The sequence below is a fragment of the Euphorbia lathyris genome, chromosome 1 (assembly GCF_963576675.1).
Source record: "Euphorbia lathyris chromosome 1, ddEupLath1.1, whole genome shotgun sequence".
Taxonomy (NCBI): domain Eukaryota; kingdom Viridiplantae; phylum Streptophyta; class Magnoliopsida; order Malpighiales; family Euphorbiaceae; genus Euphorbia; species Euphorbia lathyris.
The window spans coordinates 31,790,962-31,935,140 of record NC_088910.1 but is presented as its reverse complement, the minus strand read 5'-3'; the positions used below and the strand labels follow the sequence as shown (position 1 = coordinate 31,935,140).

The 144,179-nt window shown below is 34.7% G+C and overlaps 4 protein-coding genes and 1 non-coding gene across 6 annotated transcripts; 2 read left to right on the top strand and 3 right to left on the bottom strand.

The window, feature by feature from the left end:
• Positions 1 to 9,553: 9,553 nt before the first annotated feature.
• LOC136227008 (protein ARABIDILLO 1-like) lies at positions 9,554 to 16,592 on the bottom strand. 2 transcript variants are annotated; one of them, XM_066015741.1, is made up of 13 exons: positions 16,196 to 16,592; positions 14,449 to 15,833; positions 14,029 to 14,187; positions 13,872 to 13,952; positions 13,631 to 13,762; positions 12,956 to 13,083; positions 12,634 to 12,721; positions 11,685 to 11,779; positions 11,192 to 11,255; positions 10,781 to 10,956; positions 10,371 to 10,694; positions 10,207 to 10,291; positions 9,554 to 10,098 (listed from the first exon to the last, which is right to left on the bottom strand). In XM_066015741.1, the coding sequence occupies exons 2-13, from the start codon at positions 15,799 to 15,801 to the stop codon at positions 9,925 to 9,927; spliced, it is 2,859 nt and encodes a 952-aa protein (XP_065871813.1). In that variant the 5' UTR covers positions 15,802 to 15,833; positions 16,196 to 16,592; the 3' UTR covers positions 9,554 to 9,924. The 2 variants fall into 2 exon arrangements, with proteins under 2 accessions (XP_065871813.1, XP_065871817.1); XM_066015745.1 differs by having other exon boundaries at positions 10,371 to 10,592; positions 16,196 to 16,589.
• A 35,287-nt stretch (positions 16,593 to 51,879) lies between these two features.
• Positions 51,880 to 51,986, top strand: LOC136216024 (small nucleolar RNA R71). The gene has a single exon (XR_010683021.1). It is a non-coding gene; the product is annotated as a small nucleolar RNA R71 (small nucleolar RNA).
• Positions 51,987 to 58,024: 6,038 nt separating this feature from the next.
• On the bottom strand, positions 58,025 to 60,804 carry LOC136227006 (uncharacterized). Its single transcript, XM_066015731.1, has 6 exons — positions 60,402 to 60,804; positions 59,686 to 60,174; positions 59,160 to 59,381; positions 58,995 to 59,067; positions 58,790 to 58,897; positions 58,025 to 58,687 (listed from the first exon to the last, which is right to left on the bottom strand). Exons 1-6 carry the CDS (start codon positions 60,516 to 60,518, stop codon positions 58,320 to 58,322), a joined length of 1,377 nt encoding a protein of 458 aa, XP_065871803.1. The 5' UTR covers positions 60,519 to 60,804; the 3' UTR covers positions 58,025 to 58,319.
• A 20,012-nt stretch (positions 60,805 to 80,816) lies between these two features.
• LOC136217596 (uncharacterized) lies at positions 80,817 to 106,187 on the bottom strand. Its single transcript, XM_066004192.1, has 2 exons — positions 106,097 to 106,187; positions 80,817 to 81,463 (listed from the first exon to the last, which is right to left on the bottom strand). The coding sequence occupies exons 1-2, from the start codon at positions 106,185 to 106,187 to the stop codon at positions 80,817 to 80,819; spliced, it is 738 nt and encodes a 245-aa protein (XP_065860264.1).
• Positions 106,188 to 113,899: 7,712 nt separating this feature from the next.
• LOC136227001 (uncharacterized protein At3g06530) lies at positions 113,900 to 139,769 on the top strand. Its single transcript, XM_066015718.1, has 39 exons — positions 113,900 to 114,221; positions 114,364 to 114,577; positions 114,665 to 114,760; positions 114,859 to 114,976; positions 115,058 to 115,231; positions 115,332 to 115,502; positions 115,899 to 115,954; positions 116,051 to 116,140; positions 116,247 to 116,395; positions 116,668 to 116,750; positions 116,847 to 116,975; positions 117,073 to 117,147; positions 123,329 to 123,497; positions 123,704 to 123,843; positions 123,956 to 124,048; positions 124,522 to 124,711; positions 126,894 to 126,991; positions 127,077 to 127,229; positions 127,323 to 127,482; positions 128,847 to 128,980; positions 129,114 to 129,195; positions 129,291 to 129,453; positions 130,092 to 130,167; positions 130,345 to 130,518; positions 130,622 to 130,690; positions 130,789 to 130,893; positions 131,134 to 131,223; positions 131,945 to 132,156; positions 132,267 to 132,468; positions 132,552 to 132,734; positions 132,998 to 133,093; positions 133,186 to 133,253; positions 133,326 to 133,674; positions 134,429 to 134,644; positions 135,191 to 135,859; positions 135,937 to 136,346; positions 136,706 to 136,967; positions 137,922 to 138,092; positions 139,234 to 139,769. The coding sequence occupies exons 1-39, from the start codon at positions 114,062 to 114,064 to the stop codon at positions 139,465 to 139,467; spliced, it is 6,483 nt and encodes a 2,160-aa protein (XP_065871790.1). The 5' UTR covers positions 113,900 to 114,061; the 3' UTR covers positions 139,468 to 139,769.
• Positions 139,770 to 144,179: the final 4,410 nt, after the last annotated feature.

Genomic DNA, 144,179 nt, shown 5'->3' with positions numbered 1-144,179 from the left:
AAAAGAGGTCAAGCTGAGTTGTGCGCTACCAACGAGAAGGTTCAGGAATAGACTCAAAGTGCTATTTCCTGACCTAAGCAACGAAGCTGTCCTAGTCACTAGTTGACTAAGCCAGTGTCTTGCTGAGTGCTAAGTGCCGCTGTTAGATAAACTTTTCTTAAAGAAAAGAAATCTTCCTAAATTATTTTAAAAAGGTAAAATAGTTCCTAACCCCCCCTTAGAACTATATTTGCAACCTTACAAGGGACCAACAGAGACAATATTTTTACTTTGAAATGACTTTTTGGTTTGTTTCCCTTGCTGACAAGCTTTACACAATTGATCTTTCTCAAATTTCAATTTGGGTAATCCCTCAACTAATTGCTTTCTAGCTAATTTGGCAAGAAGATCCATGCAGACATGCCCAAGTCTTTTATGCCATAGCCAGGAGTTATCCTCTTTAGACACTAAGCATATGTTTTTGGAAAACTGTTTTTCTAAATTTAGCATGTATACATTATCTACGCGAGGGGCAGTTAAAATCAATTCATTTGTGTTCCCCTCGAGTATTTGACACTTAGTATCATCGAATACAACCTTTCTTCCGCTCTTGCAAAGCTGAGCTACACTCAGTAGGTTGTATTTGAGACCTTTGACTAAGGAGACAGACTCAATAGTTGGGTTACCTCCGATAGTACCTGAGCCGACTATCTTACCCTTCTTATTGTCTTCGAAGCTTACACTTCCACCTCGTTTAAGCTCTAGTGTGATGAATTGTGGTTCATCACCTGTCATGTGCCTTGAGCATGTGCTGTCTATATACCACAGCTTTGACTTCTCTACGCATGTCAAGCTAACCTGCATTTTAAACTATTCATTTTTAGGTACCCAATTCTTTTTGGGTCCTTTCTTGTTAGTGTAAACAGGTGCAACATCATATTTTAATTTGTGACGACATACTTTTATAGTGTGGCCTGGCTTACCACAAAAGTCACAAAATATTACCCTTTGGGGGTTGTACTGAGTACGGTCAGCATTGTTGTGCTGAGCATGCCAGCATACCTTTGTGGAATGTCCTTTTCTTCCGCAGAAGTCACATTGGACAACTCGCTTGTTATGCCAACACACTTCTTTTGTGTGCCCCCTTTTTCCACAACATTCACATTGAGTGAACTGCTTATGCTGACTAGTACTTGCGTACTCAGTATGGGGTTTATTTCCATTTGAGCCTTTTATTTGACTCTGTAAGGTTGTAACATCCTTTCTGAGTTTCTTTGACTCAGATTGAACCTCCGTGACAAACTTATGCATTATTTGAATGTTGTTATGTAAATCTGCATTGTCTTGGAGGAGATATCTGAGGTCACTCAGCTTGACCTCTTCAATCTCGTCACACCGCCTGCTGAGTGATTTGATTTTCTTGTTACACTTTTTAGTTAGTGTGTATAAATCACTCAAGGCATTTACCATCTCATTTCTAAGCAAAAATAGGGATGTTACCTCATTGTTGTGTACCTCCTGGTCAGTTTCATCAGAGAGGTCAGCTTGCTCAGATTGAGAGTGATCAGCATCATCGGCCATGAAGCATATGTTTGCCGTTTCATTTGCATCAGCTTCGGATGATGTTGACTCGTCACTGTCACTCCATGTTGCTACCATTGCCTTCTTGTTTCCCTTCTTATCTCTTTTTAGGTTTGGGAAGCTTGACTTGATGTGCCCAGTTTGGTGGCACTCAAAACATGTGACAGACTTGGAGCTGTCCTTCTTATATTTGTCACTGGACTCAGCCTTGTACCTATCACCTTTCTTGTATGGCCTTTTGCTGTTTCTGTCATTTCTTCTGAACAGTTTCTTCATCTTTCTAGTGAACATAGCCATTTCCTCATCATTAGTTGACTCAGCTTCTGTGGAGTCTGCTTTCATCACTAGTGATTTCTGTTTCTTATCTTCGGACTTTTCTTTAGCTTCAAAGTTTTTCATAGAGATCTCATGGGTCAGCAGAGATCCGATCAGCTCATCATATTTGTAGGTAGTCAAGTCCTGAGCTTCTTCTACATCTGTTTTCTTTGCTTGCCAGCTCTTAGGTAGACTTTTCAATATCTTCTTCACTTGTTCTTCTTCAGTGAAGTTCTTTCTAAGCCTTTTAAGCTCATTTATAATATTTGTGAACCTTGAGTTCATTTCAGAGATGTCTTCGTTCTCGTTCATCTCGAACAGCTCGTAGAGTCTCATATGCTGATTGACTTTTGACTCCTTAACTTTACCAGTGCCTTCATAGGTTACTTCAAGCTTTTTCCAAATCTCCTGTGCTGACTCACAACCTGAAATCTTATTGTATTTTGCAGCATCTAAAGCACAGTGAAGCATATTTATAGTCGAAGCATTATTTTGTAATTTTCTGAGGTCATCCTCTGTCCACTCAGCTTCGCTTTTAACAATTTTCTCATTGTTAACAGTTTTATAGGGCACATGTGGACCTTGAACAATTGCAAGCCATGCACTCATGTTTGTGGCTTGAATAAAGTTTTTCATCCTATTCTTCCAGAATGTATAATTAGATCCAAAGAATAGGGGAGGTCTAGTGATTGATAATCCCTCAGGGAGTATCTGGGTTGTTTGGTTCCCTGGAAGGAAACGAGTGCTGTTCTCAGCCATTTATGGGGATCCGCTCAAGATAGTTATATCTTTGAGTAGTGAGCTTAGGCTCTGATACCACTTGTTGGTCCCGTGTGATTAGTTCCAAGGGGGGGGGGGTTAGGAACTAATATAACTTTTTTCTTTTAATTGATATGCTGACTTAATTATTTTGCAAGTTTGTCAACTCGGCTTTTGGTCAGCTTGGCCAGATATGCTATAAGACAGCTTTGGCCGGATATTGACTAAGGCTGTTTTATTTGTAAGTTAGATATTGACACTCTTGGAGGTCAGCTTCTAACTCAGCACTTGAAATTACTCAGAATCAACTTTAAACAATTTTATATGCTGAGTAAACTTCACACACAACACATGCACATATATATATTGAGAGAGAGTTTAGAGATTACTCAGTATCACTTATCCTGGTTCGGCCTCTCTACCTACGTCCAGTCCCTAGAGTCCTCCGGGCTTTTAGAATCCAATACTGAGCTCTTTAAAGGTAGAGCACAAACCAATTACAAGGCAGTTGAATATGCAAGAGTACCTTCCTCTATTCGTCTACTCAACTCCTACTAAGTGCTACAGCCCAGCACCTAGATTTCTCTACCACTGAATGTTTATAACCAAACACTCAGCACAACACTCTCAATTTTACAATTGATAAACACTTGTTCCTTTTCAAATAAAGAACACTTTAGAAGATTACAAGTAATCACTCTAGCATTTACACAAGGAATAGAAGATGGGTGTAAGATCTCTTTTTGTATCTAAGTGCTTTTGTATCTTTTCTCTCTTGTATTTTTCTTTTTGTAATTCGGCAATGATCCAAGAAGTTTGATTGTCCTTATATAGGGAAAATCTGTGTTGGATCCTTTTGAAATGATTTAGCCGTTAATGTTAAAACGGCTCTTTTAGGGGACAGATTCTGGTCAGCTTCAGACTGTTCCGGCCATTCCCTTCCTCTGTTTTCCTTCAGATGTCAGGCTTGTCTTCTTGCGTCTGGCTTGTCTTTTTGTGCCAGTTGTCCTTTACCAATAATCCATTGACCCATACATCTCAGAATGTGTCTTCTGCGTATTTCCAAGGATTCAATTATTGGTTCAGAGGGGCGGTAATCATTGTCTTTTAGCAAACGACTTTTTCATGCTGTCCTGAAGGATCACTCAGCTTCTACTGCGTAAATCATTGTCTTTGGCAGTTTCTAGGCTAAGTATATTTTTGGTCAGCTCAGCTTCGTAAGACAGTTGTTGTTGCTGTTTCTTAGGATGAGTTGCATTGTTTCTCTTTGTTGGACTTTTATGCCTTAGTCTCTTGATGCTAGGCTTAATTCCACTCAGCTTGATACTTTTAGGCTTCTATGCTGACCTTTGCTTGTTTTGTTCATTTCATGCTGACTTCTTCCTGTCTTTCTTTTTATATTTATATTTATCTTTATTTATATTCATACTCAACATTGAACAAACGGATTAGTACAATTAAAATAAAGAACTTAAATTTAATTGTCTCTTAATCATGGATGATTTTGTCAAATCAAAATCTTATGGAAAGGTGTTTCAACACACATTGCCACAAAATTCCCCATGGCTCCACCACGGCTCGGTGTCAACCAACCTCGTGCTTCCGGAGGATTCTTCATTGTCCTGGATACCGATTCCTTTCTTGACATATCCCCAAACATCGAGTTCCTCCTTACAAGATGATACCTTATAATCGGAACATAGAGTGGATGTCTCCTACAAGGCTATTATAGCTCTCAAATTAAGTAAGTTGACCAACACAACAACGAGTTTAGAAATTACCCAATGGAAGACTTGAGTCAATAATCACCTACTTCTGTTGGGGCCATTTTCCATGCCAAGGGGCACCATTAGAGGAAGGATAGAAAACCAATCACATGTAATCGAAGGAGTGTGACATGTCTTACTCACCCCCACCAAGGTTTGTCTCTCCTTGCATTGGATTAGTTTTCTCCGCCACATCGAAAACTTGATAATTCACTACATCTTTTTTCGATGTCAGTTCCTGAGTCGGACAAACGACCAATGTGGCCTTCATCCCCTCACTATAAGAACTCATCAATGGTGTAAAGATGTATTTGATCTCATCCTTGAATATGGTGTAGGTGTTGCTTCTTCCCGTATGTGTTGCATCTCGGTCAAATTACCAAGGCCTTCCTAGGAGCAAGTGATACACATCCATCTCAACTACATCACACATAACTTCGTCTTCATACGCCCCAATGGAAATGGGAACTTTACACCGATGAGTGATATGAAGCTTCTCCCATCTTTGATCCAAGCAATCTGATATGGGTTAGGATGTGGTTTAGGTATCAAGCAAAACTTTCTCAAAGCGATTCAACTAAGGATGTTCCCTTGGCTTCCCCCATCAATGATCACCTCATATTTTTTTCCTATGTATTAAACATTGTATTCTAAACAATTGATGTCTCGGGTCATGATCTTGCTCACTCAATAGTAGCACCCTCTTCACCACATGAATGGCTCGTCCATCCCTAGAGTAGCCACTCTCAAAGGGTTCACAATACACCCTATCATTTTCGTCATCCTCGTGCACTACCCTTTTGGCACTATCTTCATTGGGCATTTATTAGACCTATGGGTCGCTCATTACATCAAAAACACTTGAAAGATGCTGATTTGGCATAGGGGTCTAGGTAGAGGCGGGGTTCATCTACATTTCTTTCCATCTCCCATGGGGATCCTCTCGGCATCGAGACCCTTAGCCCCACTAACACTTGCGATTTGCTTCCCTTTATCTATTAACTCTAATTGTTCTCGAGTGGACGTGTTGCTATCTCTTCCCATCCGTCTAGATCTCTCTCAACCCCTTACGCTCAATTAGAATTCTGCCTTCAAAGCTGAGTTTCATGCATCTTGTACCCAAATGACCATTTGAGAACCTAGCTTGTCTTGGATGTTGTATCTCAATCCTTCTAAATACTTTGACGTCTTTTGTCTCTCGTTTTCTAAAAAATTAGCCCTCGCTGATAACCTTAAGAACTCAAAAGTGTATTCATGCGCACTTTGATTCCCTTGTGAACACCCTCGATATGAACTATAGATGTACTGCTCATAGTCTGGTGGTAAGAATCACTCCCTCAACATCGCTTTTATCTGAAGCCAAGATCTAATCGATTCCCTATCTCCCCTTCTACGTTCTTCCTTTAGTTGATCCCATCATATCAAAGCTCCCCCTTTCAATTTATAAGAAACCAAAATCACCTTCCTTTGTTCCAGAATACTCGCATAATCAAAGAAACGCTCAACTTCCGACAACCAATCTAGGAAACCCTCAATATCCAACTCACCTCCGAAAGCAGGAAAATCCCTTCAACTTGAATGCATCATCTCCATCAAAGTTACCCTATGTATGTTCATAGTATGCTCATTTCAACCAAAGGGTTTCTCCCAACAAACCCAACATTCATATCATGCTCATATTCATTATGCTCATAGTTTCCAACATCATTTTCAAACTCATCACTATCACTAGCATCATCATTTACTAGTAAATAGTTAGGCTTTCTTACCTCTTGTGTTCATGGACCTTATTATCCGGGTTTGGTAGAAATAGATTCCTCCTAGGTGGAGGTGATCGTGGTTGTTGTTGTTGTGATTATGGAATAGGGCCTTCCTCATTTCTTCTATGATGACCTCACAAATCTTGTTGGATTATGTCTTGGATGTACATCCTCATTCTTTCAATGGTTGCTCCCTTTTGTTCTTTCAAATGCCTATTCTTCAATTTCACCTAGATTTGCTCTCTCATCTCGAGTCCCAACTCATCAATCTTCTTATAAAATTATTCCATAATGTCTTATAGGATTCTCGAGTCAACCATGCTGAAAGAAGTCTCGTGTTAGAAAAATGATCGGCTCTGATACCAACTAAAATGAATCGCAACGATGTCGGTAGTTTTGACCTTAAAACTAACAAATAAAATAATCTTCTCTAACTAAATTAGAAGGAAATAATCTCAATGGTATGAACACTTTAGCCTCCAATGGAGAAAGTTTGTATTTGATTTGATAAAAGTTACATTCCTTTACACACACACAAAAGTGAGGCTTTTATACTAGACCTCGGCATGGGCCGGGCTCGGGCCGGGCTCGGGCCGGACCTGTCGGGCTTGTGATAAAACCTGATAAGCCTAAGCCCAGCCCAAGCCCACACTAATTAGAGTCGGGCTCGGGCCTAAAAAAGGAATCCCAAACCCGCCCGCCCAAGCTCATATCTATATTAAAAAAATCAATTAAAATAAAATACTCACTTTTTTTAATAAAAAATAATAAATATAATAGTTAATAAGTCTTAGAAAATTATAATAAACTAATAGTTAAATTCAAAATAAAATTACAACATAACAATAAAAAAATAGATAGAGTTAGAGAGTATATATATGAGACATTTAAATAAATATATATATATATGTATATATAGATAACGGGTCGGGCCGGGCCAGGCCCGACGGGTATTTATATAGCCCAAGCCCGTCCATTTTCTAGGCGGGCTTTCGGGCTTGGACCGAACCGGGTCTGACACTAATTTTATGTGTCTAGGCCCTGCTAAATGGGCTTGGGCTCGGACCGGACGGGCGGGCTCATCGGTCCATGACGATGTCTATTTTATACCCCAATAATAGAAATGACATAATACCCCTCAATGCACCACTAATATAACTTAAGGCATTAGGGGTAGAATGATTACAAATAACTAATAGAAAACTAATAAATATGCTTAATGGCAAGACAGTAATTAGATAGTGGCAAATAGTAAATAGAACATAATGCAGAAAGGGCTAACTCAACAGAACTTGGTGATTAAGTCACCTCACATGGCGTGTGGTGTGTTTGACACATCGGTTGAGCCATATGCCGTGTGAATCAATCGAAAAGTAATAAGAGCCATTCTTGATATCCACATGTCGTGTGGGCTACCTCACATATGGTGTTCTTTTTTTCCCCTTCGCATCTCTCATTCGAACCACATGTCGTGTGGTTGTCCCATACATCGTGTGGGATCTATTCCATTGGGATCCCTTCATCCTTCCTATATGTGATGCCTCCCACACGTCGTGTGGATAACATGACGCTTCATGTGAGTCTATTCACTCCTCCATTTGGCGTATCGCCCTCTAAACCCGAGACCTCCGACATTGGCTTGGTAATCTCACTATTTCGGGGCAATACCGACTCGTCTGAAACCTTATGGAATCCTCTTGAATGCTTCAATGCTTGCTTGACCCCCACAAAATGAAACAAATGGATTCATGGCCTCATCACCAAGGTGGAAGCCGAAGGTACCAGAATCGAGCCCAATCAACTTGTTGATCATTACCATTAATGTTATGAACCAGCTCTTCCGCTTGTAACTCAACTTCACACTATAAAGGCCTTTCCTAGCAAAATCACACCTTAAGCAGTCTTCCAACTCGAAAAATCCACCAGGAAGGGACACCATCAGTTGATGGTCTTTCGGATGAATAATAGAGTACATAACTCCTTTATCCTAGACAGTGGTACCTTGAATCCATAGATCACGAACCAACTGGATCGACAGAACAATTGGACTAGGAGAAGCATATAAACTGTGACAGGTCAACCAAAGGTCTTCCCAGATTTGAACAAATGAACCATTGCCTATCTGCCAATAATACCCTTTAGAAAGATGAGAAACAACATACCTCTCTAAGTCTAGGAGTATGTTGTTTCTCATCTTTCTAAAGGCCATGAATAAAAACAATAAGAATGAGAATAGGAAACATTACCTATTTGCCAATTATAATCATTACCTATCTGCCAATTGTAGCCTTTAACAATAAGAACGATAAGAATATTAATAGAAAGATAGGTTGACTTTTTTTTTTATCTATCTTTCTATTGACATTCTTATCGTTCCTCTCAAGAGACTCAATCCTCTTCACCACATTATTTTTCTAGAAAAATTATTCTTATCCTCATCATGCAACTTATTCGTCAACTCTTTCTTCTACTTTTTTACAAACACATCACCTTTCGCAATATTTTTCCTCTTACCAACACTACTAAGAGGTCTATGAATATTCATTTCGTCAATCAAGTGAAGCAAAGATTTCTCTTCAGCATCTTCAAAAGTAGAAGCCGTAGAAAGTTCTCCCTTATAGAAGAAATATTAAGTTTCACTTTCCGAAAAACTACAAAAAGAATAAAAAACAAAAAAGAACAATGAACACCAGAGACATAAAAAAAATTCGAATGCATTACAAACAAAAACATAATATAAAAAAAAACACAAACCAAAAGAAATTCAAACTAAAAAGTGAATGAAATCAACATAAATCAACTATTTTGGAGGTTGGGCTCCTGTTCTGTAGCTTGAAATATTTCGTAGCACAAGCATTAGTTGCTGCAAGTTCTATTATTAGTGGGTTGGCCTAATTTATTTGCTTTCTCTCCTCCCTTTAGAAAGGATAAATTATTGAAACCAGAGAAGTTCCTAACAGGTTCATAGATGATTGCAGCAAAATATAACTGATTAATCTAAATAAAAAATATCGTTAAGGTATATCTATAATCCTGACTTTCCTAATTACAATAGAAATTAGAAAGAAAAAAAATCCTTTTAGTTGAATAATACTAAAGGATTGTACTTTTAGGCCTACATAACCAAGCGTTGCTCGCATATGTGCTAGTATTTAAGTGTCTCGTAGACTTGAGAGTTAGAGACTTGATGAGATTTTTTTTTACTGTTGTACTAACTTATAGTCGAACCACGTAAATCTCTTCTTGTAATTGCATATCTAATTTCCTGTTTCAAATATCAAGTTTCTTATAATCAAGAACGGATCCAATTCCTAACATATGTGATATGGAGCAAAATGCAAATTGAAGTCTAGTCTAGTCTAGTCTCCATTAATATGATCATAAAAATGTGAATACTAGAAATACAACATAGGAACTCAAAACTGGAAATTTACAAAGTTTTCTTCTCTCTGCTTCAACATTTACATGCTACAACAAATGTATGATATATATATGACCATAATTCACCCAACAAATAATATGCAGACGGCAGAAGAACGAACAATCCACCATTCCTCCAAGCCTTGATTAGCACTGCCTAGGCTACCAATTTTACATGAACCTTTAAAAGAGTTCTCGAGTTTGAACTTACCGGTTTTCAATTTATGTTGATCTACATTCTCATATTTTCCAGCAACATTCTCTAACAAGGAGAGAAAAATTTACAGAATGTTATAAGAATGCAACTGGAGATCATCTGGGATGAAACTGTTTGCAGATTCTAGCTAACTAGCTTCCGAATGATTGTGCTCAAGGTTCCGAAGCACAATTTTTGCAAACACTTTAGTTTCAATAGGAGCTGATGCTGCAGCGGCAGCAGCTCGTAAGACCCTCGGTGCTCCTACAAATTGCAAGAGACTTGTGTGGTGCATTGCATGCCGTCCTCCAGGCATAGTAAACTGTATTCACGAGTAAACATCGTTTATATGATGGTTGCCATTATCGACGAAGCTCACAAAGAACCAAGTTAAAATTGAAAGGGGAACAGAAAGGAGTTAAGAGGTGACCTGAAGAAGAGCAAAAGCAGAACATGCCTTGAGTATAGAAGAATGATTCCTTAACATGGCAACGAATCTTCGAATTTCTGCTGCACTGATAACAGATAGAAAAGTATAAATGCAGACGAACTTCCAATCTAATTGAAGGAGAGTGAATCTGGACAAAAAGAAACCTGCATCGAAGAAGCCCAGCTTCGGGTATGCGTGCTGCTTCTGCTACTTGTGTAAGAGCTGTTGGGGCTGATGATGTGACCGCAATGGCATATGTTTGTGAATCAGAAAATGAACGAACAAATAATTCGATGTTCCTCAGGGCGACTCTTTTAGCCCAATCAGAGCTCACATTCTTTAAAGCACCGGCCGGTGAAGGCCCCACTACCGAAATTTCATCCATTCTGTGCATAAAACACCCATTCTCAAGAACTTGCGCAAAAGATGACGAACCAATTAATTCCCTAACAAACCGTGGGTTGGAGGGAGGTGGAAAGTGACCTATGCTACTAATTCATGAGAAATGTTAATTCACTAACGAGTGTTACTTAATAGTTTGTGATCACAACAGAATAAAAATTCTGAAATGTACCTTCCATCAAAGATGTATGCCAACGCCAAAGCAGCCATAAAGCGTGCCATTTTTGACAAGGATTGAGTACAAAGACGAACAAGAGTTGAAACTCCTCCGTCCTCCACTATGCGAGCTGCATTAGCAGGATTAAAAGCTAGATTCCAAAGAGCACCTGCAGCAGTCTCATGGACATCCTGAAAATTGAATTGACTAACTCGTTTGGTTGTCTCCTACTAATCAAAAACAAAGCTGAATATATATTTAGCTTTTCTCCCTCTTTTGTAAAAATATAATAGTTCTAACAAAAAAAATTCAATTTCAATTTCCAGGTGGGCTCATGTGTTATTGAATGTAAGTAGAATAAATTAAGGAAAAGGTAGATTGGTTTTGGCAGTCCTAATTCATCTAATTTCAAACAAGTAAGCTTACTGCAACATCCGAGCGAGCTAACGATATAAGTGGAGCTACACCACCCGCTTGTCCAATTGCCAGACTAATTTAACAAGAAACAGAAGTATAAATTAGTAATATGGAACATAATACTAAAGTGCAACTCTTTCGAACCATGTATGCTATAACAAATTGAAATATATGAGTTATGACAAGTAAAAAAAAAGAGAAGAAAGGGCAATCTTTCTGTTGTGGAGTTCATGAATTATTAATTTTTCTTCATGAGCTGAACAAATTAATCATCTTTAGTGTTAGAATTACATTATTAACCTTTATCGGTACCATCAAAACTTGGAGAAGTCAAACAATGAATTTACAATGAGGTATGATGTTTCAAATGCAACCAAAAATCAAGGTGAAGAAATTATCTTTAATGAGAATCATCCATTAACTCAAAGCCAACAAATAAAAGTTATCTTTGATGATGCTAATGCATATGGAAAAATTCAGAGCAATGGCAAGAAAATATTACCAATTATCTTCTGATACAGACAACCCCCAGAGAGCACCAGCAGCCCTTTCTTGAAGACCTTGAGAGCAATTTGAGCAAGATTGTGCAAGAGAAACCTAGTACAATAACCACAGAGCACATCACTATTTCTTCCGATTATGTATAATTTCATTACACCAAACTATATGTCAACATTCTTATGTTTCTCCAAAGAAGCATGTCTTGCTATTCAGAGTAATCCATGATTGTTATGAACACGGGTTTGAGATCTTGTTATGGGACCTTGCACCCTAAAATCCTCTAGGAAAGAATGCTTAAAAGTCTTCCTTCCCCTACCTATCTTGTTGAAACGGTTAGGAGCTCGTTAAGAGAGAACCCCACGATCTCAGAATTCTTAGGAGCTCGTTAAGAGAGAACTCCGCGATCTCATTAGATTTTAATTGGATTTTCAACTGATGCTATTTTATTCATAATCTCCCCTTTAAATAGAAGAGACACATTTACAAAATAGGAATAATGCTAGCTAGGGCTGCATAAGCAGCAATTGATTAGGAATAAGAAACAACAACTAATTAGGAAAAGAGAATAACCACTAATTGCAGAAATCAAATGCATGAATCCTAAGTAGACGGAAACTACTATAACTGAAACAAATCCTAGATAGAAACTAATTAATGCATGACTCCTAATTAGGACTCTAAAACATAATACTAATTAGGACTCTAAACAGAGACAACTCATTCATGACAATGATCAACAAAGTGCCATGCAGAGACTTTAATTAGATCAGATTATTTTCCACTTTCAATCCGTATTCTCAAGATAGGTTGCGGCTTTACTCATTTTTAAGGTCCCAGGTTTGAGCCGTGGAAGAAATTTTTTGCAGATTGCAGGACGATAATAGAACATTAATAATAATAATAATAATAATAATAAGTAAATGAGATTCGATGCAGCTGCACTGCCGTACCAAAGCCACGATGCCACCAGCTGCTGCTATTGCTTCTCGATTTTTGTCATCAAATGATAAATTCCACAAAGCACCGGCAGCTTCATGTCTGTTTGCCAATAATTACATGGTTTTTCAGGAATAAGAGCATACAAAATTCAGAAGATACATTAGCATTAAGTATTTATGACAAAATGGGTTTACTGCAACAAAAGCTGAAACAGAAGGCAAAATCGAAATTCTTTAAAATACGTAAGGAATCTGTTCAATAATTAATATAGTGGTTTCACTCTACATTACTATTACTATTCTCATATGCCACGCATAAAAAGAGATATATTACCTTACACCTTCATGTTGAGAATATGTAAGTTGGATTAGTGCTTCAAGTGCACCTGCCTCTTGACCAACGACAGCATTGTTGTTGTTGCTATCTCCATGAGCAGCCAGATTTGCCAATGCACGAGCAGCCTAATAAAAAAAGATTAGCAAAATCAAAATCAAATGTTAAAGCTAACAACTCACTTTCAATCCAGCATATTGGTCACATGTCACTAATAAAGATTGATTATGCCATTTGAATGCTGAAAATAATAGTTTTATTATTTAAGTTTCCTATTCCTTTAATAACAATGTTGTGTTTAGTCAAGAAATAATTTGATATGAAAAAAAAACAATTAGACCCATTTTTCAACTTGAAATTTCAACATATTAAATCATTTGAACGATGAGTGCTGAGACGCTAATTTGACATCAAAGTTTCAAGTTGAAAATGGACAACCATTGTCTTAAAGGCAGAGCTAGGCTTGGGTTAAAACTTATGTTTATGCTATGATCTAATATGTTCTCTTCCAATACTGAAAATGAAAAGCTGCCAGAAAGCCCCACCATAACCCACATCTAGACAAGTACGAAATATGGGTAACTAATAATACGTACGATAAATTCTCCATTTCTTCACTGTGATTTAGTAACAAGAGTTGTTAGCACATAAAAATTAAAAAGAAATTAGCATCACCTGCTCTTGCACTCCTTCAAACTTGCACGATGTAGCAAGCATCACCAGTGCGTGGACACCACCTGCCCTTGCAACTTCCAAGCTGCATTTGTCATCAGCTGCCAAATTTGCCAGTGCCCCAGCAGCACGTTCCTGACACGAAGCAGAGGATACAGGTTCACAACTTATAGTTGAAATGCTGCAGGATTTGCAGAACTATGTAGGAAGTAATAACAGTAAATTAAATATGCAAGATACATACAAGAACAGCATCACTGCTTGAGGGCCATTTGAAAATAAGGTCAACCAAAGCATTTATACCACCAGCCTCAGCAATGGCACCCTATGAGGAAAAATGGATCGTTAACCATGGAATTTTGAGGTTGACAAATAACAAGTCTATCTCAATTTTCAACAACCTTGTGCTCTTCTCCGACAGAAAGATTCCACAGGCCTCCTGCAGCCTCTTCCGCAACCAATCTATTCATTGACCTTGCCAAATCAGAAAGGATGGCAATTCCTCCAATTTCAGCAATACCCTTTGCTACTTTTGAATCAACAGACAGATTTGCTATAGCCTGCAAATCTCACCAGTATAATAACACAATGACGATGTCATAATTAAAAATGCCAGCAAATCACTGGGAAAAAAAATTGCATCAAGGATGAGTGTGCGAACAAAAGATTCCAGGTGCTAAAGAAAAGTTCTTTGACATATAATTTGTTTTTCTTTTTTTCAAAGTTCCTTTCAGCTTTCTCATCCAAGAGTTCTCAACTTGTTGTTATCAATCCAAATTCTAGAATGATATAGAACGGGAGACTGAAGAAATTATTTTCACCTTAGCTGTTTCAGACTGAAGCCCCTCTTGACAAGATTTTGCAAGGTGCAAAAGCATCTGTATGCCGCCATTCTGCATCACTGCCTCAGCTCTTCGACTATCAATGGTGGCATTTTCATCATCAATGACGACAAAAGTAGCAAGTGCAGTAGCTGCTCTTTCTTGTACATCTTCTTCTGAGCTTTGCAATAAATGAAGCAATAATTTGGCCCCTTGCTTCAGCCAGAAAGGATCAAGCTCCTTCGGACTGTTGTCAGCTATGCGGGAAAGTGAATATGAGAGTACCTTTTCAATCCACAAGACAGCGTCTTTCAAGTTTCCATTGCTGATCTTTAATTTCCTCCAAGTAGAGAACACATTGCTCTCATATTCAGTAGTATCGGCAAATAATGAGGCCACTGCTTTCGTAATGTCGTTACAAACAGTTAATAATATTTTACCTTTATGAACATATACTAGGTCATCATCAACTTCATCTTCAAAAACTGTGCAGTTCAAGGCAGACAAGACTTTTAAATTTTTAGATGATGACAACAGTCTCCGGATAGAACTCAAACTAATATCAGTTCTTGACACATCTAAGCCTACCAACTTGGGTAATTTACTCCAAATTTGAGACGCTGAACCCCATTTCAGGTTTCTTGTTCCAGCAACTGATAAAAATTGAAGAGAACTCAGGTTTCCCAATGCCATTTCGTCAATAGCATCCGATTCCGTAAATGCAACCTCCACCAAATGCCCACATTTCTTAGCCAAAGCATTTATAGCATCTGCACTAACTTCTCTAACACCTGAAAGCTGAAGCTTTTTCAACTTGGGGCAGCAAAGGGCTATTGCTTTGATTGCATCACTGCTAATTCTTTCGCACGTGTTCGGCCCAAGTTGGAGACTCTCAAGCATCTCATGTCGAGCAGCTATTGCTGATATTGTAGCATCTGTGATATCACGACAGAGATCACCACTGATTACACGAAGCCTCCTCGCTCGAAGACTGATAATTGCATCAGCAGAATCTGACCCTCGGAACCTAAGCTTTTGTAGATTCTTGCATCTAGTAGAAAGTGAGAATGCTGCCTCAGTATCAAACTTGTATGTCCGGAGGTCGAGTGAATCCCATAAACATGGGGAGGAACCTAATAATCTGAATGTTTGGCATGTAGATGACAAGCTAGCTCGATCTCGATAATTCAGATAAGAAAACAGTTGAATGACAGTGTCATCAGGTAAAAATGTCCAATCAAGCTCTCGAAAGGTACTCTTATGCCATCTATCATCTGTAACCTCTGAATTACTGTCTACAATTTCCTCATATTTTCCATAGTCTGACAACTTTCTCCTCATTCTTCGAGACATGTTGATTTTAACAAAACACCAGTGAAAGGATTCTGTAAGTGTAAACAATCCCTCAATTAAACAATGCAAAACCAGTAACAAGCAAACTTCAAATTCAGTAACAAAAAAGAGGAACCAATAGAAGACAACGAATTTCAATGACTCCAATAAACAACAACGAAGTCCACAAAAGGAAATTCCAGACATTCAATCAAAAAAATTCGTATACTAAAGACCTAGCATTGGAAAATTCAGATAACACCATCTCTAATTCAACAATCACGACATACCCATAGCTCAAAAAAACTAGTATTCAATCAAACAGCAACAGTGAAGCATTGATAGAAGGGATATTTGAAACAAAGCAAAGCATTAAAATTTATGCCAAAATTAAGAAAAACAAGTAATGGGTAACCTGTATATAGTCGTTGAATCCAGAGAGTTGGTAATCAGTCTATTGAAGAATTGTTTATCCTTGTAAATAGGTAAAAAAAAAAAAGAAAGATCTTTGCAGGAGTACAATGGTGGTTGAAAGCGTAAGAAGGAGAGGCGTGAAGTTGAAGACAATTTGGTTATGGATCGTATGCTTATGGAAGGAAGGGTATTGAGCAGAGAATGAAGGAAGGGTATAAAAAGAGGTTGAAGAAGAAAAGAAGGTAGAATTGCTCTTTGTTCTTGTTCTTGCTCTTGCTCGTGTCTGGAATACAGAAACCTCAACCTGAGTGTCATTCACTTCTTCCCATTACATGTTTACCATTAAATATATGTTTTATGAAAATGTTAAATGTTTTCTCAATTCTAATTTAACTCAATTGGCAATAATTTCAGTACAATAAATGAAACAGATTGCCAAAAATCTTTTACAAATTATGGTTTTTGAAATCTAATAATGGAGATAATAAGTTAATTTTGACTTGCATTCTTTTATTTTTGTTTGTCCATTGACAATCTTGATATTCATACGAGTAATAATGAGGATAAAAATTCAAATTATATCCGTGGTTACATATTTTTCATATTATGCCATAGAGTCGGATCCAATGCTTTTCAATTATATTCTCACCGGAATTATTGATATAATAAACACTTATTTAATTTATTCATGCTAACTGGCGGTTCCATTTAATGTTAAAAATCAAATCTTACCTTAAATTATATATATTGTGTTAAAGGGAGAAAGATAAAATGATGAAACAGATTTTATATCACGTGACAAGAAACGTTTATAATGTGACTTTTTTATAATCTTATTAAAGCAATGTCAGATTTATATAACCATTATGTAATTTATGTCATTTAATTATTTAATGCAATTTAACTCATATACAGTATGTTTGAACGATTTTGAATTAATTAATATAAAATAAAATAACAATTTTTTTTGATAACTAAATAAAATAACAATTATATAGTCGGTAGACATAATAATTTTTAATTTAATTTAATTTTTTTTAGCATTATCTCAAATCAATTTAGCTTATATTTTTATTTGTCATGCATTAGAATGATATTTTTTTCCATATAAAAGAGTTGAGAATACAAAATTATGATTGTCAATTTCTAACACAGCAACACGATTACAATCATTTTCACAGTTGAATGTTGGTGAAGATGTGTGGATATGACAACAATGGTTAGTGCGGCAATGGGATTCCTATGAGGTTTATCTTAAAAATGGTGCCAAAAGCATCCATTTAATGATGGTTTAGTGTAAATAGAGCCGCACATTTACTAAGATATGACCAGCTTATCTTTGTCCAATGAAAATGAGGGTAAATTTAAATTATATCCGCGGTTACATATTTTTATATTATGCCATGAAATCGGATCCAATGCTTTTCAATTATATCCTTGTCAGAATTATTGATGTAATAAACATGTAGTTATCTTATCTATTCACCCTAGACGCTCCATTTAACACTAAAAGTCAAATCTTTGTTTTTTTTATAGGGAAAAGAAGGAAAAAAACAAAACACCACAACAAGTTAGCCCGGGATTAGCCTAGAAAAACTAACTCTCACATTATCTTCCGAAAGCAAAGACAAATGGAAATTAGGGGGAGACGAGAAAATCGAGACGCCCAAAGCCCTTTCATGGCCTTCTGTAGCAAGCCGATCTGCCACCCGATTCTGCTCTTTGTAAACATGGCAGAAGTTGATACTATCGAAAGAGGAGCAAATCCTTCTAATTGCCTTGACTAAATTCTGGCTCCCTAAGCACAGAGCCCTTTTATCAGAAATTAAATTGACTGCTTCGAGATTCTCTGACTCCACGAGGAGCTTCCTAATCCCCAGACCCTCTACCATCCTAAGCCCAGAAAAGATACCCCAGAGCTCAGCAATAAACGAAAAGCCCAAGCCCAGATTCTGAGCAAAACCAGACAACTAAGCACCTCTAGCATCTCTTAAAACACCACCGGCAGCAATTCTTCCATTCTCTTTACACGACCCATCGGTATTCAACTTCACCACCCTCTCACCAAGTCTATCCCAGCCTAACAGATGAACAGTTGTCCTTTGGATAGAACCTGCTAAACTATCAACTGTAAAACTCTCAACAATTGATTTAACTTTCCTGAAGAAGAACTCCAGCAAATTAGGAATGACAACTGCTCCTTCTCCCACCACCTCTACATTCCTCCAATGCCAAATTTGGTGGCAGACCACAGCAATTAGAATTTGATATCTTGTGAAAAGATTCTTGATCGGAGCCCTTCCCTATGAGGCGTCGTTGGGATCGGCTAGGGACACTCTGATGCCTAAGTCAGTAAACTTCTCAAGAGAATAAATTGTAATGACAAAGTAGGGTTGAGAATAGTGTGTAAGTGTGTACCTTTGATCTCAGGAAGCTGGGGTATTTATATGTAATTCTGTAACAATCGCATTAATCCCCTTTATTGTCCTTGAATGTGGGTTTTGATGTTACTTTAGTTATACTTGATGGTTTAAGTATTAAATGGAGTTATTAGTATCATCAATGTCGGAGGTTTCTCCTTGATAATGTTTAGAGACCTTTGGATGGACATGTCTCAAGAAACCTCCTTATATTCACCTGGCGGATATTGATCTCTTTATTGATGGCTATTAATTGCCATTTAATTATATTTATTTCCTTCATGGATGGTTATAAGTGCGCCTTTTGGTATTCTTTAGAACCGTCGAGGTGTATGTATGCTTTCCTTGAGAACTATGGCGGGTCTCCATTACTTGCTCTCATTGGGCGTATCTTGCTATGGGTGTCTCATCATGGTCCATGCGGCGTGGCATAATGCTAGAGACTCCTTCCTTTTTCTTCATTATTTGCATATTCACCCCTGCATTAATCCTACATTAATTATCATTAATTCTACTTTTATAAGGAATAATTCGGGTTGTTATCAGAAGCCCCCCCTAAAGGTATAAAAAGCTCTTTAGGGCTATCTAAAGCGTGTTTTAATGCTTTTTCATCATATTCCATGCTATTGATCTTTCAAGTGTTCAAACTTTTCCACCATATCCCATGTTATTGATCTTTCCAGTGTTTAAAGTTTTCCACCATATCCCGGGGTAGGTGGTCAGCCGTCCCCCGGTAAGCTTGCGATAAGCTTTTAAGGATTTCCTTTGCGCAGGACAATCCGCCCATTAATAGGATATATAAATGACCACTTTGCAAAGAAGTGTCTATCCGTTGCGGGACATTTTATAATTTGGATCCGCCCTATGAAGGGACTTTTAAAAGATTCTTTCACTGGGAAGAGAATCTGCCCTGATATGGAGGGACTTTGTATAAAATCTCCTCACGGGAGAAACAATGGAGAACACAAATGGAGAATCTGCCCTATGGAGGGACTTGCATAAAATCTCAGCTCATCATGAGAAAAATGGAGAACACAAATGGAGAATCTGCCCTATGGAGGGACTTGCATAAAATCTCATCTCATCATGAGAAAAATGGAGAATCTGCCCTATGGAGGGACTTGCATAAAATCTCATCTCATCATAAGAAAAATGGAGAACACAAATGAAGAATCTGCCATATGGAGGGACTTGCATAAAATTTCATCTGATCATGAGAAAAATGGAGAACACAAATGGAAAATCTGCCTTATGGAGGGACTTGCATAAAATCTCATCTCATCATGAGAAAAATGGAGAACACAAATGGAGAATCTGTCCTATGGAGGGACTTGCATAAAATCTCTTTACAAGAGAAACAATGATGAACACAAATGGTGAATCTGCCCTGTTGCGGATGGACTTTATATAAAATCTCACTACGGGAGAAATAATGGAGAACATAAATTTGCCCTGTTGCGGAGGGACTTTGCATAAAATCTCTTTACAAGAGAAACAATGATGATCACAAATGGAGAATCTGCCCTATTGCGGAGGGACTTTATATAAAATCTCTTTACAAGAGAAACAATGATGAACACAAATGGAGAATTTGCCCTGTTGCGGAGGGACTTTATATAAGATCTCACTAAGGGAGAAACATGGAGAACACAAATGGAGAATCTATGCCTTCCCTCTTGGTTAGAAGACATTTATGTATTATACGCTAAAAAGAAACATGCAATCAAAGAATCAATTATTCAATAGCAATTTATTCATTGAGCAAGAAATGGCTTGCCTTTATTTCAATCGATAGAGTAACCAATGTGACACATTGGTAAAAAATGTGACGCTTCTTGATGAGGACTTTGTCTGCCCTTTGGCGGGACTTTGACGCCTTAGATTTCCTCTGAATTACTAGGGTAGGTGGCCAGCCATCCCCTAGAAGCTTATGATAAGCTTTATGGATTTCTTTCACTGGGATCCCAATGTATGGAGACATTTATGTTGTCTATGAACTCTCAAACAAAAGGATAAACACGTTTGATAACAAAGGTTAGTTTATTTAATGGGACAATGTCATTGCCTTTATTAGAATGGATACCAGTCTTTTTGAGAGCTTTGTTAAAACCTGCTCTTGATAAGGGATCACTTTGTCCTATCCTTGAGGTATGTGGACCCGCCCCAGATGGGGGATCATTTTGTCCTATTTTTGAGGTATATTACCTCTTTGATTACATCCGCCCTCTTCAGCGTATATTACCTCTTTGATTACATCCGCCCTCTTCAGCTTTACTATTTCTTCTTCTATATAATTTGGAAAGAAATAGAACAAAGCTAGGCAAAATGAATATAAGAAATATGGTGAGAAAGAATAAGTTATAAAATATAAGATACTATAACAGTTTAATGCACATATAAGAATATGTAAAAATACTGATTTTTAGGCCCATGGTTTCGTCTTTTCTGAGCAACTGCAGTTGCATCTTCCACCATGTTTAGCCTACGTGTCAATAATGACTTGCTTCATCTCTCCTCCTTCAATCGCCATTGTTACTACTAATGCATCTACATGTGGAGAGATTACTGGATCTGTTCCTGCAAAAAGGGTGATTGAGGCATGTTTTATCTAGAGCGGATATTCTGAATTCTTTTTTCACGGGTGACTGATACCCTGGTCTATCTACTATGACATTAATGACACTTTTAGATTTCTTTCTAGGCTCTATCTTTTGCTTTTCGTTGTCTTGTTATTTGTTATTCTAGACAAATTTATCTTCTACTTTTCCAGTTCCCAGCAAGCTTCTATGTCATGGCCATTTCTTCTACGGAACCTGAAATTTGCCTTGGCGTACATACTCCCCTCCTTTGGGTTCGGGATATGTAATGTCCCGTTTATACCGACTCTTCTTCTTTACATTGTGGCAAGTTGGGAGCTTTTAACCTTTTGTCCGCCTTGTACCCCAGGATTCATGCTGTGGATGGAGAATTCCTGTTAACAAGATATGAACCTTCCTAGTACGATGATCCGCATGTTCAACCTTTGGATCTTTCCTTTTTGGCTAATGACATAACCAATGAATTTTTTCTGAAGTGGCTATGAATGTACACTTCTCTGGATTGAGTTTAGGGATCAATGGCTTGATCCATGGAACAGACTTCATAGAGAAAGACTGTTTGTATTAGCCTTGTTGGCAAATATCGTGTATGATACAATATCTCCTTATGGAATTTTTAGTTCATCTTGGAATCAACTCAGTAATTCCTCCACGTTAGTCACTGACTCTAGAATAAACTTAGTCAAAGGATAAAACCAAGTAAATATTATATGCCAAACAAATTCATAATAGAATTTTAATCGTGCTTGCTTTAATAATACCATGTATAACGGTCATAACCATAAAGGTTACTATTGCACATAATGAATTTTTAATAATAAATAACCATAATGACAAAGGTTAAAAACAATGCCTTTTGCATTTTAATGCACATTCTCACCCAAGATAATAAATTTATTTTAAATATCATAAACATTATAACCTTCAATATTGGGTAAGATATATTTACTTTTTACCTTTAACTAATATTATGTTACCATGCAATAATGGCATTCAGAGATCATTAAGGCCTCATTTGGATGAAATATAATTAAAGTAAGGAAAGTGGTGATTTAATAATATATTTATGTATAAAATTAATCTTATATCCTTCATGTAAAGAAAATTACCTAAAATTCATCCTCACATACCTCCAACTGTCATCATTCAAACAATCTCTAAAGAACTCTTATGTATATCCTAAGAACTTTGCATAAATTAATGTTCTTATTCGAAACTAACACTTGTCCTCTTTTATAGTTAGTTAAGGACATGAAAGTTTTGTCTATCCAATTTGGTAATTCATCAGCCCATAATGGCTTTAATAGTTAGGGATAATTACAAATATGATAATCACAAATAGATTCAATATATTCAAGTCTCTTACGTTGGTAAAAGAAATTCTAACAATGTCAGATAGACAGTTTTTATATGAATAAACATATCCTTGTAAAAAAGGGAATGAAATAACTGTTTGACAAAACAATATTCAAAAATATGAATTTCTGATATTAAAAGTACTATATATGAGAAAAGCCATACATAAATGGTGAATTGTACAAGAAAAACCCAATATGATTTTTTTTGTAATTTCTTCTAATAGTTATATGCATGTTCATCCAAAAGACTGATCAGACCTAGATCATCTGTAATTACACAAGCCTTTTATGATATCTTAATATTAAGTGATAAAATCACCTTGAATGGATGAATTTTTTACAAAATTCCAATATTACATGTCTTATATATACATTTTGTTCTATTTCAATGATAATGACATATTATACTCGTCATGCATAAAAATATAAGGCATATTGAGCATGCAAGATTTAATGAAGATATGTCTCTATGACCTTTTCTTTCATAACTTATTAGATTTATCATAATGATATTCATAACACTTCGCAAGGGTAAGAAACTTCAATTTTCTTTAATTAAAAATGGAATAAGAAATGGGAGGAAACTTATCTTATTTATCATAAAATTCCAGATTTAATGTAGAAAACTCTTTCCCACTAATATATAGAGAACCCTATCTTTGGATAGATTTGTTTCTACTAATTGAGCCAAAGTTTGAGATTGAGATTTCTGTTCCGTTGACTCCATTGTTTTGTTCTTTGTGAAACTCTAAAGACATTCTATGTTCGTTGCGTAAATCCTATTAATCTTAGGATTCCACCTTCACCGCACCAATTGATATCTTGTGAAAAGATTCTTGATCGGAGCCCTTCCCTGTGAGGCACCGTTGGGATCGATCGGGGACACTCTGATGCCTAAGTCAGTAAACTTCTCAAGAGAATAAATTGTAATGACAAAGTAGGGTTGAGAATAGTGTGTAAGTGTGTACCTTTAATCTCAGGAAGCTGGGGTATTTATATGTAATTCTATAACAATCGCATTAATCCCCTTTATTGTCCTTGAATGTGGGTTTTGATGTTATTTTAGTTATACTTGATGGTTTAAGTATTAAATGGAGTTATTAGTATCATCAATGTCGGAGGTTTCTCCTTGATAATGGTTTAGAGACTTTTTGTCACACCCCACCCTAAACGGCATCGGGTATGAACGGAATATAGGATACGAACTTTGAACAGCCTGAAACCCGAACCTATATTCTAATATATAAAAATTTAATAAGACTACCTAAAATTTTATTAATTATTTGGCTTGGACTTGATAATTCTATCAAGCTTCCTACGTATCCTGAACATCCTTTAATCCTTAAATCGGGAATCAAAGCCACGTAGTTCTACATATTTTAGGTAGTTCTCTTAATTAATTGATATGTTTATCGACACGCTAATCATTTAACTGTATATTACACTTTATTACTATATATCATTATATATATATATATATATATATATATATATATCATTTTATCAAAACGAATTAAATCGAACAACGTTTTATCAAAACGAATTAAATCGAATAACGTTTCATCAAAACGAATCAAATCGAACAACGTTTCATCAAAACGAATCGTAACCAAATATACGTTTTATTCAAACCAATTCGTAATCAAATAAATATTTATCAAACCAACTCGTAATCAAATAAATAGCTTTAACAAACCAACTCGTAATCAATCAAATGTTTTAGTATAATTCAAATCATCAAGCAATTTCAAAACGTAATACAAAATTTGTGTGTGTCCATCCTCGAATTCCACCCGTGTAGCTTATCATAACATCAATCATATCAATAATCGAGATATCTCATTCATATCTCGCATTGCCTAACGTTAGGACTACCAGCCATGCACTCTGGCCATACCGCCCTTAGGTATGGTCTTACAACTTACAAATCCTACCTCGGGCAATCCTAGATGGACAAAACCATTTTTTCCTTTCTTTCAAAATATCACAACATAAAAATCCTATTTGGACTTCAATCCAAATCACATAAATAATAACAATAACAACCGCAACAACTTTCTCAATAAAAAACAATTCACGTAAAATTATTAAAATCATAAGTAATCATTCTTGAAATACTTATTCTCCAATTGAAATCGAAAGTATTCAAATATTTTAAATAACAATTAAAATCAAAGTATCAATAAAATACTTCAAAACTAAGTTTAAACCAAATGCTTTTCTGAGATTTATTTTTATCTGTCACCGGATTAATTACGAATAATATTAAACCGGTGTAGTTAATTGGAACGGTTGATACGGTTAGATTCCTTAAATTACTAGATGTCTTATTCGTACTAATTTTATATTCAAATTCTTGTACCAATTTTATATTCAACTTTTATACCGACTTCAATTGGCAAATATCGGTATTAGTCCTTTATAACTTATTTTAATTCTATAAATTAAAGTCACTTAATTATTATATAAACTTAAATTTTAAACCAAATGCTTTTATCTGACTATTTTTGTGTCACCGTAATTGTAACGTGTAACACTAAACTAATATCGTTAATTCCGGACAAATGTTCAATTAGACTCATGACACTAAACTAGTATCGTTAAATCCGACCGAAGGTTCAGTTATACTCGTGACACTACTATAAATGTAGTGATACCAATTTTATCTTCGAATTATCCAAACGTATTTTGTAACTATAAAATTTCTCATATTTTCTTTCCACACATTAATTATAAATCAAATTAACTAAATTAACCGTAAAATAAGATACTAAATTCTGAACTCGTACCTAGAAAAATTATCGAAACCCCAATAGTATAAAGTCGGATGCACCTCGTACTTCCAACGGTGTAAAATCGAAACGTAACGGTATAAAATCGGATGTACCTCGTACTTCTAACGGAATCATTTATTTTCTATTTTCTAAATTTCCTTTTCCATAATCTCCCTAATGTTTTTCTTTTGTACCCTCCATCCAACTCTCCCTGTTATAGGTATCTTATATCCCATTTATACTAACCTTTAATTGATTAATTATTTTTTATTTTATTTTAACTAAAAATATGTGGCAATGGCATTACTGTATTTAAACAAAAGAAAGGTGGAAATGTGTAAGCATCAATTAAAGACACGTATCAACTATTGGACAACACATCATTCCTAAAATTTTAAGTACATTTTCTATTCCAACAAGCACCATATATATATTAATAAGCAAACTAACAATATTTTAATATTTAATTATCTATTTGTTAGAATTGTGACTTCCACTAAATTAATAATAACCTACTTCATCTTTCCCAAAAATATATGTATATATATATTTTTTTTTTTTGAGCTCAAATTTCATTAATAAGTCACAATGGGGCAAGTTGAACACATTACAGAAGAAATGTAACTCGGTAAATTATCAAAATAAACAGGACAAGTTGAAAAATGAGAGGACTGTGCAAATGTGTGAGCCATCTCGTTAGCTTGCCTTCGAACTAAGCAGACTGAGTAATTGTCATTGCTATGTAGGATATCCTGGCATTGTTGAATAATATCTCCCACCTCCGATCTCGCCTCACAAGGCCGGTTGATTGCATCAAAAACTGTTTTTGCGTCCATTTCAAAAATGACAGCACCCAATCCCAGATTTCTTACCCACACCATTGCTTCTATCAGAGCCCGGGCCTCTCCCTCCATTATCGGTAACAGCCCCTCCTCACTAGCACATCTTGCTGCTACAAAATTGCCACTGTTGTCTCTGATTGCTGCCCCTATTCCCGTTCTGTTTAGGCTGTTGAAGAAACTAGCATCAGTATTACATTTATATTTGTTAAGTGCAGGTCTGTGCCACTGGTTGCACTCCTTCTCTCGCCGATCTCCCGTCTTAGATTCTCTGGTTTGTCGAGTTTGTATCCAGTCTGATAAGATTTCGCAGCCTCTCCTCCACGACTGATGAGCTGTTAAAAAAGTATATATATATTTTATTAAAATTTAACTTCTTTTATTATTATTATTTTAAAATGAAAAACGTAATTACCATACAATTATAAAAAATATCAGTTAAGATTCTCTTAATTTATAATTTCTTTTAAACTTACCCTTAACTTTTAATTTACACATAAAAACATTAACTTAAACCCGATAGTGTAATTAAATTCGTAATTAATTAATACTATAAAAATTATAATATATCAAAGATTAGAATTTTAGACACGGACGTTACATCTTTGGATGGACCTGTCTCAAGAAACCTCCTTATATTCACCTAGCGGATACTGATCTCTTTATTGATGGCTATTAATTGCCATTTAATTATATTTATTTCCTTCATGGATGGTTATAAATGCGCCTTTTGGTATTCTTTAGAACCGTCGAGGTGTATATATGCTTTCCTTGAGAACTATGGCCGGTCTCCATTACTTGCTCTCATTGGGCGTATCTTGCTATGGGTGTCTCATCATGGTCCATGCTGTTGGAATTTAGTGTCCTAAATACAATTGTTTTGGATATTAATATTAATGAATAAATTGTTTATTTGGTCATTTGTTTAATCAGATATATAGCATTAATATGTAACTATATATAAAGGCACAAATCTTTCGCAAAGGAAGTAATCCTAAGTTTATTCAAGTAGTTATAAAGTGTTCATACAAGCATGAAGTGAGACTATACTTTATAATAGACTGATAGACTTAAAGTAAACCCAAGTCAAGTAATATGTTATAGGGATTGGCATATTGCTGTTGAGACTTGCATGTAACAGTGTTTTCTGTCGAGACAGAAAGCTGATCTCACAAGCTTTAGATATTCTGATATCTAGACAGTTACATGGATCTGATGAAGGAGTTCATTAGGATTGGGACCCGACTTGAGATAACAGAATGGAGTGATTTATCTAATGTGTCAAATGTTCATCTCATCGGTATTAGTAGGTATAACTAATCCTCAGACTCAAACATTCATTAATTAGTAATTCTGGATTGCGGAGTCTGATACTTTGATTCTGTGCGAGCACGGTCCAATAGGTGAGAGCCTAGAGTGTGTGAGAGCAGGGTTGGGTATCACGCGAAGTAATTACAGAATGGTTAATGTCAGATTGAGCATTCGTCACTCCCGATAAATGGGAGATATATCCAAAGGGCCGTTTGTGGTGAATTGACTGAAATCCTTGCAAGGTGATACAGTTAAGAGTAGAAATAAACATTTCACTTAACTTATCTTTCAGAGTGAATTCAACCTGTACAAGTAAAACCGGACTCTTCGTTATATGTAACCTTGACACATTCCATGGTTATAAGGAATTGACCGACTGGATATAGTTGATGAAGGATCGTATTATACTGTACCTAATACAGAAAGGTTAATGTCAGTTATCAACCTGACTTCTTAATTGCTCTGGGGGAATATCATAGGTTCTGCTAGTAACAGCTCTCGATGGTATTCCATTATATATACGTTGGAATTAATCGTGATGAATAATTTCAAATGATATATACGGCTAGTGGCAATAAAGAACCTAATGGGTCGTATATGGGACTTGGAATCGGAGGACGAAAATGTAATTAGTGGGACATACACATATGGGCCGAAATTTGCATTAATTTAGGGATGAATTAATTTGATTAATAATTATAATTTGATTATGGTTATCAATTAAATTAAAAAATTATCTGATAATATTAATTAGAAGTTTTATGTGATTGAAACTCTATTTAATTATCCCTAACATTAATTAATTATTAATTTGATTAATAATAATTATCTAAATATAATTAGTTATTATTTGGATAATAGTAAAGTGTTTATTTAATTATCTAATTAGGAATCCTATTCCGAATAAGATTCCAATTATTTAATTACCTAACACAACTGGGATTAGGGTAAAGGCTATGCTTACTTTGTTTTTTACAAAGTAAGTCTTACTTTGTGTATTTTCACCATTGGATTAATTTTATACTCCATCATCCAATGGTGAAAACACACCAAATAATGATACTTTGTCAAAAACAAAGTAACCATGGAAAGCACCCTGGGATTAGGGTTGAGAAAAGTCTATAAATAGACTTCCCTAACCCCTAAATTTCGACACACATAAAATAGGAGAGGAGGAATCGTTCCGTCTTTCGTCTCGGCTAATTTACTTTATTTCTTACTCCCTCTTTGATCTTGTATCGATTTCTGTTAGAGGCCATCATTGCGATTGTTATTCATTGAAGGTTGATCACTGATTATCTTTTGGTTTTGTGTTGAATCAAACGTTCGTGGTTCACGAGTTGATAATAACAAGTTGTGGGCACTTCGTTTGCAACGGTAGATAGTTCATCAATAAAGGTATTACTATCTATCCCTCTTTATATGAAATAACAATTAACAGATCTTAGAAAAGGGAAATAGATAAAATAAATAAAATTTTATAATTCCGCTATGCCTAGGCTTGTCTATTTTCCTACACATACGGCGTGGCATAATGCTAGAGACTCCTTCCTTTTTTTCATTATTTGCATATTCACCCATGCATTAATCCTACATTAATTATCATTAATTCTACTTTTATAAGGAATAATTCGGGTTGTTATCAGAATTGTTCCATGCTCGAGCTCAGCCAAAATCTTCCCTTCAACACCCTCCCTAAACCAGTCTTGTTCCGAATAGGAAAAGAAGGCAGAAAGACACTGTTCAGGCAACACTTTTATCCACACAGCCTTACTTCCAACACAATCTCTAAGAACATGACAGCTGGTTTCCGCACGAGCTTTACACCTACTACAAGCATCAGAATCTACCAAATGTCGTCTTTTCCTTTCAACATTCGTCAGGAGCCTATTCTTAGCACAGAGCCAAATCTTACTTTTGAAAATATGTATTGTGTTAGAGAGAGAAAGATAAAATGACAAAACAAATTGTATATCACGTGACGAGAAACATTCAAATAATGTGACTTTTTGTAATCTTATTAAAGCAATGTCATTTGTAATTATTATAATTCAATTTAACTCATATACAGTATGTTTGAACGATTTTGAATTGATTAATACAAAATAAATTAACCAATTTTTTTGTAACTAAATAAAATAACAATTGATTGGTAGCTATAATAATTTTTAATTTAATTTAAAACTTTTTAGCATTGTTTCAAATCAAGTGATATTATATTTTTATTTGTCATTAGAATGAGATTCTTTTCCATATAAAAGAGTTGAGAATACGATGATTGTCAATTTCTAACACAGCAACACAATTACAGTCAATTTCCGACTGAATGTTGATGAAGATGTGTGGATATGACAAAAAATGGTTAGTGCGGTAAGAGGATTCCTCTGAGGTTTACCTAAAATGAAGCCAAAAGCATCTCTTCAATGATAGTTTGGTATAAGTAGAGTTGCATATTTACTAAGATATATGACTAACTTGTCTTTGTTCAAAGAAAACATCGTACAGGTAAAGAAATTCATTGGTGTAACAATGAGGGTAAATTTAAATTATATCTACGGTTACATATTTTTTATATTATGTCATAATATTGGATCCAATACTTTTTAATTATATCCTCACCAGAATTATTGATATAATAAACATGTACTTAGCTTATTCATTCTACCTAGACGCTCCATTTAACGCTAAAAGCCAAATCTTACTTTTAAAAATATACATTGTGTTAGAGGGAGAAAGACAGAATGATGAAACAAATTGGATATCACGTGACGAGAAACGTTCAATAATGTGACTTTTTGTAATCTTATTGAAGCAATGTCAGACATATGTAACCGTTGTGTAATTTATCAAATTTAATTATTATAATTCAATTTAATTCATGTACACTAGGTTGAACAATTTTGAATTAATTAATATAAAATAAAATAAAATAACAATTTGCCCGTAGACATAAGAAATTTTAATTTAATTTAAATCTTTTTAGTATTGTTTCAAATCAACTGAACTTATATTTTTATTTGTCATGCATTAGAAAGGGGTTAATCCTCAAGAAGGGGTTGTTTGTGTAATTTATTACACACATGAGTCCGGTTAAAATTTATTTCTCTCCAAAAAGCTGTATCTAACAGTCACCATTACAGCGTCAGATGCATCGTAATGGCAACAAACTTTGTCCTTTTCATTGAATCTTCACAGGTTTTTTGACCCATGAAGATGAAGATCCGCCCTTATTTGCTCTCAACCTTGTTTTAAAGTGTAAGTTTTGATTTTTTTTAATTAATATAGTTATTTTCTTTTATGAAATTAATATGTTGGGTTAAATTATTTTTTGTATATTAGAAGTAAATTAATGTATAGAATTATTTTTGCAATCTAAGTACTACATAAAATTGATTTTGGTTTACACTAAAAATATTTCTAAAAATTTATGATTTTTTTTTTTTGGTAGAAAAGGAAAAGAAAAACAAATAACAACAAACTACCCATAAAAATTTATGATTGATATTTTAGTTTTTATATTTCTTTATGGTTAATATTTTATTTTTATTATGTTGTTAACTTTTTTGAATGTTATTAATATTAACTAATATTTGTATTTTTTTTTTTTTTTTTTTTTTGTAGTTGGACTCCCTCAGATTTGACATATTTAGTGTACAATGTGGTATTATGTTTTATTTTTATTTTTTGGTAGAAAATTATGTTTTATTTATAATGTCATGAATTTGTTTTATTTTATACAAAATTTTAAGTATTTATGTTAAGTGTATTTTTTGTTAATTATTATAGTTGAATTTATATAAATTTTAATAAAAAAAATTATATAAACGTATCCATATACTAATTTGTAATACTAATATATTATATACCTAAATATATTTACATAATTTTGTATACATATACAATGATATTTATTGAGATTTTATGTGTGTTGAAATTTTAAGAAAAAAAATTAATTTAAAAAAAAAGTACATTTTTGTTAGATAGTTTCAATAATATATAGCTATATAATTCTGTTAAAAATAAAAAATAATATATGTATTTTGAAAAGAATAAGAAAAGTATAATTTTATATGCACATATGATTATGTTTATTGAGATTTGATGTGAGTTGAAATTTTAATTTTAATTTTAAATTTTAAAAATAGTTATATTTTTATGTTATAATTTAAAACTTTTATGTGTGTTGGGATTTTTTTTAAATAGTTATAAATTTAGGTTAGGTGAATTTTATGTAATTTTTTTTTTTATTTTGTAGTTACTAATGTTAAATATTCTAAATTATGATGCCAGTTGAGGTTAGTTACTTGTATAACTGGTATAATTTATATTTTTGCTTGTATAATTAGAAAGTTTTTTCAGTTTATTATTGGTATGAAGTATATATTTTAACAGTGAAATTGAAGTGTTAAATAGTAGTAATTTATTTAAATTATTTATTATGTTAATAAAATCACAATAACTATATCATAAAAATGCATTATAGTAAAATATTACAGGTCAATGATTAAAAAAATTGATATCTTTAGATACAAAATAATGTCTGATTATATCCCGTACATCATTCATTGGAGTGGAAAGTTAAATATTTCTAATTCTGGTTTTGAATATGATGCTTCAAGTAATACAGTAATAAATAAACATTTAAAATTTAGTAGTAGACCGTCATATGTTGCACTAGTGTCTCAAACATCCAAAGCAGTCAGATTGGATGAAGATGAAAAGTTGAAGTGAATTGTCTATAAGTCTCCTATGTGCGGAAGATCATCAATGAGCTTTTCATACTTTTTCATATGTGATGACGTTGATGTTGGACTCATTTACGATAACTTGAGTTATATTCAAGGTTATCAAAATGTTGAGATGTTTGTTGAGTTTGAGAGGTTCACATTTAGGAATAATAACGGATTAGGGGTCATCACGATGCACACAACTGCTGATGATAATCATGTTCAGATGACTTGTACTGTGATGGTCAGGGTCCAACAAATGTTGATGACGTGTGTCATTATTCTTATGATGTGTCAAATGATTTTTTCAATTATGATATATGGAGTCAATTTAAGGATGGTGACATAAATGAAGCACGTTTATTCATGAGTTTTGCAACTAATACAAAGAATAGATCTGACATAGAAATGTCATATGAAGAAATATGACCAAATCCATGCATGTTTTTTTTTGAAGTATTTTGTTGCAATTTAAACCTTTTGTGTAGTGTGATTTTATTATCATTTTGTGAGTTTGATGTAGTGGGTGTATTGCATTCCCCAGACGATTTAAATAGGTTTTAACATTATATACATATTATTTGATGTTTAGGTAAAGAGCGATGACAACTAGAATTGTTAATTGGTTATTGGCACCGCTCAATCATGACTATCAAAATTGTTGTATAAGTGATCTAAAAGAGTGTTATTATGGTTTGAGATGTAATGGTCTTATAAAGTTTGCGGAATCAGAAAAGCTAGATGATGACTTACATTCCTTGGGTGATCCTCTTGTACACTGTAGGTCCTTAAATATGCCAAGATGAAATGTGCGGGACTACGAAATTTCTGTGAAACGAATTGGAAATGAGAATATAAAATGTTATTATGGAGAACACAAAATTATACGTTAAAATTGGTCAAAGAACAAGTGATAGCTAATAGAAGAGAGTTGTCTACCATGTGTTGGGGTTTAGTGTCCTATAGACAATTGTTCTAGGATACAAACTTAATGTAAATGAAGTGTTCTTTATATCGTTTGTTTTAATGAGATATGGTTTCATAACTATATAAAGGCAATCCCTTTTTAAGAACTAAATAAAGTCTAATAAAAGGAAATCCATAAGTTTGTTTAAAGTGATTATAAAGTGTTCATACAAGCATGAAGTGAGACGAAACTTTATGATAAACTAATAAACTTAAAACCACCCCAAGTCAAGTAATATGTTTAGGATTGACATATCGCTGCTGAGACTTGCATGTAACAATGTCTTCTGTCGAGACAGAAAGCTGATCTCACAAGCTTCATATATACAGATATCTGGACAGTTACATGGATCCAATGAAAAGAAGTTCATTAGGATTGGGGACCCGACTTGAGATAACAGGATGGGTAGATTCATCCTTGTCACCTGTTCATCTCATTGGTATTAATAGGTATAAGTAATCCTCAGACTCAAATGAATGTTAATTAGTGATTCTGGATTACGGAATGTGATGCTTTGATCCTGTTGTAACACGGTCCATAACAGAGATGACTCTGGGGTGTGAACGGCAGACGTTGGGTATCACAGAAAGTAATTGCAGGATAATTATACATTGGATTGAGCATTTGTCGCTCCCGATAAATGGGAGATACGTCCATGGATCGCTTGTGGAAGACTCGACTCTAAATCCTTGCAAGGTGATAGCTTAAGACTTGAAATACAGATTTCACTTAACCTATCTAATTGGAGTTGACTCGGCCTGTACAAGTAAAACGAACGTCTCGCTATATGTGACTTGACATTATCCATAGTCATAAGATTCAGTTCAAGGATGTAGTTGATAAAGGATCGAATTATACTGTAACTAATACGGAAAGGTCAACGACAGAATCAACCTGTCTTCTTATAGCTCTGGGGGAATGTTTCGGATTTGCTAATCACATGTTGCGTACTCATTCCGTTATGCAAAGATTAAATATAATTCTGTGAAAATTAATTTAATAGTTGCATACGGCTAGAAGCAATAAGAACCTAATGGGTCACACATAAGACTTGGAGCCCAAAAGAGAAACAGATGTTAATTAATTAATCGAAGCCCAACTGAGTCCACTAAGGCCCAGTATATAGGGGGCGATTTTCATGTAAGAAATTACATGAATAATTAATTTGATTCTTAAACAATTCTAATCAGATTATAATTGTGAATTAAATTAATTAAAGGATAAATAAGTTAGGAGTTTTAATTAGATTAAATTGCTCCTATTATTATCCTATAAGGTTACTATTATTATCTTTATATTTAAGATATAATTATAGATAATAAATAAGAATTAAATTCCGAATTAAATTCTGATTCAGTAACCTAATTCTATCTAACTAGGGTTTAGATACAAGAGAATATAAATACCCCCCTACATGTGATTTTCGAAATACACAAGTGCAACCGAGAGAGAGAATTTCGACCCCCTAGTCGAGGACGAAATAATCCACCGCTTCCTACCGATTCAATTGATTTCACCACAACACAATGGTGTATCCGAGAGGAGGAACCGTACCTTACTAGATATGGTACGATCCATGATGAGCATAGCATTACTTCCAAAGACATTCTGGGGCTATGCCTTAGAAACTGCACTATTCACCCTAAATCGAGTACCAACTAAATCCGCTAGTTCCACACCATATGAATTATTCGTTGGTAGGAAACCCACATTCTCATTCATAAGAGTATGGGGTTGTTTAGCATTTGTCAAACGCATAGCGTCAGACAAACTAGATTCTAAATCTGATAAGTGTTTCTTCATTGGATACCCTAAGGAAACTGTGGGGTATTACTTCTATCATCCAGATGATCAGAAAGTAATAGTATCCAAGCACACAACCTTCTTGGAGAAAGAGTTTCTCGAAGAAACAGAAAAGGGAAGCATGATTGAACTTGATGAAGTTCAAGAACAAGAAGCACCGACTGAAACAACAGAGGCGGTTGAGGAACCCGAAGCAATCCCATTAGATGAGACTCAAGTGCCACCCATTCGTAGATCACAAAGAGTTCGTGAACTCCCAATTAGATATGGTTTTCTAGTGGGAGATGATGATGAGGTTCCCGTGTTAGACGATGAACCCGAAAACTACGAAGAGGCTCTTAACAGTCCAGATTCTAAAGTGTGGCTCGAAGCCATGGATTCTGAGATGGATTCTATATACACCAACCAAGTGTGGACTTTGGTTGATCCACCCGAAGGGATAAAACCCATTGGGTGCATGTGGATCTTCAAAAAGAAGACTGACATGGATGGAAAGGTTAGCACCTACAAAGCTAGGTTAGTAGCGAAAGGATATCGTCAGAAACAAGGAATTGATTATGACGAAACTTTCTCTCCTGTGGCTATGTCCAAATCAATCAGAATAATGCTCGCTATTGCCGCTCACTACGATTACGAGATTTGGCAAATGGATGTGAAAACAGCTTTCCTAAACGGAAACCCGCTTGAGGATGTATATATGATGCAACCTGAAGGTTTCACATCAAAGGATGCAAACAAGGTTTGCAAACTTCAGAGATCCATTTATGGACTCAAGCAAGCATCAAGAAGCTGGAACAAGCGTTTTGACTAAACCATAAAACAATTTGGTTTCGAACAAAATTGCGAAGAAGCTTGCATTTACAAGAAAGCAAGTGGGAGCTCAGTTGCATTTCTGATATTATATGTGGACGATATATTATTAATGGGAAATGACATAGCTCTACTACAGTCGGTAAAAGTATGGTTATCAGGTAACTTCTCCATGAAAGACCTTGGTGAAGCAGCTTATATACTTGGTATAAAGATCTACAGAGATAGATCAAGAAGACTGCTTGGTCTTTCACAGGCTACATACATCGAAAAGGTGCTAAAGCGGTTTAGCATGCTTGAATTGAAACGAGGTAACTTACCCATGGTACATGGAGTAAAGTTAAACAATCATCAATGTCCTAAAACCGAAGATGATAAGAAGCGCATGGCTGTAATCCCGTACGCCAGCGCAATCGGTTCAATTATGTATGCTATGTTTTGCACTAGACCTGACGTAGCGTTCGCGTTAAGTATAACAAGTCGTTACCAAGGTAATTCGGGAGACGAGCATTGGAATGCTGTCAAGAACATTCTTAAGTACTTGAGAAGGACTAAAGACATGTTCCTAGTGTACGGAGAAGGGGATCTGAAAATAGAAGGATTTTCAGATGCAAGTCATCTCACGGATGAGAAAGATTTTAAATCCCAATCAGGATACCTGTTTATCTTGAATGGGGGCGCGGTCAGCTGGAAGAGTTCCAAGCAAGGAAGCGTAGCTTTCTCTACGACCGAGTCAGAGTATATCGCTGCTGCGGAAGCAGCAAAGGAAGCAGTTTGGATTAAGAAGTTCATTACTGAACTTGGTGTGGTGCCTGACATTGTAAATCCCATTACATTGTACTGTGATAACAATGGAGCCATTGCGCAAGCAAAGGAACCACGGTCTCATAATGCATCCAAACATTACCTGAAGCGATACCACATTGTAAGAGAAATTGTGGCAAGAGGAGATGTGAGAATAGAAAGAGTACCTACTGAGGACAACGTTGCAGATCTGTTGACAAAGCCCTTAACCCAGAAAGTACATGATCGTCATCTTAGTTCTATTGGGATAAGTTGTAGAAACAATTGGCTTTAGTCCAAGTGGGAGTATGTTGGGGTTTAGTGTCCTATAGACAATTGTTCTAGGATACAAACTTAATGTAAATTAAGTGTTCTTTATATCGTTTGTTTTAATGAGATATGGTTTCATAACTATATAAAGGCAATCCCTTTTTAAGAACTAAATAAAGTCTAATAAAAGGAAATCCATAAGTTTGTTTAAAGTGATTATAAAGTGTTCATACAAGCATGAAGTGAGACGAAACTTTATGATAAACTAATAAACTTAAAACCACCCCAAGTCAAGTAATATGTTTAGAATTGACATATCGCTGCTGAGACTTGCATGTAACAATGTCTTCTGTCGAGACAGAAAGCTGATCTCACAAGCTTCGTATATACAGATATCTGGACAGTTACATGGATCCAATGAAAAGAAGTTCATTAGGATTGGGGACCCGACTTGAGATAACATGATGGGTAGATTCATCCTTGTCACCTGTTCATCTCATTGGTATTAATAGGTATAAGTAATCCTCAGACTCAAAGGAATGTTAATTAGTGATTCTGGATTACGGAATGTGATGCTTTGATCATGTTGTAACATGATCCATAACAGAGATGACTCTGGGGTGTGAACGGCAGACGTTGGGTATCACAGAAAGTAATTGCAGGATAATTATACATTGGATTGAGCATTTGTCGCTCCCGATAAATGGGAGATACGTCCATGGATCGCTTGTGGAAGACTCGACTCTAAATCCTTGCAAGGTGATAGCTTAAGACTTGAAATACAGATTTCACTTAACCTATCTAATTGGAGTTGACTCGGCCTGTACAAGTAAAATGAACGTCTCGCTATATGTGACTTGACATTATCCATAGTCATAAGATTCAGTTCAAGGATGTAGTTGATAAAGGATTGAATTATACTGTAACTAATACGGAAAGGTCAACGATAGAATCAACCTGTCTTCTTATAGCTCTGGGGGAATGTTTCGGATTTGCTAATCACATTTCGCGTACTCATTCCGTTATGCAAAGATTAAATATAATTCTGTGAAAATTAATTTAATAGTTGCATACGGCTAGAAGCAATAAGAACCTAATGGGTCACACATAAGACTTGGAGCCCAAAAGAGAAACAAATGTTAATTAATTAATGGAAGCCCAACTGAGTCCACTAAGGCCCAGTATATAGGGGGCGATTTTCATGTAAGAAATTACATGGATAATTAATTTGATTCTTAAACAATTCTAATTAGATTATAATTGTGAATTAAATTAATTAAAGGATAAATAAGTTAGGAGTTTTAATTAGATTAAATTGCTCCTATTATTATCCTATAAGGTTACTATTATTATCTTTATATTTAAGATATAATTATAGATAATAAATAAGAATTAAATTCCGAATTAAATTCTGATTCAGTAACCTAATTCTATCTAACTAGGGTTTAGATACAAGAGAATATAAATACCCCCCTACATGTGATTTTCGAAATACACAAGTGCAACCGAGAGAGAGAATTTCGACCCCCCTAGTCGAGGACGAAATAATCCACCGCTTCCTACCGATTCAATTGATTTCATCTCTTTCTCTTTATCCTTGATCTTATGTTGATTTATTAGAGACAATCTATTCTTGATTGTTTTAATACGGTCGATATCTAACTTGATTTGGGTTGTGTTTTGTCTTGTGCTCGGGAACTCGGAGTAAGAGTTGTGGGCACTTCGATTGCAACGGTAGATAGAACTTCATAAAGGTATTTCCTTCTATCTCTCTTTATATGAAATAACGATTAACGGATCTTGGGTTAATGGAAATAGGTTAAAATTTTTATATTTCCGCTGTCATAGGTTAGCCTTATTTCCATCACCATGTATTTGTTGGTCCCGTGTGATTAATTCCAGGGGGGTTAGGAACTAATGTAACTTAAAATCATGTGGAAAGGTGTTTCAACAGTATTAACAAAGAATTTTATCAATTCACCGCTACTAATCTGATGAGGAAATCTCGGATGAAGAATGAGTAGTTATTTTGGATAACTAATATATTTTAATTTAGTCAATGTTTTATCAATTTGGAACTTTAAACAAGAACTACTAGTCCTATTGAACCTTTTTGGAGGATTTACATTTAAACTATCTAAATTAAATTTAAGCTATACCAATTACATAGAACTACTAGACAGTAATGTCCATTAGTCCCGTAAATACTAAATTCTACCACCTCTTCTAGGTGCTCTTTGGTCTTCTAGTCTTTCTACTTGTTTTGTGGTAATTTGTCCATCATTAACATGGGGAACCATATCACTCATCCCTTAATTTCATAATAAATTATTATATATATATATATATATATATATTAGTTTGAAACATTATATATAAAATAGTGAAGCAATGACTTTGGTAGATTTTATTACCTAGTTGTATGGAGCTTTGCCCTCGGTCCAATCCAAAAAGTTCACGTCCACTAAAATTATGTTGATCACTAAACCCAATGTTGGAGGGACCTCCATGATCATGTATGCTATAACCAAAATGACTTGATGATACACCACCCTCATATGCTGCAAAAGCACTTGAACCGGATGCATGTGTCCTAAATGTAGGTACAACTTGGTGATGAGGTGTGATGGGATATCCCTCATGACTATGCTGAGAATAATCAAATGGAGAAAAATTGTATACTCGGATCTATCATTGGTTCATTTTGTGAGTTGGGTTCATTTTGGTGTACTTGTTTAGAACTAACTTGCCCGTACATATGATGCAACATTGGTAGACCAATTTGTTGGATACCTACATGCAAAGGAAGATTAGGAATTGGTTCGACACAATCCTGAAAAGTGCATCGCCTATGTCTAGCTTCATGTGCAAGCTCAGGAACAACTGGAAAATTAAGAGATGGAGGACCATGTTGGGGAATATATATGTGTCAGCTAAATGATGCTCTTGATTTAGAGCTCCAATCAAACTGGTTGATTATCCCCTAATAACGTCTTTGCTTATTTGTTGTTCAGGCAAATGATACACTGCTGGAAGACCATCTTTCTGAAAATTGAAATATAAAAACACGCATTAAGAATATATACATACATATACACAAAACTCAATCATTCAATTTTCTATAGTTTTACGTACCAATACAATCCTAGTTCCTCTAGTAGGACTGATCCATCGTCTAGTCTGCAAAACATACCATTACATATATTCAGATTGAGGACCTAGCGAATTGTGTAATGTTGGTGTGGTTTCTAGTTGATTGTATTGATCATTCCACTTCTCAATGAATACATTATGGCATATATTCCAATCTTCGTCGGTATTTTTACGCAACTCAACTGTGTGGAGAGACTACACTTGTAGTGATTTCCCTAGAATGGGTTGATTCATACCAAACTGTCAAAGACATTGATCTAGCTGATGATATTCAACAATATGGAAACATATCAGAGGTATAACCGAACGCAACACAACCTGACTAGCAACAGAATATTCTGGCAAATTTCCCACATTATTTTTTTTATGGCTCCCAACATATCTATGACATAGGAAAAATATTATAAAAATATTGTATGAATACAATAAATGCAATTCAAGATTTATTTACAAACTCCAAACCTCATTATTTTGTTGTTCATCTAAAATAATTTGAAAAGCTTTCAAAATGTGCGCCAGCTTCGAATATCCCCCTATCTGGTGCTTTCCATCTACAATTTAAACAATTACACATATAACGATTTAAACAATATTTTTTAATAAATATTTACCTAAAAGAGTAGGGCTTATCCATAGAAAAATGATTTTGTGCATGAGGGGCTAATCTTAGGTATTCTTTCATATGCCCACACATGTAATAATTATAAGCATTCACCGATTTTTGAAATATTTGGTTTTATCTATTTACATAATTCTTTATACAAGTGAGCTAGAGTATTTGCACCTCGTGCATATTGTCCTGCTTCATCAAAATCATATAGTAATGGCCAGTACATCAAGTGCACTATGCCACTATTCTTCCCTCCAAATAATAAACCATTGATTACACTCAAAAGGAATGCTTGTGCATACCATTAAACATAACATCATCAACATTAGGGTGCAAGAATTGAAAATGTTGATCTAACTAGTTCATTTTAATTGTATTTCCCTTCATAGCACTTTGGGGAGGTACAACTCCTAATAGTACTTGACAAGTATTCTATCAATCGTAGTTTGCACCACTAGTTATTGCATGCTCATCAACATAAAAACCGGTTAGTACCTCAAGATCTTGTAAAGTAATGGTGGCTTTACACACTGTTAGATGAAAAGAGTGTCTCTGGTCTCCACCTTTCAACCAATGCACTTATTATACTATAATCAACACTTATCCCACTAACATTCATGATTCCCTCAAAGCTCGTACGGTTTATATAATTATGAAATATATCGTCTATATTTTCATATATTGCACTATTTGTAGCAACTTGACATCAAAAAATTTTTGTTTCATTCTAACCATAAATTAAAACATGTCATTATTAAGTTTAATATATTTTTCTAACTTTATTATTGGTTCTTTTTCATTTCATTGATTACCTCGTTTTGCCATACAAATTGCGATTTTATGAATCTTTCGTATGTGTAAGACTTCATCCAAAATTGGTCCCGGTTGCATAATTTGTGTTGCTCTCCTTGCATTGTCCATTTTATTGTATGGTACGCCTATACGATGAATTATGAGAAAGTACAAACTAATTTATTAAATAAAATATTGGATCAAATTACATTGGTCTAAATTATATAATATTATTAATAACTAGGCTTAAAGTTCTCCCTATTACGATAACGGGATTGATTGTCTAATGTTGAGCGATTTCCGCAAGTGCACGGTATACGCTTGTAGTAATAAAAGATATCGATCCCACAGGGAACGTTTTTTAACTAAACTTTATTTAATTCGGTTTTAATCACGTGTTTAGGTTTAATAAAAGAAATTCGTTTAATTGATTGAATTGGTTTTTGTAAATTAGGATTAGATAGAAGTATTATATCGAGTTTAGAGAACAATTCCATCTTGCGATTTTGATTACAAGACAGATACTTCCGTAATTGGAATAAATAGTAGGTATAAAACTCATTTTCATAAAGCAAAGAAAGCAACTTTAACTTTGTAAAGATTATGGACATGTAACAATATAAGGATTTACTCAATTAAATGGCTTTGAACCGTAGAAATCTCTCTGGATCGGAGCAGATTGCTACCTTAATCAAACTAGTATTTTATGTCTGATAAGCCGCGATCAACGATCATGTCATCCATAAAAACTAAATCTGTCAAGTGTTCAACAAAGTTCTTATATGAATAAGATGGAATAGAACGTTTTAATAAAAACACCAATTTATCATTTTGAAAATCATTTTGTCAGAACAATATCAAAATAACAACAGTAAGAATGTATTGAGTAAATAAGTATATCATTAATGAAATGTGAATTTTCACAAGTTAACAGAGAATAGAAACTTGGATAGCATTGTAACGAAAACTTTGAGATCCGGGTCGTCAATCTTTCCCTCAAACTCCGTAGGTGCGTCAAACCTCATGCGCTTCAGCCGTCAATTCTTCTCGCTGGATCTTCGGAATAGAGACTAGTCAGTCCACTACCAGAATGAAAACTTGTCTCTGATCTACCTTAGAAACTAAACTAATACTGTGTTTATAACTAATCTAATAACAACTTGTGTATAGCAAGTTTGTTTACACAGAAATGAAATCTAACTTTCTGATTCTTTTCTGAATCATAAAATCAACATAATAACTTTCTTCTCTAATTTCTCTAACTTTTCCAAACTCTCTCAATTTCTGAAATGGATCACTTATTTATAGTTGTTGAAGGGTTGTAAACGATGGGTCGTGTCCGCTGGTGAAGGGTCGCTTTTATCCAAACGAACAATCGCATTTCTTGGATTAAAACATGTGATTTATGTGCAGAATACTTCGCTGTCGCGACTGAGATTCTAAAAATCTCAGTCGCGACAGGGGGTACAAGGTCGAGTTGAAGATTTCGTTCTTCTTCTGTGACGCCTTTCGTAAGTCGCGACTGAGATTATGAAAATCTTAGTCGCGACAGAGAGTTATCTCCCTGTCTCTCGACTGCTTCTCGTCCTCCTTCAGCGTTCTTCTGGCTGTTATGCATTCTCGGTACGTTTTTTAGGTTTTTCCTCCATTTTAGCTCCGTTTTAGCTCCGTTTTAGCTCCTATTTGGATTTAACCAAATAATTAAGTACCTTGCATCAAAGAAGTAAATAAAGACGTAAAAGTATTCCAAATGAATATAATTAGCACGATTTCAATGTAAATTTAACGTATTTATATATGATATTTTAGGTATATTTTGGGCTTAACAAACTCCCACACTTAAGCTTTTGCTAGTCCCGAGCAAAATTTCACTGAATTTATTCTTTAATCAATCTCTTTATAAATAGAACATATATCCATATATCTCTTTGAATTAGTTAAACCGAAAGATAAACTTTCATGGTAATTTTATACGCAAAGTATCAAACTAGCTTGTATAAAAGAGATATATTACTCGTCTTGTATTTCAATTTTTATATTGAAGTATTCAGGACGGTGTAAGCACGCATGTTTTCGAATCTTTCGTCTCAAGGCATTTCTAAGCACAAAATTTCCTTTCCCAAACCTAAACTATTACAAATGTAGATTTATTAAGGACTTAGGTTTAATATATTTGCTTAGTCACGCCCGTGATAAGGGTGGTCTCGTCCGTGACTTTATATGAATTTATTTGCTTTTGTGTTCGTTTAAGAGGTACCGACCATGCCATGGGTGGACGCAATCGTTACTTAAAACTTTAAACACGTTTAATTTTGCTTTAATTTCTAACGTTCCTTTCATACCTCGACCGTGATAAGGGTGGTCGCAATCGTGACCAAAAGTAAACGGTACTTAATGTTCTTCCCTTTCATACCTCGATTGTGATAAGGTTGGTCTCAATCGTGGCCAAAAGTTAAGAATACGACTACTTGATTAAATTAACACGAGTTATAAAATGAAAACTATAAATTGGGAAAAGAAAAATAGCACATTCATCCTATATTGACTTGAAATTCAACATGTATTATGGCTAAAGTTTCCTTAAAAACTTCAATTGGTTTTTAATGTAAGACGAAAAATAATATCGAGCTAAAAAGCTAAAGTTGTTAGTTTGATTTATGCCTATAAACCTAATTGAAAATTGAAAATAAGATTTATATTTATCATGAATTCATGATATAAAATAGAGATTTGAAACTAAAGAAATTTTACTTATATACATTTACTCGAGACGTTTTTGATAAAATCGTATCGGAGATTTGTAAAAATATTTGTAAAAATATAGCCCGTATAGAAATATTATTTCTATCAATAATGATAACCTTAAAATATGCTTAACATTATTTTTGAAAGTTACATTCTTTGAAACATATGAAAAATATAGTTAACAAAAATTTATGTTTATGAAAAATTGCTATTATTTTTAAAAGTGTTGCACTTTATAAGCAAAAATGTTGCATTTGTTTTTGAAAAATGTTGTACTTGACTTAAAATTGAATAACAATATGCAAAATAAATAGCATTCATTCTCATTCGTGGCATTCATTCGTACATAAAATTAAAAATGAATATGAAATATCTCCTCCCACACTTAATTTGGACCATGTCCTCATTGGTGCAAAAAGCGATAAAACACGAAAAATAGTACGAAATTAAATCATACGAATTAGAATTGAAAAGATGGTACGATAACATTCAAACATAAGAATAATAAAGAAAATTGTACCAAACAAAATTAAAAATATTGTACCAAACTTAGCCAAACTTAACAAAACATAATAACGAAAATGAGTTAAAGATAGAAAGGATAAAACCTATCAAGGTGAACTTGGTGGAGAAGGCGTAGCCTCAACTCCTTGGCGTCGGAAGAAAGATAGCAACCGGCGATGAGTAGATTTGTGCTCACGTCTCAACGTAGTGATATTGGCATCCACCGTGTTTATCCTCGAACTCATTTCGGTATTGTTGGCAACGACTTCATCTAACCGCAAATTCATGTGACGGTTATGCTCGTTCATTTGTGTCAAGACACGTTGCCATCCAACTTGTTCTTCTTCATTCGGTTCCACATTTGCTTGCTCGTTGGCATGAACATCAACATTCTCCTCCTCCTCTTCTTCTTCATCAAATTCCGCTTCATCATCCTCTTCAATTAGGGAAGAAGAAGATGAATAGGGTAAAGATTTATGGGGAAGATGAGTGAATCTTGGTATTGGGAAGAGAAAAGATGAGTGATTGGTGGAAAAAAGAGGTGATTTAAATAGGTGTAAGTAATAGGTATTGATTAGGATAGATGAATAGGTAAGTAATTAGTGTAGGAATAGGAAAAGAACCAAAATTTCGCTCAAATCCCGTGACTGGAAGTCGCAAGTCGCGACTGAGATTTTCAAAATCTCAGTCGCAACAACAAGTACGTAGGGGGGTCGAAATTTTACTGAAAGTTGTCCTCTTGCTGTCTCAACTGAGAATTCAGAATCTCAACTGAGATTTTGGAAATTCTGGGTAAAATTGTGACTGTTTTTGATGATTTTAACACTTCTAAACCAATTCCTCTTATAATTAAGTGACATTAATGTGAATATTAATCCCTGAAACTGAGATAAACAAAACTGAAACATTAAATTAAAGGAAAACCAAAGGTTGTTCCTTAAATAAAAGAAATAAACTAAGGAATTAATGCACTTTATTTATTATAATTTAAAATAGAAACAATACCATATTATATATTATAAAAAACATCTTACTCCTAAAAATACAAAATATAAACACTCATATATATAATAAAACCAAACAGAAACTCATATTATATCCCTAAGTAGATGACAGACGACGTGCATTGGCCCTATTAATCTTCGTTTGAATGAAGACTGGCCTCTCTGGTGCAGAAAGAAATGTTGGACCAGAACGAAAAACTCGTTTGACAAGCCCCTCGTTCTCCAAGAACTCGTAGTCTAGAATAGGGAATGGTTCTGTATCAGTCCAACAGACAGAAAGGGTTCCCTTGGCTCCTAAAATGATTCCACAAATGATGTTGGCGAATCCAATCTTCCGTTTCTTCGAACGGGAAGCAGCAACTAACCCCTCCATTAGAATCTTCGAGGAGTTCACTGAGTTGCCTTGGAAAATGTCGCCCAACACATATAAATCAGTATCTTTCACAACATTGCTACTGACTCGACCAAAAAGGTTGTGACAGAGGAATTTATGCAGATACAGCATGGAATTAGAATTGATGGATTTGTTGAAGGCAAGACGTGAATTGAATCGCCAAAATCCTGTTAACATCCTCCATATATCTTTAGAAGTCATATCCCTTCCAGGATGGTGTTGAGTTGTGTCTCGGGGTGGAAAACCAAACCAATTATGTAGTTCTGGATATCCAAAAGTGAAGACCTGCCCCTCACAATGAAAACTGAGACGAACACGTCTCTTGTTGACGAATCGAACAGTGGATAAAAATTCCAGAACCCAATTTCCAATTATAGGAAATTTCATAGAAACAAATTTGGTCCAACCCAAATTAGTCAGATAGCGATCAATGTCTTCGCTTATCCCGAGTTCCTCATTCAGAAACTCGTCCAGATACATCATGCCAAAGAATTGAGCATATCTAAATTGCAGAAAGCGTTTCCCCTCGTCATGGTTATAAATTGGAAACCATGCACCATATCGATCGGAGATATCAACTTTCCCGCTTTGAGCAGAAGTGTGTTTTTGAACATTTTTCAAAGACTTAGTCATGTCTGTGAGAGAGAAGAAATTGAAGTCTGTAGGATTTGAGAATTTTAGAAAGAAATTCAGAAAGATAAAAGGAAATGGTAGAAGTCTGATCCTACAGGAATATATAAGACCTATAAGTGAAAGGTTGTGTCTGTTAAAAAGAAAAATGTGCCAAAGTGATACCTCTTTGATTCAACTGACAGAAATTTTAAAGAAAGAAGACTGTAATCCCTTACAGTTATTTCAATTGCAAAAAGACAGAAAATCTCAACTGAGATTTTCGGAATCTCAATTGAGATTTCCAAATCCTGAAACGTGGAAAATCTCAACTGAGATTTCTGCATATTTAATTTCTCAATAACACTTAACACTTAATGAAATCATTTTCAAAACATGACTAAATTAAAATTTTAATGTTAACAAAACTCATTTGTACACAAAAATAAAAATAAAAATTAAAGTAAATAAAATTAAAAATAAAAATAAATAAATTAAAAAGAATAAGAATAAGAATGATGAACATAAAATAAGAAAAAACTATAAATTAAAAACATGAAAACTAAATAAATTAATTTTCATAGAATTTATCCACGGATTCAATTGCTTGAATTGGAGTTCCGTCGAAATAAATCTTGCAACGGTTACCATTAACCTTAAATCGTTCGCCATTAGACTTTTCTAGCTCCAAAGTTCCGTAATCAAATGTTTTAACAACCAAAAATGGTCCAGCCCATCTAGATTTTAGCTTACCTGGAAATAACTTTAATCTCGAATTAAAAAGTAAGACTTTATCCCCAACATTAAAATTTTTAATTTTGATTTTGGCATCATGCCACTTTTTAACTTTTTCCTTATAAATTCTTGCATTTTCGTAGGACAAATAGCGTAATTCATCCAACTCGTTTAAGTCGAACAAACGCTTTTTCCCTGCGCTTTGCAAATCATAATTAAGGGTTCTTATAGCCCAATATGCTTTATGTTCTAATTCAACTGGCAAATGACAAGCTTTACCATAGACTAATCTATAAGGTGTCATTCTGATAGGTGTTTTAAATGCAGTATGGTATGCCCATAATGCATCGTTAAGTTTATGTGCCCAGTCTCTTCTAGAAGACGAAACTGTTTTCTCAAGTATCCATTTGAGTTCTCTATTTGAAATTTCCGCTTGACCATTCGTTTGAGGATGGTACGGTGTAGAGATACGGTGGTGTACTCCGTATTTTTTCATAAGTGACTCAAAAACTCTATTTACGAAATGAGTACCATCATCGCTTACCATAACTCTAGGAACTCCAAATCGACAGAATATTGAATTTAAAAACTTAACAACTACTTTAGAATCATTTGTCGGGGTTGCAATTGCTTCAACCCACTTTGAAACATAATCTACCGCTACTAATATATAATTTTTGCCAAAAGAAGTAGGAAAAGGACCCATGAAATCGATCCCCCATACGTCGAAGATTTCAACTTCCAATATGTTCGTAAGAGGCATCTCATCTTTCCTTCCTATATTCCCTGTTCTTTGACATTTATCACAGCGGATAATAAATGAACGGACATCTTTAAACAGAGTAGGCCAAAAGAATCTGCATTCAAGTATTCTAGCTGCTGTTTTGCTTATGCTATTATGACCTCCGTAAGCGCTAGCATGACATTCCAACATTATAGAGTCATATTCAAACTCACTAACACATCTCCTAAGTATTCCATCGCCGCATGTTTTGAACAAGAATGGATCTTCCCAAAAATATTTCTTAGCTTCTGAAAAGAATTTCTTCTTTTGCTGAGAAGTCAATCCATCTGGCACAACATATGCAGCTAAGTAATTGGCTATATCCGCATACCATGGAGCTATGACACTTTGTACTTGCATGAGATGTTCATCAGGGAAATCATCTTGAATGCCTGATGTTTCACCGATGGGACCGTTTTCATCCTCAAGTCTTGATAGATGATCGGCGACCAGGTTTTCAACTCCCTTTTTGTCTTTAATCTCAATGTCAAATTCTTGCAATAATAAAACCCATCTAATAAGACGCGGTTTTGCATCTTTCTTAGCAAATAAATATCGTAAAGCTGCTTGATCTGTATAAATGATGACTTTAGATCCTAATAAATAAGATCGGAACTTATCACATGCAAAAACTACTGTAACATTTCTTTTTCAGTTGTGGTGTAATTTAACTGTGCACCGGACAATGTGTGACTCGCATAATATATAACATGAAGTTTCTTATCTTTCCTTTGACCTAATACACATCCAACAGCCAAATCACTCGCATCACACATAATTTTGAAAGGTAGATTCCAATCGGGTTTCGATATTATAGGTGTACTGACTAAAGTCATTTTCAAAGTATTGAAAGCTTGTAAACAATCTTTATTAAAATCAAAAGTTGAATCTTTCATAAGCAAATTAGTAAGTGGTTTGGAGATTATAGAAAAGTTCTTTATAAACCTTCTGTAAAAACCTGCATGACCTAAAAATGATCTTACTCCCTTAACAGTGGTTGGTGGGGGTAATTTTTCTATAACTGAAGTCTTTACTCTGTCCACTTCTAAACCTTTTGCAGATATCTTATGACCTAAAAAAATTCCTTCGTCTACCATGAAATGACATTTTTCCCAATTTAATACTAAATTCGTTTCCTCACATCTAGACAATACTTTATCTAAGTTCTGTAAACATGCATCGAAAGAATCTCCATAAACTGAAAAATCATCCATGAAAACTTCCATTATATCTTCAATGAAGTCATTAAATATTGCTGTCATACATCGTTGAAACGTTGCTGGTGCATTACATAGACCAAAAGGCATTCTCCTATATGCAAATGTTCCGTAAGGACATGTGAAGGTTGTTTTGTCTTGGTCATCCGGGTAAATGTAAATTTGAAAGAATCCGGAATAACCGTCTAGGAAACAGTAAAATGCATGACCAGCTATCCTTTCGATCATTTGATCAATGAAAGGTAGAGGAAAATGATCTTTCCTGGTTGCTTTGTTTAGGTTCCTATAGTCTATACAAACCCTCCAACCGGTGGTGGTTCGTGTAGGTATCAGTTCACCTTCATCATTTCTTACAACAGTTATGCCTCCCTTTTTAGGTACACAATGGATTGGACTAACCCATTCACTATCCGAGATCGGATAAATGATTCCATTGTCTAAAAGTTTAGTAATCTCATTTTTGACTACTTCTTTCATGTTCGGATTTAAGCGTCTTTGCCTATCCGCTTTAGGTGGCTTATCCTCTTCTAAGTGAATTCTATGCATTACGATACTAGGATTAATTCCTTTTAAGTCTGAAATTTTTCATCCCATACTTCATATCCTATTTCTAACAACTTCTTTCAATTTGTCTTCTTGATCGTTTGTTAATTTGTTAGAAATAATTATAGGTAGAGAATCGCCTTCTCCCAAGAAAGCGTACCTCAAATGACTGGGTAACTCTTTAAGTTCTAATTTAGGGGGTGTTACAATTGAAGGCGGAACTGGTCCATCTTCTCGAATCAAAGGCTCTGGGTCCTTATCATCTAATTCCTCACCTATTATAGGTTCAATTATTTCTTCACTCTGAATTACATCATTGACACATTCCTCGACTAAATCAAGTTTCATACAAGCGAATTCTTCCATAGGGTATTTCATCGCTTTGTTCATATTAAACTCGATCTTATCTTCTCTTATCCTTAAAACTACCTTCCCTTCCGACACATCTACTAGAGCGCGTCCCGTGTTCATAAACGGTCTACCAAAAATTAAAGGGCAATTTACATCATATGCAAAGTCTAATATAACAAAATCGGTAGGAAAAATAAATTTATCAACTTTGACCAAAACATCTTCAATTATACCATATGGCCTCTTAGTGGTTTGATCCGCTAATTGCAAAACCATATTGGTACGTTTAATATCTTCTTCTAAACCTAACTTGTTAAAAATAGACAATGGCATTAAGTTTATACTTGCTCCTAAATCACAAAGACAACTTGGGAATTCAATATCTCCCAACTTACACGGAATAGTAAAACATCCGGGATCTTTGAGTTTAGTGGGCAAATTACTTGATACTATTGAACTACAGTCTTCAGTTAACGAAATGGATGAAATTCCTTCCCAACTGATTTTCTTCGGAATCAAATCTTTTAAAAACTTACCATAGTTAGGAATTTGTGTGATTGCATCCATGAATGTTAAATTGATATGCAAATTTTTAAGTTTATCCGAAAACGTTAAAAGTTGTTTATCATAGTCCTTATTTCGAACTTTGTGCGGAAAAGGTGGTTTGGGTACAAAAGTTTTGGTACTTGTGTCAAATGGTGAACTATTTGTGTTTAAGATATCTTCTTTGGATTTTGATAAATCAGTTCCTGGTAATGTTGCATCTTTGGGCATTTCAGGCCCTTGATAATTTTTCCCTGAACGAAGAGTGATAGCTTTCACCTGCTCTTTCGGATTTTCTTCCGTATGGCTGGGAAGACTTCCCTCTTTTCGGGATGGAATTGATTTAGCAAGTTGACCAATTTGAACCTCCAAATTATGGATGCTAGATGAGTGGTTTTTAATAAGCTGGTCGAATTTATTTTCGATCCGTTTAAAACCATCATCGTGATTACTTATTTTTCCACTGATAGCATCTATAAACTTGTCGATTTTAGAAGATAAAGTGTTAATCGTATCTCTTGACTGATTTTGATAATTAGTGGTACGATTTTGATTAGCACTTGCATTATTGTTACTGTTATCTTTCCAGTTAAAGTTAGGATGATTCCTCCATCCAGAATTATAAGTATTAGAATAAGGATTATTAGTTTGGTTTTGCCCTTGGACAAAATTTACCTGTTCGATCTCACTCATATTTTCGTAATCCACATCCGTTTGGATTGGATTACCATTGGTATCGCGTGGTGCCATAAATTTGTCAATTTTGTGCGATAAAGCAGAAAATTGGGCTTGTAGCATCACGACTGGATCAAGTTCAACTATACCTTTAACTGATGGTGTGGTTGAGGATGATGGTTTTGCCACCGGCATATGTCCATGTTCCGCGGGCCACATACTGCTGTTGATTGCCATTTCCTCCAAAAGTTCTCTCGCTTGGGCTGATGTTTTCTTCATAAATAGTCCTCCCGACATAGCATCTAATGAACCCCTAGTTGTAGGATTTAGTCCATTGTAGAATGTTTGCATTAAAAGTTCAGCGGGTAATTGGTGGTGTGGGCATAAACGTTGAAGTTCTTTAAAACGTTCCCAAGTTTCATAAAGAGTCTCATTATCATTTTGAGAAAAAGATGTTAACTCTTTTATAACTCTTGCGGTTTTTGCTAAAGGAAAATATTTTGATAAAAATGCTTGGGCTAATTGTTCCCAAGTGGCAAAAGTTGCGGCTGGCATAGAAGTTAACCATTCTTTGGCTCTATCTTTCAAAGTGAAAGGAAAGAGGCGAAGTTTGATTGCTTCTGCAGTCACATCTGGGATTTTTAAAGTGTCACAAATTTCAAGGAAATTTGTTAAATGGGTGTTAGGATTTTCGTTAGGTAACCCGTAAAATGTTACATTATTTTGCAACATATTAAGCAAAGCTGGCTTAATTTCAAATTGGTTTGCGGTGATTCTGGGTCTAACGATACTATTGGTCACACCGGCCACACCTGGCCTAGCGTAATCCATAAGTGTTGGTGGGTCTACCATTTTTTCTGGCTCGGTATATGTTTTTACTGGAGTCTTATTTTTGTTTTTCTTGTTTTTCTTGTTCTTCCTAATGGTTTTCTCAATTTCTGGGTCTATAGGGTCTGGTACAATGCCTGAACTTCGAGAACTGCGCATGAACCTGAAATCTTGCATGAACCGAAACTACCTACAAAACAGAATTTGAAAAATAAATAAATTAGTAAATGAAAATTATTAAATTATAAAAGTTAAAATAAGTATGTTTAAACCTAGATTCGAAATAAAACACGAAAAATTTAAAATTTTATCAAAAATTTTGGCGTTCCCCGGCAACGGCGCCAAAAACTTGTTGAGCGATTTCCGCAAGTGCACGGTATACGCTTGTAGTAATAAAAGATATTGATCCCACAGGGAACGTTTTTTAACTAAACTTTATTTAATTCGGTTTTAATCACGTGTTTAGGTTTAATAGAAGAAATTCGTTTAATTGATTGAATTGGTTTTGGTAAATTAGGATTAGATAGAAGTATTATATCGAGTTTAGAGAACAATTCCGTCTTGCGATTTTGATTACAAGACAGATACTTCCGTAATTGGAATAAATAGTAGGTATAAAACTCATTTTCATAAAGCAAAGAAAGCAACTTTAACTTTGTAAAGATTATGGACATGTAACAATATAAGGATTTACTCAATTAAATGGCTTTGAACCGTAGAAATCTCTCTGGATCGGAGCAGATTGCTACCTTAATCAAACTAGTATTTTATGTCTGATAAGCCGCGATCAGCGATCATGTCATCCATAAAAACTAAATCTGTCAAGTGTTCAACAAAGTTCTTATATGAATAAGATGGAATAGAACGTTTTAATAAAAACACCAATTTATCATTTTGAAAATCATTTTGTCAGAACAATATCAAAATAACAACAGTAAGAATGTATTGAGTAAATAAGTATATCATTAATGAAATGTGAATTTTCACAAGTTAACAGAGAAGTAGAAACTTGGATAGCATTGTAACGAAAACTTTGAGATCCGGGTCGTCAATCTTTCCCTCAAACTCCGTAAGTGCATCAAACCTCATGCGCTTCAGCCGTCAATTCTTCTCGCTGGATCTTCGGAATAGAGACTGGTAAGTCCACTACCAGAATGAAAACTTGTCTCTGATCTACCTTAGAAACTAAACTAATACTGTGTTTATAACTAATCTAATAACAACTTGTGTATAGCAAGTTTGTTTACACAGAAATGAAATCTAACTTTCTAATTCTTTTCTGAATCAGAAACTCAACATAATAACTTTCTTCTCTAATTTCTCTAACTTTTCCAAACTCTCTCAATTTCTGAAATGGATCACTTATTTATAGTTGTTGAAGGGTTGTAAACGATGGGTCGTGTCCGCTGGTGAAGGGTCGCTTTTATCCAAACAAACAGTCGCATTTCTCGGATTAAAACATGTGATTTATGTGCAGAATACTTCGCTGTCGCGATTGAGATTCTGAAAATCTCAGTCGCGATAGGGGGTACAAGGGCGAGTTGAAGATTTCGTTCTTCTTCCGTGACGCCTTTCGTAAGTCGCGACTGAGATTATGAAAATCTCAGTCGCGACAGAGAGTTATCTCCCTGTCTCTCGACTGCTTCTCGTCCTCCTTGAGCGTTCTTCTGGCTGTTATGCGTTCTCGGTACGTTTTTTAGGTTTTTCCTCCATTTTAGCTCCGTTTTAGCTCCTATTTGGATTTAACCAAATAATTAAGTACCTTGCATCAAAGAAGTAAATAAAGACGTAAAAGTATTCCAAATGAATATAATTAGCACGATTTCAATGTAAATTTAACGTATTTATATATGATATTTTAGGTATATTTTGGGCTTAACATCTAACTATACACATCATTTCCCTATATAAATTTAATTGTTTTGAATTATCTTCCTTACACACATATGCCAAATATACTAAATTTAACACCATGATTTTATATTTTCTTACATTTATTGCTTCAATTATTTCCTCATATTTTTTTTTTATATCTCCATGGTAATCCTCCATACAAAATCTTTAACTTCCATTTCTCACAGCCAATAGGATATCTCGTATTTAGGATATCTTGAATTTCCTTGTTAATAGTCGTAATATGATCCATTAAACCTCTACCCCGTTACATTTCTTTTTACAGGATTTTCAAATGAAATAGCTCGATTATTTCCCTCTTATGGAACTTATAAACTCTCAAAATATCATTATTACAATTATACTCTTGCTTTTTTTGTACTTGATGGTTATATTGTTATAGAATAATATTATTTATTTTGGTTACAATTACGTTTGTGGAAAATTTTATTTTATACATCATGATTGAATTTGTAAGCTATGAATACTTTTAGGAATTAGTCCACACCAGTTTGTGAAATACTTTGGTGGACTTGAAATTAGGTTTTAGTTTTTTTATTGCTCCGGAGTGATTAAATAGTGGATTAGAGTCTCAATTTTTTTTCCTATTGCATAATTTGAATAGAAATAGGAAATAGAGTTTTTTTTTTTTTTTTGAAATTTTTTTAACTCTATAATTAATTTAACTAGGTTTCTTGTTGTTGCTTCATGCTTTGAAGAGTGAGGATGTTGGGTAGGAACGTTTCAAGTTCTTATCTTATGTAGTTTTTATAGGGTTTTAGTGTTATTAGGGATCTCATATATTGAGTGAGTGATTGTCATGCAGTAACATGCTTGGAAGGTGTTTTTTATTTCCTCTTGCTGTACAGTTGGCCCAATGTCCACGATGTCCACCGGTATGTCCCGTAACGTCCCGATGAATAGTAAAATGACGGTTTTGCTCCTAGGCACTTTCTCTTAGCCCTTTGATTTTATGCGGTCCGTGACACCTTTCTCTTGGTTATGCGGGTCATGACAATTAGCATGGGATAACATCATAGGATTTCGGTCCTAGACATTTGGGATCGGAATATTGATACAATTGGGGGCATTCGTTTTTCATAGTCAGAGATGAAATTCTTAGATTTATGAAGACGAACAATTGCGAAAGCATCGTGTATCTAGATGATTGTTGGTTGTGATTGAAAGGTGGTTGTTTTCTTTATCGATGTTAGTGAGTTTTGATTTGTTTGAAGTAAGAATTTTGATCGAATGAAAAAAACAGGTGGAAGAATTTATATGTGAGATCGAATATATAGAAAATTTGCGATGAAAAATTCTATTATGATTATGGGAAAGAAACCAAAACTTCGATCTGATTAACTGAAACATTTATTCAATAGCTTGCATATAGCCATGTAACAGCACTAGCAAAGGTGTGTACAAAAATAATATGAATATAGGAATGTAAAAAACTACCCACCCTTGAATTTTGCTTGTTGGATAGAAATTTGATGCATATCGGTGGATGCACACCAAAGCGAGAGCTTCATCTCCTTCAACTTTTTATTTTTTGTCCAACTCTTTCCTTTGCAAAACGAGATATACAGACACGTGGAACCAAGGGCGAATCCAGGATTTCTCCCTCATGGGGGCAAACAATACGACTAAAATAATTTTATCCAAAAAATAATAATTATAGAAAACCAGGGATCAAAGCTCAAGTTCAAGTAAAATAGTAGCAGAAATATCAAATCAAAATTCAAGTAGGAGCAAAAAAATACCAAAGCAGAGAGGCAAAGATCGGAGATGGAGTGCTGGACCAATGATCCAATTACGGAGAGATTGGCTGTCGATTTTGATTTAATCTTACTTAGGATTAATGATTTCAATTTAGGCTTAAGAAGAAAGAGGAATTGAGGAAGAAGAACTAAAGAGATTAAAGAGAGTAAGAGAGACCGATGATTTGTTTTAGGACCTATTTAGTTTTACATTTAAATATTTACTTTTTATTTTTTTTATTTTTGTTGTAAATAAAACGACATAGTTCTAATTAAATAAAACGACGTTGTTTTGCTTTAAAACATAATTAAAAAAAATAAAATTAAATTTAAAACCATTCTTCATCCTCAATTATAAAATCAGTAAACCCTAAACCTCCATTGATGAAGGGGGGCAAAGCTCTTAAACTTCAAAATTAATACCTAAATTTTTTAAAAAATACAAATGTCAGTGGGGGCAACTGCCCCCACTGCCCCCATGTTGAATTCTCCCCTGCGTGGAACCATATATATTTTAGCCATCTATAAAATAAATAAATTATACAGTATAAGTTTATCATTTTTACTTCATATTTTCAAATAAAACATATATTTCATTACAATATACATATTATTTTTTATTTATAACATTATACAACTATTATTTTTAACATAATACAACTATTGTTTTTACTTCATATTATTTTTAACATTACACAACTGTTATTTTTAACATTATACAAAGTTAACACATCCTTATCTAAACATAATTTCTAACATTTTTATACCATTTAAAAAAATATTTATTCTATGCATATTATACTTTCTAATATTATATTTTTAACATTTGGTGCTCTTTGGTCTATAAATATTATTTTAGTTTATGAATAATATAATTTCTAACACATTATATTTCTAACCTCTTATTATTATTATTATTATTGAGAAAATATTTCTAACTTATATTTCATATATCTTAACATAATTTCTAACATCTTTTATAACATTTTAAAAATGTAGTCAATGCATATTATAACCCCCCTATTAGATTTTAAATTTTAACATTTGTAATATTTTTTTGAAACAATAATTGTAGTCTATATATGTTGATAATATTAAGTTTAACTAAATTTTTAATAAAAAAAATATTGAATTAAAAACACAAGATTAGGAAATGTAGCTAAAAAATTTGTTATTACTATCCAATAGATTTAACTACAAAAAAGAAAAACATATGTTAGTTAATATTATTATCATTTGAACTAGTTAAGAATATTTTTACATACAAAATATCAACCATAAAATATATAAAACTATACTAGCATTTAAAAAATTCTAAGCATAATTATAAAAAAAAATTACAATATTAAGTCAATTAAGAGATTTAAAAAAAATTAGAATTTAGATTTAAAACTATATTAACTTTTACAAAAAAAATCTAAACAAAATTGGGATATTAAGTTAACTAGTATATTTTTTAATTAAATTATTTTTATATCATTTATGTAAACTTAACCAAATTAATTTAAAAAAAAATTAACTTAACTAAATTAAGAAAAAAAAGAAGGAAGTTAACTAAATTAATTAATTAAAATAAATTACATACCCGCAAGATGAAGAAAATAAGGGCGGATTGCATTGGAACTTCCTTTTCCCTTTCTCTTTATGGTCTTTTGACCCGTGAAGATGTGAGAAGGGACTTAAGTGAGAAGTCCCTTCTCACTACAAGATTCCTTCCCTTTTCACTATAAAATAAGCCATCTTTGTATTTTGTACCATAAAATCACTTTGAACATTACGAGCCTACTGGGATATTGTCCAAACTTAAACTTAAGTAACCGTCGGCAAGATTTATCCCCCTAGCCCCACCACCAACAATTCTCAAACATGTTGGACATAATTCGAAACTGCTGATACAGTGCATTCAAAGTAGTTTCATCTTTCAATTTCACAAAGCAACCATATAGCCCATAAGGAACAAGACTATTCTGTTTCAAAGTTTTGCATTGTATCAGAAGTTTCAATTCATTTAAGCTAAACGGAAAACTTGAATGCTAATTTCACCTTATATACTGATGCAGTTAGTCTACAACATACTTAATGTAGCTTTCAGATACTCAAGGATGAAAACACCAACTTGAACATGCAAAAATAATTTTACAACATAACAAAAACTATCAGTTGAAGTCCCAAACCGCACCAAGCAGAAGCTCCCAATTTCAACATGTTGCAGTAAGTCATGGAGAGAGTCGCAACTGCTTGGATGAGCAGAGCTGCCGAGGCGCCCTTTTACATTCTCATTTCGCTAATTTTAAGCCATCTAAAATACAGGTAGTTATAAATGCCTTTAATCATCTGAGCTATACTCACTCGATTCTGGCAATAGGGGCACAGCAGCGCAGCAGAATAACTCCTTGTCCTTGAGGAGAAGACAGCTTCCATCCGAATTCCATTTCAGATCCGTTATGTTAAAATGCGGCAAAGGATTGCTCACACAGTAAGCACCAGAAGGAGTCCACATATACAAGTGGCAACTGCCAGTGCATAGAACAAGCCGTGTGCATGTTGGATCCCAGGCAGCTGCTCTGATGGGATCTTTCTGCACTAAAATAGCAGCAAGCTCAAGATGATGTATGTCCCATATCCAAAGGGCAGTTGGCATGCTATCGTTCCGTGTGCAGATATACTGGCTGTCACTACTCCAAGACATGAGACCTGTTGATAAAAGTTAAGGTAATTGTATATTAAGCAAGAGGCTCTTAACAAAGTTAATGAGTTGGTGAGGAATACATGGTCTTAAATTGGAGAAAGGATTACCAATTCCTTGTTTAGGGTTGGGTTTCTCTGTAGGAGGTTTCTGGAAAGGCAATGTAATGGGTACTTCTGTGACCTCATACCTAACCCTGAAGTGTCCTTCTGCAGCATCTTTTTAGGAGGAAGAAAAAGCTCAAGTAATTCAAAATAAGAAAGAGGTATGGAGTATTAAAACTATTTATGCAAATAAATAAATAAAAGTGCATACCAGGATTGCCTGGGAGAAACTCATCATTCAGACATAGTTCGGACATGTCAAGATGCAATGGCTCATCCACCTCCTGAAATTGAAAGGCAAAGCATACTTAAGATACTGATAACTGTTTAATTCATCCCTGAAACCAATTCATTGTAAACAGGGGAAACCAATTACCTTGAAGACAGGAGCACAACAAGGAGGACGAACAGTAGATAGGTGCATAAACTCAGCGAAAGTTTTCCAGGTCAGGTGGTTGAGAACCCGCAACATCTGATCATAACTACCCACAGCTAGAAACTGGCCACAAGGAGACCAAGAAACACTTTTGACACCTAGTCCACTTTCATATGCTTGATACTTAAACAAGCACCTTCCATCTGGGGAATAAATTAGAACCTGAATCAAATTACCTAACCATAAGCTCTTGACCTTTTCTGAAGGACATAGTTAAAATTTGAAACTAAAATACATGGGAAAGTGAAATGCTTATTGCAAATAAACCATTTGATATAGAAAAGGGCATTGTTAAAGAAAAAAGAAGAAAAAAAAAATCAAAAACTACCACCAACAAAATAAAAGGGTAGGCTGAATTCCATGAACAGGATTTTTCTCTTGATAACTTCACAGCTTTTAATATGCAAGGAATCATGGTAAGCATGCAAGAAAAAGGCAATAAAAAAACATGAAGATCACTCAATACCTTGTATTCTAGAGAAGAATCCCATATCACTATAGCACTATCATCCGGAGACCATTCAATATCAGCCAAATCCAACGTGTCCACAGCAAAAGTACCCATAATCTCCCATGCATAACATGACAATAGATTTATATAATCCTTGCAATCACGCCTGGTGCAAATTGCAGCAAATTTTCCATCTTTAGTAAAAGCAATCCCTTTGGAAACATGTTTTGGCCACTGTACATGAACACATGCTGTGTTCAAAAGTGACCAAACTGTTAAGCGCAATTGAAAATCCGATATGGTAAGTATATGACGGCTATCTGGACTCCATCTAGCATAAGCGATACCAGCAGGACCTTCATCTATTTTACATGTCCATTCAGGTTGGGTCAATGACCACGCTTGTATCATTGGTCTTTTATATAGACCACAGAGAATGTATTCCGAATCTAGTGCCCATTCAATATAGCTTACCTTATCTAGACATGAAAACAACTGTACGACCTGCACCACAATTCAGAAATCATAAAATTGAACAGCACAAGTTAGCAACTCGGCATTTGGCCTATTCAAAAACAGCTGAGACAGTAAGCAATCAGCATTGTGCGTCGAATACAAACCTAACTCCTGATTACAATCTTAAATTTTGCCACATTTTTCGGCATTCAAGCACGTTATCACATAAATTATATCAAATTAGGAAAAGAAGTTCAAACAAGAAGAAAGCGCACCTTAAATGACAAAGTATCACGAATCACCAAACGATAATCAACGGCGACGGCGATGTATCTAGAGTTGGGCGAGAAACAACAGGGACCAGTCTGCTTATAAGAGTCGGTGAACTCCATTTTCCTGATCTCATCAACAACATTCTAACAAATCAAAGCCAAAATCAAAAGGATCTTCCATTTCGATCGAAACAAAAGAAGGTACGGATCTACGAGGGGACAGGAGTACGGAATTTTTTAATTTCCAAGTGAGTGAACTGAGGGACAGAGAATTTTTACTATGGTGTGTGGCGCTACTGTTCTGGTGGATGCAAATCCTAGGTTCGGAATTTCGAAATGAATGGGGGCACAACCCTCATTGGCCTAGTCCTTAACCTTTGAAATAGTGCATATTTATCCTGGATTGCTATAATCAATGATCACTGCCTACACTTTCGCATTTTCTTTTAAACTCAAAAAACTGAAAAAAATTCAAATTTTTTCGAAATTAAAAAATTCGAACAACATTCATGGGACTTAAACACCATAGAGAAAAAAGACTAATGATTCCTTAAATAAGTATTTTTATTTGAAAATCGAATCGAAAACACGAGTTTCATCTCCGGATTCAGAAACAAAACTCGTTGAATATGTGCTAAACGGGTAATTCACACCATCTGTCCTAGACAAAAACAGATGAACTACCCGTTTCCACCTATCCATTTCTGCCTAGGCGGAAACGGCTAGTTCATCCGTTTCTGCCTAGGGCAGATGGTGTAAATCATCCGTTTAGGCCAATTTGGATGGAATTTTTTTTATATACTGATTAGATCGATTAGTTTTTGGAGACGAATTTCAATTAGTGTAAATAGGAACTGTAGTTATTCGATTTCCTCGACGTTCTCGAGTCCATCTTTCAGAAATCCAATTTTTAGCTCGGGAGAAAGAGGATATTAAGTTTTTGAATGGAAAACTGAAAAGAGCGAAAATGTTCAAGAGGGGACGGTGATAAATAATTTGGGAGCGGTAAATAGCAAAATCCTATTAAAAATCGGAATCCGAAATGATAATTGGATCAGGATCAATTAGTTCAATGGATTGATTCAGATTGGTTAAATCGAATGACCTTATAAACAATATATATATATATATATTTAATTTAAATTAAATTATAAAATTTATTAAGACTTTTTAATTTTATTTTATACATATTTAAAATTTAAATACTAAGTAAATTTTGTTTATATTGCAAAGATGAATTAAGTTTTTACTAATATTTATCAAAAATATATAAATAATAAATAATATTTTAAATTTTATGTATTACTATAATATATAATATATATAAGTATATAGTGTTGTTATTAAACACAAATTGAAAGCTTGTTTAATAGTAAAATGTATAGAGTCTGGATCGGTTCTGACAATTTAGGGGTCCTAGACAAAATAAATAATAAGGGTCCATTTAATAATAAAAAATGTATACTTAATAAAATCCTTCGAAAAGCGATTTTTAAATATTAATTTTTTTCCATTCGAATCACTATTCTACTATTGTCATCGTTCATACAAAATTCTTCTAAAAACCATCGCCCCATCGCCTCCTAAAGTCTCACTTGCAAAACAAGATATACAATTCTCATAAGAAGCGGTTTCTTCTAGCATTTTAAGATGCAAAATCATTAATGATAGCATCAACGTCAATATTTTCTAACATATTCTTCAAGTTGCTAAACCATTCAATCTTTCCTGCGACATTAATGATCTTAAGTATGTTTTTATTAATTTAAGTTTTGAAAAACGTCTTTCAGCTGATGCAATTGTTACATGAACAGTTAATAAAATTCTATAAGCAATTGAAACATTAGGATAACAATCTGCAGATTTGACAAACATAAGAATTTCAGTGGCGGATAACAATTCTGTCGGCAGAGTCATTTGTAAAATTTTCAATTCAGAATAAAGATCCTCCAAATCAACATCTGATAAATTTTCATGAGAAAATGTTGAGTAAAAATGAGCAAAACATCCTCTCAACTCACTATCATTTAATGACTTTAACTTATTTGATTCATATAAAAATCCAACAATGTTTTGAATTGTTTTCAATTGCTCAAACCTTTCATTTAGCGATTTAATTGTCATATCTACCACAACCATAAAAATAATCAATTCTAAATGACTTTTCAGGCTACTTCATTCTCATTGTTCTCCCCAAATTATTTTTTCCTAATAACACGACGTTTGGTAGGAAAGGTAGGCTCTACATCCATTGACTGCAAGATTTTTAGCAATATCAATAATATTTGTAAACCCTTCACTTCTAAACTTTTTGAAGTACTGAAGAAAAATAGACAAGCCTAGGCATAGCGGAATAATAAATTTTTATCTATTTTATCTATTTCCCTTTTTCAAGATCTGTTAATTATTATTTCATACAAAGAATGATAAAATGAAATACCTTATCTGACGAACTATCTACAGTTGCAAATGAAGTGCCCACAACTCTTAATCCATGAGTCATGAACAATGATTAACACAGAAAAGAAGAACTATTAACGATCAACCTTAATTAATAGCAATCGCAATGATTGCCTCTAAAGGAATCGACACGAGATCAAAGAGAGAGTAAGAAAGATAGTAATTTAGCCGGGATAATTTCGGAACAGTTCCTTAGCCTCTTGCTTTTGTGTTGGCCGAAATTTACAGGGAGACGGGTCTATTTATAGATTTCTCAAACTCTTGCATTAGTTAATTAATTAATTAGAATTCTATTCAGAATAGAATTACTAATTAGATAATTAAATAAATACTTATTATTATCTAAATAATAACTAATTATATTTAGACAATAACACTAATCTAATTGGCTATTTAATTTATATTAGGGATAAATAATTAGAGTTATAATCACATTAAAACCTCTAATTAATATTATCAGATAATCTTATGATTTAATTTACAATTATAATCCAATTATAATTATTAATCAAATTAATTTATCCCTAATTACACTCTAAATTTCGGCCCATGTAGTATTGTCCCACTAATTACAGTTTCGTCCTCTGGTTCCAAGTCCAATGTGCGACCCATTAGGTCCTTATTGCTACTAGCCATATATATCCTTTGAAATTAATTCATCCTTATTATTTCAACATGTATATAACGGAATGTCTTCGCGAGCTGTTACTGGCAGAACCTAAGACATTCCCCCAGTACAAATAAGAAGTCAGGTTGAATACTGACTTTAACTTTTCCGCATTAGGTGCAGTATAATTCGATCCTTCATCAATTATATCATGTGGTCAATTCTTTATAACCATGGAACGTGTCAATGTTATATATAACGAAGAGTCTGTTTTTACTTGTTCAGGTTGAATTTACTCTGAAAGATAAGTTAAGTGAAATTTCTATTTCTACTTTTAACTTTATCACCTTGCAAGGATTTCAGTCAATTCACCACAAACGGCTATTTGGATATATCTCTCATTTATCAGGAGTGACGAATGCTCAATCTAACATTAATTATTCTGCAATTACTTTATATGATACCCAACCATACTCTCACACACCCCAGGGCCTCCTCTGTAATGGATCATGCTCGCACAGAATCAAAACATCACACTCCATAATCCAGAATCACTAATTAATGAATGTTTGAGTCTGAGGATTAGTTATACATACTAATACCAATGAAATGAACAGTTGACACTCAGATAAATCTATTCATACTGTTATCGCAAGTCGGGCTCCAATCCTAATGAACTCCTTCACTGGATCCATGTAACTGTCTAGATATCTCCATATCTAAAGCTTGTGAGATCGGCTCTCTATCTCGACAGAAAACACTGTTACATGCAAGCCTCAACAGTAATATGTCAACCCCTATAACACATTACTTGACTTGGGTTGATTTTAAGTTTATTGGTCTATTATAAAGTATAGGTTCACTTCATGCTTGTATGAACACTTTATAACTACTTAAATAAACTTGGGATTACTTTCTTTATGAAAGATTAATGCCTTTTATATATAGTTTTAGTTATACTAAATCTTATTAAAACAAATGATTTAAATGAACAATTTATTTGTTAATATTTATACCCTAAAACAATTGTCTATAGGACATAAAACCCAACAAGTACGATATCACTCCTTCTATTTGTTGCTTCACTCTTTGACTTTGCATCATTTACACAAGAATCATATAATTCTCACAAAACTAATTTTATTTGGGGACATTGAAATTTAATAGTTTTGACACTGTTAATTCTACTCTCCCAACGAGTATTTGATGTTAGAACTGGAACTCAGAAAACAGGAAAAGACCGAACAAAAAATAAATGGGCAGAGTCGCGGATAATGTCGCTTTCTTTAAGACGTTCGCGGAACTGCCAGAAAGTGCAAACAGTGTAATTTTCTGGTCGCCTCCAAGATAAAACAGCCCACTCAATGAAAATACAAGTTTGTATTGCACAGTACAAGCTTGGTCAAAATACACTCAATTAATTATGCTCAGTATCAATTTGAAAAGAAAGAAGATAAATTTTAGAATTTGGAGATCAAACAGTAGTATTTCGACTGAATGAAAAAAAATAGCTTTAGGAGTGATTGCTTCGTCTGTCAACAAAGGAGCAAAAGGGTCCTATTTATACTTGCTGATCATGGACCAAAGAAAAGGTTGTGGAGATATTATAATATAAAATATTTAAAAGATTATGGAATAGGTCTTAGTGGAGTAAATCAAGGAATCACATCGCATTAGTTAGTGGAGGAACAAAAAAGATATATAAGACCAATTCCACTTAGAAGAAAACTAATTAAAAAATAGTTTTTATACTATTTCAGGAATAAAAGAAGTTGAATACCAATTCAACTATAGGCGTAAGACTAGGTTCCATAGGAGACTAAATCAATTGGGTATAAACTAATTAAATAGTTTATTGAAAAAATTCATACTTACCCAACAATCCCCCACTTGAATTTTTAAAATATTTTACTGAGCAATAACTTTAATACATAAGGTCGAGCATAAACAAAGGTATCTTTTGATTTGAACCTTTGCGTAGTGAGTATAAATCAGATTTTACTAGAGCGACTCGTAGTCTTAAACTCTATCTCTGACATTATACCACGCCATAACCTTTTCAAAGTGTAGTTCTAGTAGCCCGTGCGTTTATGGCCCTGCACGTCTATCCCGGTATAATGAATGCTCTAGAGTTTTGCCCTAAACTCATAGGAAGCGGCCTCACTTCCACATTCATATAGGTGAGTCTATCAAAAGTACTCCTGTAGCTATGTACTTCACTCCAAACGGAGTATAGACTTCATTAAGAGTTTCTATTATCTCAACCTCACATCGCTTCAGGATATTCATGCTTCAAATTGCATAATCTGACACATATTACATCACAACTTGTTATTACCCGTTAAACCTATTTCTTAGGATCTCCAGTCTATAGGTTGGGTACCATTATGTGTAACTCATCACTGTAGGGGGCATAAGTCCCATACTCTTTGCCGTATTTTGGACTTTCTCTCTAGCTAATCCTTTCATCAAAGGATCGGCTAAATTCTCTTCTGAGCGTATGTGATCCACTCTAACAGCTCCTTTAGCGAGTAGCTCTCTAACAATGATGTGCTTACGACGTATTTATCGTTTCTTATCGTTGTAATAACGATTCTGAATCTTAGCAATAGTCGCAGTACTATCGCAGTGGATCAATACTGCGGGAATCGGTTTTTCCCATAAGGGAATCTCAGCTAATAGACTTTTCAACCAACTTGCTTCTTCACTAGCCACAGCTAGTGCAATAAGTTCTGATTCCATAGTTGAATGAGCTAAAATAGTCTGTTTCTTAGACTTCCATGAAATAGCACCACCGGCTATATTGAAAATATAGCCACTAGTAGCCTTGGAATCATCTGATAAGGTTTTCCAGTCAGCATCACTATATCCTTCAAGGACTGTTGAAAACCTTTGATAATGTAATCCAAGTTTCATGGTTCTTTTAAGGTATCTCATGGCTCTTTCTATAGCATTCCAATGCTCCACACTAGGTCTACTAGTAAATCTGCATAGCAATCCCATGACATACGCGATGTCGGGTCTAGTATAATCAGTGGCATAACGAAGGCTGCCAATTATGCTAGCATACTCTAATTGTCTTACATTGTCTCCAGTGTTCTTAAAAAGTTTTATACTAGGGTCATAAGGTGTAAATGCAAGTTTACAATCAAAGTAGTTATATTTCTTTAGAATCTTCTCAATGTAGTGAGATTGATCTAAAGAAATTCCAGTTTCAGACCTAGTTATCTTTATGCCAAGAATGACGTTCGCTTCTCCTAGATCTTTCATGTCAAAGTTTTCACATAGCATTGACTTAACAGAATTCACAACATGAATATTAGATCCAAAAATAAGCAAGTCATCAACATATAAGCATATAATGGTGCAAACACCATTTTCATATTTGTAGTAGATGCATTTATCACTTTCATTCACCTTAAAGCCATTTGAAATAATCAGGTTATCAAATTTTGCATGTCATTGCTTAGGTGCTTGTTTTAGCCCATATAAAGACTTATCTAACTTACATACCTTATGGGCTTGATCAAAAACTACAAAGCCCTCAGGTTGATCCATATAAACCTCTTCTTCTAATTCACCATTCAAAAACGCAGTTTTAACATCCATTTGGTGCACCACAAGATTGTGCACAGAAGCAATAGCAATCAAAACATGTATTGATGTAATCCTAGTAACAGGTGAATAAGTATCAAAGAAATCAACATTTTCTCTTTGTCTAAAGCCTTTAGCTATAAGGCGAGCCTTATACTTATCTACTGAACCATCAGGTTTCAGTTTCTTTTTGAGGATCCATTTACAACCTATTGATTTGCAACCTGGTGGTAAGTCTACTAAGTGCCAAGTTTGGTTTGACTCAAGTGAGTCCATTTCATCATTAATGGCTTCTTGCCATATATCAGCATCTAAGGAGGTTAAGGCTTCATGTATAGTAAGTGGATCCTCTTCTACTATGAATGCATAAAAGTCAGAACCAAAGTCTTTAGATACTCTAGGTCTCTTACTTCTCCTAGGTTCAGATTCCTCACTCTCTTTTTGCACTATAGGTCTAACAGCAGGCATGCTACTAGATGATGCACCCCTACTATTTCTCAATTTAAAGGGAAATCTATCTTCATAAAAGTCAGCATCATTTGACTCCAAAATAACATGTGCATTCAAATCATAGAACCTATATGCTTTGCTATTCACAGCATACCCAATAAACACACATTCATGAGCCCTACTAGCAAGTTTGACTCTATTAGGGTCAGGAATCCTAACGTAAGCCAAACAACCCCAAGTTCTAAAATAGGATAGGCCAGGTGTTTTATTTTTCAAGATCTCATAAGGAGAGATTTTGCTTTTTGATTTAGGGACCCTATTTAGCACATAGCAAACAGACAATAGGATTTCTCCCCACCAATGTGAGGCAGCACCTGAACTAAGCATAATAGCTATTACAGATTCGGTAAGTGTCCTATTTTTCCTTTCAGCCTTTCCGTTCATTTCTGGTGAATAAGGTGTTGTGGTTTCATGTATAATACCATGTGATTTATAAAAATCAATAAACATGCTAGAACCATATTATGTGCCTCTATCACTACGAAGTCTCTTGACTTTCCTATTGTATTGATTTTCTATTTCAACTACGAACAACTTAAACATGTCAAACGCTTCACTTTTATTTTTCATCAAATAAACAAAAGTAAAGTCAGAGCATTCATCAATAAAGGTTATAAAATACCATTTGTCATTTCTAGTCAACTTTCCATCTAATTCACATATATCAGAATGAATTAAATCTAGAGGTTCAGAATCCCTAACAACAGATTTATGAGGTGTTTTTGTGATTTTTGCCTGACTACAATAATCACATTTAAGAAACTCATTTAAATTCAATTTTGGAATTAATCCTAAGTTACTCATGTTCTTAATGATACGCTTAATAACATGACAAAAACGAGTATGCCAAACATTAAAAGTACACAAGGAGTAAACAGAAACATTCACTTTATTAATCTCAACATTCAACTTAAACATGCCTTCAGTTGCATAACCTTTTCCTACAAACACATTGTTCTTAGTCAAAGTAAATAAATCTGCTCCTATAGTCTGAGTGAAACCAGCCTTCTTGAGAAGATAGCCCGAAACCAAATTTTTCCTCATTTCTAGAGTATGCATCACATCCTTCAAAGTTAAGGTTTTTCCAGATGTGAAGTTCAATTCCACATTACCAATTCTAGCAACAATAGTGGTATGAGAATCACCCAACAGCACTTTCTTATCTTCGGTCACAGCAATGTATGTTTTGAACATACTTCTATCATAGCAAATATGGCGGGAAGCACCAGTGTCTACCCACCACCCATCTGATCCACCTATGAGGTTGATCTCAGAAATCATAGCAACAAAATTATGTTTCTCTTCAGTCAGGTTAACATTACGAGTAGTGTTTGGCCTATTCCTACACTTACGTGCCATACGACCTGGTTTCCCACAATTAAAGCATAGGAAAGCAGCATCATTTCTGGGTGGCTGTTGTTGTGGCCTATTTTGGTTCCTTTGAAGGTTCCAATTCAAATTAACTCGGGTGTTGCGGTTTTGGATTGGTTTCCGATTCTGATTCTTAAAATTCTTTTGAGTTGGTTTCAGAACAGTAGTGCATCTTTTAGTGTTATTAGAAACAATAAGCACTTCTTCTTTTAAATCTTGTTTTTGAGCTTCCTCCTCAATTTGGAGGCGTGTAATCAGACTTTCCATCAAAAATTCTTTTGTTTTGTGCCTCAAAACATTTTTAAAATCTTTCCACGAATGAGGCAATTTGTCAATCATTACAGCAACTTGAAATTGATCATTTAGAGGCATACCTTCTGAGATAATTTCATGTGCTATTTTTTGTAATTCATGAGATTGAATCTCCACTGATTTGTCATTAGTCATTTGAAATTTGAGGTAGCGGCTGACAGCATATTTTTTCGACCCAGCCTCCTCTGTGTCATATTTCCTCTGTAGAGCTTCCCAAATTTCTTTGGCAGTTTTTTCTTCAGCAGTGTAATAATCATATAAGTCATCTGCTAATCCATTAAGGATATAATTTTTGCACAGAAAGTCTGTTTCTGTCCATTTTTCAACAGCACGAACATCTGCCTCAGCACCATCTTCAGGAACAATCGGCTTTTCAGAACTCAAAACAGAAGCAACTTTCTTTGTGGTGAGGTAGAACATCATCTTATGTCTCCATCTTCGGAAGTGAGCTCCTTCAAACCGGAATGGCTTGTTGATTTCAGCAATCCCATTTGATTGTTCGGTAGCCATCTCAGTAGTAATCGAACGTCTTAAAATTGTTAGAACTGGAACTCAGAAAACAGGAAAAGACCGAACAAAAAATAAATGGTTAGAGTCGCGGACAATGTCGCTTTCTTTAAGACGTTCGTGAAACTGCCAGAAAGTGCAAATAGTGTAATTTTTCGGTCGCCTCCAGGATAAAACAGCCCACTCAATGAAAATACAAGTTTGTATTGCACAGTACAAACTTGGTCAAAATACACTCAATTAATTATGCTCAGTATCAATTTGAAAAGAAAGAAGATAAATTTTAGAATTTGGAGATCAAGCAGTAGTATTTCGACTGAATGAAAAAAAATAGCTTTAGGAGTGATTGCTTCGTCTGTCAACAAAGGAGCAAAAGGGTCCTATTTATACTTGCTGATCATGGACCAAAGAAAAGGTTGTGGAGATATTATAGTATAAAATATTTAAAAGATCATGGAGTAGGTCTTAGTTGAGTAAATCAAGGAATCACATCGTATTAGTTAGTGGAGGAACAAAAAAAAATATAAGACTAATTCCACTTAGAAGAAAACTAATTAAAAAATAGTTTTTATACTATTTCAGGAACAAAAGAAGTTGAATACCAATTCAACTATAGGCGTAAGACTAGGTTCCATAGGAGACTAAATCAATTGGGTATAAACTAAATAAATAGTTTATTGAAAAAATTCATACTTACCCAACATTTGACAAGTATTTCACAGTTAACCCAAGAACATTATCAAGCAAAAATTTTCATCTCTTTGGAGACCCTAAAAATAATGAATATACTCGTTGAACAACTAAAAAAAAATAGCTCTAACACAAGAATGTGTCCTATCACCAAGAGTAAGATTAAGACTATGACAAACACAAGGCATGTATAAGGCTTTTGGATTTATTTCGAGAAACCGCTTTTGAACACCTTGATTTTTTTCCTTTCATATTAGAACCATTATCATAACGTTGATCCCTCACGTTATCAACATTAAGATCAAGAGATTTCAAAACATCTTGCAATTCATTAAAAAGTCATAATCCTGATGTATCATCCACTTTTAAAACTCCAAAAGAACTCCTCAATTTTAATTTGGTTATTGGACATATTCACACATCGAATTATAAGAGTCATTTGTTCTAGATGACTTATATCAAGGGTACGGTCAAGAATTATAGAAAAATATTTTGCCTCTTTGACGATCTTAATGATAGAACTTCTAACATTTTTTACAAAATGGAAATTAATTCATTTTGAATCTTATGCCCAAGATAATGATAATGAATTTCTCGATCTTGAATGCGTCTAATATGGCATTGCATAATCATATCAAATTCAGCAATCATTTCAATCAATCCTAAAAAATTACCATTATTATCTTGATATAATTTTTCATTGGATCCTCGAAATGCAAGATTATGTTTAGCAAGACATTTCAAAACTCAGAATATTCTATGCAAAACTTGTCTCCAACGGTCATTCTCTTTCATGATCTCTTCTTGCAAATGTTTATCGATTGTTTGATTTTGATCTAATCTTACTCTTAATTCATTCCAAGTAATCATATTAGCCATATGCTCCACACTAAGTTCATGTTGTTTGAGTCTTTGGCTAATATGTTTCCAATCATTTAAGCCCTGATTTGCTAACAAAGTTACATTAATAACAGATTTGAACAATTTACAACAAAAACAATTTACTTTGTCAACATGTTTTGAGTAAACTGACGACTTTCTATCACTAATCTCACCATTGCTCAACTTTCTAGAACAATATGGATATGAGAAATGTCTAGAAAAACTATCCAAATGAAAATTAAGATTCATTTCTCTTATAGGGCCCTTTTCAACTAAAATATCTCTCACATTGTTGTCAATACCCTCCCAATTTCTAGGATCATATATATCCAAATGATGAAGTATTTGCTCTTCATTATTAATGCCTAAATTTTCAATATTAGATGCAGTTGGCACGTCATTAAGTTCAATTGGATCATTAACTTCATCATTTTCATTTTATAGAATTTTCATTATGTAAATTTTCATTTACTTGATCCAAATTTTCAATTGATTGATCCAAATTTTCATGAGAATATGACTTCTTAAACATAAACTTATTTAGGGCTTTTTTGTTGTGATTTCACTAATTTTTCTTCTCGTTTTTTCCTTTTTCTTTTCTCACTTCCAGATAAATGTTTTTAGGCAACATCTCATCAACAAATATAATATCTAACTATTAACTAATATAAAAAGAACAATTGCACCTGAAAAACTTTAACTCTAGATTGTTAAAGTAGGAATATGAAATTTTAGGTCAACTTTCACTATAAAAAGCACCAAAGCACCTGAATGAAACTAAATCAAAATTAATGCCTCAAATGAGTTAAATACTAAATTCTATTACTGTAATCATAAAGAATCAACAAATAACAAAATCAATTCAAAAATTCAAGCAAAATTAATTTAACGAATCAACAATAACAAAATCAATTCAAAAATTCAAGCAAAATTAATTTAACGAATCAACAATAACAAAATCAATTCATATAATCACATAATCAGACTAAAATTTCAGACGACACTGTGTTGGGAAATGTGACAAAAATAAATAGCCAATAAATAAATATGGTACTCCCAGGATCTAACTTTTGCCATCCTTGTGTAAATAAAATGGGCAAAACTGATTCTATGTATTTCACTAAAGAAATTAACAAGAATACAATAATAATATCACCAAACAATGGTGGCTCAACTCTTTCTTGGTTTTATCTCTCGAGAGGATTTACTTTCATACAATTTCTCAAACCCTTAAGTTTGGATTCTTCCTCGGATGATTTTTTATCTGATGATTTACAAAATGCAATTTGCCTAACATTATGTACTAAAAATTAATGTTAATTTTAGTTAGCAATTTTATCTTATTTTCTTTTGGAACATAAACTAATAATAGTTAATCTATTTTCTCCATTACAACTTCCTTCCTTTTCTCTTCAATAATTTCTTTTCTATCGAATGCAAAATGTATTTGTGTTATTTTTACCCTAATTCTTGTAAGAACCGCTTCATCTAGAGCATTTCTTTGCATGCTTTTGTAGCTGCAATAAACTCTGCCTCTGTAGTTGATAGAGCAACACATTTTTGTAACTTTGATTGCCATGAAACTGCTCCGCTTAAAAATGTAACTTCAAATTGTAGCTAATGCTTTAACCATTAAGAAGGTATTGTTTCAACACTTGTTATTTTATTTTCCTGCAATTAATAGAATTAATGGAAGTTCAAATTTATACATCATAGGTTAGAATATGGATTTGATTGTTTGGGGCCTTTTATCTTAAGACAATAAATATCAGTTTTAGGTATGAAATTTTGAAAATGATTCTAAATTTCCCATATAATTGATTTTTTCTATGTCTTGTAAGACTTAGGATGCATCTATATGAGCTTGTTGTAAGACGCTCGTTGATGATAAGAATCCAGCAGTTTGATTTGCAAAATTTTCCTGTAATGGCAAGTTAATCCTCGATAGCACTATTGTAAGTTTTCTTCTTCTTTTATTTCTTTGTTCCATTGATCTTGTTTTTATTCATTTTCAATTGTTCCATTGATCTTGCAAGTTTTCTTCTTTTATTTCTTTGTTCAATTGATCTTGTAAGATTTGAGATTTTTCGATTATTCTGCTAGGCTGCTCCAACTCTCGGCTCATCATTGCTCATTGGATAGAGAATTATTTAGGAGATGCATAAGCGTGATTAGAGCTTACTCTATGTCGGTTACAATTAGTTCACCCTCGATAACACTCTTGTAAGTTTTGTTCTTCTTACAATTAAGCTCACTCTATGTCTGTTGCACTTGAAATTTGCATCCCTACTAGTGTTTGATTATGAATAGTTAATAGTTGTTACAAGTGAATTTGTTGCAGGGAAACAAGCGAAAATCAAGCGAAAATATAAATAGCATAGTTGATATGAAGATTGACTCAAAGCAAATAGATTAACTGAGACATCCACTATCACCATTGAGACATCATTCTCCTGAATATAGAAAGCGTAATAAGCGACAACTGATAAATTTTGGTAGTGTTATCCATGGTAAAATAGATCTTTAAACCTTTTAACAACCAATTGTTAGTTAATGGTTTTGGAGGTTCTTTTTCTCTCTTTTCTTCAACCTTTGTGTAGCTGAATAATATAATCTATCAATATTTTATCCTCATTTCATAGTTGCAAACTGTTATTATTTATTTCTTTTTCTTTTTTCCTTTAGTCGTGCATGTTCTAACTTGTGAATTGTCTAATATGACATCTACTTATTAGACGAAAAAGAAGTCTCATCTATTAAGGCACACATGAGATAACAAACAGTTTTTCACAATAAATTTCATGATACCAGTCTTCATTTTAAGCTGCACAGAGACAACAAAATAAGAGATGATTAAAATCCTCAAGACTACAGTGGTTATATTTTTTTTTTTGTACTTACAAAAATATTACCATAGTCAAATTCAACATTCCTACTTGCATATTAGTTAACCTACACAAAATGTTGTTGTCAACCTTTAACTAGTTCAAAAAGAACAGTTGCCTACTGCATTCCGATCTCATGGAATCATACAAAAAGATCCTACATCCTTTGAATTACAGTATTACATGTCCAGTAGAGCTTTTAAGAATCGGCCAGAGCCTTACAAAGAATCCAAAGAATCTAAGCTTTCATAATCTACAAAATTTTAGATAATGTTAAGGTTTCCTTAGCCAGGTTTACAAAGCAAACAAATAATCCAAGCTTTCATAATTTACAAAAATTTGAAGATAAAAATATAAGCAATAGCAAAATAACACACATAATTCTACACAAACTTTGCATGTAAATGTCCATGTGAAAACTCAATTTATAAAGAAGCATGTAATTTCAGCTGCACAAAAAACATTTATCGGCTCAACTTTCTGACTCTAGAAAATTTCCCCTCATCCTAACATATCCTCCCCAAACAATACTAATTTACTCACTCTCGACTTCATCTTCGTCCTTGCTTGATAAGTACCTACATTAGATAAAAAAAATATACATATATATGACATAATAATACATGAAAATAATAGAAGAATGAAAAAGAACATTAAATTTTCTTACTGAAGTGATGGACAATTTCTTTTATCATGAGCTTAGTCCATCTCTTTTGGATGCATTAGTCTGGTAACTTGACAAAATCTTGATATTTAACTAAATAACTCAAGATATGCCTACATGGGATGCCAAAGCTTATAATTTTCTACAACTACAAGGCGCAAAATTAAGTTCCTTGTTATATTAAACTTTGCGGCCTTTACTATATAGTCCATTATTATTTTTTAACCGTAAACATCTTTTAATTCTCGGTTTCACTAAAAGCTCAATCTTATACTTCAAACAGACCCACATTTCATCCTCAAATATATAATAGATTTCATTCATATAAATCTTAACCATATGATCCAAAAAGTCATGATACATTTTTATTTTAGGCCTCTCGTTCATAACTTTGATATCTGCAAGCAATTCCCTCATGGCGTTGCTTAACGAGTTCCCTACCAAACCTCACCATAAAGTCAAACAAAGAGTTGCTTTTATTGATATATTCCTTGAAAAATACATGGTTGGTCTCTGTCCGTTGGCTACTAGACATGTTCGCTGAGAAAACATGATTAACATATGTTGGAATCCACTTGGACCGAATTTTAAAGATATTTACCAACCACCCATTATTGTTTAATCCATCTTCTGCGACAAGTTCCGTCCACTTCAGGTCAAACTCTTCATGACTCTCTGAATTCTATATGCAATCAATGAAACTTTCCCTCATGTGTTGCATATTTTATTGCACCAATTTTTTTTTTGGAAATTTGGACACAATATGCCAAATACAATACATGTGAATGATGCAATAAGAAATACAATAAAAATTAAGTTTCTAACTATACACGGCATAAAATTATCAAGAACATCTATTAATTTTACTTTTATCAGACTGCATCAATCAAACAAGTCATAAAACAAGCACTTAAAGGTGCAAATGATCAGCGTGTCTTGCTGTATAACGAAGGAATCTCGTCTAATAGCATGTTAAGTTTCTATTTATGTTAATGTTGTAAAAAAAGTTATATGTAATAGGTGGAAATGATAGAACAATTTTGCTGCAATATTATGTTTCTAATTCTATTTGATCTAGACGAAGTCAGGTGTCTATTATACAATGTAAAGGCTATATATTATTTTTGTTTAATATGCTCATAGCCACAGTAATATATAAACCCAAATTTGATCACAATAATATATAAACCATTTGATTAATATGCTCCTAGTCACAATATATATAAACCAAATGCAAGTAATATAAAAAAAACTTGTGGAAGGTATTTGGTAAGATTGTCGATATGACATTTGTCATTGCTAGGTCTTGATCAATAATTATCATTTTAGCGCATCACCAGGCATAACTTCCAAAAATTGTTTAAATAACCACACAAAATTGTCAGAATGTTCCATATTCAATGAAACACAAGCAAAAATAATAGTTTGTCTGTGATTGTTGACTCCCAAAATAGGCGCAAATATCATCCAATACCGATTGGTGTTGCACGTAATGTCAAAAACGGCAACATCATTATAAAATATGTAACTTCGTCTCATCATTGCATCAGCCCAAAAACAACGTGTAATTTTTTTTATCATCGTCCGCATCAATCTTAAAATAAAATGAAGGGTTTTTTGCCACTTCTGATTCGAAATATTCATGCAACATATCTCCATCGCGTCCTTTTAACTTCAATCGCTTCTTTGTTTCATGATTATACAAATCCTTCTGTGTGCACCCGAGATTTTCCATTCCCCCCTGCTTGTACCTAGAGAAAATTATATAGTTGATGCGTAGGTATATTCACCATCGACAGTTGTTCATTCAAGGATTTTGCAACATATGAAACTTGGCGATGAGACGTAGGAAGGGTATTTTTGTTGGGGTTAGTAACGGGTGATTGTGATCCTCGTTAAATATTTTCACCGTAAACAACTGTTTTTTATTTCTCACGACCACTAATTTAGCGCTACAACTAGCTTTGTATTATTCCCGACGCATTTTGGCATCAACACCACTAAACTTTTTGGATTTTCCTTCCTTTGAACATACATATTCTTTCATAATAATTTATCCGGTGCTCTTTTTTATCTTCGATGAAGACATTTGAACGCTAAATCCAACTTTTTTGGCATAAGCGTTCTAGAATTTATAAACATCATCTAATGTTTCAAATTCTTTTTCTTTTGTTGGCTTAAGTTGATGACTTATAATTTCATTGTCGGCATCTTGTTCTCCATCAGACTCTCTGTTTTTCATAATGTTATTGCTCAAATCATGAATTTGAAAGGCAGAATCATTGTCATCTTCCATCTGTATAAAAGAAAAAAAATCAGACGATTTCATATTCCATTAATAGTAAAAAAAAAAGCAGTAGGTAATTTGATCTTAATATCAGACAAGAAGTCAAACGACAAAGAGTCGTAAATCATTTTTAGTTAATAAAATGCAGACCATGCAGGAACAAAATCGACATAAAAAATACAGACCATCCGCAATAACAGGAACAAAATCAGACGATTCATAGAATGTTTCTAGATATCAGAGATTGTTGATGAAAACTCACCGATTTCTGGCCTGGTCGGAGAAATCATTCAAGGGAAGAAAGAGAGAGAAAGAATCATGAATTGGAATGGAAGAAGGAAGAGACAGTCGTGAATCGAAAATATTAGAAAGAGAGAGCCGTGTGGAGCGTTTAAGAGAGGAGAGAGAGGTGTTAGGATTTTAATTAAATTAAATTAGGATGAGATTGTTTGGTAGTTGGAGTAAGCCTATATATATATATATAAATATATATATATATATATATATATATATATATATATATATATATATATATATGAATAGCCATTCAGAATGAAGAAAAAGAAATAAAACAGTATGATTTCAAAACAATAAAGAGTATGATGATGTGTTGTGTTTTCATATTTTGTCATTCAATAGAAAGGTAAACTAAATATGAACAATGACCAAATATTTATTTTATTTTATTTATTTAAAATCCCTTTTGCATAGAATGGAGCTAAAGAGATATGTAATAAATTATTCTCTACATGCAAATACCCTATAAGATATTGAAATGTTAACTTATTAATTATACTATTCCAAATTACACAAAGCACTTTTCTTTTAGGCCTAATGCTTCCCCAACCCCCTTAACTTATCCAAATTGGTCATTTTACCCCCTCAACTCATTGAATGTCTTATTTACCTCCTTAACTCCATAAAAGTGATATTTCTCACCCCCTCAACTTGTCCATTTATCCCCCCAACTCATAGAATGTTCTATTTACCCCCTTAAATCCATAAAAGCGGTATTTTTCACCCCTTACAATCCGTTATCGAAGCCTAAATTGATAACTTTTTTTAACGTTAAACCTATATTTATGCTATTTTGTAAGTGGAACCTAAATTGATACTTCTCCAAAAATCATAGGCTTATTTTGGTACATTATCCCTACATATAATGTATTTAACCTGTTTATATTAATGTTCTTGTTATTTGTATTTTTTATTCGTTCTTTCTCTTTTCAACTTTTTTTACTACTATAAAGGGATAAGAAATACCATTTTTATGGAGTTAAGAGGGTAAATAGGATCATAAGTGTTGAGAAATACCACTTTTATGGAGTTAAGAGGGTAAATAGGATATTTGATGAGTTGAGAAGGGTTAAAATGACAAATTTGGACAAGTTAAGAGGGTGAGAAATACCATTTTTATGGAGTTAAGGGGGTAAATAGGACATTCGATGAGTTGGAGGGATAAAATGACCAATTTGGACAAGTTAAGGAGGCTGGAGAAGCATTAAGCCTTTCTTTTAAGTATTCTTTTATTTTCTATAGGTTCGATTTTTCCCTGTTTTCTCTATTGTAATTGTGGATTTTTTTTAATCTCCATTCTTATTTCCCCTCTTGCAAGTTTTATAATTGTCTTTTTTGAGATCTGACCAGACCCACAATGAGTTATGTTTTGACCGGACAAACATAAGTTGATCTCCATCGGAGATGGTTGCTGTTAGGTTAGAAAGTGACATAAATGCTTAATATTGAAAAGGAAGAAGGAGAAAAGGGGAAGGAGAAAAAGACATTCACCTCCTAATTTAAAACATGAGATTTTTATGGTTGAAAGGAAAGAAGAAGATGAGGGTAAGGATACGGTCAGAAAGGAAAGAAGAAGAATAAGAGGGAAGGGGAAAAGGAAAAAGAAAAGAATATATGTATAAATAAATATAATAAAAAAGTAAAATTTGTATATTTTCTAATAAAACGAAAAAAATATAAATGTTGGCCAATGATGCCCTTCATCAAAATTGAGGGAGTTAAGGAAATTTTCTCGATTTTGTAACGATGCAAAATACGTTTATCGTTTCACAACGAAAAAATCATGTAACAACATGTTTTTTTTCCGCAGTTTATCCTAATTTTTTTAATCCATTTCACCATAAATTTTAGTGAAAATTTTATCTTCAAATCAATATTTCGTTAAATTTGGATTTTAATGTTATAATAATGTAAAATTTGAAAATTTTATGTTATGAAATGAAATTTAAAATCGTAATGTTAGCAGTGGCGGAGCCAAAAATTTATACTTGGGGGCAGTGGCGGATCCAGGATTTGAGGGAGGGGGCAAAACTCTATGAAAAATTTTTTTAGACAAAATAACATTAATTGAAAAAAATATACTTTAGTACATAATTGCTATTCGATACAAAATGTCTTAAAATAAAAAAAAGTTCTAATGCTAAGTAGATCGACGATTACGAGGTGGCAATTGACATCTACGATCTGTCATAGCTTGAAAAAGATCCAAAATATCTTCATTATCAATGTTGATGAAGATATCCTTCGAGCTAAATACTACCAAACAGTCATTCAGCTAATCATCTGACATTCGATTTCTCAAATCGGTCTTTACAATATTCATTGCTGAAAATACTCTTTCAACAGAAGTTGTTGCAACTGGTAAAAGCAATGTCAATTCAATTAGGCGATACACCAATGGAAAAGTTTGAACTTTTCCAGTTGAAACCATCTTCTTTGAAAGACATCCTAAATCTTCAATAGCAGCAAAGTTTATATCTCTTTTAACATCATAAATATATATTTCAAGCTGATTCTTAATCATCAGAACCTCGGTCCATGAGAAATCTTCTGAATATATTTCATCTAGATGAACTAACTTATCACCATTAAAGTTAGAAAAAGAATCTCTAGGATCAAAACATGTCACAGAAAGAAGCAAGTCAGTTGTTAATTATGGCAAACGATCATGCATCTCAAGTCCGATCTTATCAAGTACCTAGTATTTCAAAAGATAAAGCATTAAAATCAACAAAAATCGAAAATGTAAACAAAGTTATTTAAAATGAAAAGAAACACTTAATTAATTACCTCATGATAAACTTCATACCGATAATGTTGAAAGTAAGTAACAACATTTCCATCCCTCTTCATTCGAGCACGTGCTGGAACTATATCATTCATATTGACAACATTAATAGAATGAGTAAAAAAAAGACTCAACTTCTAACAAAAATGTCTCCCATCTTCTATCCCGCAAGTCTAGCAATTGAGTCTTCACATTCTTAATCAAATGCATGGCTTGAACAATATCTTGATCTCTTTTTTGCAACAAATTAGACAAATCATTTGTGTATGCCAATATTTGTTTCATCAAATGCAAAATAAATACAAAGTCATAGCTCTCCATCCTCATCGTCAAGGTCCTAGCAAAGCCACTATCATCGCCATCCTCATAGACATTGAAAAGCACGTCTTTTACTGAGGGCCACATTGAATGTAAGCGTAGTAATGTTGTGTAATGTGATCCCCATCTAGTGTCACCTAGCCTAGCTAATCCAGTTTCTTGATTTTTTCCCCTACCACTAGTAATTTCTCCACTCTCAAGGCGTTCAACTATTCGATCATGTTGAAGTTGTCTAAGATTATCGGCTCATTTACAAGATGCTCCACTCGTGTTCATAATCATAGTAACTAGAGTAAAGAAATCACCAACAATTTTGTTTGATCCTTTGGCGACTGCAATAATCACCAATTGAAGCTGATAAGCAAAACAATGAACATAAAATGCATGAGGATTTTCTCTTAAAATCAAGGTCTTCAACCCTTTAAACTTTCCTCGTATATTTGAAGCGCCATCATATCCTTGACCTCTCAATCTAGACAGAGATAATCCATGCTTGGCAAATAATGCATCAATGGAATCTTTTAAACATTGTGATGAAGTCTCTTTGACATGAACCACCCCTAACAATCGTTCAATAACTTCTCCACATTTGTTGACATATCTAAGGACTACTGCCATTTTTTCTTTCATAGAGCTATCACGAGATTCATCGACCAAAATAGTGAAACACTTATCACTAATATCATTTAATACAAGAAGTGTAGTCTCCACAGCACATGCATTAGTCATTTCCTTTTGAATAGAGGTACAAGTCATAAGATTATTTTGTGGAGCATTAATTCCAACAACCTTTCCAACATATTTGTTTTTTGAGGTGTACCATTCAAGCAACTCAAGAAAGTTTCCTTTATTGAAAGAAGTTGAAGACTCATCGTATCCATGAAAACACAAGCCTGTTGAAACACCTTTCCACATGATTTTGACTTGACAAAATTATTTAAGTTAATACCATGATTAAGACAATTAAATTTAAGTGCTTTGGTTTAATTGTACTAATATGTTTGTTCAATGTTGAGTAAGTAAACTGACTAGAACAGGAACAAAAATTTCATGAAAGAAAGACAGAACACAGTCAGCATAAGCAAATCACACAGCCTGTGTTGAGTAGAATGTAACTCAGCCCCGTTAAAAGAAAAGTCTTCTTTAGAATAACGCTTGAAGGCGAAGCCGACCGAAGAAACTGAGTAGAATATAACTCAGCCCAGATAAAGAAAAAGATTGAAGGCAAAGCCGATCTAATCAAGTTGTGTACTCGTCAGGACAGCGCCAATGATCCGTTGACTAGAAGACAAAGTCCAACAGATCTCTGCAACAAATCAGAAGTCTCGGAAATATGATCAAAGACCTTTTCGAGACGCATGGAAGGTCTGGCGTTTGGCAAGAAGACAAACCTAGCGCTAAAAGACGAACCTAGTGCTAGAAGACGAAACTGGCAAACCTGCCTCCTGCATAAATCAGAAGACAGGATTGGCCTGCAGCTCTGGAAGCTGACCACATGATGACAAAGATGACCGTTCAACACACAACGGCTATTTGGAATTCAAATCATTGAAGTCCAGAAATCATTATAAATAGACAAGTTCATCATTTGGATCATTTACCGAATATACACATACAACTACAAAGAGACAAAAAAAAAGCAAATCTTCACAAGAGTGAAAATCCAAAATAGAAGCTATCTAAAAACAAAAAAGCAAGCTCTTACACCCAATTCCAATCATTGTGTAAAAGTCTAGAGTGAATTTGTATTCATCTAAAGTGTTCTTCGTTTTGAGAGAACAATTTTGTATCAATTGTAAAGGTTAGAAGAGTGGTGTTGAGTACTCGGTTATAGTACTCAGTGGTAGAGAAATTCTGGATACTCGGTTATAGTATTCAGTGGCAGATAGGATTGAGTAGACGAATAGAGGACGGTACTCTTGCATACTCAGTTGCTATTGTAAATGGTTTGTGCTCTACCTTTAAAGAGCTCAGTAGTGGATTGAAAAAGCCCGGCGGATTCTAGGGACTGGACGTATGCGGTGAGGCCGAACCAGGATAAGTCTGCTGAGTAATTTCTAACATTATCTCTTGATATATATGTATATGTATGTGTTGCTTGCTTAAATTACTCAGTAAATAATTTGTACAAGCCGACGCTGAGTAATCAGAGTGCTGAGTTGGAAGCTGACCTAAAGTGTTATTTCCCAACTCACAATTGAAACAGCTCTAGACAGTGTCTGATTAAAGCTGTCTCACACTTCACTTAGCCTTGCTGACCTAAAGCTGAGTTAAATTATCAAACATAGAATTAAGTCAGCATTAATAAGTGAAAAAGTTATATTAGTTCCTAACCCCCCCTTGGAACTAATCCTATTAAGTTACACGGGACCAACAAGTGGTATCAGAGCTAAGTAGCTCACTATTCAAGATAAAACTATCTTGAGCTGATCCCTATAATGGCTGAGAACACCACTCGTTTCCTTCTAGGAAATCAAACAACACAGATACTCCCCGAGGGATTATCTATTAGTCGGCCTCCACTGTTCTTCGGGTCAAATTATACATTCTGGAAGAACAGGATGAAAAACTTTATCCAGGCAACAAGCATGAGTGCATGGCTAGCTATAGTCCAAGGCCCGTTTGTTCCCTATGAAACTATTGATGGTGTAAAGTCTGTCAAAAGTGAGGATAAATGGTCAGATGATGACCTTAAGAAATTACAAAATAATGCTTCGGCTATCAATATGCTTCACTGTGCGTTAGATGCTGCAGATTACAACAAAATTTCAGGTTGTGAGTCAGCACAGGAAATCTGGAAGAAGCTAGAGGTGACCTACGAAGGAACTAGCAAGGTCAAGGAGTCCAAAGTGACTCAGCATATGCGGCTATACGAGCTGTTCGAGATGAATGATAATGAAGACATCTCAGAGATGAATGCAAGATTCACTAACATCATAAATGAGCTTAAGAGACTCGGTAAGAACTTCACAGAAGAAGAACAGGTGAAGAAAATCTTGAAAAGTCTCCCCAAGAGCTGGCAAGCTAAGAAGACAGTTGTGGAAGAAGCTCAGGACCTGACCATGTACAAGTATGATGAACTCATTGGATCTCTGCTGACCCACGAGATTTCAATGAAGAACTTTGAGGTGAAAGAAAAGTCTGAAGACAAGAAGCAAAAATCCCTTGTCATGAAAGCTGACTCAACTGATGCTGACTCATCAAATGATGAGGAAATGGCCATGTTCACCAGAAAGATGAAGAAGCTGTTTCGAAAGAATGACAACTGATGCTGACTCATCAAATGAAGAAGCTGTTTCGAAAGAATGACTCAAGAAAGGTGACAAGTATAAAGCTGAGTCCAGCGACAGCGGACACAAGAAGGACAACTCCAAGCCTGTCACGTGTTTCGAATGCCATCAGACTGGCACATCAAATCAAGTTGTCCTACTTTAAAGAAGGACAATAAGGGAAGCAAAAAGGCAATGGTGGCCACATGGAGTGACAGTGATGAGTCAACCTCATCAGAAGCTGATGCCACTGAGTCAGCAAACATCTGTTTTATGGTTGACGAAGCTGCTGACAATTGCCGATCTGAGCAAGCTGACCTCTCCGATGGGTCTGACCATGAGGAACACTCTAATGAGGTAACATCTATACCCTTGCTCAGAAATGAAATGGTTAATGCCTTGAGTGGTCTTTATACACTGATGAAATTGAAGAAAATAAGAGCACTCAGCATGCGGTGTGATGAAATTGAAGAGGTCAAACTCAGTGACCTCCGACATCTTCTCCAGGACAATACCAGGCAATATGAAAATCTAAAAATCATGCATCGGTTTGTCTCGGAAGTCCAATCAGATTCTAAGAAACTGAGAAAGGACATCACATCCATACAAAACCAGCTGAGTTCATCGGTTAAGAAGAGGTTCCATCCAAAAGCTGAGTACTCAGGTACAAGTCAGCAAAGATGAAATACTCAGCCATGGTTATCAAAACCGGACCGGTCAAAGAACCGGTAAAGACAAAGGGTTAAGGGTTTAAGGTTTAATCGGGGTTGAACCGGGGTTGAACCGAGGTTCAAAAGATCATATAAAAACTAATATTTTAAATTTTATTTAACATTTTTAATATAATAAAATATTAATGATATCAATAAAAATTATTCTAATAATTATTAAAATAATAATGTTATTTAATATCGAAAAGTAAATTAGAATTAATACTAAAATAATAAGTTCATAACATAAAAAACATCAAGTTTAACATTACAATAGAAAACCACAAATTCATGAAGAGAATAATTATGAACTAAAAAAAGCCTTAGAATAGGTAGAAGAAGAAGAAAAATTGTAAAGAAATAATTGAAAAAGTAAAGTAACAGAGAAAGAGAAGAGAAGAAGAGTACAGAAGAGAAAAAGAAAAGGAATACAAAGAGTCATTTTGTTATTCCAACACTTAACCTACGTATTGAGTAATTATTACGATTCTAATTAATTACTAATTAATTCTAAACCAATCATTAATAAGTTAATAATTTAAATCTGATTTTTTTTTAAGTAAGGTCAAATTTTAGACCGGTGAAACCCGCTAACCCGTGTCCGGTTCACCGAGTCAATGGTTCAACCGGCCGGTTGAGCGGGTTTTGAGCGGGTTTAAGACATGTGATTTTTTAAGCACCTCCGGACCGTTTTACCTACCGGGTCCGGTTCAACCGGGTTAACTCGGCCGGGTCAGTCCGGTTTTGATAACCTTGTACTCAGCAGAATGTCCAATGTGACTTCTACGGAAAGAAAGGACATACCACAAAGGTATGTTGGCATGCTCAGCACAATCGTGCTAACAAAAAATGGAAATACCCTCAAAGGGTAGTCTTTTGTGACTTTTGTGGAAAAGACGGCCACACCATAAAAGTATGTCGTCACAAACTTAAATATGATGCTTCACCTATTAGCTCTAACAAACAAGGACCCAAAAAGAATTAGGTACCTAAAGATAACTAGTTCGATTACAGGTGAGCCTGAGGTGCACGGAGAAGTCAAAGCTATGGTACATTGACAGCGCATGCTCGAGGCATATGATTGGTGATGAAACTCAGTTCATCACACTTGTGCATAAACGAGGAGGAAATGTAAGTTTTGGAGACAATAAAAAGGGTAAGATAGTGGGATCAGGTACTATTGGAGGAAATCCTACTATTGAGTCAGTCTCCCTAGTCAGGGGTCTTAAATATAACCTATTGAGCGTAGCTCAACTGTGTGACAACGGTAGAAAGGTTGTATTTGATGCCACTGAGTGTCGGATACTCGAGGGTAAAACAAATAATTTGATTTTAACTGCCCCTCGTGTTGACAACGTCTTCATGCTGAGTTTATAAAAGAAGTTTTCAAAAAATATATGCTTAGTGTCAAAGGAAGATAATTCCTGGCTATGGCATAGGAGACTTGGTCATGTAAGCATGGACCTCCTAGCCAAACTAGCAAGAAAGCAACGAGTTGAGGGATTATCCAAACTTAGATTTGAGAAGGATCAATTGTGCAATGCTTGCCAGCAAGGTAAACAAACCAAAAAGTCTTTTCAAAGTAAAAATGTAGTCTCAACCAAGCGTCCATTACAGTTGCTACACTTGGATCTTTTCGGACCAGTCCAGCCGCTGAGCTTGGGTGGTAAGAGATTTTCCTTGGTCATTGTAGATGACTTTTCTCGGTACACTTGGGTCATCTTGCTGAGTAGAAAGGATGAAGCCTTTGAGATGTTCTCAACACTGATTAGAAAACTTGAAAATGACAAAGACCTAAAATTAGCTCACATCCGAAGTAATAATGACAGAGAATTCAAAAACCAACAGTTTGATAAATTTTGTGAAGTCAGCGGCATTGACCATAATTTTTCTGCTCCTAGAACTCCTCAACAAAATGGGATAGTTGAAAGGAAGAACAGAACCTTAGTTGAAATAGCTAGGACAATGCTGAGTGAAAATAGGCTTCCAAAGTATTTTTAGGGTGAAGCTGTCAACACAGCTTACTATATACTCAATAGGGCTTTAGTTAGACCTATACTTAAGAAAACCCCTTATGAACTTTGGAAAGGACGAAAATCCAACATTGGATATTTCCGTGCCTTTAGTTGTAAATATTTTATTCTTAATACAAAAGATAACCTTGCTAAATTTGATTCTAAAGCTGACGAAGCTATCTTTGTCACACCCGACCCTAAACGACCTCAATTCGGCATCGGGCGTGAAATAGAAAAATCATAATCAATACTTAGGAGTCTCCAATTACAATTGAAATGCCAAAGTTCTAACCATAAGTCTAACAATAAGCAGCCAACTTCCGATCCTCGCCTAATCGGTCGGTAACCTTCTCTCTATCATGTACTTTCTCACCTAAAAACATTAAAACATTTAAAAACGTGAGACAAAAATCTCAGTAAGAAACTATCAGCCATAAAAACCAACTTTACTTAACATAGCTACATATATACATTTATAAAGGGATTTAATCAAAACCTTATAAAATATGCTCAAAACTTAAGTTCATATAACTTTATATATATAATGCATCTTATCAAAACGAATCAAAACAAATAAACGTTTCATCAAACCAATTCATAATCAAATAAATGTTTTATCAAACCAACTTGTATTCAAATAAATGTTTTATCAAACCAACTCGTAATCAGTCAAACGTAAAACCTTATATCAAAATCAATCATAGCCGAAAACATAATCCAAATGAACTTAAAACATTGTATCCATCCTCGAGTTTCTCCCCTTAAGTATCAATCCATAACCACATATATAGTCGAGACGTCTCTTAACATTGCCTATCCCATATGGTCTTACCCGACACTTCTTTGCCATACCCAATAGGTCTTTCAGACTGTGTACACAGGTCATGTCCCTCACTGAACATGGTCTTCAAATATAAAACCACCGATCCGGATAACTTTCGATGGATATAAAATCATAAAATCATAACGTGCTCAAATTTCCTTTCACAATCAAATTCCAAACTATTTCATAACCATAAATCATTTGGCTTCAATTAGCCCTTTTGTATCATAAAAATCATATTTGGACTTCAATCCAAAATAATAACAACAATAACCGCAATAGATTTCTCAATCCAAAAACAATTCGTAAGAAATCATCAAATTCATTTTGTTCAATATAGATATATATTGAAACCAAAAACATATATGTATATATGTAAATCAACCAAATTAAGCCTTAAATCAACATAATCAAGTAAAATCTGAAATTCACATAGAAGCATAATCAATAGCTTCATTTGAACCGTAATTTCACAATAAAAAGCAAAATCATGAAAAATCCCAATTTTACAAAATTCTTGCATAACCTTAAAATATCACTGTCTGAAAATTCTATGATTATATATATATATATATATATATATATATATATATACATACATATATATATATATATATACATAAAACTCAAAACATAGTTGATAGTTACTTACCTTGGCTACTAATTGACCCGATCGATTCTTCTCTAAATTCTGTCTAAGACGTTTTTGTAATATCCCGAATTTTCGAAATGATTCTTTAAAAATAAATCTAATTATATGTATAATTTTAATTATTTGCCTTTGAAGTTAATTATTAATTTTGGGTTTTTCATATTATAATATTTTATAATCTATGGAATTTATGGCTTTTATAATACTAATATTTTTTTTATGTATTTCCTATATAAAAAAAAGAACAAAAAGAAAAGGAAAAAAAAAAGAACAGTGTTTCGATTTTTTTGGTTAATTAGTGTATTTTGTCAACAATAACTCTTATGTTAATATAATATCTTTTTATTCTCCTATATTAAGTTATCTATTTTAGTTTAAACTCTTAACAAATAAATAATCAAATAAAAACAGTTTTTAAAGAGTAACATTCTCTGCACAAAATCGTGTTCTTCTCCTTTCCATCGAAACACTTTATTTTAACCGTATTCATCGATTTTGAACAAGTTGGGAAGCAATTGATCTAACTCTTCAAACAACAAAAGGTAATTTACATTAGTTGTTTGTTCTTTTATAAAACCATATATTTATTATAAAAATTCACTTATTTCGATCCCCAATAGTTTAGTTTGACTCAATTTTATTTGGGTTGTAGATTTTATTAAGTATGATAGAAAATTTTGGAGTAATTTTAGTTGGATTGATTGAATAGGAAATTTGACGGTATTCAGATGGATTGGAAAAATTGATAACTAAGCTTTGGATCTGGCTATTATTTGGAGTTCGAGGTGAGTGGTAATTATGGTTCATGACACTATTTGTTTGATTTTGAAATCTCTGGCATGAAATCTGTTTGATAAAAGTATTTCATTTAAAACATCTTTCTGTCCTTTAAGGATTAATATTAAAACGTTTGATAAAAATAGTTCGATCCGATTTTTAAATTTATCTCCTATTTTCGTTCATTTAAAACAGTTTGATGGATTTTCCTAAAAATGTTATTTGTTCAAAATAGCCATTGTTTAGTTAGATGATAAACATTTTCTTGAGCTTAAACTTATTTGTCAAATATTCTTTGCATTAGAGCGTAGGCTTCTGGGAACAGGCCTTTTATATATTAGTTTTTTATAACATTTATTTATTTGGAAAGGTAAAACTATTTTGAGGTTATATTTAATTTTGTTCATCGATTGATTTATCTGTTTCCGTTTGTATTGAAGATCTGAAATTTTAATTGAATTCTGTCATCTGGATATTTAAGTTATTTGAAAAATATTATGAGATATAATTTACACACTTTGAAACCGGTACATGTGCTCAGTATTATCTGTATCTGTTTTCATGTCTCACTGACCTTCATATTAGGCTTGCATTATTTGTTATTGTTTTATCTGTGTACGTGTTTGTCTTTGTGTCAGTTGTATTAGAATCATGCATAAGGTCAGTGAAGACATTCTGTATCTGAATCTGGTAGCGCTATATCTGTTATCTGGCCTTTGGCAATGTGGAATATCATTATTCTAATGTTACTGTACCGTGGTTTTGATCATATCTGTAATTTAATAATTATTATTCGATTTACTTGATTTGAGCAAATATCGCAATATTATTTGATTTCTCTGCACCATCGTGTTTTGGTAAATCCTCAAAACAAATTTGAAACTTATCTGCATATCTGTCTGTTCCCCGTCTGTTGTGCTATCATTATCACTCACTGAGATTTTCGCTCGCATAGACGAAATCTCATACCACGTTGATTTTATATTTTTCAGATTAAGATCTCTATAGCTGCGCAGACATTTGGGTTCGATGTTGAAGGAGGATATTATTAGTTAGATATTGCTATTGTACTGATTTGGAGACTTTTGGATAAATTTATGGTATATACTTCTTCACAGTTTAAGTTGTATCATCAGGCTAGAAGCCTTTATTAGTTAAACAAGTATTAATTTGCACTTTGAATTTGAGGCTAACATAGGTTAAGGTAGTCTTAATTTATGCGCCGGTCATGGCCAGGTTCGGGTCGTGACAAAAGTGGTATCAGAGCCAGGTTGTAGATTTTATGGGATACTTTTATGGATCAAGTTATCCTTTGGAATGAAGGTGTCTTATTCAAATTTTGGGTTATAACAATTGTAGGTTTTTTGGTGCATATAATTTTGGAGTTAGTTAGATATAAGTTTGTTGTATATATTTTATAGGCCTTTAGTGGGAGCAAGGTTATTATGTTGAATTGATTTGAGCACCACTTTGGTAATGATGTGCTAATTGGTATATGGTTTTGGATAGGCGAATTGGAAGGGTGATTATAGTGTTCATTATTTTAACTGATTAGTATTGATAGTGGGAATTTAAGTTTGTTTGGTTAGAACTTTAAATTGGCATATTATATAATTTGAAAGTATAAATGGTTTGGAGAACTATACCAAAGTCTATTTGGAGTTTTAGTGATTGATAGGTTCAAGTTATATAAAATTTGAATGTTATAAATTTTATGAGCTATTGTGAGTGTAGTCACTCTGGTACATAGAATTTGTTGATCAATTAAGTTGTGAGCATAGATTTTCTAGGCTCTGAATTAATGTGGATTAAGGTGATTGAGAGTTTTACAAATTAAAGTTTTGAGTTATATCCATAACATAAAATATTGTAATCGTATTAGACAACGAAATTGAAATGTGTTTGAGGTTTAGTGTTTCGACAGTATAAGAATAAAGAATTTGAACTTGTTATATATATGCAGTACTGGAAGTTTTGGTATCGAGTTATTCATTGGAGGTTGTTTTACAAAATAAATGTTATGGCCATTATAAGAGTAAAGTTACCGATTCCTTTATGTTACATAGGTCCAATTAAAGGATTTGAATGGTTATAGATTTTCTTTTTGGATCTTTAGTGTTGGTTTGGTCATTATTTGGAGTTGGTCTCATTAAAAATTTAGTTATCAAATTATCATAATAAATGATCATTTTATGTATTGCTTTCATGGTTGGGGAAAGTAAATTGAATGGACGTGTGTATTGGAGTTTTAGTGCTTTATAGAGCCTTTATCACCGCATTATAAATTATTAAGATATTAGTAAGGTTTAAGTCACTTTTATTTGGAGATTGTTTGATCTAGTTCATATTTACTTAAGGCTTATAATGAAAGTGACTTATAAATATTTGGAGGATCAAATTGAAAGTGTTTTAGATTTAGTTAATTTATTTTGAGACTTTAATGATTGAGAATATATATATACTATATAATTGATATATGGTTTTGGATGGTGAAATTATGATGAATATATGATTATATTGATATTTGAAACACTTAGAGTTAAGAAGGCAAAAAGAGTGAGTGGAAGTTGTCTGAGCAGTGCCTTGAAGGACTAGATGCAATAATTAATTAGAATGAAAAATAAGAATATAAATATTGTTCATTCAATATATTGAAAGTAAATAGTATGGGTAAAGTGTTCTGGTAAATCGGTGTTATATCTAGACATTGAGATTAGCAAGAATGTGTTTAGCCCACTTTCTCTTTTAAGTGTAAAGAGAAAAAAAAACCTCTTGTTAGTTTTCTAGGTTGATTGAGATAATCAAGAGGATATATGGTTTAAGAACATGTGGAGTTAGTTTAGATGTAACTATTGAAAGATGGTAGGATATCAATGTTGACAGTTTATAGGATTAAGTTCAGCAGACGTGCAGTGCTGATTTAAAATAAGGTAGTGTCTAAACTTTTGGCAGACTTTTATGTTTGAAATTTCGAGGACGAAATTTTATTAAGAGGGAGAGAATGTAATATCCCGAATTTTCGAAATGATTCTTTAAAAATAAATCTAATTATATGTATAATTTTAATTATTTGCCTTTGAAGTTAATTATTAATTTTGGGTTTTTCATATTATAATATTTTATAATCTATGGAATTTATGGCTTTTATAATACTAATATTTTTTTTTATGTATTTCCTATATAAAAAAAAGAACAAAAAGAAAAGGAAAAAAAAAGAACAGTGTTTCGATTTTTTTGGTTAATTAGTGTATTTTGTCAACAATAACTCTTATGTTAATATAATATCTTTTTATTCTCCTATATTAAGTTATCTATTTTAGTTTAAACTCTTAACAAATAAATAATCAAATAAAAACAGTTTTTAAAGAGTAACATTCTCTGCACAAAATCGTGTTCTTCTCCTTTCCACCGAAACACTTTATTTTAACCGTATTCATCGATTTTGAACAAGTTGGGAAGCAATTGATCTAACTCTTCAAACAACAAAAGGTAATTTACATTAGTTGTTTGTTCTTTTATAAAACCATATATTTATTATAAAAATTCACTTATTTCGATCTCCAATAGTTTAGTTTGACTCAATTTTATTTGGGTTGTAGATTTTATTAAGTATGATAGAAAATTTTGGAGTAATTTTAGTTGGATTGATTGAATAGGAAATTTGACGGTATTCAGATGGATTGGAAAAATTGATAACTAAGCTTTGGATCTGGCTATTATTTGGAGTTCGAGGTGAGTGGTAATTATGGTTCATGACACTATTTGTTTGATTTTGAAATCTCCGGCATGAAATCTGTTTGATAAAAGTATTTCATTTAAAACATCTTTCTGTCCTTTAAGGATTAATATTAAAACGTTTGATAAAAATAGTTCGATCCGATTTTTAAATTTATCTCCTATTTTCGTTCATTTAAAACAGTTTGATGGATTTTCCTAAAAATGTTATTTGTTCAAAATAGCCATTGTTTAGTTAGATGATAAACATTTTCTTGAGCTTAAACTTATTTGTCAAATATTCTTTGCATTAGAGCGTAGGCTTCTGGGAACAGGCCTTTTATATATTAGTTTTTTATAACATTTATTTATTTGGAAAGGTAAAACTATTTTGAGGTTATATTTAATTTTGTTCATCGATTGATTTATCTGTTTCCGTTTGTATTGAAGATCTGAAATTTTAATTGAATTCTGTCATCTGGATATTTAAGTTATTTGAAAAATATTATGAGATATAATTTACACACTTTGAAACCGGTACATGTGCTCAGTATTATCTGTATCTGTTTTCATGTCTCACTGACCTTCATATTAGGCTTGCATTATTTGTTATTGTTTTATCTGTGTACGTGTTTGTCTTTGTGTCAGTTGTATTAGAATCATGCATAAGGTCAGTGAAGACATTCTGTATCTGAATCTGGTAGCGCTATATCTGTTATCTGGCCTTTGGCAATGTGGAATATCATTATTCTAATGTTACTGTACCGTGGTTTTGATCATATCTGTAATTTAATAATTATTATTCGATTTACTTGATTTGAGCAAATATCGTAATATTATTTGATTTCTCTGCACCATCGTGTTTTGGTAAATCCTCAAAACAAATTTGAAACTTATCTGCATATCTGTCTGTTCCCCGTCTGTTGTGCTATCATTATCACTCACTGAGATTTTCGCTCGCATAGACGAAATCTCATACCACGTTGATTTTATATTTTTCAGATTAAGATCTCTATAGCTGCGCAGACATTTGGGTTCGATGTTGAAGGAGGATATTATTAGTTAGATATTGCTATTGTACTGATTTGGAGACTTTTGGATAAATTTATGGTATATACTTCTTCACAGTTTAAGTTGTATCATCAGGCTAGAAGCCTTTATTAGTTAAACAAGTATTAATTTGCACTTTGAATTTGAGGCTAGCATAGGTTAAGGTAGTCTTAATTTATGCGCCGGTCATGGCCAGGTTCGGGTCGTGACAGTTTTCTCTCCAAACACTGTCGAAACTCAAAAACTCTTCGGTTAGGACTTAGAACTATACATAAGGATGCTATGTTTTGAATTTCGAGTGATTCGGACGGTCGAATCTCCGTAAATCAAAGAAACGATGGAGAAACGGTTCAGGAACGGCGAAGATACAGGAGATGAGCGAAGAAGAAAAGAAAAAGAAAAGAAAATAGATATGGCGGCACCTCCTGGATAAAGGTTTGGGATATATATCCCAAATCTGGAAAATATCCAGTTTGGTCTTCCATCTTTATATAATCTTTTAACAATTATCCTAAATTTTTACTTTACACATAAAACCATCAAATTAACTCCAAACTTTTCCTATAACACCAAATTAACTTCACACACCCAATAATTATAATATATACTAATATCAAAATATAAATTTTAGAAATTTAGATACGGACGTGACAATTCTCCCCACCTTAAAAAATTTCGTCTTCGAAATTCACGTTCTCTAATCTAAATTTTCTTCCTCAAATAACCTCTAAGATCACAAAATTATTTCATATTATCAAGATTCCTCATAATCATCATAAGACCACAAATTCTAAAATTTCCTTCCATTAACTTCATCATTTATCCATATCCACGTCACTATAACAATTATTTATACATAACTCTTAGTAACTCTCAATTTCAACCTAGTTAAGTTCATCACCATAATCCACAATAAAACTTCAAATATCATTTATTCACCTTTATATAATATAATACACTTTATATTCGTATTTTTCTAACATACACCAAATTTCACTTTAATAAATTTAAATTATAATTGATTCCATCAATTGCATATATATCCAATATATTTCACCTATCTCCAAATTCTATACACTTCAAAAATATCACTTTTGAACCGCTAATTTGTACGATATTATATTTTCCTTGAACCAATGATTTGCATCAGCATATAATTTTACTTCATCATAATAATAATACTTATATCTATAATTTTTCGCTCCAATCATGATGAATATGAACTCCAAGTCATCATCATCAATCAAATATAAACCTTATATCGATAACATATTTCCTTTATGAATATCATCTTGTCTTATTTATTTTTGTAAAACCTCTATAATCAAATCCTTACAATAAGAAAAATCAATATAGATCATTCTTATACCCATCATCCTACATCCCATTAATAACTCCAAATAAATTTAAGTTTCTCATCAAACTATATGGATAACAAATACGATTTACTTAAATCGCAATGTGAAAGTTTTTGAAATCTCCAAGCAATATCCTCAAACACAATAAAAGCCTAAAACTTTTATAATGTCATTCAATTTCTTTATTTGATCTATAAATACTCAGGTTGATATTTATGTAAATTTAGACTATAATCCTCGAAACTCCAATCTTTCTCCAAACCATATAACCAAGGAAGATAGAGTACCTAAATTACGATAATCAATGTTTTTTTTTCTTTTCTCCAAACTCCAAATAATATCTTTACACCCATAAAAATCAATAAATCTATAATATCATTCGATTTTCTTATTTGACCTATAAACATTCAATTTAATCCTTATATAAACTTAAACTATAATCACACAAACTTCAACTAAAAATAACTTCTATTAACAATATATGTACTACAAAATTTCAATTATCAACATATATATCCTCTTATATCATATTTATCTCTTAATTTCCTATCTCAAACTATGCTTAAGATCAGAAAAATTTGTCCTCAAAATTCATATCTTAATTATTTCCTCGAACATCAAATATATTCTCCCACTTTACTTCTCATTGATCACTACCATCGGCATCTCTCTAAACATCATTTATATAACACTCAATAATTCTAAACCTCAACCCGATAAAGTTCAACAATAGATCTGTACTTTGAATTCGAATATCATTTATTCAAATTAAGATTTCATAACTTATTAAACTCCTATCATAATCTCCAATTAATCAACCTCCAAAACAATTAATTGACATCTCCACATTTTCGCTTTCTTAATCACATATATATTATCTTCAAAACTCATCATATCATTTCAAAGTCTCCTAACCTTACTTCACATCTGAGATACGTATATTTTTCAGCCACTATTAAACTCTCAAATATCAATTCCAAGTCATACTAAGGAGAAAAATCAAACAAAAACCAAATTCTGGTTTAAAGCCAAAATGACCAACATATGTCGTTTCCAGCATAACTTTTTCATACGGAGTCTGATTAAGGCGATTCAAAAACCCCTGGAAACATAAGACAAAAATAAATAACTTTCATTTAGAACTCTATGACAGATTCAGCCTATATCTGGTCGAAAAATGTATCATAAGATTCAGATACGAATCGGATTCTCCCACAGCACCTATATAAACAATTCTCTATTATCGCTAGCTCAAAGTTATAATTTACTCATATCTCATATATATACATATGGTTGTAAGCTAACTATTAAACTCTCAAATATCAACTCCAAGTCATACTTAATATCATGTATGTAACTCATGTCACCAAATATCAAATAATTTACTAATTTTCATACACCCAGATATTGCTAACCATCAAATCTCATTGCTACCCCTCATTAGCTCGTTACTCAATCCTCGAAAAATTCCAAATTATTTCTTAGCTTTCACCAAATATCCATATTCCTCAATTACTATCGATTATTTCTTAGCTATCACCAAATATCCATATTCCTCATTTACTATCCCCTCAATTACTATCAATTATTTCTTCAGTATTATCCAATATCGACATTCCTCAATTTCTATCAACCTTAGGTCCGAAGAATTTAACCTAGAGCTCTGATACCAAACTATCACACCCGACCCTAAACGACCTCAATCGGCATCGGGCGTGAAATAGAAAGATCATAATCAATACTTAGGAGTCTCCAATTACAATTGAAATACCAAAGTTCTAACCATAAGTCTAACAATAAGCAGCCAACTTCCGATCCTCGCCTAATCGGTCGGTAACCTTCTCTCTATCATGTACTTTCTCACCTAAAAACATTAAAACATTTAAAAACGTGAGACAAAAATCTCAGTAAGAAACTATCAGCCATAAAAACCAACTTTACTTAACATAGCTGCATATATACATTTATAAAGGGATTTAATCAAAACCTTATAAAATATACTCAAAACTTAAGTTCATATAACTTTATATATATAATGCATCTTATCAAAACGAATCAAAACAAATAAACGTTTCATCAAACCAATTCATAATCAAATAAATGTTTTATCAAACCAACTTGTATTCAAATAAATGTTTTATCAAACCAACTCGTAATCAGTCAAACGTAAAACCTTATATCAAAATCAATCATAGCCGAAAACATAATCCAAATGAACTTAAAACATTGTATCCATCCTCGAGTTTCTCCCCTTAAGTATCAATCCATAACCACATATATAGTCGAGACGTCTCTTAACATTGCCTATCCCATATGGTCTTACTCGACACTTCTTTGCCATACCCAATAGGTCTTTCAGACTGTGTACACAGGCCATGTCCCTCACTGAACATGGTCTTCAAATATAAAACCACCGATCCGGATAACTCTCGATGGATATAAAATCATAAAATCATAACGTGCTCAAATTTCCTTTCACAATCAAATTCCAAACTATTTCATAACCATAAATCATTTGGCTTCAATTAGCTCTTTTGTATCATAAAAATCATATTTGGACTTCAATCCAAAATAATAACAACAATAACCGCAATAGATTTCTCAATCCAAAAACAATTCGTAAGAAATCATCAAATTCATTTTGTTCAATATAGATATATATTGAAACCAAAAACATATATGTATATATGTAAATCAACCAAATTAAGCCTTAAATCAACATAATCAAGTAAAATCTGAAATTCACATAGAAGCATAATCGATAGCTTTATTTGAACCGTAATTTCACAATAAAAAGCAAAATCATGAAAAATCCCAATTTTACAAAATTCTTGCATAACCTTAAAATATCACTGTCTGAAAAATCTGTGATTATATATATATATATATATATATATTATATATATATATATATATATATATATATATATATATATATATATATACATAAAACTCAAAACATAGTTGATAGTTACTTACCTTAGCTACTAATTGACCCGATCGATTCTTCTCTAAATTCTGTCTAAGACGTTTTCCCTCTAAACAATGCCGAAACTCAAAAACTCTTCGGTTAGGACTTAGAACTATACATAAGGATGCTATGTTTTGAATTTCGAGTGATTTGGACGGTCGAATCTCCGTAAATCAAAGAAACGGTGGAGAAACGGTTCAGGAACGGCGAAGATAGATGAGATGAGCGTAGAAGAAAAGAAAAAGAAAAGAAAGAATAGATATGGCGGCACCTCCTGGATAAAGGTTTGGGATATATATCCCAAATCTGGAAAATATCCAGTTTGGTCCTCCATCTTTATATAATCTTTTAACAATTATCCTAAACTTTTACTTTACACATAAAACCATCAAATTAACTCCAAACTTGTCCTATAACACCAAATTAACTTCACACACCCAATAATTATAATATATACTAATATCAAAATATAAATTTTAGAAATTTAGATACAGACGTGACAATCTTCTTAGGGTACTCAATAAACAGCAAAGCATATAGGGTGTTTAATAAAAGAACTCAGGTCATAGAAGAGTATGTACATATTGAGTTCGATGAAACTGGCCCTGCAGGGAAGATAAGTCAGCCTACCGAAGATGACCCATGCTCAGCTTCCGCTGACCAAATTGGAGATGCTGAGTCATTACCTCAAGGACTGACCGAAGGTGAAAGCGAACCTCATATTACCTTAACTGACCAATATAACCCTGCAGAGATTGTTGAAACACCGATTCCTGAAAACTCAACACTACCAAAAGAGATCAAGATTCCAAAAGGACACTCAGAGAAGTCCATTCTTGATGCTGCTGAGAACACCCTGATGACAAGAAATCAACTCAGGAGATATCTCAGTAATGTTGCCTTCGTCTCAGTTCATGAACCGAAGAAATTTTCCGAAGCTGAGCACAATGAATTCTGGATTAATGTGATGCAAGAAGAACTTGATCAATTCAAGAGAAATGAAGTATGGGATTTAGTGCCTAAACCGAAGAATCAAAAGACCACAGGAACAAAGTGGGTATTTCGCAATAAGCTAGACGAACAAGGTAATGTAGTCAGGAACAAAGCCAGACTTGTAGCTCAAGGTTACAGTCAGCAGGAAGGTATTGACTATGGTGAGACCTTTGCACCCGTAGCTAGATTAAAGGCAATAAGAATATTATATGCATATGCTAGATTTATGAACTTTAAACTGTTCCAAATGGATGTTAATAGTGCATTTCTTAATGGAGTTATAAATGAAGAGGTTTATGTTAGTCAGCCTCCCGGGTTTGAGGATCCAAAATTCCCAAACCATGTTTATAAACTCAAAAAGGCTCTGTACGGCCTAAAGCAAGCACCACGTGGTTGGTACGAAAGGCTGACCAGTTTCCTGCTGACCAGGAACTATGTCAGAGGAAAAGCTGACATAACCTTATTCATTAAGAAAAAGGGTAAAGATACCCTGTTGGCACAAATATACGTAGATGATATTATCTTTGGTGCTACTAACGAATCTATGTGCAAGGAATTTAGCAAACAGATGCAAATTGAGTTTGAAATGTCAATGATGGGAGAACTCAACTTCTTCATTGGACTTCAAATCAAACAAGGTAAAAATGGCATCTTCATTAGCCAGACTAAGTATGTTAAGGAGATATTGAAGAAATTCGATATGGAAGGATGTAAGCCAATATCAACCCCATGGGTACTGACACTGTGCTTTGTATTGATGAAAAAGGTAAGTCAGTAGACAGTAGATTATATTGAGGTATGATTGGCTCTCTACTCTATCTAACTGCAAGTAGGCCATACATTCAGTACTCAGTATGTTATTGCGCAAGATATCAAGCTGACCCTAAGGAATCTCACTACATAGCTGTAAAAAGAATCCTTAGATATTTGCAAAGCTCAGTGAATGCAGATCTATGGTATCCAAACACAAGTGATTTCACACTCATCGGATACACTGACGCTGATTATGGACGAGACAAGCTGGAACGGAAAAGCACTTTAGGAGGATGTCAATTCCTTGGAATCTGTCTAGTATCTTGGTTCAGTAAGAGGCAGTCGTCAGTTGCCCTGTCAACAACTGAAGCTGAGTACATTGCTGCTGGAAGCTGTGTTGCACAAGTCCTATGGATCAAGCAACAGCTGGATGATTATGGAGTTGAAACCAAAACGATTGAAGTCAAATGTGACAACAAAAGTGCCATTGACTTATCTAAAAATCCAATCCAACACAGCAGGATGAAGCATGTCAGCATAGGGCATCACTTCATCAGAGATCATGTACTCAAGGGTGAGATCAAGCTGACCTATGTTCCAATAGGTGAACAGCTTGCGGATATCTTCACAAAGCCATTAGCTCGTGAGCAATTTAGCATACTAAGGGAAGCTATCGGTATGTCTAATCCTCTTCAATAAGATTTCTGTGCTAAATGAATGTTGAGTGATTATAATATGCCGAGTGATTATTACATGATAAGTAACTATCATATGCTGAGCAAACATGAATGACATAAAATCACCATATACTGAGTAGACATACATATTGAGTGATTACTATGTGCTGAGTTACTACGCATGCTAAACATCCCTTCTATACGAAACAACACACTCTGAACTCCAAACGTTTAGTATCCTAGATGCTGAGTAAAGCCACTTGCAAAATTAATGCTAGCATGCGTATTTTTAGTAGCCACCTAGGATGACATAAGCGTAATGATTAGAAACCCATGCACCGAATGTGTCATTAATGTCAGAATTTAAAGCCGTTGAACGTTTCAAAATCAAACCGCCAGTCTGACCTATCAGATCGACGCGCTCCGACTATAAATAGTGGATGAATTCCCACTAACTTCTCTTTACGCTTGAAACTTCTCGCATTCGATCTCTCTCTCTGAAATCCCTAATCTTCTGCATTTCTCAAATCCTTAAGAACACCATGTCTAGCGATTCCCAGAACCACTCCGGCGAGCAATACGATGACAATCGCTCCGATGTAAATCCTCCATCTCCTGCTGAGCAGGAATATCAGGAGACTTCTACAAAGTCTCAAGAACAAACCTATGGTCAACATGACCAATCTGTTCCCAAGGTCAGCATGCCTCGTGAAAACCCTCAAGCTGACCAACCAACTTCATCAAAGAAGAGGAAGGAGAAAAAGAATGAAAAACCTAAGGAAAGGACGTTCTCCCAAGTCCTAAAGAACGCCAAAAATCTCAAAGTATTCCATTGCCGCTGGTTTTCTAAGAGCTTTGTAGAAGCTGAGAAACCTTTCTACTAGTGGATCTCAAAGAACGGATGGACTACTCTCTTCTCTCTCCCTGGAACAACCTACCCGCAGTTGGTAAAAGAATTCTACACTAACCTCAAAGTGGACAACGATGACTGTGATTATATGGTCACTACAGTCAAAAACAAGAAGTTCACCATCACTCCTTCTTATCTCACTACTTTGCTAAAACTGAAGGAAGAAGGATTAAAACTCCAGTGCACAAACGACTACACTCACGTGAAGTACAAAACTGAGTTCTGTAAACCGAAAAATCACAAGGGAGAAATCGCCAGTACGTGTATGGGCCAGCATCAAAGCAAGCCCACTATATCCTGACTAATTTCTTGTTTCCCAAGGTCAACGCCTTCTCCTCAGCCTCAAACTTTGAGCTGTGCTTCATCTGGCATATGCTGAACTATAAGCCGCTCAATATGCCCGTCTTCCTCATCGGGGCTTTCCAACGCAGCACCGGGATCCTCAGGATGGGTTCCCTTATCACCAAGATCCTTCAGGATCACGAGGTTAGCCTACAGGAGGAAATTGACATAGAGGGCACTGAGATCACCTCAGGAATCCTACTCGCGCTGGCCCACAGTCAGCCCATTAAGCCTAAGAAAGGGAAGGGAGTTGTGATTGAAGAAGATGCTACTGAGGATAATATAGTTGAAGAAGCAGATGCTGAGGTAACCAAGAAAGGAAAGAAAGTTATGGTTGAAAAAGCACCGGTTGTGCGAACCAGAAAAGATCGAAAAGAGGAAAGCTGACCAATCCTCAATCCCTCAAACCAAAGACATTAACATAGCTCCAAAAAAGATCAGGTTAGTGGTTGGTACGAAGAAAGCTGATCATGCTGAGCCAGCTCAAGGGGAACCTAAGTCAGCCGAAGGAAATAAGAAGAGAGCTGAGCCTGAGGAAGAAAGTGAGAAAACACCAGATCAGCCTCTAAAGAGGAAGAAAAACTCTGGGTTGAAGCCCATTGATGCTAACCCACTTGACTTTGTAATTACAAAGGAATCACACTTCGTGCGAAGTTAAGAAATTGATTTAGAAAAGACTTCGTGTGATCAGGAGGAAGAACTGGACCATACTGAGGAACAGTCTCATGCTGATAAACTGGGGTCTGCTGAGCTGAGCAACACAGCTGCTGCTGAGCAAGCTAATGAAGAAGGAGCTAAGTCTCCAGTGAAGGATAAGGTTGAAGAGAATCTTTACATTGACTTAGGACTCAACTTCTCCTCTGATCACTTGACTCTCCTACTGCTGACCCTTTTCCTCCAATCAAAACTTCAAAGGGCAGTGCAGACAAGCGGTTTAAGAGAAAGGCTCTAAAGCCCAGCGTGATAGATCTGCTGGATGAATCACCTTTAAGGGACCCAATCACAGACCTAACTGGGCTCCAGTTTCAATTCTTCACCACCATCACCGAGCCCACTCCAGACCAAGTAAAAGAAAAACAAGCCTCTGTTTCTCAGGCTGAGGAACAAGCCTCTAAGGGTTCCATTTCTGCCGACACTTCTGCTCATCCTTCCACTGAGCAAGTGCTCGATGTCCCCGCTGCTCAACCCAAAGAGTTAGTAAAGGAAACTCCACCTGCTCAAGACAGTGCTGAGTTGCCTCAGCCTCAAAGCTCTACTCAACTTCAGACTGACACTGAGCAGGTTAATAACTCTGCTGATCAAACTCTTCCTACTCTTGTCAAGCAGACAGAAATCTAGTCAGCTCTTGCTGCTGGCCTAAATAAAAATACAGCTGCTGACCAAGCTGGCACCTCCACTTTCGGGCAGCACCAAACACCTCCTCCATCCGGTGTTGACAACAATACGGCCCCTGAGCATAACACTGATGATTCCTACATTTATCTGAATGCTTCTGAGTCTGGAAGAAAAATCATCCACTCAGCTCACGCTCTACTTCAAGATATTCATCAGTCTCACGCCGATGCTGCTGGGTCTATTCCTACTGAGCCCACTCAATTTTCCTCAGTCACGCAACTTTTGACCGAACTCAATGGTCTAAAGGAGCTGATGAGTGTAATGACTTCTCTAGTCTCGCAGTAGCCCAAGAAAGAATTCATAATGAAGCTGGCTGAACTCTAGCTGATGATGGTGAATCATATGAACTCCATCGAAGGAAAACTTAATGCCTTATCAGCTACGAACTCAACATCTGCAACCTCTGATGAGGTCAATCAACTTTTCTCCCAGCTGTCCTCCAAGCTGACCGGGGCTCGTGACCTTATCTCATCCTCCTCTCAATGCTCCATAAAATAAATCGGTGAGGCTATACGCCTACTCAACTTGAGCAAAGAGGAAATGGACACTGACCAGGTCAAGACCAATGAAATTCTGCACTGCACCAAGTCAACCCTTGCGCATGTTCGGCACATTAATGTTCAACGTCAGTCGTATGATACTGCGATGCTCAAGATGTACCATCAATCTTATACGCGAATGACGGACTCAATCACTTGGATCGGAAAGTCGCTTGAGTACCTACTCAGCATGCTCAGTGCCAATATCAAGATCCCTGCTTCGAGTATGGCTGATGGCGTGCAAGTGTTTAAAGGTCTTAGAGAAAGTACGGGTCATATGCAACATTATTCCTCTATCTTGACTCGTGTTGTTCAACAAGGGTAGTTCCTTGCTCCACTCCTTCAATCGAATGATGCTGGCAAAACGGGGGAGAAAGAACAAGCTAAGCAAGCTGCTGGAACTCAGCAGAAACTGGGGGAGAAATCTAAGGATAAACAGCCAGCTGCCGGAACTCAACAGAAGCCTCCTGGCTCAACTTCTGCTGTCCCGAGCACCCACACTCAACAACAACGAACAGCCCAAACCAAACCCAAGTCAAATCAAGTTCAAGCCAATATCAAGAAATAGAACTAGCAATAGTCTATAGTCTTTACTTGTAACTTATATTTTTACGGCGTGTTCTTGTTCAGCTGAGTAATTCAATATATAAGCATCTTTTTATCCAAACTGATTATATTTATGCGATGCTTACTTGCTGTGTTTATATGCTGATTGAACACATGACCACTCATTGAACAACAAATTAAAACTTGTGAACATAAAGATTAAACAAGTAAATCATACCCAGTACACCCCAACCTTGATAGATAAATCCAACTCTGATACCTAAACTTAACGTAATATCTCTGATACCTAAAATAGATAAGTATCAAAACTGAGTAATGACCACATGTTCCAAGTATTGACCTTCTTCGGAAGCTGACCTTAGGCTCTTTTCGATTAAATCTTAGAAGGTTTAGAGTTGAACTAAGTCAACAGATGCAACCCTTACGGGGGAGTAATCTCAGAAGAATAAGAGGTCATCAATCATGAGGGATGCTCAACACTGAGTTCCTTGATTAAATACTTTTGCCAACATCAAAATGGGGGAGTTTGTTGAAACACCTTTCCACATGATTTTGACTTAACAAAATTATTTAAGTTAATACCATGATTAAGACAATTAAATTTAAGTTCTTTGGTTTAATTGTACTAATATGTTTGTTCAATGTTGAGTAAGTAAACTGACTAGAATAGGAACAAAAAGTTCATGAAAGAAAGACAGAACACAGTCAGCATAAGCAAATCACACAGCTTGTGCCGAGTAGAATGTAACTCAGCCCCGTTAAAAGAAAAGTCTTCTTCAGAATAACGCTTGAAGGCGAAGCCGACCGAAGAAGCTGAGTAGAATGTAACTCAGCCCAGATAAAGAAAAAGATTGAAGGCAAAGCCGATCTAATCAAGGTGTGTACTCGTCAGGACAGCGGCAATGATCCGTTGACTAGAAGACAATGTCCAACAGATCTCTGCAACAAATCAGAAGTCTCGGAAATATGATCAAAGACCTTTTCGAGACGCATGGACCGTCTGGCGTTTGGCAAGAAGACAAACCTGGCGCTAGAAGACGAACCTGGTACAAGAAGACGAAACTGGCAAGCCTGCCTCCTGCGCAAATCAGAAGACAGGATTGGCCTGCAGCTCTGGAAGCTGACCACATGATGACAAAGATGACCGTTCAACACACAACGACTATTTGGAATTCAAATCATTGAAGTCCAGAAATCATTATAAATAGACAAGTTCATCATTTGGATCATTTGTCGAATATACACATACAACTACAAAGAGACAGAAAAAGCAAATCTTCACAAGAGTGAAAATCCAAAATAGAAGCTATCTAAAAACAAAAAAGCAAGCTCTTACACCCAATTCCAATCATTGTGTAAAAGTCTAGAGTGAATTTGTATTCATCTAAAGTGTTCTTCGTTTTGAGAGAACAATTTTGTATCAATTGTAAAGGTTAGAAGAGTGGTGCTGAGTACTCGGTTATAGTACTCAGTGGTAGAGAAATTCTGGATACTCGGTTATAGTATTCAGTGGCAGATAGGATTGAGTAGACGAATAGAGGACGGTACTCTTGCATACTCAGTTGCTATTGTAAATGGTTTATGCTCTACCTTTAAAGAGCTCAGTAGTGGATTGAAAAAGCCCGGAGGATTCTGGGGGCTAGACGTAGGCGGTGAGGCCGAACCAGGATAAGTCTGCTGAGTAATCTCTAACCTTATCTCTTGATATATATGTATATGTATGTGTTGCTTGCTTAAATTACTCAGTAAATAATTTGTACAAGCCGGCGCTGAGTAATCAGAGTGCTGAGTTGGAAGCTGACCTAAAGTTTTATTTCCCAACTCACAATTGAAACAGCTCTAGACAATGTCTAATTAAAGCTGTCTCACACTTCACTTAGCCCTGCTGACCTAAAGCTGAGTTAAATTATCAAACATAGAATTAAGTCAGCATTAATAAGTGAAAAAGTTATATTAGTTCCTAACCCCCCCTTGGAACTAATCCTATTAAGTTACACGGGACCAACAAAGCCTTGTCGCAATAAAAATCTAATCACATCTAAACTAGCAGTCAAACTAGGGATGTAAACGGGGCGAGGCAGGGCGGGGATTTGGTTTCCCATCCCCGTCCCCGCCTAAACGGGGATTCCCCATCCTCGTCCCCGCCAACTAAATAGGGACAAAAACTGTCCCCGTCCCCGCCCCACGGGGATCCTCGCGGGTACGGGGAATCCCCGTTTACCCATTTAGTACAAAATTATCAATTATAAATTCAAAATCACCTAAAAATTGAAATTTACCAATACCATATTCATAATTCCATTTAAAAAAATACCAAATCACACAATCACCTAAAAATACCAACAAAATTATCCATAATTCATAACTCCATAATTACCTAAAAATACCAACAAAATTATCCACAATTCCATTAAAAAGAAGTACCAAATTACATAAAAAAAACATTCCTTCATAACTTCATTTTTTCTTAATCATTCCCGTTCATTCTTCAAGATTGACTTTCGGTTGTAATTGTTGATACCTAACATTAAAAGATTTATAAATGAAAATTAGAAACTACTATATAATAAAACAATACAATTAACTTAAAATTAGTACTTCGTAAATAAATTACCGCTTCATCCGGGTCTTCATTATCAATCAATTGATTATATTGAGCAAGAACATCCGTACTCAGACGAGTACCTAAAAAAACAATAAGATAGAGATTTTAATTCAAATTAATCATCATTTTGCAAAGAATAAAATAACACGAAAAGAAAAGAAATTGTTTTAGTTATTTTCAATACCTTTATATTCGCTCCATAACCAATTTTGGGTGCACATCAATGCCTCTATCATATCCGGTTTAAGTTTGCTTCGATGATCACTAACAACCCTTCCACTTGTGCTAAACGCAGACTCTGAAGCCACGATGGATATAGGAATAGCTAATATATCTCTAGCAATTAATTGCAATATAGGATACTTAAAAGCTTGTTTCCACCAACCCAATATATCGAAATCCTTAGACTTTCTAGGTATCAAACTCTCTTCTAAGTACGAGTCTAATTCAGACTTAACAAAATTATCCCCATCTGAATCATTATCAAGAAACTGCTCATACGGTTCTGGTTGATAGTATTCCTCAATAGGTGGAAGAATATTGGAAGACTTAGACTCAAAACATGAATTACTAGCATTATCCATCTTGACTCGACTAGCATATTCAACAATCAAATCATCACAAATATCTCTAACCTTTTTAATCCTAAGTTTTGCCTCTTCCTCACCATACAAGATAGGATAATAATACTTCATCAATTTTAGCTTATACCTAGGATCCAACAATATTGCAACACCCATAACACCATGTATTTCATCCCAATACTTGTCAAACTTTGTAATCATTTTGGAAGCCATAACCTCAAAATACACTACACCACAAGTCATCCATCCATTAAGTGCTACTTTAATGTCACATATCTTAGGAAAAAACAAATTTGTAGTTGGATAGTTTGTCCCGAAAAATATTTCAGTGACAACATAAAACAAGTGTAATTTCTTACACATTTCCTGGGCAATATCCCACTCTTCCTCTGACGGGAGACTCTTATATTGAGGATCTTTAAATTACAAACGCTCAAATGCATCTCTATATGGAAGAACAGACCTAAGCATCAAATATGTAGAATTCCACCTAGTGCTACAATCTATGGCTAACTTTTTAGTCAAGGGAATTTTCAATTGACGCAAAGCTTCTTCAAATTTCTCAACTCTTTTAGGTCCACCATTCCAATAAACAACAGAATCACAAATTTTTTCAATGCATTCATGAATATGTTTCAACCCATCTTTCACAATCAAATTTAGAATATGAGCACAACACCGCATATGCAACAATGACCCTTTCAACAACAAATGTTTCTTTGATAAGTTATCTAAGACCAACTTTATCAATGAATCATTTGTAGTACAATTATCTACTGTCAATGTAGATAATTTGTTATCAAGATTCCAATCCATTAAGGTTTTAGTAAGCACATTACATAACACAACAGCAGTATGTGGAGTTATCACATAAGCAAACCTAATCAAGTAAATAATAAGCAAACTTAATATCGACAATCCAAAAATATTAACCAATAAACAAGTTTCATAATATAAATTTACCTGATAATTTGGCTCTGTAAACTCCATGAATCATCAACATAATGTGCTGTAACAACCATGTAACCTTTCTTTTGATTACTAGTCCACAAATCAGTTGTAATGGCAACTCTATTGTTGTTACTCTCAAATAACTTCATCATTTTGGATTTCTCAAACTCATACAACTTCATGACATCAGATTTAGCTGTAGTACGAGATGGCATCTTGAAGCATGGTTGAAGAGAACTTACAAAGTCTCTAAACGGCTCATATTCAGTTACCATGAATGGTAGCTCATTCATGATAATTAATTTAGCCAACTTAATTCTAGAAACCTCTTGATCAAAGACAATTCCGCTCCCGAGCATTGTTTTGCCACCACTATCTGTGCCAATTTTCAAAATTTCTTGTTTGATATCTTTTGACTTTTTTCGTGGACATCTTTTGAGATGTTCATGCAAATGATTTGTCCCGTCATTTGTTGATCCTCCAAGTTTCTTCTTACAATGATGACATACTGCTTTGACTTTGCCATCAATGGTTTTAAGATCGAAATCATTCCATACAACGGATGTACGAGCTCTTTTGGATCCCAACTTTACGTGTGGCTCCGTTGCATCATATGATTCTATTGGTTTTGAAGATGCGGTTGGGTTTGAAGATGACGTTGCTTGTGTCACACTCAAAGGTTCATTTTGCTCCATGGATTTATCAATATCTTGATTATGGGAAAGCTAGTCTAATAACTGTTGACTAACGTCATCAACTGATTTCATTTTAACACATACAAAAAAAAAACAAGTCATAGAATTAAAATTCTAAGGAACACTTTGAACCTTTATTGAAAATATATTCCATAGAGTAAAACATATTACATGCCATCCATCACCACATCAAAACCATCTCATGAGCTGTCATAAACTTTAGAAAGTAGGAGCATTCATTATTTCATAAATCTTTTTACTCAAAAATAGTTAAAAGGAGCAAAAGTACTGTTCTTGACAATTAGAAACTTAATGTTGAAATGAAATAACACAGTATACCAAAATCAAAACCATCAAGTATCTCATCATGCATTTTGCTTATTTTTTTTAATAAATTAATAAAAAATACATGTATAACAGCATAAACCCACAACCTCACATTCTATTGTATTGTATTACCACTCAGTTATAGTATAAGAAACACTTAATTAAATATTATTTTTCTTGTGTACTGAACATTATACTATTTGACCCACCAGGTTTAATTAGCAAAATTCCCACCAAAACATCAATCAAATGCATAATCATAAGTTAACAGTAGTTTTATAAATTAATATAAATTAACAACAAATTATATAATACCACATGTAGTTTTATTAGAATAATTTACAAAAGAAAACAAAAATCAAAGTTAAGGACTGGAGAAACCGCTTAACTGAAAAACCATGCCAAATAACAGTAAAAGACACTCACACAAACAAAGTGTAGGCGGCGAGAGGTGTAGGCGGCAGTCGAGAAGCCGCTTCCTGTTTACGGCGCCGTGAGAAGTGCAGTCACTAGAGATACGAATGGCGGTGCGAGGTCGAGGTGGTGGTGCGAGGTCGAGGTGGCGTCGTGCGGTGTGCGAGGTGGAGGTTGGCAGCGGCGATGGAGTGGAAGATAAAATAAAACCCTATATTTTATGGAAAGAGGCAGAGAAGATAATGGGTAAAGAGAAAGCAGGAGATAATCATAAGGAATCGTGATTTTAGGTTAACAAAAGAAAATAATTAATTTTGAAAAAATTATAATATTTAAATTTTTTAATATTTTTTAATTAATTAGTGAATGGTTGATAAGAAATAGAATTGGTTCAGATGGTTAAGACGTTTGGTTGTGTATCAATTGGTCAGAGGTTCAATCCTCCTCATTCACATTTTAAGTATATATTTTTCAATTTCATATCTAAACGGGGTTTAAACGGGGAATCCCCGTCAGGGCATTACGGGTACGGGGATCCCCGCGGGCCGGGGATACCATCTCCCGTACCTGCCTACGGGGACCATATTGGTGGTCCCTGTCCCCGTCCCTGCCAAAAAACGGGGCGGGGCCCGGGTACCGGTATTCCCCGCCCCAGTTGCATCCCTAAGTCAACGCACATGATAATCAAATTCAACCTCTTAGATATAGTACGGATAAAATAATCTTTTTATAAATAAATATAATAATATAACTAAAGTTAATATATTATATTTTTTATTATATTTTTTATTAGTAAAAAAGGAGGAAGTGACACCTCAGCTCCATCGTTACTGTTTTAAATTATATATAGAATATAAATATGCAGAGAATTAGAGGGATTTTAGGGATTAATTTAAATTATGCAGAACTTTTAGATATAGATATACAGAAAATTAGAGAGATTTTAGGGATTAATTTAAATTATGTAAAACTTTTAGATATAGATATGCAGAGAATTAGAGAGATTTTAGGGATTAATTTAAATTCTGTAGAACTCTTAGATATAGTACAGATAAAATAATCTTTTTATAAATAAATATAATAATATAACTCAAGTTAATATATTATATTTTATATTATATTTTTTATCAGTAAAAAAGGAGGGAGTGACACCTCAGCTCCATCGTTACTGTTTTATATTATATATAGATTTCATATCTAAACGGGGTTTAAACGGGGAATCCCCGTAAGGGCATTATGGGTACGGGTACGGGGATCCCCGCGGGGTGGGGATACCATCTCCCGTACCCGCCTACGGGGACCATATTGGTCCCCGTCCCCGTCCCTGCCAAAAAACAGGGCGGGGCCCCGACGGGTACCGGTATTCTCCGTCCCAGTTGCATCCCTAAGTCAACGCACATGATAATCAAATTCAATTTGACTTTGCTTTGACAATGAATGAGATACACTTTGTCTTTGGTTTCTATATGCTTCAATAACTCCACCAACATGTTTAATAAATTTTAAGTATATATTTTTCAATTTCATATCTAAACGGGGTTTAAACGGGGAATCCCCGTCGGGGCATTACGGGTACGGGGATCCTCGCGGGGCGGGGATACCATTTCCCGTACCCGCCTACGGGGACCATATTGGTCCCCGTCCCTGCCAAAAAATGGGACGGGGCCCCAACGGGTACCGGTATTTCCCGCCCTAGTTGCATCCCTAAGTCAACGCACGTGATAATCAAATTCAACCTCTTGACTTTGCTTTGACAATGAATGAGATACACTTTGTCTTTGGTTTCTATATGCTTCAATAACTCCACCAACATGTTTAATAAATTTTTCATTGGCTTTTTTCCAATTGTAAAATCCTTTGGCATTAAATACTTCATCTTTATAGCGGCTGACATTAGGTGGCTTGAATAGAAAACAACAAAAACAATAAGCGACATCATTCGATATGCTATATTTTAACCAATCATACTTGTCAAACCATTCAACTCTAAAACCCCTTTTAGATGGACCAAATTGACGTTGAGGAAATGTATGCCCAAATGGTCGACAATGACCTCTAGATATGTACTCTCTTCGAACACGATCCCTAAGGTTAACATCAAATTCTTCAATCTATTTTCTTAGTCCAGGATCACTAACTATATCATTTAAGTTAAACTCAACACTAGGATTTGAATTGAGAAGTATTTATGCATTAGGACTACTACTGCTAGATAATTCATCAATCCAATATCGTGCTCTTTTAAACACAAATTTGTCCATTAACCTACATAAATGAATAATGCCAAATCAATTCAATCAATAATGGCAAATCAATTCAATCATTTTGTCCATTAACCTAAAATCAAGAATAAACTATCAATCAATATTCAATCAATTTATCCATTAACCTAAAATTAAGAATAACCTAAAATTAAGAACAAACTATCAATCAATATTCAATCAATTTGTCCATTAATCTAAAATTAAGAATAACCTAAAATTAAGAATAAACTATCAATCAATATCCATTAACTTAAAATTAAAATTAAAGGACAAAAGTTAAACTAACCTGAAATTGGAGATGGTGTTGTTTTGTTGGATTGGAGATGGATGGTGGCCGGTCGGCCGGAGAAGGAAGATGGCCGGAGAGGAGGGGTGTCGCGTCGCTTGCTGGAGGAGAGGAGGGGCATCGTCGCGTCGCTTGCTGCTGAAGGAGAGGAGAGTGGCGTAGCGTCTACTGCGTCTGTTGTCTTGTCAATCAAAATGCACGACTCCTGCGTCTGCTGCTTCTGTTTTATAAATTAAAAAGCATAAACCAAAACGACGTCGTTTTGGTAAATTTTTTTTTCCCCGGATGAGGGTTGGGGAGGGGGGGGGGGGGCAAATGCCCCCTTTGACCCCCCCTAAATCTGTCCCTACTTGGGGGGCTAATTTTAGCCGTGCGATTAGGAGTGTTTTTTCAAAATCCAGCCCATTAGGGCAGGGTAATTTTTTTAACCTCTGGCACATTAAAGTATCGTCGTTTGATGTGATGGTGAAAACATTAAAAGTGCTAAACTTGAAAAGTGTAAACATATTTAATTTTTTATAAGTTAAATGTTAGTTTCTAAAAAAATGATAACATTTTTACTTTTTTTATTTTTGGTTTTTATTTTTTTATATTTTTCATAAATTAAAAATTAAGTTATTTGAGTCTCATAAACAATTAATTTATTTAATAGAAAAGATATAATAAAAATGAGTTCAAAAGTGTTATAAAAATAAAAAATCCATTAAAATTAATTAATAATTGTAATATAATTTTATAATTATTGAAAAAAAGGTTAAAATTTATAAAATAAAATGAGATTAGTGAGAATTGAACCAACTTTTAAATGAAAACATCAACATTAAACCATCTCACTTATTTTAAAATGTTGGAATAATACCACTTTTTTTTTTATATAAAATAAAATGAGATTAGTGAGAATTGAACCAACTTTTAAATGAAAACATCAACATTAAACCATCTCACCTATTTTAAAATGTTGGAATAATACCACCTTTTTTTTTTTTTTTTTGAATCAGGAATAATACCACTTAGAATGTATATAAACCAATATTGGAGGGAGCTACAAGGAGCAGAACTACTAGTACTCAAGGGTGGTGGAGCCATTGGCCGGAGGGCTCTGCCCCCGGCTTAAAGCTGGCTCTGCCCCCGAAGGTTAATATTGAATGTATTTTATCCATAAATTATAAAAGGCATAATACATCAGTTCCTTTAAACTTTGATTGCCTCATGAACTAAATGGTATCTCATTAGTCCCTAAACTTTCTTAAACTGTCACGATTAAGTCTCAAAATCTATAAAAATGCCATAAATATATACAAAGCAAAAAAAATTAATTTGTTTTAAAAACTTAAATCATGAATTAGAGCTTTATTTTTTAAGTTTTGATTTTTTTTTTTTTACAAATTTAGACAAATTGTAATGTATATCACTTTAAACAAATTCATGGGACAAATGGATCACCGTAAACAAGTCACGAGGCTAATAGATAACTTTAAACAAATTCAGATGACCAATATGTTATTTTAAACAAGTTGAGGGCTAATAAGACGCTATATAAGTTCATTGGGTCAATCAAGGTTTTTGTACAATTTCATGGGCTTTTGATGTATTAAGCCATTATACAATGTAATGTTAGAGAAGGACGGTTCTACCCTTTTATCATGCCAATATTTCCAAACCTTCACCAACTTCAAAAACCCTAAAACTTCCACGTCAGTAATTTGAAACTTGGCGCTGTCCAAGCGGTTAGGGTTTAAGCAAAGCCTGAGGCAACACCTTCCAGTATTCACAATTGGACCTGGTTTCTGATTCTTTTTCTTCAATAAAGTTTGTATTTCTTCACTTGCGCAATAAAGAATCAAGGAACCATGGCTACCAGTATAGCCTCTCAATTGGAAGCAATTCGAGCCGTCGTGCACATTGATTCGGAGCCCCGAAAACGACCCATCACTAGCCCCTCCATTCTATTCGATCCCAAAGAGGCTGCCGATATCGATGTAGATACCATTCTTACTGTTGCAATTTCAGGTTGGGAAATTTATTAATTTAATATAATTTCTAATGCATTGAATGTACTTCTCCCAGCTACTAAATTCAAAATTTTTGAATCCCGTTGCTTGTGTAAGCAAATTTCAGTTAGTATTTGTTAATTTTTTCACTTTGGTTTCAGGTCTAGAGGTTCTTATGAGTGTGGATGAACGCTTCGGAAACTATAGCAATGACCTCTTCAGTCATAAAAGCAAAGATATGAACAGGGAATTGATGCGTCCAGAGGAAAATAACCGTATTGATGCAACCATCAGTTCATACTTAAGGTTACTCTCGGGGCATCTTCAACTACCAGCTTCCCATAAGACACTTGAGTATTTGATACGCAGATACAAGTAATGACTTTTTTGGTTCTTATTAATTCTTTTACTGATTCTGTAAATTCTCATCTATGTGTAAAATGACAACGATTGGTATTTCAGGATACATATATACAATGCTGAGGATTTCATTTTATGTGCCTTGCCTTATCATGACACTCATGCATTTGTTCGGATAGTTCAGTTAATTGACCTAAGGTAATATGGTTCCTTGTATGTATATTAATTCAAGATAGAACTACAAGATATGGTCGTGCTTTCAACAACATTATTAATGTTATTTACTCGTGGTGCAGAAATAGCAAATGGAAGTTTTTGGAAGGCATTAAAGTCTCAGGTGCACCACTTCCTAGAAATGTTGTGGTGCAGCAATGCAATCGTGATATGGGAGTTTTAGAGGCTCTGTGCAACTATGTGAGTTTCATTTTGTTATTAACCTTCTTTCGTTACTATCTTGGCAGTAATTGTAAAAGATGTTGAATTTGTTTGTTGCAGGCGTCTCCAACAAAGAAGTTTCAACCTTCGAGAACTGTCATCAGCTTCTGTACGGCAGTTGTTATTGAAGCTCTGGGTTCTATGACTGTTGTTAAAAGTGATGTTGTGAAGAGAATTCTTCCCTTTTTAGTTTCTGGAATTCAGCCTGTTGCCAAAAGAAGTTCAGATCACAAGGTGAAGTGTAGAAGTTGCTCACATTTGTAGATGCACTCAAATGCCTATCATCTCTTAATTTGATTTTCAGTTTGTGAAGTGTGAACTTGGTCCTATGCAGGCTGGTGCTTTGATGATTGTTTGTTTGCTAGCAAATAAAGTCTCCTTGGATCCTAAGCTTGTTAAAAGTTTGATTCGGACTATTTCTGAGATGGCACGGGAAGATGCAAAAGATGCGACTGATCTGCAGTGGTTTCGGCTATCAGTTATGGCACTAATTAACCTTGTTCAGGTACTACCTTACGAATCAAATTTGCAGCTGATTTTCTGTTTGGTTATGCTTCCATCTATTTGTTGCATTTGCTTTTCTTATTCATGCAGCTTCTATCTCAATTTCTGTATTTATTTTTCTGGAAAAATGGATGTGATGTCAATTCTCTTCACCATTTCTCATAATTGTTCTGATCTGTTATCGTCATTTTAAATGATAATTTTACATTTCTCATCACATAAAAGGGTGTTTCTGAACCATAAAGTCTTTGCAATCTAATGATGTAAAGTAAATCTTTGCTTGTCAACTGCAACTAGTTTTGAAGTGCTAATGCATAATTTTTCTATTGTTCTTTTTTTTTTTTGAATTTTCTGTTATTACCAATGTACTTATTTCATTTTGCAAAAATTCCATCAGTTGCAATCCGTAGATGTGTTCCCGAAGAAAGCTTTGGAGATTGTGACGGAGACTAAGTAAGAATCCAATTACCTTGCATGTTTGAACAATTACAGAACTGAGGTGATAGTATTTGCTGCTTGTCATTTCTGATTTTTTTTTTTTATCTGTAGGGATCTTGCTGGGGTTCTTTTAGAGCTTTCCCAGGAATTCAATATCGATAAATTCCTTTCTTTGCTTCTGGAATCTCTGGTTGATAACAGGTATTGATTGTATTTTTGTTTCCAATTTCCAATTAACTTGTTGACATACTTTGTTCTGATTCATAATCCAGGATTCATTTTTACTTCTGTTTTTGTTTTTTGGCAGTTCTTCTGATGAAGGAAGTTTCTGTACTTTGATATCCATAATGGAGACAATTCCAGTGAAGCATTTGGTTGAACATGTTGTCTCTAAGCTCCTCTCGTCTTGCATAAAAATGGCACAGAGAAATGAAAATTCAGTGCCATCTGAATCAGGTGTGTTATTAACACTTTCTGCTTAGAGTTTGGTTTTACTGCATAGATTATCTGGTAACTCCTGTATGTGTATTTATCTTGCCATTAAATTTGAGTTTCCTACATAACATATTGATACCTGTTTATCATTTGCTTGAAGTGATGTAGAGCATCTGTATGCCATTAATGGGGTTTTCTATTACGTTTTTATGGTGTGGTTTTTTGCTAAACACCTATTTATTGTAATTATGGAGCATTCTGCTTTCTGTGTTTTATACCATTTCTTTTTTTAGGCAGCTGGGCAAAGAAGATTTTGATGGTTGCTAATGAGAAATATCCAACTGAATTTCATCATGGAGTTCACAACTTCATGAAGGTCTGTTGGGTCACTTTAGCATGTCATGCACTTACAGTCTCTCCTTCTCACACTCTCTTTCTCTCTCATACATCTCTCTCTCTCTCTATTTTATAGGATTCCAGAGGTCAATCCAAGAAAGATGATGCAGCTCTCGAAACTTTATGTAAGATGTTGGACGGGAACTTGGATTTGTCAATGTCTACATCAGATTCCAAAATTTGGCTTGCTCTACACCATCCAAGGGTATTATCTACTGTCACCTTGAGTATTCAGTTACATCTGGAAGGATTTTATGTATGTATTTTGTCAAGTCTCCTTATGGCCTTTTGATTTTAAACAGGCTGATATTCGACGTGCTACATTGTCTGGTTTGAAGATGTCTAGCATAATGAATAACTCAGATTTTGATTCTCAGGTAATATTTGCTGCATCATTTTGTTTTCTATATTTTTTCTGGTTATCAAATATTTGGAATGTGGGTAAATTGATGGTTTGCAGAAATTCTAATATAATTGCGTAATTACTATTATTAGTTTGCACTATCAACAACTTGCCAATAACTCTGCTGCTTGTCCTTTAAGAAATCGGATAGATTTGATGCTTGTTTTTGTTGTATTTGCTGCAATTTGTGTTCAGGTTATGGTTTATTTTGCTTTATGGTTTGAAATGTTACTTTTATATTTAGTTGCTATGAATTGCTTCCTTCTCCCTTTAAGCTTGAAGTGATATGGTGCATTTTATGTGTTCTTTTCCTATCCGAGAATCATTTTGTTTGGTTATCTTGGTGCCACAAGTTCATTTCTTGAACTCGAGCCTCCTTTTTTCTAAGAGGGTGAAGTTTCTTATGGCTGGCTGACCATTAAAGTTGCATGCTATTATTTCTGTTTCAAACTTATTTAACTTGCTTTTGAGTCTCATTTATAACTCCTTTATAATTATTTTTTTCTTTGAAATATTGGATAGCTGGTTCAGAAGTGGAATCCGCAGGCTGATATGCTAGTCAATTCTTTTCGGTTGATTTTGTTAAGATTCTGGAGCTTAACTTGTCAAAACTGTGTTGTTTGTCATATGCAATTCATCATGTGAAGTGAATTGTTTTAACTTATTTGAGTACTTGAGTGGCAGTTCTATGCATGTCCTTGATTTTCACATATCAGCTTATAGCTAATTCTTCAATAATTTGTACAGTTCTCCTTTGTTATTTTGTGATGAAAGAGGATTATGGAAACCATTTATTAATCTATTGAAACACAAATAATATACCAGAATAGGATCCAAGAGATGAGTATGTAAGAAAAAGGACTCTTTGTAACGTAATGAGGGAGAGATGCATGCATCTGTTAATGCGCTAATCACTTAGGTACACCTGAATCATCTCTGCTTACACAGAATAATCGTATCAAATAGAGAGAAAGAGAATGTGTGAGAAGGAGAGAGTGCAAGTGCTTGACATGCTAAAGTGAGCTAACAGATGAAATTCAGTTGGATATTTCTCATTAGCAATAAATAGAGGATGAGCAAAAACCACGCATAATCACATAATAAAAAGTCCAGTAGCATCAGTTTCAATATGTTATGTGGGAAACTCAAATTTAGCCTTTACTACTTGTAATCAGAATATAGGGAAGTCGAGAGAAATCTCAATGTCTTGATTATGGAAAAGATGCAAGTATTTATACAGAAAAAATAGAGAAGATAGAACCTAATTGGGACAAAAGTAAATAATAATTAATACCTTTTGTGACCCCTGTAGCTATTCACATTGTATATTCACATACATATATTGACCATTCACATTGTATGTTCACACTCCCCTCAAGCTGGAACATAGATATTTGTCATACCCAACTTGTTACAAATATAGTTTACCCGAACCCCATTTAAGGCCTTACTGAAAATATCTCCAAATTGTTCATTAGTTTTGATGTAGGATATGGAGATGATGTTTTCTTCTAGCTTCTCACGAACAAAATGGCAGTCTACTTCAATATGTTTGGTACGTTCATGGAACATAGGGTTGGAGAGTAGTGATTTTGAATCCAAGTTCATATAATAGATGACGAATCCACGTACTCTCACAAACTGATTGAGACATTGCTCGATATTCAAATTCTACACTAGAGCCAGACACATTAGCCAGTAGTGGATCTCCTATCATCCTTGTCTTGTGTCTAGTCTGCATCGGGGAAACATTCAATCTTAGTGAACGAATCAGAAAAACAGTCAACTTGGGTATGACCATGATTCTTGTAAAACAATCCTTGTCCAAGAGTTCCTTTCAAGTAACATACAATCTGTTCAAGAGCAGTCCAATGATCAATGGTGGGGGAAGACATAAACTGTCACTATAAGATAATTCAACTTTCCCACCAAGTGCCTATATCTTCTAGGATCTTGAAATTGCACTCTTTCCGATTTGAGATGCGAATTCAGCATCATAGTGCATGGCTTAGCTCTAGATTTTTCTGTTTCTGATAATCAGTCAATGACATATTTTCTTTGAGACAAAAAGATTCCTTTCTTGCTCCTTTGACATCTCAATTTCTAAGAAGTATTTTAGAGCTCCCAAATCCTTGGTACAAAAATGACCATGAAAAAAGGTTTCTAGAGATGAGATACCTGAAATGTCATTCTATGTAATAACAATATCATCTACATAGAAGATAAGAAGAATGATACCCGGTGCAGAGTGTCTATAGAAAATAGAGTGATCATACTTGCACTTCTTCATCCCAAACGTTTCAACTGATTGGCTAAACTTCACAAACCATGCTCGAGGACTTTGTTTCAACCCATACAAAAGATTTTCGAAGACGACAAACTTTACCATACTCCCCCTGAGCAACAAACCCAGGTGGTTGCTCCATGGAAACTTCTTCTTGAAGATCCCATGTGAGAACGCATTTTTGATATCCAACTGATGTGATGGCCAAATAGAACAAGCCGCCATTGAGATAAAAAGGAGAACAGAAGTCATCTTAGCCACTGGAGAGAAAGTGTCCGAATAATCAACTCCATAAGTCTGAGCATAGCCTTTTGCAACAAGGCGAGCCTTGAAACATGCAACTTAACCGTCATAATTGACTTTCACAGCAAACACCCATCGACATCCAACAAATTTCTTTCCAACCGAAAAATCTACCAAATCCCAAGTACCATTAGCATCCAAAGCTTTCATTTTGTTTACAATTGCATGGTGCCAGTCCGATGTGATAAGGCCTTCGATACAGATTTAGGAACAGTAGTAGACTCAAGTGAAGCAATAAAAGAAATTGAAGGAGAGGATAATTTATCATAGGAAACAAAAGCAGAAATATGTGCATGATCGTTTACCTTTACGAAGAGCAATTGGAAGGTCATCACTCTCCTTGTGGGACTTGGATGTTGGATCTGATGGTAAAACAACCAGAGACGAGTATTGGATTAGAAGCAGGAGGTCTAGATGGCTGTGAGAGCCGAGACTGAGGAATTGTGTCGATTTGATAAACCAACACATTATTCATATCCGTATCTAAAGTGGATGTATTAGAAGGTAGGGAATAAAAGGGAAGACGCTCCATAAATGTGGCATCAGAAGACACAAGGTACTTATTGAGTTTCGGAAACGATACCCTTTTTGAAGACGTGAGTAACCAAGGAAGACACATTTGAGCGCTTTAGGATCAAGTTTAGTGACTTGTGGTCGAACATCTCGAACAAAGCAAGTACTTTTGAAGATTCGTGGTGACACATGAAATAATTGTTTATTTGGAAAGAAAATACTATAATGAGTCTCACTTTGTAAGATAGAGGAGGGCATGCGGTTTATCAGAAAACACGCACACGCAGTCAAGATAGCATCGGTCCAAAAGTGTTTAGGAACATGTGTTTGGAACAAAAGAGCTCTAGTTGTTTCAAGTAGATGACAATTCTTTCGTTCAGCTACACCGTTTTGAGATGGTGTATCAACACATGAAGATTGGTGAAGTATACCATTCTGGAGCATAAAAGTTTGAAAAGGTCCAGAAAAGTATTCTTTAGCATTGTCACTCCGGAGGCTAAGAACCGAAACATTAAATTGTGTTTTAATCTCGGTACCAAAAGTAGTTGAGTGAATAATTCAGAACGATTATTCATTAAAAATAACCAAGTAGTTCGAGAATAATCATCAACAAAAGTCACAAAATATCTCTAACCAAATTTAGACATAACCGGACATGGATCCCATACATCAGAATGAACTAATTCAAATGGAAATTAGACCTTTCATTGAATCATGGAGAGGAAGACAATCGATGATATTTTGCAAACTGACAAGACTAGCAATCTAAACGAGACAAATTTTGAAATTGAGGACACAATTTCTTCAGAAGAGGTAAAGATAGATGTCCTAACTGACAATGCTCATCAAAAGGAGTGGATGCACTAGAACAAACAATGGGTCTTCTAACAGTAGTATCCAGTACGTAGAGACCTCTTGATTCCCGTCCACTACCTATAATATGCTTTGTCACCATATACTGAGACAAGAAAAAAATGAGATGGAACAGTTTAGAGAACGAGTTAGCTCACTCACAAAAATCAAATTGAAAGAAAAATCAGGTACATTAAGGACATATGAAAGAGACATTGAAGGTGTGAGGTTAATAGTGCTAGAACCAATAATAGAAGAATGAGTTCCATCAGCCATGTTAACGTTAGAAGGAAAAATACGAAAGTGAGAAGAGAATAGTTTGGAATTACAGTGGCACCAGAATCAATGACCCATTTGGAAGATGAAGAGAGAAGGCATGTATTGGAGTTACCTGAATTGGCAATGTCAATAATAGACGAAGAAGTACGCTGTGAGGCCAATGTTTCCTGATACTTGGCATATTCTTCTGCAAATGAGCAAATTTATTTCTTTGTTCCTTGTTCTTGAGTTTCTGACAAGTGCGCTTGGTATGACCAGGTTCATGACAATAGAAACACACAACAGCTCGTGTTCCCGTCTCTTAGTTTTTATTGTCTCGAGTAATGCCCTTAGTCGGACCTTTATAGGAGGGGTCAGACCCATTCTTGTGACTGACAAGTGCACTAGAGGCAGGAATAACCAGAGGAGCTGAAAGAACACGAGTAAGAGCCTCATGAGGGTCTGGAATATCAGCGCCGGAAAGAATTTGAGAACACCTTCAAATACCGAGCCAAGTGCACATAAATATCTGAGAAAACATTTGGTCTCGTTGAGTTTGCATCACTTTGATATCAGTATTCAACATTGCTCTACAGTACCAACTCTTTCAACTGTTAAAAAATTTGCATGAGTTGCATATAGTTGGCCTGAGCAGGTTGACCATGTCGCTCAGTGGTTTAGAATGATTTATAGATATCATAAATTCGTGAGACATTACCCTTACCAGAGTATAAAAATTGCAAGAAATCCATGAGTTCTTTGACATACTCATAGTGTTGAACCATGCCAATAGTGGTTGTATCAATCGAATTTTTAATCTGAATAAATGAACAAACGGGCATCGTCCTCCATCCAATCTTCATCATGCGTTTTTGGATCATGCTACTCTTCCTGATACTGCGAAGATAAATCTTGACAGTTTTGGACCAATCCATATAATTCAAGCCATTCAATTTGTGTTCGGTGATTTTTTGAGATACCAAAATTATACTAGTAACCACTGCAGCAACAAAAGTTTCTCCCTTTTTGTTTGACATAATGACAGCAAAATGAATAGAAAATCCCAAAACAAACAGACTGCTCAAAGAAAGTCCCAAACTTTAGTCCCAACTCAAGGATTCCCAAATATACGCCAAAGGTGCAAATATCAAAAGTCAGAGTAACCAGCAGCCACGCAAATTCCTCGCCGATACAGGTCAGAGAACTTCGACATGAAATGGAAAAACTGCAGAAACCGAAAACTGACCGAATATATGAACCGGAGAAGACAAGTCGCTGCCAGAAAAGGCAACCGGAGATCGTGACGTTGGTGGACGCGCTGGCGCGTGAGAGAGGAGCGAAAAGTGCAGACGGTGCTTGAGCCTCACGCGCTGCAGTATTGGTCGTCGGAGTTTCACGGACAGGCTGATCGGCGCATGGCGGTGAGACAAAGGGAAGCGTCACACTTCAAACGCTGTAATGTTTGCTCTCAAGGACAGACAGAGGCGAACCAGAATGAAAAAAAAATATGTTAAAGGCCCAAGACTGCTCAGTGGGGCATCTCTGATACCATGTAATCAGAATATAGGGAAGTTGAGAGAAATCTCAATATCTTGATTATGGAAAAGATACAAGTATTTATATAGAGAAAATAAAACCTAACTGGGACAAAAACTAAATACTAATTAATACCTATACTGACTCCTTTGTATATTCACATACATATGTTACCATTCACATTGTATGTTAACATATATTCTCACTACTCATAAGGGCAAATACCTCTTTAATGATAATAGCCTACTTTGATAATTTGTAACCTTAGATTTACATCTTTTCCATTATTTTGAGAAAGTGCTTCTAGGTGTGGAATATTCTGATTCTTCATTTTTGTATTGTTTTTCTTGTGGAATATTCTGATTCTTTATTTTTGTCTTGTTTATCTTTTGATGGACCTGTTCTACAGAAGCTTGTTACTATACGAGATGCAATATTGTCCCAGCTTCATGATGAGGACTTAAAAGTTGTTCAAGCAGCACTATCACTTGAGGGATTGTCTGAAATAGTAAATGCTTCTGATCTACTGAAAGCACTGGCTAGTGCGCTCAAAAGATGCAGTACCGCACCAAAGTCAAGTGAGTGTAACTAGTTTTGCATGTTTTTCCTTTGTATATTCGGATATTCTACATGGTCATTTATTAGTATTGGTTTTCACTTAAGAAACTTAGCTATCTGGTTTAGATCGAAGTTGAAACAATTGTAATTAAACTTTTATAATTGCGAATCTAGCTCTATTTGTACTTTAATTCGTTCACTTCTGATTTGCTTCCTGTATCTTCAGGCTCATCAGATAAATATATGCTGGCTGGTGATGTGGCTACCTCAATCCTGAAGATTGCCATCTCAAGATTTAATGATCAGGCTGAGTATATGGAGGAATTTGCTACCATGATATTTCCGTTTCTCCTAATTTTGCCTAAGGTCTCTGGATGTAGCGCTATGTCTAAGTTGTGGTTTTGGTGCCAATCAAGACAATCTAGATGATTGTTTCTATTCTCATTGGTTTGTATTTGTTCTTTGCTGCTGCATGCAGACTCAGAGACTAAACTTGAAGATTTTGGAATTAGCAAAGAAAATGAACTGGAAAATGTACAAAAATCTAAAGGATATACCCACTGAAGAAATGGTATTTCTTTTCATTTGTTTTTCCCCCGAATCTCTTAATACCCTGTCCCGTGTCTTTCCTTGGATGACTTTTCCCCATAAGCTTTGCTTCATGTCAGTATTCATTTCAAAACCTGTGAAAATAATTAGTTACTTTTTTTAGTTTTCAATTTGGATGTACTTGTGTAGCTTTCACCTGAATCATGATTAAAAATTTTTTGTTACTGCAAAGAGCAAGAATATTTTGTTAACCTTATCTTGAGATGCAAGTTTAATGTCATTAGCATAGTGCATTGGTTCACTCTTATATTGCCTAATGTGTCTTTCAAGGTGTTTAATATCTTGACCCATTGTGGAAATTTTGTTAAATGAAGTGTCGGCTACTACTCATCATTGTTCTTCATAATGCTTTCATTGAATTTTATCTTTTAAGTTTCCAGCCTTTTTTTTCCTGATTCTATATTAGCTAAATATCTTTGAAATTGTGATCTGAAGTTTATGCAGAAATTAGAACCTGAAATCATAGTTGCAGTTAATGCAAAGATTGTTAGCAGCTTGGCAGAAACACTGACAACAAACCCTGATGATTGTACGTCTTGGCTTATCAAGAGCTGCAAGGACTCTAGTTTCTCAAAAACACTTTTCTTCTTGGTTGTGATGCAATCATTTATAAATGCAAAGAATGGTATTTTTCTACTCCGAAATTAGATTTTTCTTTCTTGCATCCTTATTGTTGTACTTGTATGTAATGTTGAGAAAGGGTAAGCCTATTGTGAGATGTGGCTGAAATCTAAGGCTTGCCCCTAGAATAAGCAACTTTACTAGGTTGAAGTGAGTGACAGTCAACAGAGGTAAAACTTTTTATTGGCTAGGTGTGAACCTGTTGATGGATAGGCAAGAAGGTAGACCCTGCTAGTTGTCAATTCCATCTATCTGTCAGGATTAAGATTTCTGACAGTAGGAAATAGGGCATTTGAGTTTATGGAAGAGAGAAGAAGAGAGAAACAGAGGATTAGGAAGAAGAGAGGAGAATAGAGAGAGAAGAAGAATAGAAGGAAAGGAAAATTGTTATTAACTCATTTGATAGTCTCCGCGTACAAAAGCATGACCTCTAAATAGAGATGAGGTCAGTAACGGTTTCAAGTACAGCTGGCTATCTATCCCACTACAGTCCAAAATAGCTAACAACTTAGGGAATTATAACTTTCTAATTAGCAATACAATAATAATAAGGAATAGAAATAACAGAATAACTACTCAAAAGGAACCTGAATTACATATTTAGTCCCTGCTTCTGCGTATATGTGACACTATCCCCTTTTCAAGTAATGGTCATCTTAACTGAATTCACAACCTGTGTCCGTTAGAATCTTGTTTCAATGCATTGAAAGTGAAACACATTGAGCAGTGCCAAAATCTGGTATTAATGCATCAGAGTTCTTGCATCTGCAGAATTGCATGCTGGGGATACTTATGTTTCCAACTTCTACATGTTCCCTCCCACCTTATTCTGAGGCATCCCTTCTCTCCCTCGTCTCCTTTTTACTTATATAGAAGTACTGAATATCCATTAATTTCTGATAGAGAGGCTTCAAATGGCATAATAAGAAAATTATCACAGGGGTATAGGTAAAAAATAAAAATATGCAAGAACATAGAATAGGTCCACAAATTGAAGGATATAATTCACTGTACGGGCCAGTATATTTCTGTTCTTACGAATTAATGTGGCATATGTGAGCACTGATTGAACCAGAATGCTACTAAGCCAAGGCGGTCTATTCTAGAGGGAGTTTCAGGAACATGAATGAGGAGCAGGGTAAAGTAAGGGCAGTTAGTTATGATGAGTTGGCACAAGGACAGTAAGTTGTCAAGGGTATTGGTGGTATTAAGGAGCTATTTGTTAGCGGGAAGGAAGGGGAGTACAGCAAGGAATACTTTTCGTTTATCCTCTTTCAGAGAAATGTCTCTGCTCTAGCAGTAGAGAGGGATGCATAATTTTTGAGGAAGTTATCTATTAGACTTTCTTTGTTATTTCTCGACTCTTGTTATTTTCTGGTACTTCCAGAGTTGCTGCTATCGCTCTTCTTCTCAGTGTTAGAGAGGGTTCATTTCAATAAAGAATCTATCTCCATGGCCTATTCTGTTTTGATATTTTAGTTTCTGTCAATATGCATAAGAGTTGGGTTTCATTTTTTACGAAATGGCCTTTTTTATATGTTTATGTATTCTGCACATGTGTTTTTATTACTTAATTTGGGTTCGGGCTTGTGACATCGGCTGCTTTTGCAATATTATGATTGTCCTTTGTCAAATGAATATTTCATCAATTAAATTTCTTTCTATCAATTTGATTTCTTTTGCTCATGACCTCAGCATGTGCTTGCCTTAGGCCTGGGCTCCGTCATTCATTTGCACTTTCTTGTGCCTTGCTCATTTAGCACTTAGCAGCTATGATCTTTGTTAGCTGTTTGCTGCTCCACTTTTACCCTTCTATTCGACTATTTTCTTTGACCCATCAACTTTTCCATCTACCTATTTCTAAAGCTTAATTTATGACATTTGTAATTCGTTATAATTATTGCAAAAATGGTTATAGAAATCACATCAATCTGATTGTGGGAGGATCTCAATATTCTTTGGGTTGAGAGCATCTCAAATTCTTAGGTGAGTTGGGTACTGCAGTCCACTAGTGTCCTGACACTTTGAAGCTGTTATGTTCTTGATATATGCTGATGATACCCCACCTTTATTGTATTATGCTTGATTTACTTTTTTCTATTTGGATGTTTGCATTTCTATTGATTGTGCAGCTATTTACTGATAGACCATGATGAGACTGTTTTGATTTTCTTTTTTCATGACAGAGAGCAGGCAATTTTTTGCTATTTTTGAAGCATGCTTTCCTGTTCTGAAGACGGAGTGGAAGGTTTTTGAGTCTGCTGCTGATGTTTTCCAGAATGAGGTTACATTCCGACTATGAATTTGTGTTGCCTTCTTTCACACTTGTCCTCAAAATTTTAAATGTTGCCTCTCCCAATGGTTGGCAGTTTAATAAAGTGATGATTCAGTGGGAATGCCAAAGATTCCTACATCAGCTGGTTGGAAAGGATATCAATGCATTAAATGCAAATATTCTAATTTGTCTATTTTGGAGGCTACTAGAGGCATTTATATCAATGGCAGCTCCAGATGCCTTTCTGGTCGGTGACTTTAATGTGCATCTTGTTTCTTTGTTACAATTCTTCCTTTTTTCCATTACTGATTGCTGGTGGGAATTTGACTTGTGTTTTCAGGAGGATAATGGAAACTGGGTAGTCAACAGACTTAGGGATCTGTTTGTCTTCTTTTCTGCCTCTCAGTGGAAACACGTTTTCAAGGAACACCTTCATTACCTTGTTTCAAAATGCAGGGTCTCTCCTATTGATTTTCTTTCTGGTTTTTTCACAGAAGAAGGTGCTTAATTGCTCATTTATTTATACTTGTATGTTTTATCTAACATAATCCTTCCTATATAGAGGATATATTGCAATCTTAGTTATTAAAGATGGATGGGGCACTAAGGCAGGCGCGCCTCTGTCCAACACAAAGTGCACTAAAATAATGAAGTTATATAAAATCATAAATGATAATATTTAAAATATAAAAAATGATAAAGTCTAAACTCAAAATGCAATAAACACTAAATCATATTCTTAATTATAAATTATAACATGCAATAAACCCCATATTCTAAAAGTTCAAGTGTTCAACTAAACATTAGAATAGCTACTTATCATCAAAGTCTTCTTCAAGGATCTAATCCTCTTCATACTCATCTACAAAGTTAGTCTCTTCCAAGTTTTTCTTTCTTTCTTGTTTATTTTGGACACTAGATGTGTCTAATCCAATGGTAGAGACTAAATTTTTTCTAGAAAACACCGCAAAGAACCCATGTGACATATAGGCAGGCCTCTTATAACCATGTTCAGGCACACAAAGGCGTGCTTTGCTGTTGCCTTAGTGACAGCACGTTCTTTTGGGTGTGCTAAGGCACTCAACCTAGTGTCTGGTGAGCTTGGAGCCTTAGGTGTGCCTTTAACAACTTTGATTCCGGTCTGTGGATATGAGGTAATTAACACATTAGCTGAGAGCTGCTCACATATAAGTACTGGATGAACACAAAAAAACATGTTCTGTTGATCGCCATTCTTTTCTTTGATGGATAAGGGGAGATAGATTGGATATCGATGATGAGTTTCTGATTTAACTCTTATTCGATATCTTTTCTATTGATTGTATTGCAATAATAAAGGATGTAACATTTATTCATTTTCTTCTCAAGTGTTGCATACGACCCCTGTTTAAAAAATTATTAAACCTTTTGAGTTTGTTTGTATAATATAAAATATTGAATGGACTTAAATTGGATATCTTCTAAAATGTTGCTGAATTGATAACAGATAGAAACTTTGCATTGTTTTCAATCATATTTGTTACTATTATTGTGCCATTACTCTTGCTATAGAGATGAAGTTATCATGGATTGATGTGGTGGTCTGAAGTGATATAGATACTTTCTTGTTGGCTTTTTACAATTAGTATTACTCTTATGGTAGGGGTATCAAGCTGTAAGTAACACATTTGTCTGCTAGTCTTTAGCTTCCTTTTTGCACTGCTTATCCATTCTATTAAGTGCTTTTCGTTTTATCTTTGACCTGATTTATCTTTTTCTTGACTTTTCTGTAAACATATTTTTCTGCAGGAACTCTGCAAGAAACTATTAATCTGATTTGCTCTAACTGGCTTGCAGATACTTATGTCTTTGCATGATTTTACAGATATTCCGGTTGCTGTCCAAGTTGAGAGTCTTCACTGTCTTGCATTTCTTTGTCTGGAGCCTGATGATCGAATGCTGCTTCAACTTCTGGCTAATTTCCCATCACTTCTTGTTCCACTTGCCTGTGGTAGCCAGGTTTAATAATTCAGAAATTTTCTTCATCATGCTTTCCTATATTTTTATTCCTTATTCTGCTGATCACATTTAAGCTCTTGCTAATTTTTCTAGTATATAGTCTTGGTCTAATTCCCTGATATTATTTGTTCAGGACATAAGAACCGCTGCCATGGATTGCGTTGAAGGACTCTATACTCTTTCCCGTCGTGTTGACTATATGAGCAAGAGAAATGGTATGCTGTCATCTAGATAAAATTGGATGTGCTAAAGATATGATTCATCTTGGAAAAACTTTTTCTTAGATATAATCTGACAAGATGAATGACAGGGAACAATGCAAATTGGAGTCATTTTCTTGATGAACTGTTGAGCTTGTTCGTGCAACATAGAACAGCTATATTATCAGATAAGAACTTTCTTCCTTCATTATTGGCCTCTTTGCTGGGCTCACCTTGTGGAGGTCTTCTCGTGCCGCAAAATGTTGAACAGAGGTATTGTCGAGCACAGTAGTCATTTCCTTTGTCCATTAATGTTGAAATTAGCTTTTATTGTTCATTTCCTGGGTCATTTCTCAAGTACTCCTATGCTATAAATATCAGCAAATCAGGCTTTCTTTTAGCAATTTCTTTTTTTACTAAATATGAACTTGATGATCGTCATGGAACCGTTTGAACTAAAAGCTCAAGCTGATAGTTAATAGTCCATTTCATATTAATATCTGACACACACCCACACGCGAATGCCACTGGGCTTGAAGCGTGCACAACACAGGCCCATATTACCATGTCCTGCAATTAAATCAACAAATGGGGCTGTCAGGAATCGAACCCTAGCCCACTTGGTCAAACTGGCTCTGATACCATGTCATGGAACCGTTTGAACTAAAAGCTCAAGCTGATAGTTAATGGTCCATTTCATATTAATATCTGACAATGATTTTGAAAATGTGGCGATATAGTGGGTGGTATTGAATAAGCGTATTCATATCACTGATTGCAGTTTGCGATTAAGTCTTATTTGTGTTGATTACTGAATTATGAACTTGTAAGGTGGTCTGATATGTTTCAGTTTGTCTTTATGACCGTTACTGAGATTTCTATTCATGATGTTGCTGACTTCCGATTTTCAGATTTGATCAATCCACAAAGCAAAGCATTTTCTCCTTCATCTTGGGATATGCTCTTCAGCTTTCTGAAGTTGGAAAGGTTTGCCCCTTCGCTCTCTTAGAGTCTTTAGCTTCCAGGTTCTTTTAGGGTATAACATTCTTGCGCAAATAGAGGAGAAAACTTATGCATTCGTGAGATCTAATTTTAACTATCATTCTTGTTAGTAATAGATATTTTGAACGGAATAAAAGTTGATTGGATGAGTGTTTGTGGCAGCTCATGATTATATCTTTGCTCAAAGGATTGGGCAACGCGATGCTGCGTCTTAAAGATGTTGAAATGTATTTGGCTCAACTGTTGGAAAGACGGAAACAACTCCATTTTAAGGGAGATAAGTCGATCCAGAAATTATCCAAAACTGAAATCAAGATCTTGTGCCTTTTACTGGAGGTAGTAAATGGATGTAAATTTAAGGATTTTTTTAACTTTCATCATTGTTACATTCATCTCGCAGTATTGCTTCAGTCTAAATCCATTGTTTGGTCTGTACTAGATCTGTTCTATGCCACCTTCTTCATTTGACGGCTGTATTTTTGAAGATCATTTGTTAAAGGCTTTGCAAGTAAGGAACTAATTGCCACTTACTTTCTTTCAATTTTCTGTAGATATGATTTTGTTTTCCATACTTCATCTTTTCTTTTCTATTGATATTTCTTTCAGTTGGATGGATTCTCTTCAGAAGAATCTGCTGTTGTGGAACCTTGCATTATTGTTTTACAGAAGTTAACTGACCAGTTATATGCTCAATTGACAATTGAGAAACAGGTTAGCTTTAACTTGTATATTATTTATCGTATGAAACATTTGTGTGCAACTATGGATGTACTTATGTCTTTAAAAGTGTTACTGGAAGTGGTTCAGTTTATACAATTTCAGGTTCTATATGCATAACTGGTACAAAAAACTACAAGTAATTGTGGTTTTTATTGGCTGTGAGGTTCTTCATTTGCCTGATCATTCTTGGCTAATTCTTCATTTTTATATTCTTTTTCTTGTTTCTTGCAGGGGTTTCTGTTTCATGAGCTTGTATTGCTGTTCCAGAATGCTAATGGTGATGTCCACAATGAAACCAGAGAAGCCCTGTTGCGTTTGAATGTTAGCTTTGCTTTCTCAGCCTGTTTCCAATTTTGATTCTCTTCCTTTATTAGATATTTTATCAGAATGTATTGGATTAAGCTAGTTGTTTGTTGATCAGGCCTGTAGTAGAATTGATGAATGCTTTACATAATTTTGTGCCAAGAACACTGCTTCTTTGTTAGGTCCTTTCTTCCCTGAACTCATTGTGAGCTCTGTGAGATATTGATTCAAGTCTCTCTTTGGACAAATTTCTTTTAGTTAAAAAAATGTAGGATTGAAAATTGCTGTGTGTGAAAGTACATTGTAGTTGTAATAGAGATTTATGGCGCACAGGCTTTTCTCTGAAGCTCTAGTGAGTGGTTTAGTCAGATAATGTCATTTTTTGATGGGTATGCATCATGGGCATGGGATGTAATTTAGCTAGTCCGTTTTTACAAATATGAATTGTTTATAAAAGATTTAACAGTTCCTTGCAAAAATTCTTTAAGGGGAATATCTATGGTAGGTTCTTGGGAACATGATTGTGCATATGGGCCTTAAATTGACTCCTTCACTTCATATTTATCTGTTACTTTGACAGCTCTACATGACTCATTGTCTTGCTTGTTGACATTCATAGCTTATTGGAGATTCCTGGTGTGAAATGTTTGCCGTAATTTTCATTATTTGAACTGTATTGCATGATTATCATTGGATCTCATTTTCTGAGACTTGTTTGGTAACGTCCTGGATGATGCAGATTACTCCTTCTACTGTAGCACAGACCCTTGATTTTATATTAAAACAAGATAGCTGTGAAACTAGTTCAACATATGGGAAAAGGAAAAAGAAATCAATAGCCCATCAAGCATCCAACTCAGACCATGGTGCGGTTTATAAAGGAGATACTATGTTACTTTCACTCAGTTCCTTGCTTGACATATTGCTACTGAAGAAAGACATGGCTAACAGGTTCATTTTCACTGATTAGTCTCAACTCTTAAATTTTTTTATCTTATACGTTGGTCCTATATGCAACTAGTGTGTCTGTTTTCTCACTGTATGGAATTATATTGCTATAGGGAAACTCTTATCAGGCCTTTGTTTGAGCTTCTTGGGAATTTTTTTTCGGATGAGTTGGAACTTACCCATGATAAGAAGTGGATCCATGCTTCATCTGGTCTTTCTCGGGCCATGTCTGGTTCTGCGCATTATGTCCCACAGGCACTCTTATTAGTATTGGAAGAAATAATTGCTGCATTTGTAAATTCTGTCCCACCAAAGGTATGCGACCCTTTTATGTATTTTGGTCTCATCTGATTTCATGTGTATTTCTTCTAGTTCGGTCTAACTGATTTTCATCCCAGGAAGATGTAACAAATAAAATAGACATCAAATTGCTGGTCAAGTGTGCCCGTGTCGCTAAGGATGGAGTCACACGCAACCATGTATTCTCACTTTTATCATCAATAGCGAAGGTTGTTCCAAACAAGATATTGGAACATATAGTTGATATACTTTCGGTTATTGGAGAATCAACTGTCATCCAGGTTTGTGAAATCTACTTGCCTTGTACAGATAATTGTGTGCTCATTTTGTCTTGTGATGAGTGCGTGAACTTCTAAGTGGTATCCTTGCAATTGTAAGCATTGGTTCTCTGCTTTGATAGAGTGACTTCTAGTTTTGGATATTTTAATATTCTTGTACAGATAGTTTGATATAAATGTCAACAAGGTAGTCCCTTGCTGAGCAGGGAAACCCACTATTTGGCACTGATTACTCTTATTTTTCTGGTGTCCTGTGACATAACTAGATTGATAGCTACTCGGAACATGTGTTTGAGGATCTCGTATCTGCTGTTATTCCCTGTTGGCTGGCTAAGAAAGAAAACACCGAGGAGTTACTCCAGGTAAACTGTTAGCTTAACCTTATGTGTCAAACACCTGTTCTATTGCAAGTTGGTTTCTTTGAAACTGATTTTCTAATTGGCTATTTTTGCAGATTTTTGTGAATATATTGCCCTCGGTGGCTGAGCATAGGAGGCTGTCAATTGTTGTATTTCTTTTGAGGTATTATCCGTTACAATTTCTTGATTTGCGATGTGTCTTCTATCTTCTGCTTAATTCAGGTGCTTCTTACAGGACATTGGGGGAATGTAATAGCTTAGCCACATTGCTGGTTCTCCTTTTTCGTTCCTTAGTGTTGAGGAAAGGAGAATCATACCTTGGTGGTGCACATACTTTGGATGATCTTACGTCTTCTATAAAGAGAGAATGGGAGTATGCCTTTTCTGTGCAGATATGTGACCAATATTCATGCATGATATGGCTTCCATCTGTTGTTAAGCTGGTTCAACTTATAGCAGCTGGCGGTTTATGCCAAAAACTGTTTATGGAATCACTATTTGCCATGGATTTCATTTTACACAAATTGCAAGGTCCAGAATTCATGTTCAAGGTTGAATCGAGTGAAGATTGTGATAGCATCCAGGTGCGAGTGATTTGTTTTGAATATTTTTGCTTCAATGAGAATTGCTATTTTTGAATTTCAAATTGGTGGTGTGGGTTTGAGAATTTACATGTTATTTCTGTTTTTACTATTGTATAAAAATTTGTTTCTCATGCTTGAGCATTGAATTAAGAACTTGTCAATGATCTCTAGAGAAATCCAGATCATGGTTTTCCTGATGATATATATGTTAAATGATTTTGTCTAAAGATTCCATAAATGTCTTAAACCTGTCTGGTTATTCGGAAGAACATTTTCTATTTTCTGCATGTTGTGTTGGAGAATCTATAGTTTGAGCAATTAATGTGGGGTGTCTAACAAAGAGGCTTTGGGTATTTGGTCTCTAACAGCTATCCTTTCTAGTGCTGTTGAAGTCATCTCTTCAATTTTGTTTGTAATACTTTTTATATGTGACTTTTGTTAGTGTGTGAGGTTGTATGGGAGTGTGTGTAAGGTTGTATATGGGAGTGTTAGAACGGCGTTTCCTTATGACAGAAGGGGGTCTCCTTATCAGTAGATGGGTTCCCTTAGATGTGTATAAATAGACGTAAGTTCTGTTGATCTAAATGAGAAATATGCTTTTGCTTTCTTCATAACTTTTTTTTTTGTTTAAATTTAGGTGTTGGTAAAATATTCTAACTTTACTGTTTGTGCTTCCATATACCTCTGTTGTTGGTTTTGTTGGTTTTGTCCGTGAAGTGGCTAAACTAGATAATAATACTGTTGTGCTTTACAGACAACACTTCAAGCACTAATGGAACATGTGGTTAGGCTGTTGCAACTCGTCGACACAAGAAGAAAGCAAATAAGTGTTCCTGATAAAATTCGAAAAAAGTTGAAAGAATGTATAGATGGTCTCTTGAGGAGTACCACAGCACTTATGAGTCCGGTGGCATACTTCAGAGGCATCATCAGTTTGCTTAAGAATTCAGATGGAAATGTGCAAAAGAAGGTATATGCTTCACTAATGCAAACCTATGTTCTTTGAAAACATTTGCTTAAAGATTGTGTTGTGACTTTGATGGACTTGGTAACAATTGATATCTTGAGGTTAGAAATAAAGATATTGAGTAAGTTTATGAATTAGGCATCTTTTTTAGGTAATGCCCCCTTATATTTATCATTGCAAAATCAACCAGGTTAACAAGCAAAAGAAAGTTGAGTTCTGGATTTATGTGCGGTGGAAGTTATGATGTCAGTGGTGTTCTTTTGGTTGGTTTGAAATTCAGCCATCATTCTTTGAGTCTTTTTAATAGTTTTGTTTGCCCAAATTTTTCTGCCTCAGTTCTGACTGAGCAGGTGCAGTTTGGTAGAATTGAAGCTAAAAATTTGACAGTACTTGGCAAGAAAGATAAATTTCTAGGCGTAGACAAGTTATGGATCATCTGAAAATGCACAAGTTTTAGTGTTTTTATAACTCAGTTACTTGAAATTCCTAATGTTTGCCAGTTTGCTTAACGGAATAGTTCTATAATTTTGTTGTACTTTGTGCAATTAGGCTCTTGGACTTCTTTGTGAAAAATTAAGGGACCATGGATCAATGAAAGAGAAGCACAAGGGAAAAAGGGTAAGGAATATAAATTTAAGGAACGATTGGCTTCATATGGATGGGAGCTCTACTGAGTCTTTGCATAAGACATGCTTGGAAATTGTGAGGTTAGTTGATGATACGGAGGATGAAGTTGATTCTTCAGTGAAACTCTCAGCGATTTCAACACTGGAAGTTTTGGCACATGCCTTTTCTTCTGATTATTCTATCTTCAGTGCATGCCTTCCATCTATCACGAAAGCCATAAGCTCATGCAACTTAGCCATCTCTTCTGGTTGCCTTCGGACAACAGGTGCCTTGGTTAATGTTCTTGGACCAAGGGCACTTACTGAGTTGCCTAGAATAATGAAAAATATGATTAAGATATCTCATGAAGTCTCTTCTAGCAGTGGTGATTTTAGCACCTCTGGTGCACTTCCAGCTTCAGAGGAATCTTTGATGCAGTCTATACTTGTTACGTTGGAGGCAGTCGTAGACAAGCTTGGTGGCTTTTTAAATCCATACCTTGAAGAGGTTATAAGAATTATTGTGCTTAGTCCTGAATATACAACTGAATCAAAGCCAAAGCTGAAACTGAAAGCTGATGTAATACGGAGGCTTCTCACTGAGAAAATTCCTGTAAGTCCTTGTAAGCAGCTTGTTTTCACCTTATTAATAATACTCAAGAAATATCATTTTTCTTTCACTTTGTCCAGGTCCGACTTGCTGTGCCACCTTTGCTGAAGATATATTCTGATGCAGTTGAGTCAGGGGATTCAAGTTTGACAATCACTTTCCAAATACTAAAGAGCTTAGTTGGTAACATGGATAGATCATCTGTTAGTGGTTATTATGGAAAGATCTATGAACTGTGCTTACGTGCTCTTGATCTTCGTCGTCAACACCCCATTTCAATTCTGAACATTGATGTTGTAGAAGAAAGTGTCATTGATGCCATGATTTCTCTGACAATGAAACTCACTGAGTCGATGTTCAAACCTCTTTTTATTAGTAGTATTGATTGGGCAGAATCAGATGTTGGAGAAATTTCCAATGAAGGGGGTAAATCCATTGATAGGTCCATTGCCTTATTTCGTCTTGTGAACAAGCTTGCTGAGAATCATAGGTAAGTAAACGTATTGTGTTTAGTTGAAATCTTAGTCTTTTATTAAGCTTAGTATGCCTGAAATGTTTATTAGTGGAAAGGTTATATCGTCTGCCAAATTGTGGTTCTAAATTCTTCTTCTTCTTCTTCTTCTTCTTCTTCTTCTGATTTGAGTATGAACTGATTTTATGTACATGGGATATCTTAAAAGATGTTAAAGATGTGTGCTCAACTATCTTTTTTGGGAACTTTTTTATTTCTTCGTCAACCTTTCAATGAATGGTCTCTAAGGAGATGCTACTGCCAGTTCCAAATGCATTACATTCTTAATCATCTCTAAAGACGCATTGTCAATTGGATTGCATCATTTGTAAATGCAGGTCGCTTTTTGTCCATTACTTCAAGTACTTGCTTGAAGGTTGCGTGATGCACCTTTTGGATGCATCAGATGCAAAAGGTGCTGGTTTGATTCGAAAGAAAAAGAAAGCCAAGATTCAGGAAGCAGGGGGTGATATAAAAGACAAAAACAATGTGTTGTCACTTAAAAGCTGGCACCTGAGAGCACTAGTCATCTCAGCTTTACATAAATGTTTTCTATACGACACTGGGAATCTCAAATTTCTGGATTCTTCAAATTTCCAGGCCAGTAACCTTTGCTTTTTTTTACTTTCTGTTGCATGTATATAGTTGTTAGCCAGCACACATATGTTCATTAAAAAAAAGGGGATTCTTGGACCATGGTTTTATATTTTTCATTATTATTGTCTACTAGTTTGCAACTTTGATCATATTTCATGTGTCTGGAACTACTGATTATGCTACTGCTATAGGATTTTTCTTGCTTGTTCAGTCAATTGTTGAACACTTCATATAGCTAGTTACAAATTTCAGTCAATAGAAATTTGCCAAGTAGATTGATTTTGTTGCTTGATGTGATATGCTTCCTCTAAAGGAATCTTTCCTTGATTTGGTTGTTGGATATCCTAGAATAATTGTTTAGTGTTGAACATTATCTAAGATCTGTATTTAGTATTTACTTATGTGGGGTTCAGCAAGCTACACTGTCGTTTCTTTCACCTATTGATGATCGCTATAATAATATTCTTGTAAACATTGCAAGACAAAGGCAAGTGACTTCTAATTCCTACTGCAACACTTAATACCTTTGTGCCACTTGCTAGAAGAAATGGTTTCACTTTTTTACTATACAGTTGCTAGTAACTGGACACCTGTTCTTTGATATGCAAAAAATTTATAGTACCATAGCAAGTAAACAATGTATTTTGATGACATGTTCTGTTTAGCAGGATTCTTTGTGGCTTTAGTTAGATAGTACAACTTTAGTAGTATTGTTCTTTTCTCTGTCTTATGTGTCCCAATGTTATATGTTCGCGCACTAGAAATTGTCAATTTATGAATTTTCTACTGCAAGTAATTGAAGGTAATAATGGAAAGAAAGAGTCTCAGCTGGTATTTCCTTCTATTTCAATGCATGTGATCACCAATTTTTTACTTTTGAAGCTAATTCTTGATTCTTCTCTTTCCATTATCTTATTGTTGTTTGCTTATTGATTTATGATTTGCATGCTTTTACAGGTTCTGTTAAAGCCCATTGTCTCGCAGCTTGTAATAGAGCCACCAACTTCTCTAGAAGATCATTCAAGCATACCATCTGTTGACGAAGTTGATCAGTTATTGGTCATTTGCATTGGTCAAATGGCTGTTACCTCTGGGACGGACCTTCTATGGAAGCCCTTGAACCATGAGGTAATTTTTGAAAGTTTTACATCTTGTATCTACCTCCTTTCTGTTAATTTCTACCTATTGAAATTGTTGAATCTTTTATATTGGCATGATGGTACACTAAAATGTTATCGTCGTATTTGGGATACATATGTAGCATACACATGATATTGCTGTTTGATAATTAACTCGTTTAACCGGTTTGAGGATTGTCAGACACCCTTTAGGTGGATCCTCTCCCAATTAAAGTTCGTTGTGTACACTAGGACCCGAACTCAAGATCTCTAGCTTAAACAACTTGAAGACCTTACCTATTTAAGCCAACCTTAATTGGTGATGCACATGATAAAAGAAACAAGAGTTAAATATCTCTAACCTTTATTTTATTTTTGGATCCATTATTAACTCAAATATCTACAAGATTGCTTCTCGCAATCATTTATATTCTTTTAAAACACATGATTTCAAATCATTGTTTGAGCCAAGTATTGCTTCTCGCAATCATATATACTTTGTTTTTCGATCAATGCTTGTAAAATTGTTAATAGATGGAATATTATAAATTTTTCTTAGTTAAGGGAAGATAAGATGCTCTGAGTTATTAGTCTTTGGCACCTTCTCTTAACCTATGTTGCACAGAAACTGCACTAATGTAGGGTTTCTGCATTTCGTATCTGTTTCCTTTTACTAGCTATATTTTGAAGGCTAGGTTTAAAAATAACGTTTCCCAGTGCCCATTTCCGTGCAACATAGCTCTTAGCCTTTCTTAGAAATAACGAGTTGAAATACTTGACCTATTTTACTGGCTAAAAGTTGAATGAATAATTATGGATATAAGGTCTGAATCAATCAGGTAGTGAATTAGCTGGTTAACTTGACTAGATGTTGTGCATTGTTTCTTTGAATTCCCAAGCTAAAGAAAAGGCGGGTAATGACTTAACAGTTAGCAACTTCCTGTTGTCTGGTTGTGTATAACAGTCTACATACTCATGCACGTGTGCCCATCCATGATCTTAAATTCTCTCCCTGCTATATGATTGCGTTATTAGAATTCAGACGGACTTGGTGATTGTTGTTTATGTGTGTGAATTTCGTTTAGCATCCTCACTCATTTATGTCCATTGTATTTAATGTCACGTAAACATATTAATTTTCCACACTCCAGGTATTGTTGCAAACACGGAGCGATAAGGTACGGTCTAGGATATTAGGACTGAGAATAGTGAAGAATCTGCTAGATAATCTTAAAGAAGAATATCTGGTATTTTTGCCTGAAACCATACCCTTCCTGGGTGAGCTGCTGGAGGACATGGAACTAGCTGTTAAATCTCTGGCACAGGATATTCTCAAGGAGATGGAAACAATGAGCGGTGAAAGTCTTCGGGAATACCTGCAGTAGTTTCGAATTTTTGATGCCAAATTTTGAGAATCTTGCTGTGATACAGATTAACAAGAGTGAATAGGTGATTGTGTGTTAGTTATTTAGGGGGAAATTGAGAGTTGTAATCTTATATTTTTTTCTAGTAGATATAGGTGAAGTGAAGCAAGCAAACCAACAAAGCTGAAGCTGGAGTTGGCATGAAATGGGATGCTAGCTTTTTGTATTAAAAACACAATCTGCCAGGCATTAATTATTTACATTTATGTACATACATCTTTTTATTTTCTAAAAAATATAAAATTTATAGTCAATTGCAATTACTGTCAGTTGCAAGTATTTCAAAATGCCGTTCGATATAGAAGCTCTTGTCCGATTTTGTTTTGTTTCTATTAATATGAAATTAGCATCTTGAAATATCCTCAAAATGTTCCCGATCAATTGAATGTAAATACATTTTAACTTTAACATAGAAAAATATCAGCAATAAAGAAAGGTCTCTTTTTTGTCCGAAAATATTGTATTTTGGAAGTGGGAAAAAAGGTGAGTGACTAGTGTTTTCAGAAGGGTAAGAATGTAGTAGTTTTTTTAAAAGCTTAAAGGGTAAAATATTCTCACTTTTTTAATATATTTTTTTGGTTGACTAATTGAATTTTTTTTTTGTTATTTTTATACGTAAACAAATATCGGAGAATTAATAGCCAAAAGTATGTTTAGGAATGAATCTAAATATGTAAATTGCGAATAGAACATGCTGAGTCAAATCTTTTTCATGTAAAACCTGTAGGAAGGGCATAATTAAGCAACAAGTTATTATTTTCCGTGCATTCTTATGTGAACCAATGCGTTCAGTTCTGCGTGAACCAATTCGTGGTAAAAGTTTTGCCATATTTTATCATCTCATAAATATAAGTCAACCTTTCACATTCTTCTGTCATAGTTTGAATAAGATTGCGTTGAGTTTGGTTTAGGTCGTAAAAAGTAAGCTGAAGAGCATCTCTCCTAAGGTCTAGTTTTGTAAAAAATTTTTAATGGGATAAGGTGTAAAAATACTCTTAATGTGTATAGCCAAGAGTAACTTTACCATTGCTAAAATAGTGTAATTTTACCTCTAACGTTGGCAGCCAAGAATAATTTAACTCCTAGTGTTGATAAGTTCGGTCAATTGTAGATATCGTTATATAGATATTTTATTTCTTATTCTGTTCAATTGTATATTTGTTGGTTCTAAAAAAATGAGTTCATATTTTTTATGATTTAATAATAGAATTGGAGATTAATATTTTTAAATTCGATGAAATATTTAAATTGTTTTGTGCAACTAGTACGGAATACAATATTAATTTTTTTACACATCGAATCATATGTTTTTTGATCTGTTGATAAGCTGAGGCACATGTGAAGTGTAAGTGATAAAATTCATGACCAAGAAGATAGTTTGATGAATTATTTTTCAAATTGATCTAAGTTATCAATGTGATGGGTAAAATTGCTCTTGACGGCCAACGTTAGGGATACAATTGCACCATTTTAGATGTTAGAGGTAAATTGCTCATATCGGTAAACGTTAGGACTATTTTTGTATTTTATCCTTTTTTCATTAATGAAGCTATTTAATTTCTTTGAAATTTAATGATGTTTGATCATACTAAATATGAATATAGTAGAAATATAATGATTATCCAACTTAAAAAAAGTTGGGGATGCGTATATTTTGCTTCTCGAAGTCGAAACAGGATGAATGTAATTTTTATGTTGTTCCTGAATAAATCCACCTGAAAACTCATATATATAATAAGTCAAGTTAATTAATGAATAACATGCCGAAAACTGTTGAAGAACTACTAGAGTTGCTGGTATGTATGTCTCCTTGATTGTAGAATATATCAGAAACTACTTGTATATAAATATGTGTACTGCTCCTAAAAAGGATATATCATAAGCTACTTATATATAAATATGTATATTGCTCCTAAATAGAATATATCAATATAGTTTCTTAATCAATATGGTATTCCATTAGTTTCTCTATATTGTTATAGATTCAAAGACATAAGCTCAAATGGGACTGAGGCTGTCAAGAAGCCCATCCCCTTTGGGATCTAAAAGCCCCTCACTATCTACACCAACTTACAGCCATCGGCTCACTTAACGGCAACAAAGTAATTTCACCCTTTCGAGATCCCCTATAAAAAGGCACTTTACTCTGTTTTTAGGATAGATTCCACATTATATTTCAGTACTTTTCCTTACAATCTTACTAACTTTAGCATCAATGTGTACTTAGGGGCTCATCCTAGTGTAGGTCAACCTCTGAAGATCAATGACCGAGCTCTTGGGCTAGACCTAACATTTGATACAGTGGGCGTGGATAGGTACTTAGGCAAAATTCAACCTATCTTCTCAACTTGACCAATCGAGCAACCTTCCTTGCAAAAGGTCTTCGCCCCACATGACGGGAGCGCAACCTAGAGTTCTCAGCATGACTCTGGTTAAGCATCCTAAAAGCAGTTCTAACCTCGACGACTTCTCGCCAACCACGAAAGAAGGATCCACGCCCTCCGATGACAATGAAGCCAACAACCATAAAGATATCATTCAACCTGAACACACTACTGTGACTTTTGCAATTGTCCTACAAAAGCTGTGAGAGTCCCCACATCAAGCTGAGGGAGGCTCAATTATAGTTACAACACAAAAACCACCAAATATAGGAGTACCTGATGAGGGAGCGGTCCCCCACACCAAATGTGAGAGACAACAGCCCCTTACGGAGACCCCGACAACAATGCCAATAGTGAAAAAACCAAGGCGCGTGATGGACCTAACCCAGACCAACAACAAATGAATCTTGGTATGGCCATTTCAAAAGATCCTCGATAAAAGGATCCTCGAAGGTATGGTAGGCTATCAAAAACTTTCCCATACTCTTTTCTCCCAGAGAGTAATAGACACACCATTCCCCCCTACATTAGAATACACCTCGACTACCTCACTGCATCGGACTTGAAAATCCTAATGAACACTATGATGTTTTCATGAGTATGGTGCAATTATACACCCAGGACGTCACGGTCATGTGTAAGATATTTTCTAGTATTCTAATAAGGACAACTTATGGGAGCTACATGGAACTACCAACGAGATCGATCAATACATTCAAACATTTGAAGGACTTGTTTGTAGTCTGATTTGTTAGGGGCAGTGAAAGCTAGAAGAATTAGTACTGACTTATATGATATCCCCCACCGAGCATTTGCATGACTACCTAACTAAATTCCATAAGATGGCATCCTCATGAAAACAGTTAACCTGAAAGTCGCCATTGATGCCCTAGCAAAAGGTACTAAATGTGAACCCCTACGTCAAAAATGTTACATTGATACTCCTTGCAACTTTGAGGAATTAATGTTATAGGTTAAAGCATCGTCAAGTACGATGACAATAAATTCCCTGTAAACTACGTGGAAAGCAATATGGATATAAGACTAAAAATTAGTCATAATATAGAGAAAGGAAAGAGCAAGTCAGTAAGGACGTCTGCCAGAGGCGACGACACATTTGGAGACCATTTGCATAAGAAGATAATAAATATAGAAACTCGAAAACTAGAGCTATACATATAGCTGAGAATGAGCGTTACATCGAGGCACCACCTCGAGAAGTGTAGAGCACAAGTCAAAGGCCTAAATGTACACAACGAAGCATAGACACTCCTTAAGAAGTATACACAATGCTAATAAACTTCTCTATCTAGCCACTCTCTTTACCTCCTTGCCATGAGGCCTTAGTGGATTCCGTAATTGTCAATCATTTCCTAGTCCATAAGATCATGGTAGACATAGGTAGCTCAGTTAACTTACTGACCACTCGAGCACTAGGCCAACTAGAGATATCCCGTAAGCGCCTACAGGGAAACACATACCCTTTTGACTTTCTGACATAGAAGTCCCTGTGGTAGGAATGACAGAGCTCCAGGCTGTCTTCAAGGACATTAAGCGGAAGCAAGCATTCAAAGCTGATTTGGTAATGGCGGACATAGTGCTCGATAACAACGATTACAATGCCATTATTGGCAGACCTATACTCACTAAAGCTGATGTGACCATTAACATACGTAAATTCACCATGTCCATCCCTTGTAATAATATCATCATAATAGTCAGAGATAGAAAGAAGGCTCAAAAGGTACACTGGGCATCTCTAGACCAAAAGCAGACATAGGCAATCGAAACATTGTAGACACTAGAGGAGAAAAGAGGCTTTGACCCCAACCACTGGAAGGGACATATACATTCTATTTGAGGGAAGATTGACAGTTGAAAATGGACAGACATCTACCTGATTCCTTGAAAAAAGATATAAAGATGACCCTGTAGGATTCAAAGACGTGTTTGCAGACTCCCACACACATCAAAGGGATAGCTCTAGAAAATATGACCCACAACCTAAATGTGGATAAAAAAAGCCCAGCTAATTAAAGGTTTTAGGTTTATACGCTTAAATTGATATTAGAACATATGGTGGTTTTGTGTTCATCATGTTGTTGCAAACTTTCACTTGGACCATATTGTGTTATAAATCAATAAAATGTTTTTGATCTTTAAATTAAATTGTTGGTGAAACTGAGTTATTTGTTTGTGCTATGTGTTTCTTAAAAGCCAGGTTCTTAAAATGTAGCTAAATTTTCGATGATCTTAAGACTTATTTAGAATTCACGGACCCTAATGTTC

Coding starts and splice junctions, on each gene's coding strand:
- LOC136227008 (XM_066015741.1), bottom strand. CDS start 15,801: ATGTCTCGAAGAATGAGGAGAAAGTTGTCAGACTATGGAAAATATGAG. Junction 13,953..14,028: donor CTGTCGGAGAAGAGCACAAG/GTTGTTGAAAAT, acceptor TTTTCCTCATAG/GGTGCCATTGCTGAGGCTGG. Junction 11,780..12,633: donor CTGGTGGCATCGTGGCTTTG/GTACGGCAGTGC, acceptor TTATTGTACTAG/GTTTCTCTTGCACAATCTTG.
- LOC136217596 (XM_066004192.1), bottom strand. CDS start 106,187: ATGGGAAACCAAATCCCCGCCCTGCCTCGCCCCGTTTACATCCCTAGT. Junction 81,464..106,096: donor TAGATTTTTATTGCGACAAG/GCTTTGTTGGTC, acceptor GTGTTTCAACAG/GCTTGTGTTTTCATGGATAC.
- LOC136227006 (XM_066015731.1), bottom strand. CDS start 60,518: ATGGAGTTCACCGACTCTTATAAGCAGACTGGTCCCTGTTGTTTCTCG. Junction 60,175..60,401: donor GTGATACTTTGTCATTTAAG/GTGCGCTTTCTT, acceptor ATTGTGGTGCAG/GTCGTACAGTTGTTTTCATG. Junction 58,688..58,789: donor CAACCCTAAACAAGGAATTG/GTAATCCTTTCT, acceptor TTTTATCAACAG/GTCTCATGTCTTGGAGTAGT.
- LOC136227001 (XM_066015718.1), top strand. CDS start 114,062: ATGGCTACCAGTATAGCCTCTCAATTGGAAGCAATTCGAGCCGTCGTG. Junction 133,254..133,325: donor ATTGTTGTATTTCTTTTGAG/GTATTATCCGTT, acceptor TGCTTCTTACAG/GACATTGGGGGAATGTAATA. Junction 135,860..135,936: donor TTCTCACTGAGAAAATTCCT/GTAAGTCCTTGT, acceptor CACTTTGTCCAG/GTCCGACTTGCTGTGCCACC.